This window comes from Astatotilapia calliptera, chromosome 20 (assembly GCF_964374335.1).
Source record: "Astatotilapia calliptera chromosome 20, fAstCal68.1, whole genome shotgun sequence".
NCBI lineage: Eukaryota > Metazoa > Chordata > Actinopteri > Cichliformes > Cichlidae > Astatotilapia > Astatotilapia calliptera.
In genome coordinates this window covers 17,518,823-17,663,001 of record NC_137441.1, presented here as the reverse complement: position 1 = coordinate 17,663,001, position 144,179 = coordinate 17,518,823, and the positions used below count along the sequence as shown (strand labels likewise).

Genomic DNA, 144,179 nt, shown 5'->3' with positions numbered 1-144,179 from the left:
AGAGTAGTTGAGGCTTTAGGTCTGGGCAACATAACAATGAAAATGTCATTCAGAGTTAGTAATGGAAAAGATGTCACAATGTATGATGTGCTGTATGTTCCCAAATTATCAATGAACCTTTTCTCAGTGGGAGCTGCTGCCAAGAAGGGAAACACAGTGAAGTTCAAAAGGACTCATTGCTACATAAGAGGAAAGAATGGAGCTCTCCATGGAATGGGAACACAAAGATCTGACGGATTGTATCAGCTGGATATTGAGGGAAACTGCACAACCTGTCATGGAGCGTCAACTGCTTCAGTTCCAGCAAGTATGTGGCATCAGCGTCTAGGTCACACTACAAATCTGAAAAAAGTCAAAAACTTGGTAAAAGGGGTTAGCTTTACAAATGAAGAGGAGGACATTTTTTGTGAAGCTTGTGTTGAGGGCAAATTATCAAGAAAACCTTACAAATCAGTGGGAGAAATACGAACAAAACGCAAGTTGCAATTAGTGCATAGTGACGTTTGTGGTCCTTTTCAAACTGAGTCACTTGGAGGAAAAAAGTACTTTGTGACTTTCATTGATGACTACTCCAGATATTGTAAAGTGTATTTCATAAGAGAAAAAACGGAAGTCCTGAGCAAGTTCAAAGAGTTTGAAAGAATCTTCTCAAATGAATGTGGACAGGGAGTAATAAGACTCAGAACCAGTGATGCCGGTAACGCGTTGCTTAGTAACGCGTTACTCCGAATATGACCACTTTTTCAGTAACGACTAATCTAACGCGTTACTATTTCCATAACAGTAGTCAGATTAAAGTTACTTGTCCAAACCACTGTGCGTTACTATTTTTTTAAGCAAAAAGATTTGGTTTCTTCTTTTCGTCTCAGCGGATGACAAACGCATACGTGTTGTGAAACGTCACATAAGCAACAGGTCACGTTTCCCGCTCACAAGCAGCCAGCGACGTAAAAAAGTGTAAACAACAATGGAGGGAGAGAGATGTTCGTTCTTTAGCTGGAAATATGGTCACTATTTTGAGTTTCTGTCAACTAAAGATTTAAATATTAAGGTTCGTTGTACACTCTGTGTTGGCGAAAAAGTGTTATCTACCTTCAAAAACACTACGTCAAACTTAAAGAAACATTTGGAGTCGCAGCACAGCACAGTCAAACTCACAGAGAGAGTCCCACCAAGTGGTCCGAAGCAGAGAGCCGTGACTTCCGCAGAAGGTCCTACACCCCCCAAACAACAAAAGTTGGACTTTGGTGCAAAACCAGTAAGTGATGAAGAATTGAAGAAGTTGGTCGCACAGTATATTGTAGAAGAAATGCTACCTATAAACACTGTTGACTCGCCCTCGTTTCGTGCCATAATAAAAAAGATCCCTACTTCTGTTAATGCCGAGCTGCCTCACCGAACGACTTTTACTTCTTACTTGGAGAAGGAGTTTACAGAAATGGAGAGAAATTTGAAGGCCACACTGAATGAGATTGACTTTGTTTCAACTACCGCGGATATTTGGACTGCTAACAACAGAAGCTATATGGGAGTAACGCTCCACTGGATCAGTAGAACCACATTAGAGCGTCACAAGGTTGCATTAGCATGTAGGCAAATTCGTGGTAGACACACGTATGATGTCATTGGTACAGAAATCGAAAACATCCACTCCTCTTATGGATTACTCAACAAAGTAGTTGCAACAGTTACTGATAATGGATCCAACTTTGTTAAGGCGTTTCAAGTTTATCATCCTGTCACGGAGTCCGATGATGAGACGGAGGAGGAAGAGTCCAGCCCCAAAGACGATGATGTCACTTTTTCTGATCTGTCAGAAATCCTCTCGGCTGAGAATGAAAGTGATGGTCAGCTGTCTCTTCCCCCGCACCGCAGGTGTGCTTCGCACACCATCAACATAATTTGCACACGTGATGTGGAGAAACATTTAACAACCAATGCAGAGAGCAGGGCTGTGTATAGGAGCAGCACAGCAAAATGCACAGCTCTTTGGACCAAATCGAGTAGATCTACACTTGCATCAGAAACAGTGGAAGAAATCAGCAAAAGAAAGCTCCTAATACCAACATCCACAAGGTGGAATTCCTTTTTTGATGCTGTAAAGAGAATTGCAGAAATCCCCATGGGTGAGCTGAATACTCTGTGCACAAAGCTAGGACTGAAGTGCTTCAAAGATCAAGAATACCAGTTCCTGCATGAGTACTGCATGGCCATGAAACCTCTGACTGCAGCACTGGACATTTTACAAGGCGACTGTCCATATGGAACTTTACTACCAACACTTGAAGTTCTGATGCAGAAGACCCAGGCTGTGAAAGATGACCTCTCCAGGATGACTGCAGGCCTTCCAGATGCCATTGTACAGGTACGCTCTATCTTGAAATTAGTCAGATTTTTTGCTTCATACAATTCACAAACATGGAACAGAATATTAATTATCATTGAAAAATAAGATTAAAACAATTAAAATGTTTACAAGTAACCTAAAACAAAATAAATCCATAATACTGATCTCATATTAGGCATGGTTTGCAAATAATTCAATAACATAAAAAAATTGTAGGCATAAAAATATCAATTGTGTTTTTTAGGCTATTCAGACTCGTTTCGCCGGTGTGCTGGATGACAAAGATGCCCTTCTTGCAGCTGCCAGTTGTCCAAAATTCAAACTCTGATGGCTGAGAGATGCAGGAAGGAGGGAGCGAGTAAAACAGCTTCTGACAGCAGAGTGTTGCACCACTGCTCCTCTGGCAAAAAACCCTGCCAGTGTGCCCAGTGCTACTACATCTAGCAGCCAAGGTGAGATGGACTTTTTCACTTTTGAGGCAGAGCCAGAGGAGGAGACCTATTCTGCAGAAAAAGAAGTCATGGACTACCTGATGTCAGGCTACGACCTTCAGATTCTGCATAAATTTTCAAGCATAAAGACAATTTTTTTAAAGTATAACACTCCAACCCCATCAAGTGCTCCTGTGGAGCGACTTTTTAGTCTGGGAGGTTTGGTGCTCACGCCTAAAAGAAATCGACTTTCCCACAAAAGGTTTGAGAAGCTTCTGTTAATGAGGTACAACCACTGGTTTACTCGCTCCACTCTACTGTTTCCCCCATAACATGCGATGACAACATATACTGAAAAAACAGAGAATGGGGAATCCAATTTAAATAACTATTTACAAGTAACTGAATTAAGTTTATCAAAGTCACTTAATAAACTTATTAAAGTTTTCAAGTTGATTAACTTAAAACAATTACCTGCAAGGAAGTAAGGCAATTTAAGTTGGACCTGCAGTCTCTTTTTTTTTTTTTTCATAAGATTAGTCCAAAGTTACAAAAGCGGACAATAGTGCTTACATGTGGATGGTATAAAAAGTATCTTAAGGGAAGTCAAGAAAGACTCTTTGTTTGTTTGTTTGTTTTTTTATAAAAAGTATTTATGTTAAGTGAAGTAACAAGACTGTCTTTAATTTCATACAAACTAGTATTTCTGTCAGGAAAAAAGTTTTAAGTTCAACTTCAAATGTCAGGAGATATATTGTTGACATTACTGTTAAAATACACTTCTAATAAAGTGAGTATTGGCAAAATCGGTTGATGTTTTTATGTTGAGGCAGTGGGGAGTGTTATTGGCAGCTTCTGAAAGTAACTAATAAAGTAACTAGTAATCTAACTTAGTTACTTTAAAAATAAAGTAATCAGTAAAGTAACTAAGTTACTTTTGGAAGGAGTAATCAGTAGTCCGTAATATATTACTTTTTCAAAGTAACTGTGGCAACACTGCTCAGAACTGACAATGGTGGGGAATACACATCTAAAGAGTTTCAAGAATATTTGAAAGCTCAAGGCATCCACCATGAAATGACTGTACCACACACACCACAGCAAAATGGTGTTGCAGAAAGAAAAAACAGAACTCTAGTGGAATCAGCTAGAAGCATGCTATCACATGCAAAGTTGCCAAACACATTCTGGGCAGAAGCTGTTGCTACTGCAGCTTACACACAGAATAGGCTCCCAACATCTGCTTTAAAGAACGAAACACCCTATCAGAGATGGTATGAAAAAAAACCAGACATTAGCCATATGAAAGTATTTGGTTGTGTTGCTTATGCTCATGTTCCAGACACAGAGAGAAAGAAGCTGGACAAAAAGGCAGTGAAAGTCCGTTTCCTGGGATATGCAACCAATGCAAAAGGCTACCGACTGTGGGATGAGGAAAAAGGAAAAATACTGATTCGACGAGATGTGGTCTTCAATGAAACAGAGTTTAAATGCAAACAAAGTGAAAAAGATCTCGGTTTGGGGAATGAGGTGACACTACACACGGGTGAAAGACAAACAAGTACTGAGGAGACTGTCACCAGTGAGGCTGCAAAAGGAGATCAGCGGATCAGAAGACCTCCAAAGAGATATGGATTTGAGGAGTTTGCTGATGCAGCTACAGTTGATCATTATGCAAACATCTGTTGTGTCACAGAACCAAATACACTAGAAGAGGCTATGTCAAGTCCAAATGCAAAGGAGTGGAAAGAAGCAGCTGATTTGGAATATGAGTCACTGCTAGAAAATGGCACATGGGATTTAGTGGATCTACCAAAGGATCGCAAAGCAGTTGGATCAAAATGGGTCTTTAAAGTTAAGCATCACAGTGATGGACAAGTGGAAAGATACAAGTGCAGACTTGTTGCCAAAGGCTATTCACAGATTTATGGTACAGACTATGATGAAACATTCTCTCCAGTTGTACGATTTGGTTCAATTCGTACATTGTTGTCATTTGCTGTGCAAAACAATCTAAATGTGCATCAAATGGATGTTGTGACTGCATTCTTGAATGGACACCTGGAAGAGGAAATCTACATGGAGCAGCCAGAGGGTTACATCAAACCTGGGCAGGAACATCTAGTGTGCAAACTAAACAAGTCAATATATGGACTGAAGCAGTCTCCACGTTGCTTGAGCAAAGCTTTTACAGAGTTCATGAAAAGTATTGGTTTTACACAGAGTACTTCAGATCAGTGTGTGTTTGTTAGAACAGGTCAGGAGTTGGAAATATTGGCTGTGTATGTTGATGACCTGACTTTGATTACAGAATCAGCAGAGAGCATGAAGACCTTAAAGGACACTCTGAAGAAACACTACAAAATGAAGGACATGGGTGAGCTATCCTACATTCTGGGCATCTCAGTGGTCCAAGACAAGGACAAAAACCATGTTATGCTTCATCAGAGGCAGTATATTGAAAACATACTACAAAAGTATGGAATGGACAGTGCCAATCCAGTAGTAACTCCAGCTGACACAAATGTCAAATTAAGAAAGAGTGATAATGTCAGTCAACCTGTAAACCCAAGCATGTATCAGTCAATGGTTGGAAGTTTATTGTATGCTGCCATGGCCACACGACCAGATATTGCACAAGCAGTGAGTGTGGTGTCAAGGTTCAATGCAAACCCAAACACTACACACCTGACAGCTGTGAAAAGAATCCTGAGATATTTGAAAGGAATTCTAAACCTAGGGCTCAAATATCAAAGAACAGAAACAGGAACCTTGGTTGGGTATTCAGATGCTGATTGGGCAGGTGATCAGGACGATCGACGTTCTACAACTGGAAACATCTTTCTATTTGCAGGAGGTGCAGTCAGTTGGCTTAGCAAGAAACAAGCAACAGTTGCACTTTCAACTGCAGAGGCTGAGTATATTGCTTTGAGCCAAGCTGCACAAGAAGGAGTTTGGTTAAGACGACTACTAACTGAGCTTGGAATGGAAACCACAGCAACAGTGATCCTGGAGGACAATCAAGGAGCAATTGCAATCGCAAAAAATCCAGTCGATCATGCAAGAACAAAGCACATAGACATTCGTTACCACTACATTTGTGAATGTGTGCAAAATGGACAAATCCAGCTGAAGTACTGCTGTACAGAAAACATGAAGGCTGATATGTTAACCAAACCGCTGCCTAGACAAAAGTTTGAGTATCTCAGAGGGAAGATTGGACTGTGTTCAGTTTAAAAGGGTTATCATATGCTTAACATGCCTATACTATGCTTATGTTAAGATGGTGAGCATTTAACTGTAATGAAGAATAATAGTTTTGTCTAAGATGGACACAGTACATTTTTTGTGTGAGTTCAAAACAAAAGAGAAAATTTTTATTTTCTAGTAACACCGTGATATAGGTGCATAATGTTGTTTTTTGAAAGAAATAAGCAATGGCAGTCAAGTAAGTGAACTCCATGGTAAAATTAAGTGGGAGTGTTGTAATAGTAATTTTACAATGTATGTTGAAGAGATATTACTGCCCTCTGTTGGTGTGTCTGTGCATTACAAGCAATAAAAGGTGTTCGTAAAAACATCAGTTTCATCTTCAAAGTTCTCACTGATGGAAGGAGGTTTTGGCTCAAAATCTCACGATACATGGCCCCATTCATTCTGTCCTTAACACGGATCAGTCGTCCTGTCCCCTTGGCAGAAAAACAGCCCCATAGCATGATGTTTCCACCCCCATGCTTCACAGTAGGTATGGTGTTCTTGGGATGCAACTCAGTATTCTTCTTCCTCCAAACACGACGAGCTGAGTTTATACCAAAAAGTTCTACTTTGGTTTCATCTGACCACATGACATTCTCCCAATCCTCTGCTGTATCATCCATGTGCTCTCTGGCAAACTTCAGACGGGCCTGGACATGCACTGGCTTCAGCAGCGGAACACGTCTGGCACTGCGGGATTTGATTCCCTGCCGTTGTAGTGTGTTACTGATGGTGACCTTTGTTACTTTGGTCCCAGCTCTCTGCAGGTCATTCACCAGGTCCCCCCGTGTGGTTCTGGGATCTTTGCTCACCGTTCTCATGATCATTTTGACCCCACGGGATGAGATCTTGCGTGGAGCCCCAGATCGAGGGAGATTATCAGTGGTCTTGTATGTCTTCCATTTTCTGATGATTGCTCCCACAGTTGATTTTTTCACACCAAGCTGCTTGCCTATTGTAGATTCACTCTTCCCAGTCTGGTGCAGGTCTACAATACTTTTCCTGGTGTCCTTCGAAAGCTCTTTGGTCTTGGCCATGGCGGCGTTTGGAGTCTGACTGTTTGAGGCTGTGGACAGGTGTCTTTTATACAGATGATGAGTTCAAACAGGTGCCATTCATACAGGTAACGAGTGGGGGACAGAAAAGCTTCTTACAGAAGACGTTACAGGTCTGTGAGAGCCAGAGATTTTCCATGTTTGAGGTGACCAAATACTTATTTTCCACCCTGATTTACGAATAAATTCTTTACAAATCCTACCATGTGAATTCATGGATTTTTTTTTTCACATTCTGTCTCTCACAGTTGAAGTGTACCTCTGGTGCAAATTACTGACCTCTGTCATCATTTTAAGTGGGGGAACTTGCACAATCGGTGGCTGACTAAATACTTTTTTGCCCCACTGTATGTGTGTGTGTGTGTGTGTGTGTGTGTGTATACTTTTCTTCCCCTCTCGCCCCTGTGGGCAGTCTATCCTTCAAGCCTGGGTCCTCTACCAGAGGCCTGAGAGCTTGAGTCCTGTGCTATTCTGGACAGAGATCTCCGATGTTGTTCATATATATATATATATATATATATATATATATATATATATATATATATATATATATATATATATATATATATATACACACACACACACACACACACACACACACACACACACACACACACACACTTTATTTCTTCATATGTTGTCACATTTATGTCAGCTGCTACTTGGACTGTGTAAAATATAAATTAGTGTTAAATAATCACAGAGGCTCACAGAGTTTATTGTGAAATCTAAACTGGCTCTAAGTGGTTATAAATGTATTTGGCAGCCAGATGACTTTAATGTCACAGTGAATTAAAGTCTTCTGACTGACCTGGTGGCCTCCATACGGAATGTTTCCGTACTGATAACTCTTTGTCATAAAGTACCCCCTGGTGGCTGAGTGTTTAATGTTCCCTGTTTGGTGGATATAAACCTTCATGTTTTATGGTACAGATATTGTACCAGATGGAGTTGCCAGAAAGGCCATACAAAGAAAAGTACTAGTGAACCGATGGATTTAAACCCATCAACCTGTTGCATAATAACATGGTTGTTGTACCAATGTTTGTCTAAATCCACTCCACAAAAACGAGTTTGAAACAATGAATCCAATTCTTTGTCACCAAAGTGTTTTCAGTTAAAACTACATAAGAATGTAGTTTGACTAAAGAATTTTTTTTTAAAAATATACCTGTAAAAATGTTTCCGTAATACAGACAAAACAAGACTAAACAAAGCTAAAGACAAACAAAGAAACGTGTTATTAATAGATTTACTTGTTGTTTATCTTTTCTCTCATGTAATTTTGTTCTGTCTATAAAATGGAAATGAGCTGCATTTTTTCATTTGGAAGGAACCGTAACTAATTTTGGATAGTTATCACTGTCGGATCATAAATAAATGATAAATGTTTAGTAAGTGCAGAATAACAGTGACAGCCAACATGTGCCAGTGGTATGATGTACATTAGACTGAAACAAACATATACAGGGAGTGCAGAATTATTAGGCAAGTTGTATTTTTGAGGAATAATTTTATTATTGAACAACAACCATGTTCTCAATGAACCCAAAAAAACTCGTTAATATCAAAGCTGAATGTTTTTGGAAGTAGTTTTTAGTTTGTTTTTAGTTTTAGCTATTTTAGGGGGATATCTGTGTGTGCAGGTGACTATTACTGTGCATAATTATTAGGCAACTTAACAAAAAACAAATATATACCCATTTCAATCATTTATTTTTACCAGTGAAACCAATATAACATCTCCACATTCATAAATATACATTTCTGACATTCAAAAACAAAACAAAAACAAATCAGCGACCAATATAGCCACCTTTCTTTGCAAGGACACTCAAAAGCCTGCCATCCATGGATTCTGTCAGTGTTTTGATCTGTTCACCATCAACATTGCGTGCAGCAGCACCACAGCCTCCCAGACACTGTTCAGAGAGGTGTACTGTTTTCCCTCCTTGTAAATCTCACATTTGATGATGGACCACAGGTTCTCAATGGGGTTCAGATCAGGTGAACAAGGAGGCCATGTCATTAGTTTTTCTTCTTTTATACCCTTTCTTGCCAGCCACGCTGTGGAGTACTTGGACGCGTGTGATGGAGCATTGTCCTACATGAAAATCATGTTTTTCTTGAAGGATGCAGACTTCTTCCTGTACCACTGCTTGAAGAAGGTGTCTTGCAGAAACTGGCAGTAGGACTGGGAGTTGAGCTTGACTCCATCCTCAACCCGAAAAGGCCCCACAAGCTCATCTTTGATGATACCAGCCCAAACCAGTACTCCACCTCCACCTTGCAGGCGTCTGAGTCGGACTGGAGCTCTCTGCCCTTTACCAATCCAGCCACGGGCCCATCCATCTGGCCCATCAAGACTCACTCTCATTTCATCAGTCCATAAAACCTTTAGAAAAACCAGTCTTGAGATATTTCTTGGCCCAGTCTTGACGTTTCAGCTTGTGTGTCTTGTTCAGTGGTGGTCGTCTTTCAGCCTTTCTTACCTTGGCCATGTCTCTGAGTATTGCACACCTTGTGCTTTTGGGCACTCCAGTGATGTTGCAGCTCTGAAATATGGCCAAACTGGTGGCAAGTGGCATCTTGGCAGCTGCACGCTTGACTTTTCTCAGTTCATGGGCAGTTATTTTGCGCCTTGGTTTTTCCACACGCTTCTTGCGACCCTGTTGACTATTTTGAATGAAACGCTTGATTGTTCGATGATCACGCTTCAGAAGCTTTGCAATTTTGAGACTGCTGCATCCCTCTGCAAGATATCTCACTATTTTTGACTTTTCTGAGCCTGTCAAGTCCTTCTTTTGACCCATTTTGCCAAAGGAAAGGACGCTGCCTAATAATTATGCACACCTGATATAGGGTGTTGATGTCATTAGACCACACCCCTTCTCATTACAGAGATGCATATCACCTAATATGCTTAATTGGTAGTAGGCTTTCGAGCCTATACAGCTTGGAGTAAGACAACATGCATGAAGACGATGATGTGGACAAAATACTCATTTGCCTAATAATTCTGCACTCCCTGTATCACATATATCATATATCCCAGGATCCAAATGCAGGACTCAGAGACAAAAGATAAACTAAAGGAGGCAAACTATATTCAAGATGGCGCCTGTGTGTTCGGCACGCCGTCTATCGCTCTCCTTTATTTGTTTTGTTTTATTGTTTTTAGTTAACTTTGTGTTACATGTGTGTTGTACTTTTTCCTATGATCGCCAGACATTATTGGAAATAGGTTTATCCATCCGGATGTCTGACCGGCCTGAATATGACAACCAAGGCTTTTTTCCTCCCTATCTGGAACCAATACCACCGTACTGGCGTTCCCTACCACCGTCACCAATACCACCGTACTGGCGTTCCCTACCACCGTCACCGGATCTGCGGAAGCGACGTAGGAGACGGGGTAACCGTGGAGGTTGTCTTGTGAAGCTGAAATCCTGGATTGCTCATTTTCCCCATGAGCTCCGCTGCATCCGCCGCTTTTGTCCGCAACTATTGGTGCCATTGCGTGCCTTGGATCCGGTGGACTCCTGGCTGGTTCCTGTTGTTGGGTCTTTCGAAAATGGTCCAGCAAAACTCTCTCCTCTACGGCATATGCGCTGGCGCGGAGTTGACAAGAAAAATCTTCGACCGGTGGATCTGGTTGCTAATACCTCGGAAGTTTTGGACCCAGTCCCTCTCAGGCTGGGTCTAATAAATACCAGGTCGGTGGTCAACAAGACCTTCATATTGAAGGATTTTTTTCTCTCTCGTGTTCTGGATTTACTCTTCTTGACTGAAACCTGGATATCTCCCGGTGAGTTAAGCGCTTTCATTGAACTAGTACCCGCTGACTGTACCTTTTTTAATGTTCCGAGAGCTTCTGGTCGCGGAGGAGGGCTTGCTGTTGTTTTTAAGGCTCACTTGGACTTGAAGCAGCTTTTCCCTTCGTCTCGCTACACCAGCTTTGAACTCTGTTTATGTAAACTGGGCCACTCGCCTTCGTTGTTATGTGCGATTGTTTATCGCCCGCCGAAATATAACAAGGTGTTCTTATCAGAGTTCTCCGAGTTTCTTGCAGATTGTGCATCACGATATGACCAGATCCTCCTGCTTGGTGATTTTAATATTCACGTTTGCTGTCCGGGGAAGCCCCTGGCCAAGGACTTTCTGGACTTAGTGAACTCTTTTAATTTTGTCCAATTTGTTAGTGGTGCCACTCAAGAACGTGGTCACACACTGGACTTAGTTTTATCTCATGGTTTATCTGTTTGCAATGTACGGGTTGAAGATGCAGTATTTTCTGATCATATGCCTATCTTATTTGATATTGCTCCTTCTAACGCTTTTGCAAATCAGACTGCACCTGCTCGATGTTATCGTGCCTTTGGCTCTGATTCTGCCGAACGGTTTTCTATACTGTTTGACAAATTAATGTCTTATGCCCCTGAGTTGCCCACTGCAGATGACCTACTTTTGTATTTTGATTTTGCTTGTAAATCTGTGCTTGATGTTGTTGCCCCTTTGAGAGTAAGAAAATGTAAATCAAAGATTAATCCTTGGTTAACAGATCATACCCGAGCTATTAGAAGACAATGTAGGAAATGTGAAAGACAGTGGAAAAAAGACAGATTGCATGTCTCCCTGGAAGCCCTAAAGATTAGTTGGAAAACTTATCAGAGGGCAGTTAAGGCCGATAAACACTCCTACTTTTCTCAACTTATTTCGGCCAACTCTCATAACCCTCGTGTTTTATACAATACGATTAATTCTGTACTTAACTTGGAGGGTTACAACCTTTTGCCGTCCTCTGAGGTTATGTGCAATAAGTTTATCACCTTTTTGTGGACAAAATTGCTAGCCTGAGGCCTCTGATTCCACCTATTGTTGATCCGGCCATGCATTCTCCTTGCTCAAGCTTATTCCCTGCTTTTGCACCGATTTCTCTGCGTGACTTAGAGGAGTTGGTGCTACATGCTAAGCCCTGTGGCTCCCCAAATGATGTTGTTACTCCCCGCTTTCTCCAAAAAGTATTTCCCATCCTTGGACCTTATATCCTGAAAATTATCAATACTAGTCTGTTAACCGGTCAAGTTCCTAGTGGGTTTAAACATGCAGTCATACACCCCTTACTTAAGAAACCTGGCCTTGATAGTTCTACTATGTCAAATTTTAGACCTATCTCCAAACTTCCCTTTTTAAGCAAGATCTTGGAGAGGATTGTACATACCCAACTGTTGGATTATTTGAGCGACTCGCAATTGTCTGAAATTTTCCAATCTGGTTTTAAGCCCTTTCACAGTACGGAGACAGCTCTTGTTAAAGTTATGAATGACATTCTTGTTGCTACTGATCGTGGTAAATATGCTGTGCTTGTCTTATTGGATATGACAGCTGCATTTGACACAGTGGACCACGACCTGCTGATCTCCCGCTTACATCACTGTGTGGGAATTTCTGATCTGGCATTGTCATGGATAAAATCATATCTTTCCGAAAGGAGTTTTTGTGTCAAGCTGGGGTTGGCCGCTTCCTCTGTGGCCCCTCTGCTTTGGGGTGTGCCCCAGGGATCTATCCTTGGGCCATTACTTTTCTCGCTGTATTTACTCCCCCTTGGTGCGATTTTTCGTAAACACGGAGTGTCATTTCATTTGTATGCCGATGACTGTCAGCTTTACTTACCTTTTAGTCATTTGGATACCTCCCCATGTCAATCACTGCTTGACTGTCTTAGCGATATTAAATTATGGATGGCAAATAATTTTTTGAATTTTAATGGTCGCAAAACGGAAGCAATTTTATATGGCCCGCATCGTTCTACTGATTCTCCAGATGTTGATTTTGGTGATTTGACCTCTCATCTGAAAAGTTCAGTCACTAATCTTGGTGTTAAACTTGATTCTGCGCTTACTTTTGAAGGTCATGTAAGTGGGGTGGTAAAATCAGCTTTTTATCACCTCAGACGCCTGTCGAAGGTTAAGCCTTTCCTTTCCAAACCCAATTTGGAAACTCTAATTCATGCTTTTATCACCTCACGTCTGGACTATTGTAATTCCCTTTTAATAGGGGTCGGGTCGGGCACCTTGTCACGCCTGCAGTTAGTGCAAAACGCGGCGGCGCGATTTTTAACCGGTAGTAGGAAATTCGATCACATCACTCCGGTTCTGGCTTCCTTGCATTGGCTTCCCATTGATTTTAGGGTTCGTTTTAAGGTCCTTTTATTGGTTTTTAAATCTTTAAATGGTCTGGCTCCTGTGTACTTAACTGACTTGCTGAAGTCACATGTTCCTCCTCGCTCGCTCCGTTCAGCTGAGCAGCTGCTGCTGTCGGTCCCTAAGTCGCGGCTGAAATGCAGAGGAGACCGTGCCTTTTCAATTGCGGCTCCGATGCTCTGGAATAACCTTCCCCTCCAAATTAGACAAGCGTCATCAGTGCAGGTCTTTAAGTCCAGATTGAAAACCTATTTTTATTCCCTGGCTTTTAACTCTGTAGGAAACTGACACCTTCTTATTTATTTTATTGTTTGTAATGATTTTATGGTATTTTTAATTTGGTTGTTGTTTTGATCTGTGTTGTTCAGCACTTTGGTCTGCCTGGTGTGTTCTTAAAGTGCTATACAAATAAACGATGATGATGATGATGATGATGATGAAATTTAATTCTGTTACTTAGAAACTCAAAAAGAAATATAAAAATACCAAGGGCAGGGCAGGAGGAAACTAGGAGGGGAAATATGGGACTGATGGACTACATTTGAGAGGACAACATGATAAAGAACAGAGGGAAGCTGGGGACTTAAATACATAGACAGACTAACAAGAGGATGGACAACAGCTGGGACCACAGCTAGGGCTAATTACAGACCAAAGAGACAGAGGAAGCAAACTGAACACAATGCCCACGGGATGAGAGATCAAAGTAAAACAGGAAGTAACAAACACAGAGACCAGGACTACGACGTGAACACTGGGGCTGGGGATGAACAGGCATGGAGACATAACAGACAGGGGACAAACAAAGAGAGACTGGACATACGAAGGCCCCATCATCATGAGCAACCAAGAACTAGAAGTAAAGAAAAACTCAGAAGCACAAAGAGACGATATTATACTGAATACAAAATAATACAGACGGAACATAAATCATTTTTAAAAAAACAATAAGAATGAAATACACACACATCAACAATAGATATTAATATTTGTCTAGTCTCAGCTCAGCCCTTATAACCTGAAATAATTATGTCAACAATAAACTAGCAGGAATAAAATGTTATAAAAACAATAGCTTGTATTATATGTTACAATATAACCAATAAAATTATTATAATCAAACAGAACAGCTTTTTGGTGTTATCAATATATTATTTTAGTAAAATAAATATATTCATAAGTTGTCAGTGACTTCAGTTCTTATAGCCCGACGACTGTACAATCATATTTCTTCTCTCCATAGCCTCAGCCATCAAGAGCCGGAGTCATGTGACTGTGTCCTGGCAGCACCAGCTACAGCTGATTTGGGTCCCTAATTTACTGTTTACAGGTGATGGTATCAGTCTTCTTTATGCACCTCCTCTGCATTTTTCAATTGTGCTTCTTTTGTGTTTTCCTCTTGTGTTACAACTGGGTAATGTCAAGGACACCAGCCAGTGAAGCTCCTGAAGGTTGAATAGAAACTACACAATAGAATGACAGGAAGCTTGGATGGGTTGTGGCACTGGCAGGATCCGTCTGGGAACAGGCAGGAGAGGTTGGAGATCTGGGTAGGATGCATTTAAAGCTTCAAATAAAGGTGAAGTCAACAAGATGAAGCCACTGGAGAGATCTGTCTTAGATGGGCCATCCGTGTTAGAGGGGTAGAAGAAAGACACAGGGAGAGCTCAGCTGGAAGTAGGCTCGCTGGGCTCAAGATAGAGCATTGCTCCAGCATGCTCTTGTCATGCTACTTGTTCATGTTTGCAGTATCCAAAAGTATTCTAAATAGTATTTTTTCCCATACAATAGTGTCTTTGGAGTGGCTCTCCGGTGCATTCAGCAAAGTATGAACGAGTGTAAATGTTAGATAGAAAGCACTTACAAAGAAAAAAGTGCTTGTGTGAATGGGTGAATGAGCCAAGTAGTGTAAAGCACTTTGAGTGCTCAGAGTAGGAAAGTGCTATAAAAGAACCAGCCCACTCAGCTCAGAAAATACTACAATAGGTACTCAGTTAGTTATTAACTCACCAGCTAGTGAGGATTGCACTATTCACCACTCGATAGTGGTCTTCTACATGATTTGTTTAAAATGAGGTCCTGGATGTGACGGTATCTTCTGGTCAATGTCAGTTTTAAGAATTGAACTTTATGGTTTTAATGTTACTATTACTGAAAGGCAGCAGTGTAATGAGATAAAATAGCTTATGCTCCATAAAACATACGTACTTCTTTGTACTCTCCACAGTTGTTTTTTAGCCTCCAGTCTGCCTTCCTGTAACTTGGTGGCTTGGAGGGAATCTTTTGACATATTTAGGCTCCCTAAGAGCAATTACATGTGTCTCTTATCTTGACAAGGCATGAGTTTTGCTATTACTACAAATTCATTCTGGAATGTTTATGTTTGAACAACTGTACCATATTTCTGCAGCTACTGTTTATATAGTTGCCTGTTTGATAAAACAGAAAGATATGTTCACAGTGTGTTTTAGACTAAGGGCTAAAAATATTGCAAAATAAACTATAAACCCTGTGTAATCCCAAAAGGACGCGACACGACTGCTGTCATGTTTTGTGGTTTTTATCGTTATCTGCACACAATCTCCTTTGTCACTCTGGCACTTTGCAGGTTATGCTGCCCTGGCTCCGATGCTCTCCTGCAGCAGCAGCCTCCTTCTCCCCGGCCCGGCTGCTACTGAAATAAGGAAGGCATGATTAGAAAATGCTCACCCCTGTCCCGTCTGTAACAACTGAAAATAAAATAAAATAAATAATAACAACAAAGGTCGATCAAATGGACCAATACGGCAAGGCCGTGATGATCCTTTTGGCAAAGTAAATCCATTGGGTATCCTTGTTGGTCTTCAGACAACAATTCTGATGGCTAAAGAACCAAATGGGCCAGGCAAAAAAAAAAGAAAATGCTCACCGGCTGTGAGACACCAGCTTCCCTGACACCACACCCTGAACCCGTTGCTCCATGCCTCCCCTGCAGCCGAGCCACCAACCACACCCTGTTTTCTTTTTTGTTGTTTCTTTTTACACTAGGTCTTGTAATATCGGCAATATTACTTCTCAGTTATATCTTAATGTAAAAGATTGATGTATATGTGGCTGTAGCTCAGGAGGTAGACCAGGTCATAATTGGGAGGTTGGTGGTTCGATTCCTCCAGTCTGCATGCCAAAAATCCTCGGGCTAGACACTGTGAATGTGTGTGAATGTGAGAATGAAGCAAGATGTATAAAGTAGAAAAGCGCTCTAAAAGAATCAGTCCATTTGTAAGGCATTACAATTTGTGTGTCTTTTGACATTAAAATAACAACATACCGCTCTGCATAATAGTATCACGCACAGAGGGTTTAGCTGGTGGTGCTACAGATGTCACAGTGCCTGTCATGGTCCTGAGTCTGGGGACCCAGTGTTTATGTTTTTGGTTAGTAATATTCTTTGATTCAGTTAGTTTCTGGTTATATTTCTGGTGATTTCTCATTCTTTAGTTTTGTCTCTGTGTCTCCTTGTGTTACACGTTTCTTGCCTAGGAGAGCCACCTCCATGGGACAAGACTCAGCAGTCCATCTGTATCTAAAGGTCAAAGGTCACATTTTGGACAGATGGTTTGAAAGAGGAGTGGCGATGCCATATCCTCTGATGGAAGGATTCAGGTTACTGCGTTATACTGAGTTACACTGTGGCAGCCACTGAAGTGCTGTTTAAAACTGTATGCTTTCATTTTGGAAAATGAAGTTTGATGAATTAACTACTGGTTACTTTTTGCTGTGTAGCTGTGGAAATTCTGACAGTTGTCACTGGATTATTTTATAGTTGAAGAAATCTTAGAAACTGGAGGATTCTAAGTTCTAAAGCCTCTGCGCTCGTGCACCATCAGTCTGATTTAATGTGATGCTGTAAAGTTCAGGAGCCACTTTAAGGTCAGGCTCTCTCACACCCCAGCCCGTGCTGGGGGGCAGAATCCCTCACTCCAAATCTGCATCAACAACCGTGAGAATTTCACCACACCCGTGTCTTGCATAGACGACAAAGGATCAAAATTTAAGCATGGATTTTTGTGGTCTGACCTGTGTCCAGCTACTGTCCAGGGATCTCATGTGCAAATCAAACATAAATGTGATCTCCTGTCATAATGGCATCACCAAGCTGTAAACAGATTTGGACTATACAAAGGTGAAATACAGCCCTGCCATCCCAGCTTTTGCTTATGAGTGGAAGCTGGGAGACGGGTCTGTGGCAGAGCACTTTGTGCAGGCGGTGAACCATTGTATGTCTCCAGATCACTGCTTCATGGCTGTTGGAGACCTCCACTGTATGTTGCATTACTCCCCACAAGGCCCTGATGACAGATTTGAGGTAGTATGGTGCAACAGAACCTGCGACTGACAGGCTACAGAGGACCCCACAGTGTTATTCTCCCTAGACTAAATACTTACAAGAAATTTTTGTTGTGCACATTTCATTGTGTTTGCTCAGTCGAACTGGTGGACACAACGGCTTCACAATGTTTGGTCCAAACAACACACCCTCCAGACTTTATGCAGTCTCACCCACTGCTGGTAGAGGTCCCAGATGGACTGGGCCTCGTTAAAGTATGATATAGGATTGATTAAGATTACAATGGGCTGAGGAAAAGCCATCTGTGGGAACCTGGGAGTTCCTGTCCAAAAGGATTGCCGCATGTCAATCCAGACCAAAAATGATAAACAATTGTTTTTTCTTTTCAATTCAATTCAATTCGGTTTTATTTATATAGCGCCAAATCACAACAAAAGTTGCCTCAAGGCGCTTCATTTGAGTGAATGTGTGTGACTGGACTGATGATGTGGACTAAAGGTTTGACTGACTTGACACTGAGACAAAGACTGGACCAAGTTTAGGATTAGTAAATGTTGATAAACAATTAACCAAGTCGGGAAGAGAAGGGGGAATGCTTTGCTTTGCTTTGTTTTGCTTTTGGCAGGAGCAGGAGGAGAAGAGAGACCAGAGGGGAAGAGTGTAGTTTCACATGAGTGTGGAGCTGCAGACTTAACCTTTTGGCTGCTAATTTTGGGTTGCTGATGTTTGTTTTAAGAAAATTCTGTTTTATTGACTGGGTTTATATTATGGTATTACATTATATTGTTGGGGAAATGCCAAATGCTAATGGGGAGAAAATTTTTGATATAACTCATGTTACCATTAACCAAAGCAGGCCACTGTAGAAGTCAATGAAATTTTATAGAGGAAAACAGTTAGAACCAAAGCAAAATTTAGGAATTATGTAGGGGATTGGTAGAGTTCTTACACTGAAAATACAGTTAGGGGATAACAAACACTGGTCCAAGGGACCGAGGTTTATTCACTTTAAAAAAGTAAATTATTGAAAAGAGTACAATTGGGAAGGGTATGTGATACTAGCTGGCACTGGAGGAAAACAGGAGCAAAGTAAGGAAAGCAAATTCATTTTGGTAAGCTCCTGATTACCATGACACTCAGAGGATCAATGTGAAATTAAAATACAGGAAATTTTGCATGAAGCACATGACTGATAACTGTTCTGTTTTAAGTTTTGTTTCTTATAGCACAGATTGGATCACAGTGAAAGAAGGACAGCCATCCATTGGACGTACAGCATACAGCTTATTGCACCAGCATGCATCTGCTCTTATATAACTATCATTAGCTTACAGCTTTAAGTGTTTAAGGTATGTGCTAACTAAAAATAAAGACAGGATGATAGTTTATTACATTTTAATGAAATTTTCAGATTGTTTCGGTGAAGTTTAATAAACTCCTTGCTATCTAAAATATAACAGGACACCGGAGTATATTCTCGAGCATCTCACACTTCTGATAATCAGTTGTCTGCTTGATGTTTATTCAGCTGTGTAAAAACTATAACTTTAATCTCAGCCAAACCGATTTACTCAGGAACAAATAAAATACTAAAAAAAAAAGCCAAATAACATTTTTAAGTTATCTAAGTGACTTATATATGTTTAACCTGAGTAGCAAAAGACGGCGGTGGGTTTGAAAACGATTTGCCGGGAGTCCGGTGTTCTCAGCGGCTCTAGTGAGCTTTGCCCCCGGCTAGCTATCGAGCTAGTGGATAACAGACTAGGGGTGGGTTTAAAAAATCGATTCATCGATTAAAATCGATTCTAACTGGAATAAAACGATATCGATTCATTAAATCCGGAAATCGATTTTTTTTTTTATACATATGTAGTTTGCCGCGTATGAAATTTGCAAGCGGTTAACATGAGGAAGTCACGCGAGAGTTAAGTGACCTGGACGCATGAACCATCATGGCTACTCCCGGGAATGTGCCACCGAGCCTAAAGGCAGATGTCTGGCAACACTTTGGATTTAAGAACTGTGAAGACAGTGAAGAGCCGGACAAAAGCAAAGCCGTATGTAAGATGTGCAAAATGGAGGTAAAGCACTGTGGAAATACCACAAATCTCAGAAATCATTTAACGAGGCATCATCCAGATATCCTGCTAGCAAAAACGGCCGACACCAAGCAACGCTCACTCGAAAAGGCATTTGCAGTGAAGTTTGAATCCACTTCTCCACGTGCCCAAAAAATAACCCAGTCTGTGGCAACTTTCATATGTAAAGATATACGTCCGTACAGCGTTGTTGAAAATGATGGCTTCCAAAACCTCATTAATACGCTAGAACCACGCTATGTTTTACCATCACGCAAACATTTGAGTGAAGTGGTAATCCCAAACATGTATGAAAAAGTGAAACACGATGTTACAGCCTCACTCAAGTCAGCAGAGAGAGTCGCTATAACCTGTGACAGCTGGACATCCAGAGCAACAGATAACTACCTGACTATCACCTCACACCATATCGACCAGGAGTGGAGACTCGTGTCTCATGTCTTACAGACAAGAACCACCGAAGCAAGCCACACAGCAGCTAATTTATCTGAAATTATGTTCAAAGCAATCGAAGAATGGGAGCTTACAAACAAAAATCCAGTCATCGTAACTGACAATGCTGCAAATATGGTGCGAGCTGTAGAAATAACGGGCTGGTTGCACATTGGTTGTTTTGCCCACACACTCAATTTAGCTTCACAAGCAGGACTGAAAGTTCCAGCTGTTGCGCAGCTGCTTGGCCGAGTGAGACGCATAGCATCCTTTTTTCATCGCAGCACTGTTGCAAGTCGCAAGCTTAAAGAGAAGCAAAAGATACTGAATCTACCTGCCCATAAGCTGGTGAATGATGGGGTGACCAGATGGAACAGCACATTGGAGATGCTGGAACGCTTCCTAGAGCAACAACCAGCAATCTCTGCAGCTCTACTCTCACCTGAAGTGAGGAGAAATGACAGTAATCTCTGTAGTCTTACAGAGGCTGACATAACTGATGGAGAAGATATAGTGAAAGCTCTGAAGCCGCTGAAAGCAGCCACACTGGTTATGTCTGAAGAAAAGTCCCCGACCCTTTCCATCATTGCACCTCTGCATGCACAGCTGCTGGAGAAGATGATCAGTGTCTCTCATGACTCCTCACTGATTAAAGACCTCAAGACTGCTGTATACGACAACTTGAAGTCAAGGTATGTTTATGAATTGTGTGTATATGCCATGAATGAGTGTAACTGTATGGATGCATGTATTACATGAAAATTCTTATTATAGTGAAAAAATCTATATATTATAAAAATGTTAGTTAAGCCCTCTTGTCTAGTAATAGGCCTTTTGATTTTATATCTATCTATCTATAGATGTTTATATATAAATTATGGAAACAAAGTCGTATATTAATGTTTCTGATCTTGCATGAGTGTATGTAACCATGCACATGTATATCCAACATAATAAACTGAGTTAAATGTGCAAAATCTCTTTTCAAGATATGTGGCCCTAAAGGACAAGCTCTACATTGCATCAGCATTAGATCCTCGCTTTAAGGCCCTGCCATTCTTGTCCAAAGAGACCTGTAACAACACATTCTCTCAGTTGGTGTTGGAAGCAGCAGGTTTGGAGAACGTGGACACAGCTATTGTGAGTTACAGAAACAAAAACAAAAAATTATTGGTTTTTTTGCACTACTCGAGTTAGAATATAAATAGTAATTTCTTTATTAATTAAGTTTTCATTTTTCTACAGCGACAGTCTGATGGTGACACATCTGAGGAAACTGTCCCTGACATCTCTCTTGGTGGTGTTGATGAAGTGGATTATGCCCCTCCAATTAAGAGGTCAAAGGACTCTGCATTAATTTTTCTCCTTGGGCCAGCCTACTCAACAAAAACCACAGCACCACAGAAAACACCAACTCAGAAGGCAAAGGAAGAAGTGAATCGATACAGGGGCGTTGAGCCTGTTGCACTTTCTGAGGATCCTTTGATCTGGTGGAGGGACCATGAAAGGGAGTATCCTCTCTTGGCTCTACAAGCAAAGCAGTATCTTTCCATACCTGGGACCAGTGTTCCTTCTGAACGAGTGTTTTCAACTGCTGGTGACATTGTTACCGCACAAAGGAGCTGCCTGACTCCACAACATGTAGACCAGCTTCTCTTCTTGCAGAAAAACCTTACAGTCTCAAAGAAGTGAGAGGGTAGTTATAAATAAGGCTAAATTGCATTAGTTTCACAGAGGTTTTACAATACTGTTCAATATGTTTTCATTTTTTGAAGTATTTTAAAAGGCAGTTTTTCATTTTCTGATCGGTCAGTTTCTGTCAGTTCACTTGTACATGCTGTGTTATACTGTGTGTCTCCAAAACACAATAGTGGATTTCAGAAAAGCTGTGTGAGACACTAACAGCAAAACTATTTCTCTGAGGTTTTACTGATGTTTACAAAAGATGTGTTCTATTTGCACTGGATCCCTGATCCACTTGAAATGTATGTATGAAAAAATATATATACTAATGTTAATTAAAAATTACATTATTTAACTGCTTTAGTATCTGTTCTTAATTTTGAAATTTATGTAATTCATTCACAAGGCTTAGAGGGTTCTTTTGACAGTACATATACAAGGTGAATTATCATAATTTTATATATATTATGGTTCATATAATAATATTTCGGACTGATTCAAAATCGAATCGAATCGAATTGAATCGAATCGTGGATCGAATCGATTCGGGACCTTGTGAATCGGAATCGAATCGATTCTAGAAATCAGTGACGATTCCCAGCCCTATAACAGACGTCTCCGAAAACGTCGGAGCGCTTTTGAAAATATGTAGTCTTGATAAACTGAGCAGATATTTGAGGTTTACACAGCTACATTCTCGCCTGAAAATGTTAAACGTTTATTTTGTGACCCAGAAAGAATAATAAGAGTAATATTAAAACTAACTAGCTGCCACCATTGTTGGAAACTGAGCTGGGCTGCGCTATAAATTCTGGGACACAGCTTCTTCTTCTTCTTTGGGGTTTAACGGCAGCTGGCATCCTTGTACATGCAGTGCTGCCATCTTCTGTTTCAGTCCGTTATTACACTCTTAAATCCTACTACCTGCATCTTTTGGGATCTTACAAAGCTTCAAACGACGCGTCGACTTTTAAATCAGTCGTCGACGATTTTGATAGTCGAGGTAATCGTGACCAGTCGACTAATCGTGGCAGCCTGTCAGCCGGTGATCGGCTGTGATCAGCTGATCACGGGGCCGGGGTTAAAAGAGAGACGCCACCCACCTGTTCGCCGCTCAGACATCAGTATCCTCGTGTCAGGAGCTCCGAAACTCTGCCGACGTCAGTCTCCGCCTGATTCAGCAACTGTGAGTTACAATCCCTTTCAATCCTTTTTCTCTTCCCGGCTCCGCTCACTCTCTGTCTGTAACGACCGTTCCGAAGCCACGCTTCGTGCTCAGGTCATTACTAGAATAACTGCGTGTCTGCTCCAAACCCACCGCTAGCCTTCGCCGCGCTTGGGTCTAGCCAGCACGCCACACGGGCACGCCGAATTACTGTGTGCGATCCGCCCGGCCGTGACACAGCCCTAATGCACATGCGCATGTCAACCAGACCTCCAGCACACCTTAGCCCCTACGGGGTGTTGTATGGACGTCCTGCCAGAATGAGGGCAGAACCCCCACAATGGACAGGCATGTCCACCCAATGGCGTAACAGTGAAAGCAGCCCTGCCCAGACCAGAAGAAGGACCTCTACACCTGTTTAAACCAGGCGACTGGGTTCTGGTGAAGGACTTCAGGCTGAAACACTGGAAGGCGAGGTGCGTCCCTGCTGATACTGCTGGGAGCAGCCCTCTGGTGGATGAATGTGGTAGATCCCAAGCTGCCCACAACACCAGACAACAACGGGCCCAACTCCACACTCACCACACTCACTCCTTTGGAGCCCAGTGGTTGGACAGCAATTCCCAGAGTGGGTTGCTCCTCCACACAAGTGCAGCCGTATTTCTCACTGACCAGAGCTCAGGTGAGACAAGACGCAGCCACAGGAAAGGTAAACCCATTGATTCTAACAATCAAAACTGCAACACAAGTTTGTTTCACGACAGATTGCCAGAACAACGATCGAACCTACTTCATCCTGGGCATGCATTTATTACTTCTAGGTTGGACTACTGTTATTGGTATTATCTGGGTGCCTTGAAAAACTCCCTAAAATGCCTTCAGGTGATCCACAATGTTGCAGCAACAGTACTGATGAAACCTTTGTGTCAGAGCAGTTAGTGTAAATAGATCTTATTGGACATTATTTATCAAGTTCAGATCAGAAAGTTTAATAGGAAAGAATATTTTTTAGGCCTGTATAAAATAAACAGAGCTGTATTTTCCTGCTCTAATCCTTCATGTGTTGGCCTTTATGTCCAGAACACATAAAAATGATGCTTTACATTCATCTGGAGAGACTATAAGCCTTTTTGATTTAGGATGTGGCTAATCTTCTGCAGGGCTCCAACAGCTCCCACAGATGGTATTACTTTATCCTCAACCCAAGAGGATGGAAGGATGTTAGATGTCAGTGTATTAGAGGATGTTATTCTGTTATTTTCAATTACTTAACATAACATAAAATCTTTTGTAAATGTTGATTTTCAGTTTCTGGTGAGAAATCATCTCTTTGTGTTGCCACTGGTAAAGATAATCTCATGAATAGAAATAGCTGTGGCCTTTCTTAATTTTCCTCATGGCATATTATCATGTCAAGGTTTAGCTGTATCACTTTGACACATTCGATCTAACCTGGGAAATTCTGGAAAGAAACTGCATTTTCTCTCCAGTGCTGAGGAGCTCTCCAGTATCAAACACAAAATTATCACTGCAGCATCACCACAAACCTCATACAACGTACAGCTCTGGGGTACGTATGAAGTGTTGGGATACTCACAAAAATCATCTTTGTATTACATGTTAATTGTTAATTTTTTAAAAAGTAATGGATTATATTGTACAATTTTTTTACCTTACTTTTTCAATAACGTGGCACATGCATCGTCACATATTTTCTGTTTTTTTCCTTTCAGCTGCTTCCTTTAGAGATTGTCAATTCAACCTAGTTTTATACTAACAGCCAGCCAAACAACATGGCAAAAATGCTGTTTTATTTGGAGCTATGTGAATAAAATTGAATTGACTTGGCTTGAATTGAATTTAAAGTGGTCATAATCGTGTGGAAGGAATCATCCAAGGACCTCCTCAATCCCACTGACATGAGACTTTGCCTCCTCCTGTGTCTTATGTTTTACGGAGTCGTGGCTCTGCGAGGACATCCTGGACAGCGCGCTCAAGCTGGAGGGCTTTCATCTGCTGCGCGCGGACCGGCAGGCCTCTCTCTCTGGTAAGACCAAAGGTGGAGGTGTCTGCTTCTACATTAATAGTGGCTGGTGCACAGATGTGACAGTGATTGCTCAGCACTGCTCTTCCTCTCTGGAATACCTTTTTATTCACTGCAAACCGTTTTATTCTCCGCGGGAGTTTGCTTCATTCATCCTGGCTGCTGTTTACATCCCGCCAGATGCGGATGCGCAGGCAGCTCAGTGCGCACTCGCGGAGCAGATACTCCACATGGAGCGGACATTCCCGGACTCTCTCATCATTGCTCTTGGGGACTTTAACAAAGCCAATCTGAGCCATGAGCTTCCCAAATACAAGCAGTATATTAAATGCCCGACCAGAGAGGAGAGGACATTAGACCACTGTTACAGCACGATCAGCGGGGCCTATCGTGCGGTGCCCCGCGCTTCACTCGGACTTTCTGACCACGTCATGATCCACCTAATCCCCGCGTACAGACAGAGGCTGAAGCTCTCCAAACCTGTCGTGAGGACCAAAAAACTGTGGAGCAACGAGGCTGTGGAGGAGCTTCGCACGTGTTTGGAGTTTACAGACTGGGACACAATGAAGGCTGCTTCTAACAGCTTGGACGAGTTTACGGACACTGTCACCTCCTATATCCACTTCTGTGAGGACAGCATTGTGCCATCACGCACCAGGGTGAGTTATAACAATGACAAACGCTGGTTTACTCCTAAACTCAAAAAGCTGTGGCTGGAAAAGAGAAAGGCGTTCAGAAGCGGAGACAGGGACTGCTACAGAGAGGCCAAGTACAGGTTTACTAAAGAAGTGGACGTTGCTAAACCTCAGCACTCTGAGAAGATGCAGCAGCAGATCTCAGAGAATGACTCGGCCTCTGTGTGGAAAGGTTTTAGGAATATCACCAACTACAAGCCTAAAACCCCCCACTCCACTGATGACTTGCTCTTGGCCAACACCCTCAACGACTTCTACTGCCGTTTTGACGAGCCATCAGGCAGCCTTCACACCTCCAACGGCCCCAACAATAGAGACACTTTGGACACTCATTCCCCCACCTCTCCCCCCTCCATAGAGCCATCACCACCTTCAAACACTTCACCTACAACACCCCCCTCCTCACCCCACACAAAAGAGGATTTCACACCACCTCCTCCCACCACAACTCTTCATATTCATGAAGCAGGTGTGAGAAAGCAGTTTAAGAGTCTGAATGCTCGGAAAGCTCCCGGCCCAGACGGTGTGTCTCCTGCCACCCTCAGACACTGTGCAAACGAGCTGGCCCCAGTGTTTTCTGGCATTTTCAACTCCTCACTGCAGGCATATCATGTGCCTGCCTGCTTCAAGTCCTCTACCATAATCCCTGTCCCCAAGAAACCTAGGATCACTGGACTAAATGACTACAGACCCGTGGCTCTGACATCTGTGGTCATGACCCTCACGGCCCCCCTCCTGGACCCCCTGCAGTTTGCATACAGAGCCAACAGGTCTGTAGATGACGCCATCAACATGGCCCTACACTTCATCCCGCAGCATCTGGACTCCCCAGGAACCTACGCCAGGATCCTGTTTGTGGACTTCAGCTCTGCCTTCAACACCATCCTTCCAGACCATCTCCGAGGCAAGCTTTCCCAGATGAATGTGCCTGATCCCATCTTCCGGTGGATCACTGACTTCCTGACGGACAGGAAACAGCATGTGAGGCTGGGAAAGAATGTCTCGGACTCTCGGACCATCAGCACCGGCTCCCCTCAGGGCTGTGTTCTTTCTCCTCTGCTCTTCTCCCTGTATACCAACTGCTGCACCTCCACCCACCAGTCTGTCAAGCTAATCAAGTTTGCAGATGACACCACCGTTATTGGACTCATCTCAGACGGGGATGAGTCTGCCTACAGGAGGGAGGTTGAACGTCTGGTGTCCTGGTGCAGCCACAACAACCTGGTGCTGAACGCCCAGAAGACAGTGGAGATTATTGTGGACTTCAGGAAGCACACAGCCCCACTCCCCCCCATCATCCTGACTGACACCCCCATCACCTCTGTGGACTCATGCCGCTTCCTGGGTACCACCATCACCCAGGACCTGAAGTGGGAGCCCACCATCACCTCCGTCATTAAGAAAGCCCAGCAGAGGATGTACTTCCTGAGGCAGCTGAAGAAATTCAACCTGCCAACACGGACGATGATGCAGTTCTACACTGCAATCATCGAGTCCATCCTCACCTCCTCCATCACCGTGTGGTATGCTGGAGCCACTATCAGGGACAAACAGAGACTGCAGCGTGTTGTGCGCTCTGCTGAGAAGGTGATTGGCTGCAGACTCCCATCTCTGCAGGACCTGTACACCTCCAGGACACTGGGGCGTGCAGCTCGGATCTCAGCTGACCCTTCTCACCCTGGACACAGTCTGTTTGACCTGCTCCCCTCAGGCAGGAGAACCTCTCGCCATAAGAACAGTTTCTTCCCCTCTGCTGTTGGACATATGAACAATAATCGTATGACTGTTCCCACCACTAACACATGACCCTACGCTGTGTTCACTGCATCATTCCATGTTTGGCACTGATCACCACCTGCACTCATGTATATATCTATCTACTTAGCACTTTTAATTCTTATTCTTATTTTTATTTATTTATTTATTTTTCATGTCTATTTAAGCGTAATTTATGACAGTATGTTTGCACTGAAGCACCGCAGCAATTTCCTAATGTTGTAAACCTGCTCAACATTTGGCAATAAAACCCTTTCTGATTCTGATTCTGATTCTGATGTCCTCTGTAAATGAATCAGAGTCTGGGGACGAGGGGAACGACTCTCCCATCACTAGGAGCGAGGTCACTGAGGCAGTTAAATAACTTCTTGGTGCCCAGGGCACTGGGGTAGATGAATTTCATCCTGTGTTCCTAAAGGCTCTGGATGTTGTAGGGCTCTCCTGGTTAATATATTGCTACAATATTGTCTGGAGATCTTGGTGGTGCCTCTGGACTGGGAGACTGGGATTGTGGTCTCCATCTTTAAGAAGGGGGACCAAAGGGTGTGCCCCAACTACAGGGGGATCACACTCCTCAGCCTCCTTGGGAAGGTCTATGCCAGGCAGTGTTGGGAAGGTTACTTTTAAAATGTATTCCATTACAGAATACAGAATACATGCCCCAAAATGTATTCTGTAACGTATTCCGTTACGTTACTCAATGACAGTAACGTATTCTGAATACTTTGGATTACTTAATATATTATCATGCTTTTTACAACAATGTGAATGTACTATTGCTGTGATTTATTACTATTACTGAAGGTCCGCGACTCCGAACTGTAGTAAAGGGACCTCTGACTAATACGGCGGGGTCCCTGTCGGCTTGTAGCCGAAAAATAGCTTTACTTTGTTGTGTGGGTCAACTTTTCTTGCGAGAGACAGAGAGAGGCATTGAAAGACTGCTCCAACGGAACTTATTGTTTTTGGAGGAAAACACGAACACGGTGTACAGTCGAGTCTTAATAGCTTACTTACAACTGGGCTCGTCAGGCTCTCTTCTTGGCTGAAGTGGTTATTATTATATTTACATGCTTCCAGCTCCCGTTTTTCCTCGATGACAACTCGTACCTTATTCCATTCCCCTTTTTCTCCCTCCTCGCGCTCACAGACCCATAACGTGTATGGCAGTCCATTCTCCCTGCAACACAGACTACACTGCCCATGATGCTACATTCTTTAGAGCTATGCTTGTAGCATTCTGCCTGTTAGCTTAGCACAACAACAACGAAAAGGCGCTCTCTCACCCAGGAAGCACACAGTCGCAGAGAGAGAGAGAGAGAGCGTCGCCCTGTAACCATGGCAACCGTAACGCTGCCGCCTGGAACAAAAGAACGTAGCTGTCAAACAAAACCCAAACAGTCCTGACCTGCGACAAAATGAAACAGGAAAGTACCGCAGTGTAATCCATTTATTTCAACAAAGTAAATGTATTCTAAATACCACCTTTTTAAACGGTAACTGTAACGGAATACAGTTACTCATATTTTGTATTTTAAATACGTAACGGCGGTACATGTATTCCGTTACTCCCCAACACTGATGCCAGGGTACTGGAGAGGAGAGTTAGTCCATTAATTGAACCTTGGACACAGGAGGAGCTCTTTTCACCACTTTTCATCCTGGTTGCAGGGTTTGAGGGTACATGGGAGTTTGCCCCTACATGTGTTTTGTGGACTTGGAGAAGACAACCATGTTCCCCTGAAAATCCTGTGGGTGCTTTGGGAGTATGGGCTGTCTATTGCTAAGATCTATTCAATCCCTGTATAACCATTGCAGGAGGTCTGCGCTGCAATAAGCTGGACTCATTCCCAGTGTGTGTTGGACTCTGCCAGGGCTGCCCTTTGTGTTCATAGTTTGTATGGATAAAATTCCTGTGTGTAGCCAGGTGTTTTTTGGTGGCCGCAGAATCTCATCTCTGCTTTTTGCAGATGTTGTGGTTCTGCTGGGTTCATTAGGTGGTGGCCATCAGTCTGCGCTTTTCACAGCCAAGTGTGAAGCAACAGAAATAAGAATTAACACCTCAAGTATGAGGCCATGGTCCTCAGCCATAAAAAGGTGGAGTGCCCACTCTAGATCAGGGACGACATGCTCAAGCGGAAAGTAGCCTGTTGAAGTTGCTCGGGAAACTCACAAGGATGCCTCCTGGGTGAGGTGTTTTGGGCATATCCAACTGGGAGGAGGCCCCCGGGACAGACCAAGAGAGGGATTACTCTTGGCTGACCAGCTGCAGGAGGTGGCTGGAAAGAGGGATGACTGGGCATCCTTATTTAGGCTGCTACCCCCTCAAATAAGCAGAAGACGATGGATGGATGGATGGATGGATGGATGGATGTATGGATGGATGGATGGAAGGTATAAAAATGGTTATAATTTTTAAACAGTAATAGAGTACTTTTGTTAAGTCTCTTGAATTAAAGTTGAAAAATGTGACTTCAAATTTGCTGTGGTGGCGTACAGAAGCAAAGTTCCAAAAAGCTATGGATCTAACTTTAACTACATGACCTGATTTCAGTACTTGCTTCAGTTATAATTAATAAAACTCTAAAACTCCATCTGTTCATCTTGCCCTGGATTAATCCCTCTTTCTATGCAGACGTCTTTGCAAACCCAGAGACCCAAAATGTGACAGCACATGCGTTTCTGTCCACGGAGTGTCTGCAATACCATACCGTTTGCCTGGAAATATAATTGACTGTGCTATCCTGTTTCTCATTCATTCTCATTCACCAACTTGTAAATAAACTTTCTCTCCATTTATGTCAGAATAGACCTGCTGACACCAGCCACTGTTCTGACCCCATCTCCCCATTGAAAGAACAGGTTGAAAAGCACGAGTCAGTGTTTAGTGGCCTTGCCACAAATCAGTACGTTCTCCTTCCAAAGGTAAGAGGCTCAGCAGAATGCTTCAACTTTGTTTTGGACAATCTCAGCCGCTCCCCACAACGTTGCATGCAGCTTTCTGTTTGCTCCATCTGCTTTGCCTTCTCCTTCACCTCAATTTTCTTCAATGCAGCATCCTAAGTAACTTTACACATACAGTGTGTATGTGGAGGAAAAAGATCTCTATTGGGGTGATAGTGCACTATAAGGTCATTAAGTTCCCCCATGTGTCATTTCAGCAGGTCAGTTTGACTTAAGTTTGTTTGAGATTTTGTTAATTGTTATCTTGAGTTTATTGAGTTGACCTCTTTTATTGGTTTGCCTGTTTAAGTTTTTTGGCTTTGTTAAATATCTTCTCATATTTTGGGGTCAATTAAACCCCTTTTTTAAACACCTGTGTCCTTTATGCCTTACTGCTTGGTCCCTGACAGTCTGGTTAACAAACTGATAAAAAACAAAACATGCTTCAGATGAGTCAGTATCTAATCTGTTATGTCTAGTCAAGTGGTCAGGTTTCAAATTAACTGTGGCTATTTACTGTTAAATAAGTTGTTCAGTAACTATGTAGCTGCTGAGGCTAACTGGACGGAGAAGTACTGCAAAGTCAGCAGAATGCCAGGAGTTAAAAGTACTACAACAGTGTGTGCACCTCCCGAATGATTGTAGCTCTAAACAACTGCATAGACAGTTTATGCCAGTGGTTTTTCAATCATATCTATGTAATAGATTCCAGTTTGATCATGTAAATGGAGAGTCCTCTTCACACACTGAGGTTAATTATGGATTTCCACAGGGTGCTAGGAATGATTTGTTTACAATATACATGCAGAGCATACGTTTTCACTGCTATGCAGATGACACACAATTTATTGACCCATTCAGCCAGATAACATACACCAAATATTGAAATTGCAGGAATGATTTAGGATATAAAGATCTGGATGGACTCTAATTTTCTGTTTTAGTTTTACTTGCTTTGCAGGTAAAACTGACGTTATTGTACTCAGCTCTAATAATCTTAGAAATAAGGTGTAACTAGATGCTTACTGTGGATGACATGCAGCAGCATCAGTACTGACAGGGACTACAAAGAGAGAGCAGATTTCTCCCTTATTGGCTTCACTTCATTGGCTCCCTGTTAGATCCTGAACCAAATTTAAAATCCATCTCATCACATACAAGGTTTTGAATAATCAGACCCCATCTTATCTTAATTATGTTTGTAATTTCTCTTGGTCTGTGTGATGGTAAGCTCCACACCTCACCACCAGTTAATTCATTTTAGTTTACTTTGCAGTCACTACTTTAAATATATTCTACTTATTGTTCAATATCGTTTCTTTATTACATTTATTTTTCCATCACACCTTCCAATGTTTGTATGGTGTGCACACATATTAACACTGCAAGTTCTGTTTTATGTTGTATTAATACATCTTTGTTTGACTTTCCTGGGGTTTGGCTTCTCCTTCCTGTCTGGCAAAGGCTGGGAGAGCTGAAGTACCACCGACTAATTGGATGAAACCACATGCTTTATTGCCTTGGGGGTGTTTCAAGTTGTTTAATTGTTTTGTATTAGTTGGTTATGTGGCAGCCATTTTGTTTCCCCCATGTGTGTCATTTGGTTTAGCTAAGCCGGTATTTAATAACCAAACAACCTTTTTGATTGCCTTTAATGTCTTGCTTTGGTTGTTTGTTGTTGTTTTGCAACTTAGAATTGGTTCTTAATTTTGAACAAATTAAATTGAATAGCCACAGTTTTTTTTTTTTTGTTTTTTTTTTTACAATTTTCAGCTTTACTTGCTATTTGCTTGCCAAATCAAGGCACAAGAACATCATGTATAATTTAAAATTAGACCTCTGCCTTATGGTTTATGTCTCTGCATTTCTTAGTTGCTGTCTCCACTGTGCCAAGTTCACGTCTCTGTGTCATACTTCCTCTTTTACTTTGAAGGTCCGTGTCTTATATGAATGTGTCCTGCTTTGCTTCCTTGTCTCGTCAGTCCTGATTTCTCCCAGCTGTGCCCTCCTGTGTCTCATTCCCCTCGTTACTTCCCAGTGTATTTAAACCCTGTGTTTCTCTGAGTCAGTGTTGCGTCGTCCCTCATGCCGTGTGGATCTCCCTGTGAGTTTAGTGTGTTATTCCCCAGTTTAATTTAATTTCCTTTGTATGCTCGTTTTTCTGCGGCCAGCAAATAAAGCTGTGGTTTTGAGTTCGTCCCTCGAGTCTGTGAGTCCTGCATTTTGAGTCCTCATCTCCTGCCTGCCACACAGCGTTTCATGACAGTACAACGCAACCAGACATGGACTCAGCAGGCTCCTCCCGGGAAAGCTATTTGGCCCGCATCTTCAGCCTGTGGAAGCGCGTTTCCCACGCCTCGGACACTAAAACAATGTCACTGGGATAAATGCCATCGAGGCAATTCTCAAGGGGAATCCCCATCTTCGCGAGCTCAGGATTTTCGGGCCTACTTTCCAATCTGCATAAAGCCAAGGAGGCAGTACGAGCTCGCGAGCTCGCCATGCTGCAGCAACAGTCGCTAATGGAGCTCGTCATACCGCAACAGCGACCGCCACAATCGGAAAACATTTCCACGCCGCTGCCACAGAACTTGTTTCGAAGGAAGGAAGGTTCAGGGCTTAAGCAATTAGCGTCATGGGCTCATCCGGTTAGAATAAGAATAAGCAGCCATCTAATTCAGAATTATTCACAGGGTTCTCCTTTTATTCTCAACTCAAATCAATAAGGCAAAGAAGGAAGGAAAGAAAGACACATGGACTGCTCTCTCTCAGCTGCCGCCCCATGTGGGAGTGAAGAAAGAGTGAGGGGTAGGTGAGTGCAGTCCTTATATAACGAGTGACAGGTGAGTGCAATTAAGGCCAAGCACCACACCCAATCAAAGGTGAGGAAAAGAAACAAGGTGCATCTGGTGAAGTGAATGTGCTAGAAGGTGAGCCTTTACAACAGCTGCCCCCATATTTCTACTGAGAAATATGTTCAAAGGATTAAAGATGCTCCTTTTCACAAAGCGGGGGCAGAGGAATTAGACATGCTACAGGTCTACTATAGGTTCAGGGGGTCGACCTAGAGATCGACAATGCAGGCTAGACAGTTCAGGGGGCCGACCATGTAACCAGCGGTGACGGCAAAGCAGGTCCAAATGCCAACCGCGTGGGATGCAGCGGCAGGCCCAGACCTGCAGACCGTTGGGCAGTTTTGCAGGTGCTGGGGGCAATGTACGGGGCTTGGCTGAGGCAGGACCAGGTGATGCAGGAGCAGGCAGCGCCCTGACCACTGGCGGAATGGCAGCCACAGGTGGTGGAACTGGTGATAGTGGCACTGCCGGTGACGACATAGGTACTGCTGATGGTAGAGTATGAGGTGGCTGAATGAATTCAGAGCCATCAGCGGACACAAGGATGTGCTGGAGCGGTTCTCCTGAACCTGAACTGGAAGATGTGAACAAACATTGGGCATGCGTGGAACTGCTCTGGGGTTGGAAGTCTGTGATTGGACCTTGGAGTGTCCATCCTAAGCGGGTTTTGACTGCTGCAGGAGATCCAAATGGTCCATGTCTAACTGGTGCAATAGGCGTAATAAGGTGGGTATGATCAGAGCCTATGAGCAGTAGTGGAGCTGCTTTGTTAATAAAGGTTAATGGGATACCTTGAAGGTGCTTGTATCTCCGTTGAAGAGAGGATACGGGGTAGGTGTGGTCTGAAAGTGCTAAGTGACTTGTAGTGAAGGCATTGTTAATTGTGTAAGTTTTCTCTGGGTGTGCGATGGGTGAGATTTTGAAACTTACAGAAGAACCTTTAATAGTTTCAACTTCTTGATGGACAGTTCTGAGTGATAATTTTTCTGCTTTCCCAGTGAGGTTGAGATGCTGTGCAGCTGATGTTAGAAGAATGGTACGCTGGGAGCCATCGTCAAGTACTGCATATGTTTCAAGGGTTCTTTTGCCGTTTCGCAGGAGCACTTTCACAACCTTTAAAAGGACACTAGGACAATCACTAGGTCTATCAAAGTACAGTGTCCTCACTACAGGATTAGTTTCAGTTTTAGATCTCTTATTTACATCACATAGGATCTGTAGATGTAGTCCCATACAGGTGGCACATGCTTTCCTCAGGTCACACTTTGCAGCCTGATGAGTCCTAGCACAACGCCAACACCATTTGTTTCTCCTTATCCAGTTTATTTTCTCATCCTTTGTCTTGTTAATGAACTCAGGGCACTTGCTAATGTGGTGTTCAGGTGAGCGGCAATATGCACATGTTGCCTTAGTTATGATCGGTTGTGCTGCCTGTACAGGATCATCAGATGTATTTGCTTCATGTAATATTGTTGTAAGTGGAGAGGTGTACTTACGGGCAGGTCGTGGCTGGTTAAAGGATGAAACAGGACTGTCCTCTCTTGGTTGACACTTGCATTCCATTTGCAACCAGGATGAGAACAAAGGTAAGTCATACATCATATCTCCTTGTTCCCTGTAAATGTGCCGTTTGAAGCGACTGGAATGCTCTGGGGGCAACTTTTCAAGTAGGCGATCGACATGGGAGCCACAATTTAGTTCTGTCCATCCTTGATCACCCATAGTGCTAAGCAAACCAACTAAAGCTTGCACACGAAGAGCAAAGTTATCCAGAGTCCGACCATCACCTGCTCTGATAGGAGGAAGCTCCAGTATATTCCGTAGCTCTTTCAATGCTAGCTGTCTTGGTTGCCCATAACGCTCATCAAGAGCTTTGATGGCTTGAGTGTATGGGTCAGGAGCGTAGGAAAAGGCAAGAGCTAATCGTTTAGCTTGGTCTACTTTAAGGTGATCAAGAAGGACATGATATTTGAAATGCTCCGTCTCATGAGGGTCAAGCAGGTTAGTAAGGGCCATTCGTAACAGCCTATACTGGATTTCATCTTCTCTGGTAAGGTCTGGGAAAGAAGGACCCTCAAGTTTATACACATGTGTTCTAGTGCTAACAGGGTGACTAGAACTAGCAGTAATGGGTACTGAAGGGTTTTGTGCATGCAAACCATCAGATGTAGCTGGTTGCTGCTTTAAAGGAGGGTGCTGCCTTGGTTCTGGAATGCAAACAAGAGGTTGAGCGGGGTCTTCATCTAGAGGAACAGCAGGTTGAACACATGAAAGCTGGTGGGGACCTTGCAGTGGCGTGGCCAGGAAATTAAAAGGAGTCTCGTCTGGTGTAGGAAAAACTGGTCTAGGCAAACCACTTGAAGGAACAGCAGCATCTAATATTGTTGAATTAGGGAAAGGAGGGCTAGCAGCCAGAACTGCACCAGAGTGACGGCTAACCTGGGGGGGCTGAGAGGGTGATTGACATGTTGCTGGATCAATCACTGGGAACTGCTCATGTTGCTGATGTGTTTGGGGAATGGCTTGTAAACCGCAAACAGAGGATTTGCTTTCATCAGAGACAGTGTGAATTGAAGATCTGGGGGAACTGCGAGAATGGGGAGGAGATAACTGAATCATGAGTTGCCTAATCTCCCTCATTGTCATCAGGATTTCCCTCATCACCTCATCTTGATTGGTGGGTAAAGGAGCAGGGGATGTCTCTGGTTGTCTTTCTGACTCTCCGACAGGATCCTGCAGCCCATGTGTGTCTGTGTCACTATGTTGGCATTCTGTTTGGCTCTCTGTCTCACATGTAGCTCTTCTAGCTCCAGGATACTGAACGTCATACTGCTGCAGGTAGGCAGGAGGTTGACTATCACGACTGGATCTTCTCAAACCTTCAGTCAATGGCTGCTTTGAATCCATGACGCTAATACCACTCCGCCTCGGAGGACCATGTTTCGAAGGAAGGAAGGTTCAGGGCTTAAGCAATCAGCGTCATGCGCTCATCCGGTTAGAATAAGAATAAGCAGCCATCTAATTCAGAATTATTCACAGGGTTCTCCTTTTATTCTCAACTCAAATCAATAAGGCAAAGAAGGAAGGAAAGAAAGACACATGGACTGCTCTCTCTCAGCTGCCGCCCCATGTGGGAGTGAAGAAAGAGTGAGGGGTAGGTGAGTGCAGTCCTTATATAACGAGTGACAGGTGAGTGCAATTAAGGCCAAGCACCACACCCAATCAAAGGTGAGGAAAAGAAACAAGGTGCATCTGGTGAAGTGAATGTGCTAGAAGGTGAGCCTTTACAACAGAACTCCTCTCCATCCACCCTCCGCTCTGACTGTCACTCACCCGCTGCTTTTCTCGCAGCAATGTGGTCGGAGGATGAGGAGCCGGCCGTGACCTCTCCGTCTTTGCCAGTTTCCTCCATCCCCGCACCTCCGGCTTCCCGAAGAAAACGGCATTCACGCCACCGACACCCACAGCCGGACCCCGAGACTTCTGAGGTACCAGCTGTGGTGAGTGGAAGGGACAATCAAGATTTTCCTGACTTTGGGACTGTTTATTCTGGAGCTGTGTTTGCTCACTTGGCTGCCCAGCCAGAAGCTCACTTGGCTGCCCAGCCAGAAGCTCACTTGGCTGCCCAGCCAGAAGCTCACTTGGCTGCCCAGCCAGAAGCTCACTTGGCTGCGTCTCCTGTGTCCCCGCTAGCACAGTCATCAACTCCACTCTCACCACCACCGTTACTACAGACATCAGTTCAGTCCCCTGTGCCAGTGCAGACGCTCTCAGTTCAGTCTCCCGTGCAGTCATCTACTTCACCACCATCAGTAGCTCAGCTCCCCGTGTCTCCAGTGTTTGAGTTTCTTGTTTTCTGTCACTCTGTATTGTGCATTATGTTCTCATGGTTGGTCTTTTGTTACTCCCTCGAGTCTAGTTTCTTGTGTTCAAAGCTTAGTATTTCCCTCTGTGTATTTTGGTTCTTAGACCTCTGCCTTATGGTTTATGTCTCTGCATTTCTTAGTTGCTGTCTCCACTGTGCCAAGTTCACGTCTGTGTCATACTTCCTATTTTACTTTGAAGGTTCGTGTCTTATGTGAATGTGTCCTGCTTTGCTTCCTTGTCTCGTCAGTCCTGATTTCTCCCAGCTGTGCCCTCCTGTGTCTCATTCCCCTCGTTACTTCCCAGTGTATTTAAACCCTGTGTTTCTCTGAGTCAGTGTTGTGTCGTCCCTCATGCCGTGTGGATCTCGCTGTGAGTTTAGTGTTATTCCCAGTTTAATTTAATTTCCTTTGTATGCTCGTTTTTCTGTGGCCAGCAAATAAAGCTGTGGTTTTGAGTTCGTCCCTCGAGTCTGTGAGTCCTGCATTTTTAGTCCTCATCTCCTGCCTGCCACACAGCGTTTAATGACAAACCGTGATCGCCTTTCCACAGAGTACTCACTCAAGGTCAGAAAGTCTGGTTGTCTACCTAAAATATTCAGCTCCACACAGAATCTAAAAAAAAAAGTCTCCTCGTTTCATCAGCCCTTTTGAAATCTTGTCTGCTGATTATCCCCTAAACCTTCTGGGTTACAGGACAGAAAAGGCTTTGCACCACATTCCTAGTATATGCTAATGAGTGTCTCATTTCACAGGCGAGGGCATCTTTACTAATTAACTGATGCAAATGTTCTGTCCTCGTCAGTGATTGAGGGTAATGGGCGACTGAGTCACTGTGCCTGTTGTGAGCATTGGCACAGTCTCATCAGCTGGCCTGGTCTGCAGGGGTGAAGGACATTTAAAAGGTCTGATAAGAGGAGACCATCACAACAAAGGCAGAGGACTGCAGATCACAGGACAAAGGGGAACACTCAACGCAGCTCAACTGTAATCTTGACTGAGAGCACATGAAACCAGTAATTAAGACTGCTGTGCATTCACTGGTATTATTAAGGTGGCTAAATATAATTACGATTGGTGAGATGGTGTGGACAGAGGAATATGATATGAAATGAGTTGCAGTGTAAACATGGAAGCAGAGAACGATTACCAACTAGCTGCACAAACAGATATTGTAACTTTTCTGTTAAAAAAAATAAATGAACGTTTCTGGTACTTTTATGGCACCTTTCTACTCCAATTGTGCACTCACAGTTTTCTATTGCAAGTGCTTTGAGTAGACAAGAAAAATGGAGTAGTGGTAATTTTACACTTTGATTGCAGCACTTTCATTAACACGCATTCATTGATATACTTGGTGCAACTGAAGGTTGTGCCTAAACATGAGGACTGGAGGAGTCAGGGCTTGAGCCACTGCCCATATTCCTGACAGATAACCCACTCTACTACCTGAACCACAGACACGTGGAGCTGATTGAGGCAAATAGGTTTGGAGATTTAAGCTCCGTGCTGATGGCCCTTCTCCACCAGTTCATCAACAACTCTATGTTGGTAACCAGGCCTCATGTTTCATGCTTTCTATCCCAAGTGCATTACTTACCTTGTTGTCTTGTGCTCTAGTTTCTTCCGGAAACTCCACGGCTCAGAACTACTCCTCTCTTGGATTCTGGCTTCCTTACCTGCTCTCTGGAAATCTTTCAATACCTCACCTGCCTGCCCTCCTGTAATCTCACAATCTCAGAACAAACAGAACTCACATCAGCCAGTTCACATCGTCAAACTCACCCGGACCTACACCACCTCTCCCTCAACCCTTCTGTCACTCGTCCTGCAAAGTAAGCTGGGAAAAACTATTATCCTCCCCTTTTCTGGAGCTCACTGCTGGTTGCATTCTAATTCCATTCTCCTCTCTCCTCGGTATGTACCCGTCACGCCCTAGTTGCCTTCCCGGTCTTGTTTCTGTTTTGCCACAGCCACGCTACCACGGCATGTTCACCAAGCCACTGTATATTTTGTCACTGCCAAGCGTTAGTTCTGAAATTAAACATTGTTAAATCGTTCCTCCCATCTCTGCTCTGGGTGCACTTCAGTTACCGGCCTCCGGCCTTTTAACAGATATTGCTGTTGTTCTTATTGCACAAATAGACAAGTGTGCAAAGGTAGAATGCATACTGCATCAAGGACAGAAATAACAGCCTTATAATGCTAACACAACTCTCTCCCCTCTTTGCAAGCATCTCTGCAGACTTCATGCTAACAAAAAGCTAGCCAAGTAGTATAGCAAACTACTTTCTTAGGTGAGTTATTATCTGAACATGCGCAACACAATATGATTGTGTTGAGAATATGGCCTCTGGAGTAAGCACAGATCTCAAAGGTGTTCTTTGGACTCTGTATCCTTGTCCAGTGTGTTATGGCATTAGTGATATGCCCAAAGTTAAAATCTGCTTCTGATGCTTTTGTGCCAATGGGAACTACTCTACAAAAACAAAGTAAGAAGAGGTGAGCGGGAAGTTCTGTCCTGAGGCAGCTAAAGAGAAGTGTGAAATGACCGGACCCACACAGCGTACAATTAGCATGGTGTAAGCTTTATTTTTGGCCACAAGCACTCTTATTGAGTTCGACATTGTCTCTCTGCTCTGTCTGTGGCTTCCTCCGGGGCTACATCTGGCCGAACCTACTCACCTTTCCCCTCCCCCGCGAGCATGAGAGGAAATCAGCCACAACCATCTTTGTCCCTGGCCTACAGACCACCTTGAACTTAAAGAGCTGTTGGCATCCTTCATGCGGTGGAACCACTGCAGCGGGGCGTGGTCTGAGCAGAGCATGAATGAGCACCCTAGGAGGTAATAGCACAGCCAATCAACTGCCCGCTGGATCACCAGAAACTCCTTTTCTATGGTGCTGTATAACAGGTGTGAATAACAGTGGCTCCCCACAGAGAGCCTCTTTGACCCGCACAAATGCTGCCTGGCACTGCCCTGTCCACTAGACCAGATCTGGGGCACCGTTACAGGTGAGATCAATCAATCGACTGGTCAGGTTGACGAATTTTGGCACGAACTGGCGGTAGAACCCTGCCAGCCCCATAAGCCGTCTCACCTCCCTTTTGGTCTTGGGTTCGTAGGCAGGATGTGATTGTTGCTGTTTTCTCCACCTGTGGGTGCACCTGCCCACCCCCCAAGTGGTACCCCAAATACTGTACCTCCCTCCGACCAACTGCAAATGCCCATGGTCTGCGTGCAGCCCGTGTCCACCAAAGCCTGGCGTACACCCCCCTTGACACCTTACCAGAATGCGGTACATCCTTCCTGGGCTGAGGGGAGGGTGAAACACCTTGCCCACCTCCATCAGCGGACACTCCCGCCTCAGTTGTCCTGGTCATCTGCACTTCCAGCACTCCTGTGACTGTGCCGCTCCCAATGGCTCGGGGTGTAGTGCCAGGCGCTTCCAGGGTCTGGAAGGGAGAGAGACAAACTGGTTAGTTGCACTCTCCGTCTGCGTCTGATCGACCGGGGCTGGGCCAGGGGGCTTCCTCTGAGGGTCCAGGCTGCAGCCACCTTGCAGCTTCCGCACCCAGGAGAATGGCTGTTCCTCTCCGGACATCCGACACCACCGATGGTCTTCCATGGAAAGCCCTAGACGATGGAGCACAACACGGCAGATGTCATCAAACTCCCTTCAGGATGCCGGCGGCAGACTCAGGGCTGTCATCTGGGCCTCCCCCCGACAGCAGCCGCGGCAGCCATTCCACCGCCGGCCAGCAACACGCCTCCAGTGTGGCATGGAACGTCTCCAAAAAGACCGCATGGTCAGTGGCGTTGTTTTTGTTTTTTTTAAATTGTCTTGTTGACTTGTAGTAATGTCTTGATGCCTTTTGTTTTAATAAAAGGTTATTGAAAAATCTAAAATCTCTCTGTCCCTTGGCCTCTCTCTCTTTTTCTGTCAGTATTTAGTCAGTCAGGACTTTGTTTACTTTTTGTCTGACAAATAACAAAACCTCTATTAACACACTCACAAATAAGCGCACAGCTTTCTCCATGCCCTTTATTACAATTTATATATATTTATATATATATGCTGAAATGCAGTTTGTCTGGCCACCTTAAAGTGTGTTCAGTTTCTGTTCAAACACCTATAAAACTGTCATCAAATACAATTTTTCTAAACCATCTTGTAAGTTGACCAAAACCTCCAGAACTTTAAACAATGAAACATATCATAAGGATAGTCAACAGGGTCATACTTACTCCTTCAATAGTGTGTTGACAGACGGCCCCTTCTGATGTAGCCACAAGAATGTGATGTGTGTAGTTGGTGAGTTGCACTTTCAGAAATGTACAGAACAGTTTGCATATAAAGAAAACAATAACAATCCCAAAACGCGATTCCCACAGCCATGTAGGCCAAATCAACAGGTGCCAGTAACTAATAATAATAAAGTTTATGTTGACAGTCTCCACAGCCTCTGGGTATGAGCAGCTCTTTATCCGCTTCAACTCTCTGGGAGTTGTTGAGGATGTTACAAGTAATTTCAAATCATTAACACTGTAAGAATTGTGTGTTTGGTATGAAAGACTGGTGAAAATTTCTTTTATCTTTAGTGCTTTGAGATGTTTGTGTTCAAACATTGCTGCAAATTTCAGTGTCTGAAAAAATGGTTTGAACATGAGTTGGCCAACCATAGTTCAAAAACTTTGTCTTGAGAAGTATTCAAAATATGAAGATACAATTTCACTGCACTTATTATATATGTTTAACATTTGGACCATAAAACCTTTATGCAAACCGATTAAGCAGAAAATGCTCTAAAGTGATGAGAGGTAGAATGATCCGCTCAGTCATGAAGCTCTGAGTGGAAAAAAGCTGTTAGTACTTTTATTTCTGTATGCTGGTGTAAATACTGTTCAATCAAAAAATCAATTTGGTTTCAGTGCTCAGTTTGTTTTTTCCACCACATGTTCTGTCACCCAGGTTTATTGGACCTTTTAAGATCACCGATCCACTTACCTGCTCCATGAATATTCATCTCATCTTTCACGTTTCTCTTCCAGCCCTCACAGTTGGCCTGTTGCATGTGCTCCTTAATCCTACAGGGAGTGCAGAATTATTAGGCAAGTTGTATTTTTGAGGAATAATTTTATTATTGAACAACAACCATGTTCTCAATGAACCCAAAAAACTCATTAATATCAAAGCTGAATGTTTTTGGAAGTAGTTTTTAGTTTGTTTTTAGTTTTAGCTATTTTTGGGGGATATCTGTGTGTGCAGGTGACTATTACTGTGCATAATTATTAGGCAACTTAAAAAACAAATCTATACCCATTTCAATTATTTATTTTTACCAGTGAAACCAATATAACATCTCCACATTCACAAATATACATTTCTGACATTCAAAAACAAAACAAAAACCAATCAGCGACCAATATAGCCACCTTTCTTTGCAAGGACACTCAAAAGCCTGCCATCCATGGATTCTGTCAGTGTTTTGATCTGTTCACCATCAACATTGCGTGCAGCAGCAACCACAGCCTCCCAGACACTGTTCAGAGAGGTGTACTGTTTTCCCTCCTTGTAAATCTCACATTTGATGATGGACCACAGGTTCTCAATGGGGTTCAGATCAGGTGAACAAGGTGGCCATGTCATTAGTTTTTCTTCTTTTATACCCTTTCTTGCCAGCCACGCTGTGGAGTACTTGGACGCGTGTGATGGAGCATTGTCCTGCATGAAAATCATGTTTTTCTTGAAGGATGCAGACTTCTTCCTGTACCACTGCTTGAAGAAGGTGTCTTGCAGAAACTGGCAGTAGGACTGGGAGTTGAGCTTGACTCCATCCTCAACCCGAAAAGGCCCCACAAGCTCATCTTTGATGATACCAGCCCAAACCAGTACTCCACCTCCACCTTGCTGGCGTCTGACTGGAGCTCTCTGCCCTTTACCAATCTAGCCACGGGCCCATCCATCTGGCCCATCAAGACTCACTCTCATTTCATCAGTCCATAAAACCTTAGAAAAACCAGTCTTGTGATATTTCTTGGCCCAGTCTTGGTGTTTCAGCTTGTGTGTCCTGTTCAGTGGTGGTCGTCTTTCAGCCTTTCTTACCTTGGCCATGTCTCTGAGTATTGCACACCTTGTGCTTTTGGGCACTCCAGTGATGTTGCAGCTCTGAAATATGGCCAAACTGGTGGCAAGTGGCATCTTGGCAGCTGCATGCTTGACTTTTCTCAGTTCATGGGCAGTTATTTTGCGCCTTGGTTTTTCCACACGCTTCTTGCGACCCTGTTGACTATTTTGAATGAAACGCTTGATTGTTCGATGATCACGCTTCAGAAGCTTTGCAGTTTTGAGACTGCTGCATCCCTCTGCAAGATAGCTCACTATTTTTGACTTTTCTGAGCCTGTCAAGTCCTTCTTTTGACCCATTTTGCCAAAGGAAAGGACGCTGCCTAATAATTATGCACACCTGATATAGGGTGTTGATGTCATTAGACCACACCCCTTCTCATTACAGAGATGCACATCACCTAATATGCTTAATTGGTAGTAGGCTTTCAAGCCTATACAGCTTGGAGTAAGACAACATGCATGAAGAGGATGATGTGGACAAAATACTCATTTGCCTAATAATTCTGCACTCCCTGTATTTGAGCTTAGATATCAGAATCAGAATCAGAATACTTTATTGATCCCTGGGGGAAATTATTTTTTGTTACAGTGCTCCATTTTAAACCAACATTAAGACAAGACAGACAATACACTAACTAAGAATAGTACAATATATACATATATATACATACATACATACATACATAAGTCACTCATAAATAAATAGTTGGAAAAGAAACATGTGTAGTTGTAGCAGCAAACAGTGTGTTAAGTGGATGCGTTGTACAGGGAGATGGCCACAGGCAGGAATGATTTCCTGTGTCGTTCAGTGGTGCTTTTCGGTAATCTCAGTCTCTCACTGAACGAGCTCCTGTGACTGACCAGCATGTCATGGAGTGGGTGGGAGGTGTTATCCAACATTGTCTTTATCTTGGACAGCATCCGCCTCTCCGACACCACCTTGAGGGAGTCCAGCTCCATCCCCACAACATTGCTGGCCTTACGGATCAGTTTATTAAGTCTGTTGGCATCTGCGACCCTCAGCCTGCTCCCCCAGCATGCAACAGCATAGAGGATCGCACTGGCCACCACAGACTCATAGAAAATCCTCAGCATTTTCTGGCAGATGTTGAAGGACCTCAGTCGCCTCAAAAAATAGAGACGACTCTGGCCCTTCCTGTAAAGTGCTGTGGTGTTTTTAGCCCAGTCCAGTTTATTGTCAATGTGTACTCCAAGGTATTTATAGTCCTCCACAATGTCAACACTGACCCCCTGAATTGAAACAGGGGTCAAGTGTTTCCTGGTCTTCCTGAAGTCCACGATCAGTTCCTTGGTCTTTGCCACGTTGAGCTGCAGATGATTCTGCTCACACCACGTGACAAAGGAGTCGACCACAGCCCGGTACTCTGTCTCATCATCCCTGCTGATGCATCCAATCACCGCAGAGTCATCAGAAAACTTCTGAAGATGGCATGTCTCTCAGATATGACAGTTTCTCCATCACATGAAACATTTAGGTCGCATTACTGAACACCTAAGTACTCTACTACATTTGAACAGGGGGTGGTTGTTCAACCTGCTTTATATCAATTTGTAGAGCAGACTTTTTCATTTCACAACCTACAGCTTTGGTGTGGATGATTTATGTCTGACATATCTGCTGTTTACCAAGTCAGACCCACGTCAGTACAGCCTCCTCCTGTGAGACTGAAATATTGAGATTCAGTCATTTTTTCAGAATTCACATTTCTATCCTAATAACAGGTTTTTGTCTAATTAAAGTCAGAATTCAACTGAAAGCTAAAAACCACATAAGTATAAAGTAGTATTCCTGATAGTGTAAACACTTTCAGAGACTATTCTAAGCCAGTACTCCTCAACCTTCCACTACAAGTTATGAGATTTATTAAAATCCAAAGCACTAATATAATTACATTTTTGAAGGTACCACTAATGCTTGACAGCAGCTACTTAAGCAATTACTTTTTGATTGAAAATTTTCTTTAGTTTGTTCTGTATGTTCAAACAATAAAATAAAATAAAAAATCTTCTTAAGTACAAAATAAGCAGTTGGTGATAAAGGATTTGAAAATGTCCCAAGTATCAAAAAGATCCCTGTTTGAAATAAAGATTTATAAGTTTGCAAGGTGCCATGAATTTAACTCCATCCATTTGCTTCTGCTTATCCTTTTCCAAGGTCGCTGGAGCCTATCCCAGCTGTCATAGGGCGAAAGGCGGGGTACAACCTGGACAGGTCGCCAGTCTGTCGCAGGGCTAACACATAGGGACAGACAACCATTCGCACTCACATTCATTCGCACCTAGTGACAATTTCAATTATCCAATTAACCTATCCCCACAAGCTGCATGTCTTTGGACGGTGGGAGGAAGCCGGAGTGCCCGGAGAGAACCCACGCAAACACGGGGAGAACATGCAAACTCCACACAGAAAGACCCCGGCCTGATGTTGGAATTGAACTCAGGACCTTCTTGCTGTGCGGCAACAGTGCTAACTACCGTGCCACCTGAATTTAACTCATTTAACTAAAAAAGCTAAAACTATCTAAATATTGGGAGGTCTGTTGACTGCCAAAACCCGGAGTTCCTGAAGTCGGCTCTTTAGGCTGACTTCAAAAACAAATTAGTCCTCAGTCTGATGAAAACATTTATTACTCTGCAAGCAACAACTAGCAGGTATCTGTCTGCACTGTGATGGCTAGTCTTAGCTCATAACTTCACCCTAATAATTAAATAGGATTGTTTTTCTAGAGAAGCTGGCATGGCAGTGGACAAATCCTAAATGTCAAAGTGGAAATTAAGTTTAAACAGGCTTTTATTGCAGACTAACAGAAATCTGCTTCCTTGGTCAGCACTAGACTAAGGCTATTCCTGATTTAGCTAAGCTTGTTTCCTGAAGGAAGATTAGAGCTAGTCTAGGCATAAATTAAAGTTTAAATGAAACCTCCCAGCAGGCGGGTTTAACTTCAGATTAATGTTGTTTGCTGAAGAAGACACATGAATCACTTAGAGCACAGGTGTCAAACTCCAGGCCTCGAGGGCCAGTGTCCTGCAGGTTTTAGATGTGTCCTTGATCCAACACAGCTGATTTAAATGTCTGCCTAAGTGCTTTCATGCACACTCCAATAAAGGCATCTCTGTCCTCCTCAGGAATACTGTCATGCAAACTGGAGCAGCGTTATTTAGTGTTGGTTCTGCCAACACTTCAGATTAGCATCACTTGGTTGACTAAATTTAAATTAAAGATATTGAGAGTTAACATGTCACATAGAAGCTCACACTCAAGCCTTTTAATTCAGCTGTATGTTTTTAATGAATACATTATAAATCGATCCATTTGCTTATCCTTTCCCAAGGTCGCTGGAGCCTATCCCAGCTGTCATATGGCAAGAGGCAGGGTACACCCTGGACAGGTCACCAGTCTGTTGCAGGGCTAACACACAGACACAAACAACCATTCACACCTATGGGCAATTTGGATGAATCAATCCCTACAAACTGCATGTCTTTGGACGGTGGGAGGAAGCCCGAGTACCTGGAGGGAACCCACACAAACATAGGGAGAACATGCAAACTCCACACAGAAAGACCCCGGCCTGATGGTGGAATTGAACTCAGGACCTTCTTGCTGTGCGGCAACAGTGCTAACCACCGTGCCACCGTGCTGCCCTACATTGCAGATCTGTATTTCTGAGTTGATTCAGATCTTTTTACTTAGAGAGGGTCCCACATGACTGCATTACTGGAGATTAAACAGAATATAAATTGTTTAAAGTGAGCAGTGAGCAGAAAGATATATAAAGATATAGAAATTGAAATCGATACCCAGCCCCAGGACTTGTCGAAAAAAGTGCTTGTACCATACTTTATACAGTTAAGTTACAGCAGGATACAAATAATATCAGGCTGATCCTGCCACAATTTGTTCCCTGGTTCAAACCACGGACAAACATTATCCCACAGCTGTTTATGTTTTTAAACCTATTTTGCACAGAGAGGCATTTTTTGAAAAATGTATTGATAGCAATGTTGAATATTATTACACAGGAAAAAAAACTCCATGTTAAATAATTACACCTTGACGCCTCTGCCTTTCTAAATGGAGGGACAGTAACTGCCTTTGTGTATGTAAGCTTGTAAAACCTGCAGATAGTCAGATTAACAGTATTTTGTCTCTATCTGCCATTCTGCAATTCATCTCATGTAAACAATAAGGTGGCGCACAGCGTGACGTGAAAAAAGGCGCATACCTTTGACGTTGCATGATGAACTCTGTATTCCTTGTTCACACATAAACGCAAAAGGAGTTTTAAAAAAATCTCTGTTTTCGGTGATTCAAAAACGCAGTTTCCGTGTGGACGAAACAGCTGCGTTTTCAAAAATATCCGTGTGGGTGTGGACGTAGCGTAAAAGAGTCAGTAGTTTATTTTATTACTACCTGCAATTTGCAGATTACTTGTATTTGCTTAATTGTTTACTAAATGTTTGAGGTATGACATAAACCGCAATGGAGCAAAATATGGGTGTGTGTGGTTGGAGGATGTGTCTGTGCGCGCGGGGGGGCGCAACATTTTTCTTGTAAAACAAAGGGGGGCGCAGCAAATAAGTTTGGGAACCACTGGTCTAAGGTATAGTGCAAAATGTATTGGTCCCAACACAGAAGTCTGTTCAACATGTGATCAGATATGATTGAACCACTGCAGCTCTAAATGTCTTTAAGATAATACGGTGGTCAGTGGTATAAAATGCTGCTCTGACGTCTAGAAGGACAAGCATTAGTCACTAATGCTGTTTAGTAGTACAGCCATACTGGTTATTAACAGGGCAACACATTTAATTTGACCAATGACCATTTGTATAAAGGCAAGGCAAAAATATTTTATGTCTGTTTTTCATTTAGTCATGACAGTAAAATCAGTAGTGTCAGACTGAGGAAAGATGCATGGACACAGGCTGTTGTGATAGAAGAAAAGATTGCACTTTAAGCCTAATTTTTACTACCTCTGGCTTAGATAGCAGCAGAATAAAATGGTCTAGTGAAGTGATGTATCTAACAGCAGTCTGAGGGCTTGTGTCTGTCAGCGTAAATGGAAATGCTCAGTGAGCTGAAACCAGCATCTGTCATGACGACAGTAAATCAACTGATCTGCAGTGTCTGCCTTTTACTCCATGCTTGTTTTTGAGTTGTTCACGTGTGTAGAATGAACCTAGCACTTAAACCTGACATCATGCAAGTGTGCAACAGGCACTCTGGTCCACTGTGTGAATGTCACAGTTTGACTCTATTTGAAGCTTGAAATGTGCACGCGTGCTCAAATCGCAGTAAGCTGCAGTACCAGCAGAGGGTGATATTTTATTTCAAACCAACATGAAACGAGTGATGGGAAAACATTTAAAGGGACGATACAAACACATGTAGATGTATATACACATCAGTCACCTAACTTAATGTTTCTGGCATAGAAGGCCTGTTATTACAATCATTATTGAATTTTCTTATTAATTCTATTGGTTAAACTTACAGATGATTTTATGATCAGTTTGTAAGCAGTTAAGGATAGAATAGAATAGAATAGAATAGAATAGAATAGAATAGAATAGCCCTTTATTGTCATTGTACATGTACAACGAAAGTATGGGTGCTCCACGCCAACTGTGCAGGAGAAAAGAAATGTATACATACATATATATATATATATATATATGTATATATATATATATATATATATATATATATATATATATATATATATATATATATATATATATATATATATATATATATATATATATATATATATATATATATATATATATATGTATATATATATATGTACACAAAAATAAGACATCCCAGATCTGAATGAATGAAATATTCTTATTAAGTACTTTAAATACTTTGTTTCAAATCACACAAAAATTATCAATGGAAATCAATTGAAGGTCTGGATTTGGAGTCACACCCAAACTCAAAGTGGAAAAACACACTACAGGCTAATCTAGCTTTGATGTAATGTCCTTAAAACACATCAAAATAAGGCTCAGTAGTGTGTGTGGCCTCCACGTGCCTGTATGACCTCCCTACAACACCTGGGCATGCTCCTGATGAGGTGGCGGATGGTCTCCTGACAGATCTCCTCCCAGACCTGGACTAAAGCATCTGCCAACTCCTGGACAGTCTGTGGTGCAACATGGCGGATGGAGCGAGACATGATGTCCCAGATGTGCTCACTTGGATTCAGGTCTGGACGGGCGGGCCAGTCCATAGCATCGTGTTGCAGGAACTGCTGACACACTCCAGCCACATGAGGTCTAGCATTGTCTTGCATTAGGAGGAACACAGGGCCAACCGCACCAGGATATGGTCTCACAAGGGGTCTGAGGATCTCATCTCGGTACCTAATGGCAGTCAGGCTACCTCTGGCGAGCACATGGAAGGCTGTGCTGCCCCCCAAAGAAATGCCACCCCACACCATTACTGACCCACTGCCAAACTGGTCATGCTGGATGATGCTGCAGGCAGCAGAACGTTCTCCACGGCGTCTCCAGACTCTGTCACATGCACATGTGCTCAGTGTGAATATGCTTTCATCTGTGAAGAGCACAGGGCACCAGTGGCCAAGTTGCCAATCTTGGTGTTCTCTGGCAAATGCCAGCACACTCTCCTCTGAGGAGCAGTAGAAGGCCAGCAGCAACTTCTGGTCCAGTTTATTTTTCCTCAGGACAGGGAGGAAGTGCGGCTGCTGCTGGGTCTTCTTTATCTGAGCGATGTTGTTGTGGGTCCAGGTGAGAACAGCAGAGATGTGAGTGCCCAGAAACCTGAAGGTGGAGACAGATTCCACCCATTTTCCATTTATATTCAGAGGAGAGTGGACCTGTCTGTGCCTCCTGAAGTCCATTATGAGATCTTCTGTTTTAAGAACATTCAGCTTCAGGAGTGGCCTCAAACTGAGCAAAGAAGTTGTTGAGCTCCTCTGCGAGTTTGAGGCTGCTGTTGGAGGGCTACTTTAGTTAGTTAGTGAGAGTCTGGATAACTCTCCACATCTGGCAGGGGTTGTTGTCAGTGAGGAAGCCCTCTATCTGCCTCCTGTAGGCCTCCTTGGCCTGTTCGATGCCCCTCCGCAGGTTGGCTCTGGCAGTGCTATACAGGGAACTGCCTCTCAGCCTGAAGGCTGATTTATGAGTTCTGATCAGAGCCTGTACTTCACTTGTCATCCAAGGTTTTCGGTTAGGAAAAACCTAGATGGTTTTTGTCACTGTCACATTTTCTTAAAACACTTTATGAAGAAAAGGACAGACTGAGTGAACCAATCAGATCAAAACAGTCCTGTAGTAGAAGAGCATTTGCTCTTCTACTACAGGACTACTATTTATCTGGCCATGTTTTAATGACCCAGATGCTTGGAGGGTCTACTGATAGTTAATAGCATGATGAACTATCAGCAGATCCCTCCGAGTGCTTTGAGGGGTCTGCTGCATTGAAATCATTATAAATTATGATTCTGTGTTTAGCATCTACAACAATTTTAATACCATTTTTCTCACTCAGAATTGTGGATAATGCTGGGTGGAGACTCGTACTATCTTATCTTTCACATTCTTGCACTCACACACACACACACACACACACACACACACACACACACACACACACACACACACACACACACACACACACACACATCTGCCATTTCTCAAATTGCATTTCTCATTCAACACATTAATTAGATTTATACTTTGATTATATTTTGATTAGAGATGATTTACCTCTAGCAAAAGCACATATAGATGACATCTGTTTTAGCACGCTGTATCATTTCTAACATATAAATAAATGAACTGATTCTTATAAAGCACTTGTCTACTCTCTCAGGGCTCTCAAAGCACTTTGTAACACATGCATCATTCACTCAGGGATATTTGGCCTGCAGACTGGAGCAGATGATTCGTCTCGATGACCTGACCTGAAAGTTTCTATAAACATTTTCTCATGATTATTTCATGTTGGCTTAAAATAAAAATATCTCCCTCTGCTTGTACTGTAAATCCTTGTTAAAAACATACCTGGCAACACAATGGACAATGCCAAACAACAATGCCTTGTGTAACTGGGGCAACTCAGGGTTGAGTATCTTGCCCAAAGACACTTTAAGATGCAGACTGGAGGGACTAATCCAACAACCTTCAGAAAGGTGCACAGCCTGTCATGGCTGGCAGGTACACAGACGTACCTAATTAATTCAATTCAATTCAATTTTATTTATATAGCGCCAAATCACAACATAAGTCGCCTCAAGGCGCTTCATAGATACAGAGAAAAACCCAACAATCATATGACCCCCTATGAGCAAGCACTTTGGCAACAGTGGGAAGGAAAAACTCCCTTTTAACAGGAAGAAACCTCCGGCAGAACCAGGCTCAGGGAGGGGCGGCCATCTGCTGCGACCGGTTGGGGTGAGAGAAGGAAGACAGGATAAAAGACATGCTGTGGAAGAGAGACAGAGGTTAATAACAGATATGATTCAATGCAGAGAGGTCTGTTAATACATAGTGAGTGAGAAAGGTGACTGGAAAGGAAAAACTCAATGCATCATGGGAATCCCCCGGCAGCCTATGTCTATTGCAGCATAACTAAGGGAGGATTCAGGGTCACCTGGTCCAGCCCTAACTATATGCTTTAGCAAAAAGGAAAGTTTGAAGCCTAATCTTAAAAGTAGAGATAGTGTCTGTCTCCCGAATCCAAACTGGAAGCTGGTTCCACAGAAGAGGGGCCTGAAAACTGAAGGCTCTGCCTCCCATTCTACTTTTAAATACTCTAGGAACAACAAGTAGGCCTGCAGAGCGAGAGCGAAGTGCTCTAATAGGGTGATATGGTGTCCACAATTTCTCTGATCATTAATGGGAGCACTGCTGTTAATGGGTGAGGCTAGTAACTGTGCTTAAGGCTACTCAGTGAGTGTATAAGCTCAGCTTCAGGACGTAGGCAAATAGAACTAGGCATGCCCCTCTGACATCGGCGTAATTAAGTCCCTAGCAAGTGATATTTAAAGAGTGACTCTTTAAATGGAGAGACGGTCGAGACTTCTCGTACTGGGGTTACTGGGAATTTAACAAGAGCCAGAGAAATTTAAAAAATAAATAAACAATTTTTTTTAGGTGAATTCTTTGAAATAAATAAATACAAAAATCTAAAAATGTAAAACATACATCTCATTGGTTGATTTGGTGTGAAAATTCTGCCTACATGACAAACGGTGTGGGAAAGAATAGGAAGCATAATAATAATAATACGTTTACTTATACTACTACTACTACTACTACTACTAATAATAATAATAATAATAATAATAATAATAGAGAATTCAGCTGACAGCAACATATAGTGAGATGTATTGCTTTGCAACCAATTACATTTTTTATTTGTTTTTGTTATCACTAGATTGATAATTTCCTGCTTCATCTCTTGTCCTTTTTACAAAAATGTTGCATTTTCCTTTTTATGTTTATCTAGTTTTTTTTTTAAACTTTTGCACGATCTCATATTATTTGATAAATTGAGTTGCTTCGGGGATGTAACTGACTTTAAAAATCAAATAAACCAAAAACAAAAAAATAAAAACATTTGTTATGTGTTAGGTAAGTGAATGGATGGATGAGCTGACTGAGCCATGAACAGCACTGCTATTTTGAAGCATGGAAGGCTGATAGTCATGTATGTATGTAATTAGAAATGACCATATGCATACAACGTTTTTTTTTTGTTTTTTGTTTTTGTTTTTTGTGGTTCCTGATTTCGTCAGGAATATTTAAAAATAATGCATCATTTTAAAAAAAAGAAAAAAAAAGAAAAAGAAAAATACTGCTACTAAAATAAAATAGTGAGAAACAGCGAGATTAAGTCCGTCCAATCGGCTTCTTCTAGATCCAGAATTAAATTAAGCACTATAAGAAAAAATATACCAGTTTATACGTTTTTAACCAGCATGCTACACAAGCCTTTCAATATTTATTATTTATTTCTAGAATTTAAGGCAGACTACCCAAGAGGCGCTGTTAATCTCTGTCCACGCTGACAGGAAGCTCTCTGGCTGTGGCAGATAAGAAGTACACGCACGTGTTTTTATGACTTCACGAGCTTTGGTAAGAGATAGCTATTTTTAGACAGAATACGTTGTGAAATCTGCTCTCACTCACGCCTGCATTTTACTCACTAGAAAACGTCTCCACTTAAACTATTATTCTGAAAAGCGGAAGTTGTTTTTGTTGTTTGATACACAACGCTAATGATTCGTCTCCCTCGTTCACGGTAACTAAAGATGGAGTCGACAGAAAACCTGCATGGTCCAGCAGTCGGTGTCGCGCAGGATGCTACACCAACCACCGTGGACGTGGACACCGCAGTGTTTCTGCTGGGAGCGGGTGTAACAACCCTCACACACCCGCTGCTGTACGTCAAGCTGCTAATACAGGTAGCCGATGTAGCTAGCTAACAGTCATCATAGAGGCTGAATATGAATATACAGCTTCCGTGCTGTTTTTGGAAATATGTCAACTCATGCTTCTATTTACTCATTTAGCTTAGCAGTGAAATGTAATCGCTTGCTGTGGGTTACATTTATAACCGCTATGGGCAGAAGAGTCTATAGTGTTGTCTTGTTTTCCTCATCGATACGAAATTGCGTTTGACTTTTAAATCCGAGCCTCACCTCAAAAATACTGTAAATCTAAGCAGTTATTTCTGCTCCGTCGAACCATTTACAAATGTACTGTTTATACAGGTGGAAAGCTGCAGTCAGCTGAGACTGAAGATGCCACTAATGTTTCTCCCACTAAAACGTCCAGATGAACAGAATAAACTTTTTAGGATTTCCTTACCTGGATGATGCATCAAGACATTCTGTTGTGCTCATTCTGTAAAACCCTCCAAACTTAGAATGAACATCCAGCATTGTTTTAAACACTGAAAATGTATTGCAAAAGCTGGATGACAGGAAAAACTATAAGCCCCGAGTCCTGTAGTCAAAGACTCTGATGGCTCTACTGTGAGGTCCGTTTTCCATTTTCTCCAAATTTTAAACACACTTGACTTGGAACAAGCTACATCTTTATTTTGGGGCCATGCTTTTGTTTACTTAGCCAGATGTTACAACTTGTTAAGGTCTGCAAGCACCCTCTTTTCACTATTTTGAATAATTAGGTACATATATATATATATATATATATATATATATACACACACACACACACACATGTGTATATATGTGTGTATGTGTGTGTATATGTATATAGATAGATGTGTATAACTCCCTGCTCCCCCCTGCGGGTGGTCTATCCTTCAAGCTCGGATCCTCTACCAGAGGCCACTTCCTTTATCTGTTGGTGGTACATACCGTGCTGGGGCCTGTCCTTCCATGATTTTATGAGAGAGATAATCTCTGAATAATACTTAAATCTATTAGCCAGAACTAACCAACCAAGTCGGTGATGCCATGTGGCACAAGATGGCGCTAAACGTGTTCTGCTTTTGAAAGCAGGTCTCCTAAATGAACCTTTACTCTTGTAGTGTTTCATGTTCACTTTAATTAAAGCAATGTGATTTGTTTGGGGCCTCTTTAATGAAGCCAGTTCTTAAACATAAAATAGCTTCGATCCACTGCAGATGCTTGTGATGGACGACCTGTCCAACGTGCACCTTGGGTGTCACTCTGTGACAGCTGGGTTGAACTGCGTGGACTGATAGTTTTGTGTCACATCTGTAGTTTGAGGATGTGCTTTCAGAGTTTTTACTGTGTTTTACTTTATTCAAATCAAGGTTGGTGATTCCATAACTTTTGATAGGACTGTAGACTGTACACCTCACAGTCATTAGATTTCAGCGATCGCCTGTGAAATATTTTTGAACTCATGTGCCCAACAGCTCTCTTCACCATCTGTATTTAAGATTTATTTAAGTTTTTTTCAGTGCAGACTTTAATGTGAACATGCTGTTCTGGCACACTGATGTCCAAAAACGTGGAAATTTTACACTGATTTTTCTTCTAGCTTGTCATCTGTAAACCACATCACTTAACATGATTGGTCCTTTATTGTGATTTTTGCCTCTAAATAACAGCAAAACAAATTTAGTTGTTCTACACTTTATCTAGTTATTGGTGATTCTGCTTTAATCGTCTTTCAGGCGTCAGAGCAGATGACATTGAAGGAGACATGAATCTGCTGGTTCAGGATAAATATAGATTCAGTAAAATCATAATTCATGTTGGCAGTAATGACACTGATCACATCAATTGGAGGTCACTACAATGAATATTGAATTGGTGTGTAACTTTGCAAAGCAGTGTCAAACAGTTTTTTTTTCTGATTAAATCCCTTGAATTAGATTATCTAATGAACCCACTCTGAGCTAATGCTGAGTTTTCAGATCTTGTGAGGAAGAAGGTTGGAGAGACAGTGAGCACAACTGGATCTGAAGATGTACTCATCCTTTTGTTCCGTGTTGATTGGAAATCCAGATCCTAACCCAAACCCGGATTCTTTCATCTAACACCGGAAAAATAAGCAAAAGGGTAAAAAACAAAAACAAGCCAGTGTGCAGGTTCACAGTGTGGACAGCATCCCAACATCCCTTTAGTGTCTTTGCTGGAATTTTCAACTGTGAACTGTTCCAGTCAGCTTAACTGCTTATCTTGCAGAAGACAAAGGGATAAACCCTGAATCTCTTCTTCACCTAATTTTTATACCTCTGTTAGAGAATGGCACAGCTTCTCAGGTGACATCTGGCCTCACCCATTGTGACATCCAGTCATGTGGTTGAATCAGAATCAGAATACTTTATTGATCCCTGGAGGAAATTATTTTTTGACAACTGATCAGCCACCCTTATCATTCTCTCTCTATCTGTTTGACTTTTCCACATAGCTGATATAAACCAAAGTTTAAACCTCCATCCACCCATTTCCTTCTGCTGATCGAGGCAGCAGCCTAAGCAGAGAAGATCGCACACAAACATTTGTACAGAATACACAGCACACTTACACACTGTATTTAAGAAGTCAGACGTCCTTTTAGATTAGTGCCTCGTTGGTGTCACTCACTCCCACACACGTCACATCTTTTCCACACACACATGAACACTTACTTTCCAAGGTTGTTTCTACACAGCTTCTCAGTAAGAGGACTGTGATTGGAATCATTGTTATAGATTATATTTTCTTATTCATGATATTGGTCAAAGCTACACCTTATTAGACTCTGATTAGCTTTAAGCTATAATTAACTATCAGCAAAAACACATGTGTTATGGTTCAACACCTGATTCAGAGTCACACTGCTGCAGTCGTATGCAGACGCTAATCTGCACGGGCCAAATCTGGATCATGTCTGCAAAAATCCAGCCATGAGAATAATTTTCATACTCAACCCATTTCTCATTTGACATATTAGTCAGACGTGTACTTTGTTTTATGTCTTGATTAAGAATAAAGCTGATTTACTATTAGCAAAAGCACATCCAGATAAACTGGTTTTTATTGAGGGCGGCGTTTTTATTCCAAAAGGCAAATTGATGACACGTTGCTGAGATGGTCATCTTTCTTTAATTTCATCTCATTCAGTGTTTACATTTTTTGGCTCATTATGTCTGTTTTTCAAAACCTGAATTGTTCTGTCTGTCACTGATTTAAAATAATGATTTAAATGTATTTTGGTCAGTTGTTTAAGTCATCCAGTCTGTTCTTGGAAAGCAAACACCCGAAGCTGTAGTTGAATAAAAGAAAATGGTCATGTAGAGAATCTGTTTAATTGAAACTGCTGTTGTCTCCAGGTGGGACATGAGCCTCTTCCCCCGACTGTGGGAACAACTATGTTTGGAAGGAGAGTTTTATACCTGCCCGGCTTTCTCTCTTATGGTGAGTGAAGTGGGATTAATGGATGACTTATCGTCTAACTGGACAAAGCATGAACATTTTACAGGACATGAATTTGTTTTCAGCGCAGCATATTGTGAAGGTGGATGGAAAGAGAGGACTTCTTCGTGGCCTCTCACCACGTATTGTATCCAGTGCCATCTCTACTGTGGTGAGGAGCAAAGTTAAACAGGTAAGCAGGAAATGAGATTAAGATGGTACAAAGGGTACAACCCTTCTTGCTAAGATGAATAAGCAGATGTTTCTCTATAGCTGGATCCATCAGAGGTGCCTGTATAAGTCATTTGAATTAGCAGTTCTGACAGTGTGACCTCCATCAAGAATCTCTGTGATTCAACTTGAACTTAACATTAAACTGTTAAAACTGTTAAAAATTCCCTTTGTTATCTTTAGATTTCAACCTGGACAAGCTGGAGTATTGTATTGATTGTAACTCTTTAAAATCTGAAAGATAAAGAACAAAAACAGAGCTGCATATGTTCTATATGTTCTATTGCAAAGGCTTATACAGAAGCACAATGATGATAGCCAATGATGAGGGCACGCTCTGTACTTTACACAGAGTGTGGGAACCAAACTGTTAAACAGCTGATATTAGACTTTCCTTACCAGCCTTCGTATTAAAAACGAATACGTATAAACACTACACTCTGACTTTTCCCATACTGCAGTGTTACTGAATTATTACTTTAACATGCTGCTGAATGTTTCACGTCACAGTGTTTCAGATACAGCACAGGGTCACTGTGCTTATATTTATGTGGCCCCAGCAGGGCCATGCTGCAAATAAGATTTTCCCCTGTGTATTTAAATGCCTCTAAAACAAGAGGCATTTGCCAAGTGTGTGAAGATTACAGGCACTCGTCTGACACTATACTGCACTAACACAAGTACAGTTTTATGAAATGAAATGAAATTGTCATTGTTTTCCAAAAACCTGTGGATGGAATTTAAGATGATTAAAACTCGAGACATGCCTGTGGTCTCAATGATCTGTAATTGGCTGAAACAGCTCGAACAGGAAGTGATTTATTTACTGCCACCTTATTATTAAAGCTAAATTAATAATATTCAGTGTTGAATAGAAACCTTGGGTTTTTATCATTCTCCTGTATGAATCACTAACAGCAAGCTCTCCCAGCTTTGCAGGCTGCTTTTGTCTGGAGGAAAGTCTCCTGAATCAGTGGGATGCCATTTCCAGTGTTTGTGTTCCCTTTTTGTTGTGATGTCCTGACAGAGGACAAGTTATTTCAGGTTTCATGCCAATGTTGTGCTAATGTTTTGGTTTTTTTTTTCTTTAAATAATATTTTTAATTTGGTTTTTATTGCTGCTCAGTGTTGTTGTCATTACTGGTTCAGTTTTTGACAAAAGCACATTCAAAGCTTTTTCCCATTCAGTGAATTTTCATAATGATAATAATCCTCTGCTGTCACATTGCTGTAACATATGGATTTTCAGCCAGGGCACAGTTTGATAGCAGAAGTGTTACAATAGGAATCAATTTCAATTCCTTTTTATTATCAATTAATTCATTTTTGCCTTTCATGTAAACATGGTCTGTAATTTTCTGTAATCTTGCTGCAGTTTGTAGTCAAAATATTAGTGAAGTTCAAAGGACTTACATGTTGTTTATTTGTTACCAGTTACAAATAAGAACAGCTGATGTGCTTGAATAGGCCTTTGAGAGATGACAGGCAGTAAAGTGTAATCACTGTGCTCACGCATATGATTTTATTTAAAACATGCATAAGAATTTGGTTCTGCAAAAATAAACTTGGGTTTTTAAGTGATTGTGCAGGTGGAGCTGTAGATGATTGATGTTGTCGATGAATGTTATGTTCTTTAAATATCTGATTACACAATAGTGTGTTTTGAAGGGTAATCGGAGTTCTTTGTTCAGCAGATAGACGTCCTGTTTAAGAACGGCGACCAGCAGAATTCACTCAGGAAAGTGGTCAAAGAGGTGAGACAACTCTGTGAGGGCTGTTCTTCACTTCTTTCATTTTGAGTGTAGCTGAACTGATGTACAAATGTTTCCTTATTCATAAGTTGTGAAAAAGACAGAATACGATGATTTGAAAATCATTTAAGCCCTAAATTTAAAGGGTAAATGGTTCAATGATGATCAGTATCAAATGCTGTAACTGATAGATTTGTTTTTATTTGAAAACAATATTGGATCCTTTTTGATTAATCAATGCATTTCCAGAAAATTGTGAGGGCACAGCGTAAAACCTGAAATGTGGTATCATGCCACAAAATAAAAACCTTGCAAAACATCTTAGAACTAGTTACTACAAGTTTTCCACTACTTCCTACTGGACCTGGTTTTTAAGGTTTCCCATTGGTTTCCTAATTTGCAAATTAATGATCAAGAAAAATGACCTCAACGCCCACTGTCCGTCAGTAGTGCTAATTATAGTCATTATAAAAAAATGTAATATTTATAACTTTATACTGTTTATATATGGGGAAACCTGCCGTCATTTGCAGGACCGTAAATGGACCAAAAGCGAGTTGGACCTCCTTTTGCCTTCAGAATTGTCTTAATTCTTCATGGCAGATTTTCAACCAGGTCCTGAAAGGATTCATCAGAGATTATGTTCCTTAAAAAATGCCAAAAAGTGTCTAGAAACAACCTTCATCCCTAAAATACTTTTTTGAGAAACCAAATGTTGGTAGGGACCAGAAATTGTGCATAATTCCTGTTAGGAAGTTCTTATATTTTCCCTGGAATTTCTCTGGGCAAATTTGAGACAGGCAAGTGGTGATCAAGTGAAAAATCTGGAAAGCAGAGGATATTTGTAGACATTGTCTTGCTATTTCTGGCTTTGAAAAACGTTCTCTTTACATTGCTTTGTCTCCCAGACCTCACATGAGATGATCATCCAGTGCCTGTCCAGAGTAGCCACCCATCCTTTTCATGGTATGTCAGCAACCGGAAATGTTTATTCTGCCATGAAACATTTCTTTTGAGTAAATAAAAAAAGCTAGGCAGAGATTAGTAAAATAAAATAGTGCTGCAGTCACCTTACAGGAAGAGATTTCCTGGTTTGAACTCCAGCTCCTGAGCGTCCAATGGGTTCTGTGGCTCCGCCCACAATCTAAAGAGACGCATGTTTGTGAGTCTAAAGTGAATGTAGGTCTGAGGTAGATAAAGTGCTCAAAGTTTATAGAACAAAGCACTCTGTCAACATATGATTAAAATGTGACTGTATTCTAAATAAATGTGTGTCGTCAGTATAACTAAAAAAAGTACTGTGTTCTTTTTCTGTTGTTTTTAACTACTGATTAAGTATTTTCAGTGTTGGGAAGGTTACTTTTAAAATGTATTCCGTTACAGAATACAGAATATATGCCCCAAAATGTATTCTGTAACGTATTCCGTTACGTTACTCAATGACAGTAACGTATTCTGAATACTTTGGATTACTTAATATATTATCATGCTTTTTACAACAACGTGAATGTACTATTGCTGTGATTTATTACTATTACTGAAGGTCCGCGACTCCGAACTGTAGTAAAGGGACCTCTGACTAATACGGCGGGGTCCCTGTCAGCTCGTAGCCGAAAAATAGCTTTACTTTGTTGTGTGGGTCAACTTTTCTTGCAAGAGACAGAGAGAGGCGTTGAAAGGCTGCTCCAACGGAACTTATTGTTTTCGGAGGAAAACACGAACACAGTGTACAGTCGAGTCTTAATAGCTTACTTACAACTGGGCTCGTCAGGCTCTCTTCTTGGCTGAAGTGGTTATTATTATATTTACATGCTTCCAGCTCCCGTTTTTCCTCGATGACAACTCGTACCTTTCCACTCCCCTTTTTCTCCCTCCTTGCGCTCACAGACCCATAACGTGTATGGCAGTCCATTCTCTCTGCAACACGGACTACACTGCCCATGATGCTACATTCTTTAGAGCTATGCTTGTAGCATTCTGCCTGTTAGCTTAGCACAACAACAACAACAACAACAACGAAAAGGCGCTCTCTCACCCAGGAAGCACACAGTCGCAGAGAGAGAGAGAGAGAGCGTAACCCTGTAACCATGGCAACCGTAACGCTGCTGCCTGGAACAACAGAACGTAGCTGTCAAACAAAACCCAAACAGTCCTGACCTGCGACAAAATGAAACAGGAAAGTACCGCAGTGTAATCCATTTATTTCAACAAAGTAACTGTATTCTGAATACCACCTTTTTAAACGGTAACTGTAACGGAATACAGTTACTCATATTTTGTATTTTAAATACGTAACGGCGGTACATGTATTCCGTTACTCCCCAACACTGAGTATTTTTAATTGAATTCTGTCTTTACTGCGTGCTTTGAAAATTTGTAACTCCTTTTAATGCCTGATTGTGAACAGTGGCCTAAAATGTGAAGGTAGTGATTTGAGTCGTCACATGAAGCAGGAATCTCATGTTGGACTAACAGACTTGTTTACATATTGAACTATTCTGAGGCATCAATCTTTGTTTGCAGTTTACAGTATGTAGCATGTTCCCAGTCCTCATGAAAGTGTTATGTTGTCTGAATGAAATGATCTGATAAACCTTTCTGCGTTGGCAGTTATGTCGGTACGCTGCATGGCTCAGTTTGTTGGCAGAGAAGTCAAGTATGGGTAAGACTTTGGTTTATACATAAATTTCATACAAGTGTTTTGTAGATGAAGAAAGTGGATTAAAAGAAACATTCTACACTCACATCTACATAAAAAAGCAAGATGATATTAAAGGTCTGTCTGATTTTTAGTGGGATGCTCAGCTGTATGGTCAAGATTTTCAAGGAGGAAGGAGTTGCTGGCTTCTATGTGTGAGTCATGCTTTTATTAGTACAGTCTGTCCTGCTCAGATATCGTGATCTTTCACCTCCAACCATCATAGCAGTGTTTGTGTGTTTGCAGTGGTCTCATACCGCATGTCCTGGGAGAGGTTCTGTTTCTGTGGTGTTGTAATCTCCTGGCTCACTTTATTAACACCTATGCTGTGGATGAAAGTGTAAGTCTGTCACCTTTACCTATTTCAACAAGCTTTGACAATAAATATAATTTTATAATAGTACTGTATTTTTATTAGGAAAACTATTGTATGTTCTAGGTGGGCACTTGAAGAGCATGTTCAACACCCGCTCTACCTCCTGAGCCACACCTACCTTTGAGGTTGTGCCTCAGAAGGTAGAGCGCCCTTATTTTCCACAAAGCAAAAAAACAGAATTTAAAATGTAGTCAAAATGCAAAAATTAGATAACATTAAGTGGCTCAAGTGTAATGGACAGTACAGTGCAGTAAGGGGGATTAAACAATGGGAGGTTGCACACTTGACAGATTAACAGATGAATCTCTGTATTATACGTATTATCCTGTTCATGTGGTATCAAAGATTTCCTGTGTACATTCAAAAACATACCGTAAGAGCTACAATGTGACAAACAAAAGAGCTCTCATGCAACTTTAAAATTCCTGTCATAATTTAAAATCTGTTAATATAATCCAATTTGTATCCCTTCAACAAAATAAGACCAGATTCCTGTCAACAGAGCAAAGGCCCGGAAGTACACCGGAATATTATAACACTTAATTTAGAAAGAAATCTAAACTTTATATAAATGATTGCAAATCTTAGAAATCTATTTGGCCAATGCTGCTAATCATACAAAACACAAAATATTTTCTTAAAGTTGACACTGGCTATCCTGATGTGATAATGGACTTGCACTTATATAGTGCTTTTCTGCTCCACTTGGCCCATTTCCACACACACAATCTTACAAGTACATTTTTCTATGTCTGAGTGCTTTCTATAGAAAAATATATTTTTGACATCTGACGTTATTAGCCATTTCAGGGTCAAAACTCTTCTTTAAAGAGTTAAAAATGGTCTTTTATCTTCTATAAAATGATAGGTTTGGCTGTTCTCCCAGATGTTCCAATCAAATTTAACACTGAGGCATCCATGAAAAAGAGGATTCACAAGGTTCAAAGAAAGTTATCTCACTGAAAATGATATGCCATGTTCTGACTGAAGGATTTATAAAAACAGCTAAAAGTTGTAGCTCTGCTTTCACTATGAATATAATACAAGAAACAAAACATTCTCATCTTAATGTAACAGTTGAAGTCTTAGTTAGTCGAGTGGTTCAGGGGGTTGGGAAGCTCATCTTGTAATTGGAAGGTTGTAAGTCTTGGTCGTATTGGTCGTTGTGTCCTTGGGCAAGACACTTCACCTACCACCTACTGGTGTTGGCCAGAATGGCCGATGGCGCGATATAGCTGCCTTGCTTCTGCCCCAAGGCAGCTGTGGCTAAAACTGTAGCTTGCCTCCACCAGTGTGTGAATGTGAGAGTGAATGAATAGTGGAATTGTAAAGCGCTTTGAGGATCTTGAAAAGCGCTATATAAATGCAATCCATTATTAGTCTGAGAGTCCTTTTTTTTTTCTTTTCTTTTCTTTTTTTAAAATTTCAACATTCAAATATTTGGCGTCTAGCGGACTGTGAGCCCATGGATTCTAATTACATCGTAAGGTTTTAAAAACTGAGCTTAAAAATGCAGTGCACATGAATAGTGCTAATAAAAAAGCAGAGAGGCCTACAGTGAACATAGATTATTTTTAAGGGGTTTTTTAGTATTGTTTGTATTAAAACAAAATACAAAGCATTACAATACATGAAAAAGACAATAGCATTAAAAAAGGAGGAGTTTGGACCCAGAGGCAGGGTTGTTACATCATCACTTAACAAGTGGATAGTCTCATAGACAAAAAGCTAAGCTAGTGTTTATGGCAGAGGTATTATTATCATCATCACCAGCTAGACAAAAGCCTGGGCTAGGCTAATGACAAAGTTGCCTTATTGCAAATAAACAACATACAGAAGAGGCACACTTGATACATGCAGACCATTAAGCAGTGTTGGAACACACTGTGGTACCATACGCTCGAAAGCATCAGTTGAACAGAAAGTAGTGTGATGGTACAAGAATGGTGAGAAAAAGGTGATTAACAATGGAAGAGAGACAGACCTTCATATAAATGTCGGTCTGTCCTACAGAGAAACTGCAAAGAAAGTCAAGGTGTCAGTGAGTTTAGTTTCCTTCAGCATCCAAAGGCTCAGAAACAAACTGACAGGAAGAGGTCTGCAGACCCAAAGACACGACTCAATCAGAGGACAAGTTTCTGAGAGTTAACAGCTGTGTGATAGGCGGCTGACAGGACAACAGCTTCAAGCACAGCTTAATAGTGGTCGTAGTAAGAAAGTCTCAGTTTCAGCTGTGAAGAGAAGACTTTGAGCTTCAGGTTTGACAGGACGAGTTGCAGCAAGAAAGCCAGACGTCAGAATAAGACAAAGAGGCTTGGCTGGGCCGTGAAACACCACCATTGGACTACTGAAGACTGGAAGAAGGTATTATGGACTGATGGATCAACATTTGAAACCTTGTGTTCATCACACAGGATCTTTGTGGTCGAGTAGGTAAAGGATGGTTCCACAGTGTGTGGTATCAACCGTCAAACATGGAGGAGGAAGTGTGATGGTCTGGGGCTGTTTGCTGGATCCAGGGTCGGTGACTTGTACAGAGTGAGAGGCTCCCTGAACCAAAACACGTACCACAGCATTGTGCAGCACCATGCAGGACCCTCTGGTATGAGCCTAGTTGGTCAAGGCTTCATCCTACAGCAACATAAAGACCCAAAACATAGATCCAAGCTGTGCCAGAACTACCTCAGGAACAAAGAACAAGGTGGTGAGCTTGAAAACATGGAGTCCAGCACAGTCTCCAGACTTAAACCCCATCGAGCTGGTTTGAACTGGACAGAAGAGTGAAAGCAAAGCAACCTACAAGGTCCACGTTTATGGGAACTAACCCTACAGATATGGGAGAATATTCGATTTCTATTGTAGAAAGAAGCCACGACTGTCTTCAGCTGTTATATCTGCCAAAGAAGGCTACTCTGATGGGTTAAAGGTTAGAATACACTTTGGTCTATAAACTGATTCCATGATTTCTTTTTTAACTCCAATTACTTATTTGTGCTATGCTTTCATTTCAGAGTGCAATCAGACAATAAACTGCGTAATTTTCAATAAAGAACTTGAAAATGTGGTGTTCTAAAACTTGTTACTGGTAGTTTATGAGGATTGCTGTGAAATTTTAGCTTCATATACTAGTTGTCTTTTGCATTTTACCAGATAGGTTTATTTTTTCATTTTTTTAATTACCCATTACTCAGACATTTTTATATATGTCTCCTATAATACATACAGTACATCTGGAAAGTATTCACAGAGCTTCATTTGTTCCACATTTTGTCATGTTACAGCCCTATTCATTGTTCACTGCAAAATGTTAAATACAATAACCTATAAAAGCAATTGCTTGAAATTCTTGCAAATTTATATTCATAAAGAGAAAAATATAACAAGTACTTAAATATTCACAGCCTTTGCTTAATACTTGAAACACCTTTGGCAGCAATTACAGCCTCATGCCTCTTTGAGAGTGATGCTACAAGCTTTGCATACCTATTTTTGGGCAGATTATTTCCCATTCTCCTTTGTGGAACCTCAGCTGGGGAGCAGCAGTGCACAGCCATTTCTCTCCAGAGGGTTTCAGGCAGATTTCAGTCTGGGCTCTGGCAGGGCCAGACATTCACACAGTAGTCAGGCAGGTTCTCATGTGTCTTTTACTGAGAAGTAGGCTTCACCCTGGCTACTTGGAGTACAGGAATGGTTGTTTCTGAAAGCTTCTCCTCTCTCCACAGAGCAATGCTGGGAGCTCTTTACTAGAGTGCCCATCGGGTACTTGGGCATCTCCCGAATAAGGCCCTTTTACCCAGATCATGTAGATTGACATGGTCAGACAGTTCTGGTGGTTCCAAACGTCTTCCATTTACGGACAATGGAGGCCACTGTGCTCATTAGAACCTTCAGTGCTGCAGAAATCTTTCTGTAGCCACCCTCAGATCTGTGCCATGATACAATCCTGCCCCTGAGGTCAATTCCTTGGTCTTTATTGATTACAAAATCATCCAGTGATCTATAGTATCCGGGTACCATGCACATGTTCATATGTCTTATCAATATTTCATTCCTCTGCAGCCCATCCTGTGAGAGTGGTGGTCCCACAGTAAACCCACTTAGCTTTTTCATGCTGATCCTTGCCAGGCTGTGAGCTCAGGCTTGGCCAGCAGACGTTCACCCATAAGCCTCTATCCTGTTCCTGGTGACAGGGTAGGATCCCCGCTGACCCTGTCCCGAGCAGGCTACATTGAACCTTTATTAGATTTATTATACTGCGTAGGGTGTCTGGCTCCTCACCCAGGACCAGTTTGATTTCGAAGACCCTACCAGTAGCAAATTGCACTTGACAACAAAGCTTCTGGGATTACTGGAGCACACAAACCCATCACCCTCACACACCAAAAACGAAAATGATGAATGAAAGAAAACGTGTAATACCGGTGTTTCAGAGACACTTGTATATGCTTACATGGTAATTTGTTGTTTATTATACAAACGATTGTAACTATTGAACTTTAAGTGCATTAGTTTTAGTTTCTGGAAACATGTAAATTCCTTCAATAACATTTCCCCCTCTCTTTACATTTCTTTGCAGTTCAGTCAGGCCTCTGCAGTGAGAAGCTACACTAAATTTGTGATGGGCGTAAGTTCTCTCTTCAGACCATGAAAGGTTTCTCCTGTATGTCATAATTCAGTAATAATGCAGTGTGCGTTTTGTGCCTCATTAGATTGCAGTAAGTGTCCTTACATATCCATTCATGCTGGTTGCTGATCTTATGGTGGTAAACAATTGTGGGTGAGTCATTAAGCTAAACACAGTTATGAACTTAAAATGTAATATTGATTTAAACCTGATGCCGTAGACTCTTTCAAGGTTTATAATTAGCTTTTTATCGCACTCATATTAAATGGTTTCAGCGATTGTTTTTTTTTTTTCTCTCACCAACTTGAAACATGATGCTGTGATTGCAGGTCTGTGGAATACAAAAGAATAAAAAGACAAAAGTTGCACAAACCTTCTGGAAAAGGTTAAATTTAGTCAACAAAGATTAGAGAAACTGGAGCTCATATCATTTATAACTTTTTAAGGGTAATTTCAATCAGATGGCAGTTGGATTCCTGATCTCATAGATTTTTTTCATACAATGATTAAGAACAAAGTGGTGAAATTCTAAATGAGGAACTTCCTGTTTTTCATATGACTGCCACATACATGTTTTCTAGCAGCTTCGATTTATATATATATATACTACGAAGGAAGGGCTTTAGTATGTGCTTTCCAGGTTATGTCCAATAATTTCAGCAGAACTGAAGTTGTAGAAATATTTCAAGGACCACTGGTAGACAAAGGACAAGCACCAGTGCTCATAACAAAAGTTAAAGTTTTAAATATGTTTACAGATTCCTCCATGAACTGCTCTTGTGTTACCATGTAGGCATTGATTGGAGTCTGACAGCATTTCCAAATCACTAAAGATCTCGAAATCTGACTAATGTGAGGCTCATACAATAAATGGTTCATCATTTTTACACTTGAAGTTTGTCTCCAGAACAGGGGCTTTTTGTGCTACATTAAAGTCTTTATTATGTTTACAGTAAATATGCTTTTAATATTTTTTTGCAAAATAATCGCTGATGCTTCAGTCTGACTGCTGAGCTTTGTCTTGTCAGACTGGCTGCAGGACTTCCTCCTCTGTCGCCCGTCTTTAGCTCCTGGCTGCACTGCTGGAATCACCTGAGCAACAAGGTACACTCACTATGTCACATGGCATTTGATTCCTTAATGCCATTTTATTATTCCATGACCAATTCACTGGAACTCAAAATAGAGGTAATAGAGATGCTGATGGATGCAGAAGCTTTAGGAATGTTCAAATTAACAATCTGTAAAAGAAGGAATGCACTGGCTGGTTCAGCAACACCAAAAGGCCTAAAGAGGTAGAATTTTTCCTTAGATCAGAAAAAACATTCACAGTATGTAGCCATGTCAAGAAAGGAGGTAGTCGGTCTATCACTGTCAAAATCTATAATCAAGAAACACCTTTGTGAAGATAAATGCAGAGGGTTCACAAAAAAGTGGAAACCACTTGTACACTACAGTAGGATAGTGGAGAGTAAGCAGGACACTGCCTGTCAAATAGGGTGGAGGTAGTGATGCAGCATGTGCATGTATGGATGCTAAGGGAACAGGTCACTTGCTGATAGAAGTAGCAGGGTGAACTGCGACGTGTACAGGCCTATGCTCTCTGCTCAGGCAAAGCATACTGCAAAAGCCAGTCAGAAGACCAGAGCTGGAGTTCCCCAGTGCACTATATATTTTCCTATATTCCTTCTCTTTGTCTCCCTCACGCCAGGGTCACCTCTTTAGAGGATCCAGTTTCTTTTTCCGCCGAGTGCCCTTGACCTCCATCGAGGACTAACATGGTCATCGCCACCACCTGCTGGGATGTTCTTCACCTTTTGCTCAGAAACATTTTCCAAAGATATCGATCCCTTCCTTTGTCATCAGCCTGCTGTATCCATCCAGACAGCTGGAGCAGCAGAACCTTTTTTGAAGTATGAGAAGCACATTCATTGTTATGATTATACCAGCTTCTACTCCTTTCCTCCCTGCTTCCAAACAATGCACCAACTATGGGCACCGTTTTGTTGCTGAGACTCACAAAGACATTTTAGAAATGATTCTCACATGAAATGATTTATTTGACTGACTTGCAGTGAGAACAGTACTTCCAAATTGCACCAATATGTTTGTTGGTACCTCTGCTATAGTCTGCAGCACTTTAAACATCTCTGGTTGTTTTAAAACTTGTCATTTTGCTTGATTTTAGATGTTATTAATCCACTCCAGTGTTGCAGCTGAACAGATGATCTGTTTTCAGTTTCTTTGCAATTAAAAACCTCTGTCTTTTTCTTGATGTTGCTCTTGCAAACTGAGTAAAGAGGTAATGCTATTTTTTTAAGTAAAAAATATTTTCTTTAAAAGAGGTTGGAGAAATGTATGAAAGTCAAGAAGCTCAAGATATTATATATGCCAGAGTCTAATAAAACGGAGAAATATGATTTTGAAGTTTGTACAATGTTTTCTTTTTTATCAGTCAGCCTTTAAACCTTTAAACCTGCCAATCGAGTGGTTTAAAAACCTGTTAACAGTCTGTTAGTTCTGAAAGCGTCCATGTTCGCTGATACATGTGACTGATAAATGAATTCTGCTTTATGTGTGTGACTCTAGTAACAACCCCACCTGCCTGTTTTTATTGATAAAAAATAAAATCTTTGCCACAACAGTGTTCACTTCATATTCAAAATGTGAAATATTATATAAGTTGTATACTGATGCTTTAAGATCCAATCTTAAGCAGTAAATAAGAACATATTGAGGGTTACTAGATATAGAATAGTAGATATAGAATAATAGAATAGTAAAGAATAGTTCATTGCCTGGGCCACTTTTTTTAACATGAATAAATAACTCACCGTTTTTCTAAGGCGACAAGTTTACATACTTTTTGAAGTTCTCTGAACTAATGAGGTTTTACAGTGATGAGCAGATAATCCATAGGTAAGTTTAAATTAACTATTCATTAGCTTTCTAACAGCCTGATATTCTGAGGCTTTGTAATATAAACACTGTAATAAAGGTTGCGAGCTTGAGTGCTACAGAACATCAGAGCTGATAATAAATTACGCCTGTAGTGTTCCCCCAACACAGGACGGCTCTGTTTAAAAAGTCCCAACCTCTGATCAATCAAGACTTTATTCGCCACATGCAGGTTGCCCTGCAGTGAAATGGGACCCCCCCCCCCCACACATACACACACACACACAACACATATCACATGGGGTTACAGGTCGGAGATCGGTAGCGTTACAGAAAAAAACACTGAAATATACACTACAATGGGAAAGTACAAGAGGAAACTCCAGAGGAGCATGAGAACAGGAAACAAAAAAACTCCTCTGCACAAAAAGAAGCACATGAATGTCCACAGCACAACATTATGGAAGACGTGACAAGCCACAGGGTTGGGTAGGGGGTGAGGAATAGTTCGAAGCAACGCAGCAGCCATCCTGCCCAGCGCTACCATTCCAGCGCGGGCTCAGACCCGCCGTGTTCCCCAAGAGGGAGCAAGCATCGAAGGCGTTTGGAAAGGCAGGGGGATGAGTGTGTCTGCGATCCTGTGGGACTTGAACAGTAAGTAGTATAGAGCCTGATGGAGCCCAACATTTACTACCTCTGTTGTCCAGTCGTCTACCCTGACTCGTCTGTTAAGAAAAGAAAAAGCCAGTAACACCTGTTCACTTGGTAATTAACTGGGCCCAGTTTAGTGGCCTGAACAGCAGGCCCTGAGGTTCTGTAACTTTTAAAAGGCTCCAGTAACCTGTAGGAGCTATTTAAACTGAGGATGAATATTCAGGGTTTGCTGTTTCACAAATGATTAAAAGGAGAATGTCTACAATTTAGACTTTGGTGGATATTACAGGATATTTTATTAAAGCAGTTTGGCATGAGCAGAGCAGAAGCAGAGTCAAATAATAATAAATAATAAGCTGTTTGCATCATGGTGTTTCATATCCATGTTTTTAATCACAAGCTGGAGAATAATACTCAGACGAGACCCAGACACGGACAATGTCAAGGACTGGAGACTAGTTCGTGACATCGGTCATTCGACCATGGTTCTTCTTAGAAAGAAAATAACGACAACAACAGTGTTTAAGGGTTTCAGCACCTTTGTGTTTTTTGCATTTGACAGTGTTGTGATGGCTGCCTTTACAGCAAAACAGCACTCCTGCTTCCCAAGCTCTTCAAATAGCTGCACAAGCTGTCAAATTGTATTGTTTTGGTTTCAAAGAGACATGAAGCGTTCTTTCCAAAGTCTCACCTGCATCACCCCATTGTGTTCAGAGTGAAGGTAGGGCAGGTAGGTGATCTTTCCGATCCTTTTTGGATTTCCAGTGAGCAGTGGATAGGCAGCAGGTGAGTAGTAGCAGATAGCAGACCAGCTTCAGACAATCTGAGGAAGTAACAGGTTAGCGTGGGGAGTGATCCAAAGCACCGGTGACAGGAGACACAAGGAGCAAAACACTTAGCACAGAAAGTTACGAGGAGTTTAAAGCAAGCATAGAGGCCGATTTAGCAGTACAGAACATCTGACGACCTGGCGAACGTCTGAGGAGGTCCTAAATACATCCAGGGTGACTGCTGCAGATGACCAGGACTATGACAGATGTCACTTTGAGACAGATGCCCTCGATCCGTGTGACAATGATTGAAAAGATTTTAAGGTGCCAAATCTATAAAGTTCTAATCTCAACAGGTTTGTCCAATAAGAAAAGATAGTTTCATAAGAAACTAAATTCACTTCCAGCCCTATTTTATTGAACAGGAAGCGTTTTCACAGGGTTACACATCCATAAGATAGGGGGTGTTTGCCGTGTGATGGAGTGATACTGTGGTTTAGTCTCAGGTCATACTGCTCATTGAACAAAAAACACACAAATCAGGTGTTAAAATGCTAAACCTTGGGTTTTACCTCCACTGAGAAGTGAGGAGCAGCAGTTTTGAAAACTGAGCTGAATGTTAGCGGGAACGAACATCTCCAAAAACGTTGGAGCAGTTTTACACATGGAGTCTGTCTTGTTAGACTGACCAGAAGATTAGATCATTAATTTCTAGACTAGAAAATATTCATTAATATGAATTAATAATTAATTAAATGTTTAATAATAAAATTAACTGATATTTATTTAATTATTTATATATACTTTAATTGATGCCATATTTAATTAATACTTCATGATGTATTTATTTAATTCATTTTGGCACACATGGCCCTCTGTATTTGTCAGCCTGGCTAAAGCTCTGAAAACAAAGCCGGGGTTATTCCCATCTTATCTTTTTCAAGATATGTATTTACGAGTTACACCAGTACTTGTGATTTGTGGATTTCTTTGTTAGTATCCAGATGTATGTAACACTAATAACACAACAGCTGACCTCTGTGAGAGCAGAGTTGAGGTGGCTGCTCTGCACTGTGTTGGCACATGAAGAAGATAACACTGGAGGGATTACATCCATACACTCAGTTACAGCACTTTCAAAAAGACATCTCCTATAATGTATTCCCCGCTGCAGTGTAATTCATTATTGTAAATTTAAAGTTATTAAGAAGTGATTATGCAAAAGACGGTTTTCAGGAAACACTGTTAAATATTCAGTTTCTATCAGAACGAGAGCCAGAGTGTGATCAGAGAGGTGGGTGGGCTAATTTACACTTTGAGAGAGGCCAAGTGAGTCACAGTATGTTCAACACTGAGGCTGTCATTTTCAGCATCTACGTGTAACTATTTTATCTGAACTGTTCACTAAATTAGATAAAAGACAGATGGAAGAGTAAAAGAGTTCCTCTGTGTCCACTGTGAGTGTCCATCATTGAACAGCGCGGCGGCTGACCACACCAGCTGTCTGCCACTTACAGTGTAGTTTTGACCTTAATAGGTCACATGACAGGGTGAGGCAAGGTCTCACAGTGTTTTCACCTGAAACCTCAGGTGATCATTACAGACGCCTTTTTCACTCCTTGGCTCAAGTGACGAGGCTCGTGATTAATAGTGGGCCAACAATCCTCTTAAGAGACAACCCCCACTAGGGTTTTTTTTTTTAAAATTTAATTTGTATTTACATTTTTTTAATCATCTATAAGAAGATGTACATTGAAAAAAATGTGTGAATAATTTCATTTTTTAACTTATTAAATGCATCTAAGACTAAATCAGTCAGTGAATGTATTACAGCTCTGAGACTTCAGCCCTAGGATGTCAACATCATGATAGTGCTGCTTTGCTGGGACCTCAGCAGCTCATTAAGATCCACTTAGTGCTGACGTCACTAAGCTGCTTACTGCTGCAGGTGAATGGAGGAAGGAACTGAAAAAGATTTGTTTACACTGATTTAGGACTCAAGTCTAGCAGGCAACATCATGAGCACTGTTTTATTGTAGATAGTAAATTACCTGACTGATTACTGACAATCCGGATTTTGGATTTTGTGGGCTGCCATGGAGTGCAGTGGCAAGGTAACTGCTGCTTGATTCATACAGGATGAAGATTTTGTTTGTTGAAAAAAGAAATAGGTCAGGAATACAATTAAAAGGCTCCAGTGTTTAATCCATTATGTGGCAGCACGTTTTCACAGCAGACACCATGTCATAGTGAGTGAAACAATAACTTCAGATATAAAAATTAGGATGTTTTAATGGTGTGTTTGACCTAAATTCAGCAGCACAGTCAGGACTTCTACTCCTTTTCTTACAGCTGTAAGCAGTGCTTCCATTTTCTTATTACACCGTGAGATAGTAGCAACAGAAGATAAATTTAGTCTTTGTCTTACAAATGTTTTGCATAAACACTGTTTTACAACAAGTGATTCAAAATTTATGTAAAATAATAAAGTTTGATCAGTCTTAAACTGTCAGTAAAGAAGTAAAATTGATGCATTAATATGTGGATTAGTAGTTTTTTAAGATGGTCTGCGTTTAAGGATTTAAGTACTTTTATACAGCATGCCATGCAATCTTGTGTAAAGTTGTGTTACACATCATAGGATCTGTGTACATTCGTACTATATATGCTGATGTATTTGACTGTACAGCAGAAGCAGCACTCCTGACATGACAGGGATTAGACTTTAATTTTATTACAGGCTTAGCTATAATAATAGTTAGCTTAGAAGCTATAGCCCTGCAAATGAAAGAGCAAGCACACAAATAAATATAAACTATATAAAACAAACTTTATTATAATTACTATTATTATTAATTTCTTTCCTTCACCCTGTCACATACACAATGATACAATGCTTTCATCTACACTGATAACACTTTGAAAACAAGTCAAGAAACACAGGATGTCATATTGTTAAATGGAAGGTAAAAGTATCAGCCTACAGATGGATGAGATCAGTGAAAACAAATCAAAGTGAAAAGAACAGGGCACCACTGAAGTCACTGGTTGGTGGGAGACATTACTGGCCTTCTGGTGGTCATTTTGTAGGACTATGGCAGCACTCACCCAGTTCCTGCTTGCAGAAAGAGGCAGATACCAGTACTGCTGATGGGTTTTTACCTTCTATGAACATGTCCAGCTCCCCTGTATGCTCTTGAGTCTGTTCAGGGAGACACAGCAAACCTTGTTTGCCTTGTTTGTACCATCCTGGAGGAGGTGAACTGCCTGTTCAACCTCTGTGGGGTCCAGGTTTCCTCATGCTACCAGTGGTTGCACTGACCCTAGGCAAATGTAAAACTAATCAAAAATAGTCAGAGAATATGAAGAGGGACAGATGTATTCATATTTTGGGAGTTGTCTCAGTGCTGCCCCTCTAGTGCACCTGTTGTTAATTTCATTAACACCAAAGTAGCTGAACCTGATTAACCACCCCCTCTGCTACTTAACTAACCAGATCAATAGATATATTTACACATGCCAATCGATGCATCAGGGATTAATCCATCAACGATAAACATCCTGCATCCATCCATTCAAAGTTTACACAATATTTCAATTAGAACTACAGTGCAATTCTTCTGCATTTCTTCTAATAATCCAAAATAACCTCTTTGTTCACCTAAAAAGTCTTGAAGCCATGTCTGAGTGTCAGCATCTAACTGCAATACTTCAGTCCTCCATGAAACACTTCTGTCACTCTGATGTGCTCTCTGGGGTTTGATCAGCTCACTAAGTTTGTCCATTTTGTTAAATATACACCTCACATTCCTGATGATGCTTGCTGAAACAGCTCGATTGAAATCTCATTGTTTGCTATGAAGTTCCTCCAGGATTACGATCCTCATTCTGGGTACCACAACAGTCAGAGCAATCAGCTGTTGCTGATTTCTGTTTCCAAGAGAGTACGGGAAAACGAGTAGCAGCCTGGTAAAACCTGACTTAACCAGTCAAGGTAGTGCAGGTTTTCTTCTAAATGGAAGATTGATGCTTTGATCCCTTGCTCCTGGGCAAGATACTGTACACCATGTTTCCACAATCCATCCATCAGTGAGTGTGTGAATCGTAGACAAAGCAAAGGCATATATTGAAAATGCTGTGCTGATGCATGAACGAGTTTTGCAGCTAGAGAAATAAAGTGCTACATAACTACAAAATATCAAAAGAAAATGTAACTTTTGCATGAATCAAAATGATCGAGAGAAATGAATGTTATCAAGTGATAAAGTTAATAGAATAAAAAATTGCTTCAAGAGAGCTCCAAATTTGATCTTTTTACCCACACACAGTTTTAGGAGGGTTGTAACATGATTAAAAAGGGATTTTTCCTCTTCCAACAGTAATTATCAATCTTCTCTTTCTGTCTTATAACAATAGGTGACGCCCCAGCTGATGATCACAGTAGGGACAGCTGTGATTGGCTCGCTTCAGTTTGGCTACAATACTGGCGTCATCAATGCTCCTCAAAATGTGAGAGTTTCATTGTCTGAATGAAGAATGTAAAGGAGGAAAAAATATACATATTTGAAAATGTGTGAGAACAAATGGAATTAGAATAGCGATACAGTAGTTAGTTTCACTGATGAAGATCAACTCTTTTTTTTTTTCAGTTAAGGTTTTGAAGCTGAATCCATGTGGTATATTTACTGTTTTCACATGTATTAATTTATGTGGCTTAAACATTCCCATCTCAAACAAACGCGTCAGTGTTAAATGCTGTTAACACATAGTGAAAAGCTCCGATGACTTAAAAGAACATTTTTATGAAATCACAATGCCAGTTGCACTCCACACGATGACTTCAGCAGGGTTAGCAGTTGTCCTCTGAGACCCACCACCCTGCAAGTAGATAGCCAGTGGTCACTCCAGCCTCTGCAACTCTGCTGCCTTTAAGCTGTGGCATATCATAGGCCCTGGCCTGCACAGAGAGACAAAATAACACCTCCACTATATAATTCATAGCACAAAACCCATCCATCCCAAATATATCCGGTTTCATCACATTACATACCTGCACAGAGAGACAAAATAACACAGCAGTGTTTGTAGTGTGGGCTATAAGTAGACCAGTGTATCAGTGCAATCAATTACACCTGCCTAGTAGTCCAACCACATTACAGCCATTGGCTCACCAGAAATGTGACACACACACACACACACACACACACATACTCCCAACCCAGTGCAACTTCACACAATAATATGGAGATGAATTAAAACAGGCACATTAGTGTACCATGTTACACTCTGGGTCTCTCCTGAATGACTGAACTTCTCACCTTATCTCTAACGCTGATTGCAGAAAACTAATTTTTACTGTGTGTATCTGCAATCCGATTCTATCGGTCATTACCCAGAGCTTGATGCCATCAGTGAGAGTAGGGACATAGAGTGACCGGTAAATTGACAGCTTTACTCAGCGCTCTTCATCTCAACAGACCAGTAAAGCACTCAAATCTGCAGTGGTGTGGAATCTCATTACCTCCCCCCTTACATGTGACCAAGAACCAGAAATACTTAAACTTCTCCACATGAGCCAACAACTTCCCGACCCTGAGTGGGCATTCTACCCTTTTCCTGCTGAGAACCATGGAGTCACATTTGGAGGTGCTGATTCTCTTTCCCGCTGCTTCAAGCCACCACCTGGTTAAGGCAAGAGAACCATGTCATCTACAAAAAGCAGCCACAAGATCCTGTAGAAGGCGTCTACCAAAGTAGAAGCCTGCTGCCACTTGGCTCCACCTACAAATTCTACCCATAAAAATTCTGAACAAAGTGGTGACAAAGACTCACTGTAAACAAGTCAGACTGAATTCAATCCCAATCATATAGCACCAAAACACAACAGTTGCCCCAAGGTGCTTCATATTGTAAGGTGAAGACCCTACATTAATACAGAGAAAACTGCAATGGTCAGTAAACCCACTTTGAGCAAGCACTTGGCAACAGTGGGAAGGAAAAACGCTTTTTAACAGGAAGAATTCTACAACTGTGCAAGAAAGACAGATAATAAATATAACTAAGGATTAAATGAAGAAGAAGAAGTATTCCTTCCATACCACTGATTTTACTGTACCACTGATCCTCGGTTGAAGTCCGCGGTGCCTATACTATACAGTGTGAGTAGAGCACCCCTCCTGAGTTACCTGACATTTAGCCAGAACTGCTTTAACCTCCTAGAACCCTGCGTCCACATATTTGGACATCACATTTTGGGTTATTTAGACCAAAATACTCAATTTTGCTCTACAATGGCCTGATATCCACTTGCAAGGACATTATACTGCCACTGTTCTATCGAAATTTTAAACGAATATCCTCATTTGTGGCTCTCATTTTTCTTAGAAACAAAAATCAGGTAAAAAAAAAAAAAATCTGGTAATTCTTTGTTTTTACATTTATCGGGCCCCAATATGCCCAAATATCAAAAAGAAATTAAAAATGCATGCTGTGGAAGACTTTGGGTCTTAGGAGGTTAAGGCTGAAGAAAAATCATCTTTAAATTGTCACTGGGTCCCAGTGTTTGTGAGTTTCTTTGTATTTTGTTATTCATTTGTGTTCTTCATTTCAGCTTATCTAGCTAAATTCTGCCACACCTAGGTTACAGTTCATGGTTTATCAGGTTCCCCTTGTGGCTCACCCCTGTGTTTTAGTCTCCCTTATTGGTTAGTGTATCTAATCTGTCATGTCATGTCTGCGTCTTTTTATGGTTCCTGTTTTACTTTGAGGGGGTCTTGGGGTCCATGTTCATTGTTTTAGTTTCACTTCCACTGTGGCATCATTAAGTTCATTCTTGTCAGCTGTTTTTCCATGTGCCTCCATTTCCCCTAATAACCTTATGTGTGTGTTTAAGTCCTCTGTCTTCCTTTGTTCTGTATCTGTGTTCTGCGTTACCTCCATCATGTCACAGTTCTCATAGTCATTATCTTGTTTCAGTCATAGTAAAAGTCATGGTTTTCCCAGTGTGTGTTTAGATTTTCCCTCATTTTGTTTGTTGTGTTTTATGTTTGTGAGTTTCAACCCCAAAATAAAGGCTCGCTTTTTGTTCAAGTTTAGTTTTGGCTCCTCGTCTGCGTCTGCACCTAGTCCTCCTCACACACTCCACACGGTCTGCCTTTGCAGGCCGTGACATGAATGTAGCTACATACATGCGCATGAGGTATCATGTTCACCAAGTTAGAATGGTATCAGAAGGATAATGACTGACTGTATTACTCTTACATATGACCTGTTGATGAAAGTTCTGGAGAGAAAGTTAAAGACCACCCAAGTCATGAAGTCTGAAAGAGTTGGAAATATTAGACTCTGGAAATTAAATGACAACGCAGCGTATCCAATATTTGTCTTCGTATTTCACCCTGAGCGTAAAGTATTAAATCACCAAGGGTCACTAAGCAAAAGTTGGGATTAAAGTGCTGTTGTGTACATAAGAGCTACTTCACTTTACTTTAATCTGTCTTTATGTGTCTTACAATAAGACTGTTACTGCGTACTGTTTTATGTTTTAGATCATTGAGAGCTTCTACAATGAGACATGGAGCAGCAGGTTTTCAGAGCCCATCCCTCAGACCACTCTAACAGCTCTGTGGTCTCTCTCTGTGGCCATCTTCTCTGTGGGAGGGATGTTTGGCTCCTTTTCTGTCGGTCTCTTTGTTAACCGCTTTGGCAGGTATGACTCTCTCCGTTGCTAACAAGATCTATATACATCCATATTTTTTTTTAAATTAAATTTAAAAATTAAATTTTTTTTAAAGTTTTCTTATTAAAGAGCATTTATGGTAAATTATTTTTTAAAGGAGGAACTCCATGCTCATGGCCAATGTGCTTGCATTCATTTCTGCAATATTTATGGGATTCTCCAAATTGGCTGCTTCCTTTGAGATGCTCGTTATTGGACGTTTAATTGTGGGTGTCTATTCTGGCCTGTCCACTGGTTTTGTGCCCATGTACATTGAGGAAATCTCACCCACATCTCTCCGGGGAGCATTAGGAACGCTGCATCAGCTTGGTGTAGTGATCGGCATTCTCATGGCACAGGTGAGAGCCTTACATTTTTAACCACAAATACTCCCACCATTTACCAGTTTGAGTAACAGTTGATTAATAATGCGTATAATCACTTTCATAAGTTCCTAGATAATGACATATTTTTTGTGATTTTTGCCTCTGTACACTCTGCACACCACCACAGGAGAGTCCAGTGTTACAGGGCTATACTCTGCTCACATTCAGCTAAATGCTGTAAAAATATTCATTATCCACGTGCATTGTTTCGCAGTGTAGACCGCAAAAGCCACCCAAGTGTTATTCAAGGCAAAGAAACTGTATTCGCTATGACCAAGAAAGTCACCTGATTTCAATCCAATAGATTGTGCTTTCTAGTTAATGAAGACAAAATGAAGGCACAGATGCCAACAAACAAGGCAGCTGCAGTGAAGGCCTGGCAACGCATTGACAACACTGCAGTTTCTACAGGATAAGACACAACTATACTGTAGATAATTTTAGTAACTTCCAGGTAAACAGTAGAACAGCACCACCAAGGTTGGAGATGGGACAATACTGGAAGAGCATATGGGAGAAGGACGCAACACATAGCAGCAATGCTCAGTGGCTAGTGGATCTAAGAGAAGACCACAGCAACCTCCCTGAACAGGGTCCAGTAACCATCACACTGGCAGACACCCAAGATTCTCCAATATGAAGAGTCAGACAGCACCGACATAGTTCGCGCCTACTGGCTGAAGAAGCTGACTGCACTCCACAAGCGTCTGGCTGCAGAAATGAACCAGCTGCTAGTGGATGAGAGACACCCAGAATGGCTAACCGAAGGCCGGACAGTCCTGATCCTCAAATACCCCCAGAAGAAACCAGTCCCATCCAATTACCAGCCAATAATCTGCCTCAGTACCACATGGGGGTTCTTGTCAGGCATCATAGTGGCTAAGCTGGATAGGCACATGGGTCAATACATTAGCAGGGCAGAGAAAGGAATTGGTAAGAATACCAGAGGCACAAAATACCAGCTACTGGTAGACCGAGCAGTCAGCCAAGACTGCAAGACTGACCAACCTATGCACTGCCAGGATTGATTACAAGAAGCCCTATGACTCGATGCCCCATACCTGGATCCTGGAACTATACAAGATCAACAGGACCCTAAAAGCCTTCATCAGGAACTCAGTGGACAAGCAGAAGAAGACAGCTGTAGTGATAGACGTAGAGATACCAAATGACAGCAAGATTAAGAAGAAGGAACACAAGAAGCTTGAGAAGTACCAAGGGCTCAGAGAAGAGCTGGAGAAGATGTGGTCCCAGTGGTAATCAGAGCACTACATGCAGTCACTCCCGAGCTCGGCGAGTGGCTCCAGCAGATCCCAGGAACAACACTGGAGATCTCTATCCAGAAGAGCACAGACCCAGAAACAGCTAAGATACTGTGCAGGACCCTCAAGCTCCCCGGCCTCTCGTAGAGGACCCGAGTTTGAAGGATAGACCGCCCGCAGGGACGAGAGGGGAATTTAATTTTTAAAAAATATATAAATGCTGACACTTCAAGCATTTGATGTCGTTACTAATTTACTGTTGTGTATATTCCAAGTCTGAAAGGGGCTTTCAAATAAGGAGTCTATTGTATACATTGTTTAGATTTTTGGGCTTGAATCCATCATGGGGAATGCATCCCTATGGCCCCTCCTACTGGGTTTTACTCTGCTACCATCTGTGCTGCAATGTGTCCTGTTGCCTCTCTGTCCTGAGAGCCCCCGATACCTCCTCATCAACTGCAATGAGGAGAACAAAGCCCGCGGCGGTAAGATGAACACACTGTCGAAAAAATCAAATGCAATCAAACAGGAACATTTGGGGATTATAGATTACAGTACAAAGAGGCAGGCATGTTCTCAAATGTCCTGACTCCCAATGTCTAAAACTAAAAATTGCTATTCATTAGAATAAACACAGAAGAATACACACATAGACACTCAAATACACAATAGAGACTCATTGTAAACAACACCTATATCTCAAGTTACACAAATAAATCTTCTTTTATCCACACAATTTCTGCCAAAACCATCTAATATACTGCTAGACAGTTGTAACATAACATCATAGAAATAACTACTGTCTTCCAGTCCTAATTAAACTACGGGGTACTGATGACGTGAGTGAGGAAATGGAGGAGATGAAGGAGGAGAGCCAGCAGATGATGAAGGAAAAGAAGGTGACCATCCCTGAACTTTTCCGCTCCCCCGTGTACCGCCAGCCCATCTTTGTTGCCATCATGCTGCAGCTGTCACAGCAACTGTCTGGTATCAATGCTGTAAGTCAAATGAGCAAAAGAGAACTTGTGCATTCTATTGTAGTGAATGCCATCGAGTATAAAACAAAGGGTATAAGATAAAATGTTTTACATCTCTTAAGCTACATAGATTACAAATGACCTAAACAATAACTTTAACCACCATTAAGTAATGAGATCCTATTTAGTAACATGAACTACTGCTACTACTACTGTACTACTACTACTACTAAAATGATTAGTCATAACTCATGTTCTTGAAATCATTATTCATTAACAGTGCATTCGAGTTGAAGTGCAAGGTGTAGAGAAGAAATTCATGCACAGAAAGATATAAAGTTCAAGTATCGCACCTGTGTCTTGTGTCTGTCATCTTCTGTAGGTGTTCTACTACTCAACTATGATCTTTGAGCGAGCAGGCGTGTCCCAGCCTGTCTATGCAACTATCGGCACAGGAGTGGTCAACACTGCATTCACAGTTGTTTCTGTAAGTTGCAAAAGAACAAGTTGAAACAAAAAAATAAGCTCTATGTATATATACATATATAAATCCTATATATATCCTAGGAACAGCTAAAATACTGCACAAGCTCCCAGGCCTCTGGTAGAGGACCCAGGCCTTAAGGATAGACTGCCTACAGGGACGAGAGGGGAATTTTATATTCCAGAATGAGAGAATCTCGGTCGGAGGGTAGGCGGCTAACAGAGGTGTGCAACAGTATCATTAGAAAACAGGTCCTGTATGAATAAGATACATAACTGTACATAACTGAGGATCTATAAACTGCCAAACAAAATACCAGAGGTCAAAAGAATAAATAGCCTGTCCTCCAAAGACCTATCCAGGGTACAGTCCCAGCTGCATGGGAACAATAGTACAAGAGCAGACCCATGAAGAGCTAATACTGAGCAATGTTGGAAAAACACACAGGAGGAAGGAATTCTCGTGGAAGACCTAAACCAATACCAGGTGGATAGCTGGGAAAAATGATTAAGGAAGAGAAAAGATTTTGGTATACCGCGGTGTTCTTTTTAGCCTCCAGAGCTGTAAACTGGCTACATTTATTAAATGTATCATTTATACTAAGGAAGGCTGAGTACCTAAACATGTAACACACTGAGCAGGAAAGTGCAGCTAGCTAGTTGGTTATGAACTAAGCTAAGCTGACAAATCCCTAAAGTCACAGTGAATGAATACTGTGAATATTAGATAGATTCAACAGAGAGTGTGCTTTGAATAAGGCACATGAAGATTAAACTATAATAATAACAATAATAATAAAAATACATGTTATTTAAAGGCGCCATCCTCCTGCAAGTCCACCACCCGCAGGAGGCGCCATAGGGGGTCGTGTGCATTGTGTGGTGGGCGGCGGCCAGGAGTGGAGGCCCTGGTGGACTGATCCAAGACTGGCATTTGGGACATGTCCGTGAGGTTGAATGTTCCTGGCTAGATATAGTCAGGCTCACCTCAATGCATGGCTTGGGCTCTGAAACCAGTCCCCTGGTATTTTAATATCTCCTTGGCTTACTGCCTGTATGTTGGGGTTCCTCCCGGTGGATGAGAGGGTTTGTTCCCTGCACCTTTGGGTCGGGGAACAGGTCCTGACTGTCATCTGCGCTTATGCGCTGAGTGGCAGCTCAGAGTACCCAGCCTTTTTAGAGTCCCTGGGTGGGGTGCTGGAAGATGCTCCGCCTGTTGTCCTAATGGGGGACTTCAATGCTCACGTGGGTAACGACAGCGAGAACTGGAGGGGCGTGATCTGAACCCAAGTGATGTTTTGTTATTGGACTTCTGTGCAAACCACAGTTTGGCCATAACGAACACCATGTTCGAACATAAGAGTGTCCAAAGTGCACGTGGCACCAGGACGCTCTAGGCTGCAGGTTGATGATCGATTCTGTAATCATATCACCAGAGCTGCGGCCATATGTTCTCGACACTCGGGTAAAGAGAGGGGCTGATCTGTCAACTGAACACCACCTGGTGGTGAGTTGGATTAGACGACGGGGGAGAACACTGGACAGACCCGGTGCACCTAAACGTATAGTGAGGGTGTGCTGTGAACGCCTAGCAGGCTGTGCTAACTGTGCTGTGGCCGCAAGGTGGTTGGTGCCTGTCGTTGTAACCCCTGAACCAAATGGTGGACACCAGAGGTGAAGGGAGCCACGAGGCTGACGAAGGAGTCCTATTGGGCTTGGCTAGCCCAATAGGACAAGTGGAATGTGGCTCCGGCAGTGGCTGAAGCAAATACTCAGGTGTGGGAGGAGTTCGAAGAGGCCATGGAAAAAGACTTTCAGACTGCCTCGAAGAGATCCTGGCAAACTGTCAGGCGACTCAGGAGGCTGTATGCGGTACTGCGTATAGTGCTGGTGGAGCGCTACTGACTTCGACTGCGAAAATTGTTGGGCGGTGGAAGGACCTCCTCAATCCCACTGACATGTCTTACGAGGAGGAAGCAGAGTCTGGGGATGAGGGAGGTGACCTGCCAATTTTGGGGGGTGAGGTCACTGAGGCAGTTAAACAACTCCTTAGTGGCAGAGCCCCTGGTGTGCATGAGGTCCGCCCTGAGTTCCTGAAGGCTCTGAATGTTGTAGGGCTGTCCTGGCTGACACGCCCCTGCAATGTTGTGTAGAGGTCAGGGGCAGTACCCCTGGACTGCAGACCGGGGTGGTGGTCCCCATTTTTAAGAAGGGAAGAAGGGAACTGGAGATCAACAGATGGATTGGTGCTGCGGCTGCAGTGATGCAGATGCTGTACCGGTCTGTTGTGGTGAAGAGAGAGCTGAGCGTAAAAGCGAAGCCCTCAATTTACCGGTCGATCTACGCCCCTACCCTCACCTATGGTCAGGAGCTGTGGGTAGTGACCGAAAGAATGATATCGCGTATACAAGCAGCGGAAATGAGCTTATTCTGAAGGGTGGCTGACTTCTCCCTTAGGGATAGGGTGAGAAGTTCAGTCACCAGAGAGGGGCCCAGAGTAGAGCCGCTGCTCCTCCACATTGAAAGAAGCCAGTTGAGGTGGTTCAGGCATCTGACAAGGATGCCTCCTGGGCAATGTTTCCTCTAATTTAACTAACTCCCTGAGCGGTCCCTTGGACCACTGTGAGCAACATTAGACGTGTGCACTGTGGACACGCCGCATCGAATCCATCCAAGTTACATGGTTTATTAAAATAATCAAATTACAGCATTTACATTTATGTTAGACTACTTTTAATTAACTGCTTTAGTCCACTTACAATGAGAATTTAAAAAAAATCTTGTTCATGACCTGTGTAGTATGTTAACACTATTACAAGTAAAAATAACTTGAACTCCAATTTTGAAAACAAAACTTTCTTTCTTTCTTTCTTTCTTTCTTTCTTTCTTTCTTTCTTTCTTTCTTTCTTTCTTTCTTTCTTCCTTCCTTTCTTTCTTTCTTTCTTTCTTTTTTTATAAAGCTCTGACTTGTATTATGAGTCTGTGGTCTGGGAGAGAGTCCTGTAGCTCTCTGTCTGCAAAATACAGCATATTCAATTCAATTCAATTTTATTTATATAGCGCCAAATCACAACAAAAGTCGCCTCAAGGCGCTTCATAGATACAGATATAATGAGCAATGCTGGGCAATTAATTATATAGTTACTTCTTCAAAAAAGTAACTGAGTTATGCAAACAACAAAGTTTTTTGCAGCAGTTTACCTAAAAATGCAGCCAAGGCGTTTTTTAAAATAAACATTTTAAACTATTTACAGAACAATCAGCTGTTCTGCATCAAATTTGATGCCACACAAATTATTTGTGCCACTCCAAAAATAATTTCTGTCCACTATGAGATAAAGGAGAACATCAAAAGCCTGATACCTGCAGGCCTGACAACAGGAGATGTATCACTCCTGTAACACCTGTAACATTCAGTAGTCGCGGTATTGTTCTGACACACACAACAAAACTATTTACTACACTACACACTAACTGCACAAGATTTTCCCTAAATGTCGCAAATCTCTCACATCTCAAAACACCGCAGTCACTCCTAAAACTTCCCCCTCCATAAACAACTATGTGCCATGTTGCCATAACATTTTCTGATTGGTCGACATGGTACATTTTACGACCAATAGGAAAGGGTGGGGGTTTTTCTTGGATTTGGCTTTGACCGTTTCTTCCCGCAGTAAATATAAACAATGATAGTATTCAGGAAGAAAACCAAACATTGCATATATTTTTATCTTTGGTTTTACGTGGCCTATCAACACAATTTAAAAACTGGTAAAGTCAACACATTTTCCGTCAATTGTTCTGTCTGTCCTGCTCACATCTCCAATAGTTGTACACGTTGTCATTTACGTGGCTTCACTCCACATCAGCCACGCCGCTTTGCTAGCTAAAGCACCGGTGTCGGCACATAAGGACGCTGTCATAGACGAAGTTGATTAGCTGCCTATATACGAATGTGAATCGCATAATTGGCTGGACTATGGGATAAGGTGACATCGTTCTAATCCCATACTGGAGCAGCCAGTCACTCACTGACTAACACTGCAAAACAGAATTGTTAAAGTATTAATTTTAATTTCAATTCAGGTTAGATTTTCTGTGCGCAGAGACCGTGCCACCAGTGCGCAATTATGCATGCGCGCAGCTTAGAGGGAACATTGCTCCTGGGCGCCTCCTGGGTGCGGTGTTCCAGGCATGTCTCACCGGGACGGGACCCGGTGCACACCCAAGACACACTGGAGAGATTATATCTCTCGGCTGGCCAGGGAACACCTTAGTGCAGCGGTCCCCAACCTTTTTTGCGCCACGGACCGGTTTATGCCCGACAATATTTTCATGGACCGGCCTTTAAGGTGTCGCGGATAAATACAACAAAATAAAACTAGTACCGGTACCGAAAAAAAAGAAAATTTATTCATAACACACGTGAAAAGACCCAGGAAAACAGAGTAAATGATAAAAACGATAACAAAATAACGCTGAAAACCGATAAAAACCCTGAAAACTATACATTTCATACCTGAGCCTCAACTCTCGCGGCCCGGTACCAAACGACTCACGGACCGGTACCGGTCTGAGGCCCGGGGGTTGGGGACCGCTGCCTTAGTGTTCCACCGGACAAGCTAGAGGAGGTGGCTGGGGTTGAGGGAGGTCTGGGCTTCTCTACTTAGGCTGCTGCCCCGCTACCAAGCCCCGGATAAGTGGAAGAAGATTAATGGATGGATGGATGGATGGATGGATGGATGGATGGATGGATGGATGGATGGATTGATGGATGGATAATATGAAATAAGATGTTATCTAAAAGTTTCAATGAAATGGGCTACACAGATAAACAACACAAAACACCACTGTGCATTGCAACAGGAACAGGAAGTGACACTGTGTCGCAGAGAGAGCCAACACCAAGTGAAACTACCCAATGAATAAGAGAAAGGAAATCTGATTTTATTAAATGAAATATGGCATCACAGAAGTTCTGGCACAATCTTGTGCTTTTAATGTGTAACATTATAACATATAATGGAGTCATTATATGCTGGAGTCAGTGTCCGATGACCTCGAGTCACTGAGCGCAGCACAGGCATGACATGTCCTATCTGTGGTTTGGTGAATTAAGGTTTGCGTGAAGCCCAAGTCCACTTGTGGCTCTCGTGAACCCCCTTGGCATCTTACTAGAACGCTATATATTCCTCTCAGCAACACAGAATACTGGACTGAACGTAGCATCTCAAGCTGGTGCTGGTTCACCACCACCTGCTCTGCTGCATAGAGGCTAGCTCTGCTACCATCTTTGCCAGTGCCTGGACTGGCTGCGTGGGTTGTGGGTACATCATGTTGCACTGAGTTTTATGAGTTTTAAGTTTTATTCCATATATTTTGGGGGATTTTTTAAGTACTGTTGAACAGTAGATGATTATATTACTGTTTTTATGATGGTTTCCTTTGGGCATTTTAAATATTAAATTTTTTATTAATGGATTACAGTTATGATCCATTGATATTGCCTCCACTGTGAATACTGGTATTATGTTTGGTTTATGTTGTCATTTTGTAACATCTGTATGTCTTGTAGTTGTTTGTGGTGGAGCGTATGGGCAGGAGACCCCTTCACCTCATTGGTCTGATGGGAATGGCCGTTTCAGCAGTTTTTCTAACCGTGGCCATGGCATTGTTGGTAAGTGTTTGTGGTCACCATTACTGAAAGCAGGCCTTTTGAATTAAAGGGTAGGAGTGCTACAATGTTACTGTAGATCAGGGGTCCCCAATCCCATACCACGAGGGCCGATGTCCCTGCAGGTTTTAGATGTGTCCCTGATCCATCACAGCTGATTTAAAGGCTAAATTACCTCCTCAACATGTCTTGAAGTTCTCCAGAGGCCTGGTAATTAACTAACCATGTGATTCAGGTGTGTTGACCCAGGGTGAGATCTAAAACCTGCAGGGACACCGGCCCTCGTGGACTGGGATTGGGGACCCCTGCTGTAGATCAAGAGTAATAAAAATCTGACCATGTAAAAAAAATAGACCATGAAACTGATCATTTTCTGTGATATGCTTTGCTCTAAGGACCAGCTAAAGTGGATGTCTTACATTAGCATTGTGGCCATCTTCAGTTTTGTAGCCTTTTTTGAAATTGGCCCTGGCCCCATCCCATGGTTTATTGTGGCTGAACTCTTCAGCCAAGGGCCCCGTCCTGCTGCCATTGCAGTTGCTGGTTTCTCCAATTGGTCTGCCAACTTCTTAGTGGGGATGTGCTTCCAGTACATTGAGGTAAGACAGCTTTTATTTAAAATTTTGTTTGTTTGTTTTGGGGCTCCTATTTTCAGTTGTACAACTGAGTGCTTTTGCTCCATGGATTAGACAACAACAGATTCAGTTGGCTACAGGTATAATCCGGTGAACATAAAAACTCTGTAAATATGCACTCTAACAACAGAAGATCCAATCAGAATTCATAATTCAGTTTGAATTGACTGCCCTTAAAAGACAAAGAGCCAATTTTTTTTTTTTAAATAAATTTGGTATTCAAGCAATACACTCTCAGCACCGGTCTAGGAAAGTCCTGTTCTGTGAGTGTCTTGCGGACCATTTGTATTTCAATTTCTATAGCTCCAATTCATACACACACACACACACACACACACACACACACACACACACACACACACACACACACACACACACACACACACACATATATATATATATATATATATATATATATATATATATATATATATATATATATATACACACATGTATGTATGTATGTGTATATATATATATATATATATATATATATATATATATATATATATATATAAAATGTATAATGTATAATGTAATTATTAGCTTGTTGTCTGCAACAACAACAGAATTGAGCCTTTCCCTTTAATCCAGCAACTCTGTGGCCCCTACGTCTTCATCATCTTCACCATCTTGCTGCTCGGCTTCTTCGTCTTCACCTACTTCAAGGTTCCAGAAACTAAGGGCTGCACTTTTGATGAGATTGCAGCGGGCTTCCGCCAGACAGCAGGTCAGGGATCTGACAAGTACTCAGCCCCGGAAGAATTCAACACCCTGAGGGGGGATGACCCTGATCTTTGAAAGTTTGTTCATGTAGGGACCACTGTTGTCCATGTTTTAGATATTTCATCCATTAATGTTAGAGCCAGTAATCCACAGTGTAGGGGCTTTCACACAGAGTTACCATGGGCTTGATCTGTAGCACAGCAAACTGTTGGTCACTAGTAAAAATGACATCCCAGTAGGCATTCAAAATGAACCAAGTGTCATTTTGTAACAGAAAAAAGCCGGGTTAAGTATATGGAATCACTATATAGAACCCTCTCCTTATTTATTACAGGAAATAGAGTTTTGAACCTTTTTTTTCTTTTTGCCCACACGTCTCTTTCAGTTTTGGAGTTAATGATATAAAACATTAGATGGACTGTTTCATGTTTGATAGGTGACAGAAAATCTTGGTTGTGTGCTTTTTTATATACATTTGATTTTGTTTAATAATTAAGACTTTAGTCAAACGTAATATGTTAGAACTACAAATGTGTTTACATGTGTGTCAAACAGAGAAAATGAAACTTAACAAAGTTTAATAATTGATTTTTTTTGTCTTTCTGAGTTATTAAATTAATACCTATAAAATGGCACTGGATGTGATGTGACATACATGAAGCTTGACTTCTGCATTGTGTGGCCTCACTGCAAATGCATGTTAGTGTTTCGTTTCCCTGTACGCTCCCGATGTTCCCACTCTGCCTGCAGAATATCTTTGGAGAGTCTCCAATGCTTTTAAATGTTTTTCCTTCAATTCAAGTAAAAAGCATAGACGAAGAATCTTGTTGAAAAGAAGTTAGTCTTCTTAGCCTTTGGTTTATATTGAAAAATGGATTTTACCCTCAACTATAATCTCTGGGAAACCTATCCAATTATTTTGGTCCCTAAATCTAACCACACACATGTTGTTCAGCTCCATGATGACAAAGCTCTAACTATTCCAAACATTAATACTTTAATTAAACATTCAAAAAATAGAAGTGCTAGATCTCCATCACTCATTTTCCAATTCAGTCTTATTTATACAGTGCCAAATCACAGCAACAGTGATCTCAAGCCATTTTGTATCCTAAGGTAAAGACCCTTTATTAATACAGCCAGATGGCCACCTCTGTTCAAGCACCTTTGCAATAGTGGAAAGAAAATCTTCCTTTAAACTAGAAGAAACCTTTAGCTGAACCAGGGTTCAGGGACAGGGTGTCTGTCTCCCGAATCCAAACTGGAAGCTCGTTCCACAGAAGAGGGGGCTGAAAGCTTAAGACTCTGCCTCCCGTTCTGCTTTCAAATATTTAAATAATATCATTAAATATACCATACTAACGTTACAGGACCAAAACTTGTGTTTCAGTTTCTCTCCTCTATGTTAAGTACATTGCTCCCTTTATCTAGAAAATAGACATAACAGTGAAAACACCACTATTCTCATGCTAACACACGTTAGCATGTTGGACACACTGAGTGTGAAAGTCAAGCATGCTGTAGAGGTATTTTACAGTTGTCAGAGAAAACACTGCAAACATCAATGCGTGTGGGAAGGAAACTATTTACTGAGACCACTAATCTACATAAACACATTAAACATCTTTTTCAGCAACATTATCTTACCCATATCGTATATTTAGACATTCAAATAATATATTTGGCCCATTTAAATGTGTTTATTTTATTATAAGTGAACAAATAGACCTCAAGCATGAACTGTGAAAATGCCTGAATATAGGCCTTTTGTGTTAACCAAAGTCAAGTCACTGTCATTTATATAACATTACGTGTATAATTACATGGTTCACATGCTGCTCCAAGGCAGAGCTGAGCTCTCTGGAGCTGCACGGCTCCCCCTGCTGGTCCTTAGAGCTTCTAGGGGCAGGGGGCCAACCACAGCAGAAGTATACCTGATGGGACCTGTAGTTCTTTTGATGGGCCTGGACACGGTGATTAGAAACACTCATCACTCATACTTGTTGAACAGGTTCAGTTAATGAAATACTGGGAGTACCCGGAATGGGTAGACTGTACAATTCACATTCATCTCACATTATGACCACAGGGTATGTATCTGTACATGTCTGCATTTTACCCAACTCCTCAGCAAGTGGGCAAACGAAAACCAATTATTTTGTCCTTTTCTATCATGCTCAGCATCCTCATGCAAGGGCGATGTTGGTTTGTCTGTTTGGATTTGTTGAAAGCGTTACATTCAGTGTGTGTCACCTGTATGCAGTTTTTGATACGGGCGACACGGGCGGTTGCCCGGAGCGGCATCGTGGTGGGGGGCGGCATCACGGGCATCGGCAAAAAATAAAAATAAAAAAATGCTCGTACTCATGCTGCCCCGACGTCAGCCAGCACATATTGGGAATGGTACAGGCACCAATCGGTTTTCTATTGCCCATTTGCTGGCAGTAAGGGCGCCCTCCGTTTGCGAGGTGCCTGCTGCTTGCGGCACAGGGAGGAGAGGGCGGGGCGGCGGGGGATTCTCTGACTGGCTGGAGCAGCGTCTAATAACCAACTCGCAAAGTAAACAAAATAAAAACAAAACAACAAACACGAAAACACCAGACATCATGATACAGACTTATAATTTGCTCGGTGCGCCTGCTCGCTGCTGAAGTCAAAGTAAACTTTATTGTCATCTCCGCTACATACAGTCCAGTATATAGAGAGACAATACGACGAGGCTCCAATTACAGCAAGAAAACAATAAATATAAGAAGAGTAAGAAAATAAATATACACTTTAGGACTCGGGGTAAAGGGATCAATAACAATTTAAAATTTATAATTTACAGTTTGATGATTTAAGGTCTCACACACAACCCGTTGAAAGGGGAGGGGGGGGGGGCTGCTTTCAAATAGAGCACATTTTATTCATAATGATGTAAATCCAAGCCCATTATGTATTCACGATTTGAATCCTGGGTTGTGTGAAATCCCAGAAATGCACCTTAGACAAAGTGAATCTGTGAACTAAGGTGTAGGTGTGTTAGGTTATGTTGTGGTGATCCTCGAGTTGGGGGATGGCTGTTCATGGAGTGTAAAATTAAAACCAATGGAAGATGGACAGGAAAAGTTCAAAGCCATCAGGTGCTCAGTTTAGAAAAAATAGAAAAGGAGGAGAAACGAGCAAAAGATACAGGTAAGCAGATGTGTCATTGGATTATGGCAGCTCATCCTGAAACAATCAGTCAGAATACTTTATTAATCCCTAAGGAAATTATGTGGGTTACAGTTGCACCAAGAAGAATTGGTAAAAATAGCAACAGTTACAGAATAAACTCCAAAAAAATACCTTATGTTACAGTTTTTAATATTAATTAGTCATTGTTAATTGTTGATTTGTCCTGTTCTCATTGTATGACGAATTATGATGGCTTTTTGGTAGCCGTTTGCATACCATGCATATCTGTCTCTCTTCATATGTGTATGTTTCTCTGGTGAAATACAGTATGGTTCCAACAACAGTTTTATGTTAATGTACAATCCTTAATAAGGTGTGTGTGTGTGTGTGTGTGTGTGGGGGGGGGGGGGGGCGCCAGAGGGAGTGTTCGCCCGGGGCGCCAAACAGGCTAGGACCGCCACTGCCTGTATGTTACTGACCAGTCAACATTTATATTTGCAATAGATTTTGAGTAATCACTAAAAATGGAACGTAGATTTAGAAACTACACTGCAAGCTAGTGCTGATTATTCTGACACCCATTCTAACATGTCATAAAAGCTTATACAGATACAAGAACCCAGAAAACTAACTTAAACTGGACTTTTAAATAAAAATAAAAAAAAACTCACTGGAAAATACATTTTGCAAAATGATAGAAATTTTAAACTTTAATTGCTTCTTCCATTACTAATATTTTTTGCAGAAATACAAACTATACTTTAAACGTGTCTTCTGCTTGGCTCAACATGATGTAGGTGATCTGGTCAATAAGCTGTGACATGTACATTTACACGTTGAATTACTCAATATGTGGAAAATCCCCACATGCCACTTGGCTGCTGGAGTGTCATGTACTGTATGACCTGGACTTTGAACTTGACGTTAGCACTAGCACCTAATAAAGCCACTTGTCACTACAGACCAGCGTCGATGCCCAGCTCCATACCTCCCACCCACACAGTTACTGGACAAGTTACGTAAGTGAAGGAAAAGTATTTAATAAGTATTATTAATCATGTACATAAGGCAGCAGGTGCTTTAAGTGTGACTCTTGTCATGACATCAAGTTCATCATAAGGTGTAAGATTTGCACACATCTTACATATATTTGATCACTACACTAGGTTCTCACCTATAATAACACATTAATGCTCATTCTTACATGTAGGCCATCTGAACTCTTTGTAAGAGTAAAAGTGAAATGTTCACAATTCATGTTCTGAGGTCATCGTTTGGAGGTTTAGTTGTTTAGCACAAGTTTCCCTTTGAACAAATGATCAGCTCCACATATGTAAAAACAAAACAGGTTAATCTGCCTGACAGTGACATTACTCATCAGGAGCCAACATGACCGCACAATTTCATTGATCATTGTTTCCTATTCACTCAAAGGTTTGAAAAATCAATAAAAACATCTTTACAGTTTGATATTCATACTCTGTAACGTTAATGGCATTTAAAAAAAAAAAAAAAAAAAACTCAACTGTTCTTAGTGTTTTCTTTTTTTTTCTTAAAAAAAAAAAAAAAAGACTTTATTCAGACAGTTTCTTCACTGTGAAGCTCTGGAGGAGCGTCGAGCAGCTCAAACATGTCATCGATGACTTGCCACAGGCAGTTCTCCAGAGGGAAGTCATTGTCCACCAAATTGACGAGGAAGTAATTGTCATGGATATATTTAATTATCATCCGAGAAGGAGACTCGTCTTCATAGAGTTTGCCCCACTGCTCAATCCACAAGGCAAACGCCTCATCCTGAGAAGATATGAGAACATCTGGGTCAACACAACATGCCAGAGCTTTTACATCACACTGCACTCTGTCTTTAAAGTTAAAGATTATACAAAAATACAGAGAAAACAAACAATCAGATAAGCCCGTATGAGCGAGCAGCTAGTGACAGTGGGAAGGAAAAACTCCCTTTTAACAGGAAGAAACCTCCAGCAGTACCAGCAGCAAGGAGGGGCGGGGCCATCTGCTGCGACCGCTTGGAGCTGGTTCCAGAGCTCCGCCTCCTACTCTACCATTAAACGCAGTCATACTTTATTATTACCCCTTTAAACCTTAAATATTTCAGTCATTTAAAAACACGACACAAGGTTTAACATTCCCCAAACTGTGGACAGAAAGAAGACAGTGTCTCACCTTCCAGTACATGAAACTAACTGGGTCCACTACAGTCGGCTGAACAATCTCCCTTCCGGCGAAGATCCCCCAAGTCACAGCATTTGGTTGCATTTCAGGGGCGTTGGTCAGGTTACGGCCCTGCATGCAAAATGTTCACCATGACCAATGTTTACACACACACAACCATGGAGTGACTGATGCTTTGTGAACAAACTTACATTCACATTAACAATGTGATAATTCACACGGGGCTCGTACTTCTTCAGTACTTTAAGAAGAGCGGTCACATTTTCACTGGAGGTGAAAAACTCCAGATAGGCCTGTCGGTTGAATAACATCCATATTAACAATAGCAGACTGAGTATCCCATCTGAAGGTACTGAAAATACTGTTAGTGTTTGTACCTTCTGGAAGACATAGCCCCCTGGAGGTCCCCAGCCCACAATGGGGTCTGTGGAGGGTTTGCCATTGATGTTGGGCTGAGAATTGATGGTGAGGACTCCTCGCCTGTTCACTTTCTCCAGTTCATCCTTCAGAAGGTTGGTCTCTGGGGCCAGAGGCTCGTCATTCCAAGGCAAACACATCACCTACAGCAGAAGAGAAAGCCTTAGCCTGCTGTTACTGCTGCTATATACAGAAGACTTGCTGTGGAAGAACGAGTGGCTACGTGGGGTATGGTTAAAAACAAAAACCTGTTCTCAGAGTGAGTGTCAGTGTTTCCAGTGCACTCAGGACAGGATTCATTTAAACAGAGTAACAATGGCACACCAGCCAACCACAAGGTTAGTTTTCACACTTGACTTATCTAATTTAGCTGGAACATACAGTAGACAACAGCTTTGTATACTTAAACCAAGGACAGATATAGGAAATCTGTGGTGCCACAGGCTGGGAAAGCTACGAGTGACCGAGCTCCGTGGTTCATCCTGGATACCTTGTGTCCGCAGCGATTTGGCTGAGCTGTAATGTAGCAGGTAAAGACTTCGAAGACGCTCTCCTCATTTTGTAGCTCTTCACCCCACATTTGCAGCAGTGCATCTTTAGATGATTTGCTCTTCAGGTAGAACAGGTAATAGTCATTCAACTCCCCAAAAGCTGGAGACGAGGAATTTCCCCTGAGGACGAAAACAAGACTCTGAGCTAAAGTTCAATAAAAGCTGAACGAGGTTCCAGAAAGTGATTAGATTAAAAAAAAACAAGAAACAATAATAATACAATTTAACGCGTGTGCACATTTCATAGTGTCAATGTGAGCGCTCGAGCAGAGTAGGAAACAACCAGTCCATCTGAAGAATGAGTCACATATTTAACCTCCTAGGACCTGGCGTCCACATATGTAGGAATCACATTTTTGGTTGTCTAGACCAAAATACTAAATTTTGCTCTACAAGGGCTTGATATCCACTTACGAGGACATTATACTGCCTCTGTTCTATTGAAATTTTAAACAAGTATCCTCATATGTGGATCTCATTTCTTAGAAACAAAATCAGGTTTAAAAAAAGTTAACTCTTTGTTTTTACATTCGTCAGGTCCCAATCAGCTCAAATATCAAAGATAAATTAAAAATGCATGCTATGAAAGCGTTTGTGTCTTAGGAGGTTAAAGGAGAAATGCATAAACAAGCAAGCAACAGGGACTTCTGATGGTGAGCTTTTGAGCAACAGCGAGCCTAAAACCTGCATCATACTTCCCACATCTGCCAGTCTGCCAGGGTCCACTCAGCTCAGAGTGATGGCAGTTTTCTTGTTAACACACAGTGAATACAATGGTCATGAGGACATCAGTGTGTTTGCCGGTTTAATACCGAAAAAGAAAAACTGCAGCTACAAGAACACACATTAGAAAACTTATCATATAGAACAGCTGTTAATGTAACTCCAGTATGCACTTAACAGAGTCAAAGGCTGGAGATGAAGGATGATCCCTGTGGACAACAGCACGACTCACAACTCGTATGCAAGTTCTTACATACACTTATGCAATAATTTGCATAAATTGAGGCATTCAACAAGAACAGCCCTCATTTAATGTCTGAAATGCAACAATGAGGACATCGTGATAAATGAACCCTACCATCTGCCATTGGGGAAGTCGTCCCAGTCCTGGGTTCTGTAGATGTAGCTCTTGGGCCTGGAAGCCCAGAAGATGGGTCGAACATCTTCTACCTTCCGTTTGGGATGGGCGCTCACTGCCCAGGGCAGAGGCCGCCTGGCACAGAAACACACTGTCAGCCTCTACAGCACTCTCTCAGGGCAGGAAAAGAAATAAAGGCCTGCTCTACAAAAGACACTGCTCAGTGAAATGAAGCAAATACTTTGGTCACTACTTTGATCACACATGAGTTCTTGATGAACGAAGCATTCAAGCTGAAATACTTTACTCATGTAACACTGTAATGTAATGATAATAAAATTGTCAGTGGAGATGTAATAATCAACCTTTTAAGCAGATTCAAAATTACACCTAAATTGGAGTTAGAACTTACAGTTTGATTCAACACAGTGTTAGCATGTCAACATGTGTCACGAAAGTTGGTGTGAGGCAGTAATGTTTATGGGAATCTCCTCCCAGACTTTGAAAAAGGCATCAGTGAGCTCCTGAACAGTTAATACAACCATCGGCAGATCTGCAACTTGAGCAAATCTCACTGTGGAATCAAATTCCACCCAAGATGACTGGTATAATATCCTATTAGAGCGATTAGAACATGCTGGTAGGTATTACAGGTACTGCGCTGCAGTGGTTTGTATCATATCTATCTAATAGACTCAGATTTGTTCATGTAAATGGAGAGTCCTCTTCACACACTGAGGTTAATTATGGTGTTCCACAGGGTTCAGTGCTAGGACCAATTCTGTTTATATACATGCTTCCCTTAGGCAGTACTATCAGAAGACATAGCATACATTTTCACTGCTATGCTGATGACACCCAGCTCTATCTGTCCATGAAGCCAGATGACACACACCAATTAGTTAAACTGCAGGAATGTCTTAAAGACATAAAGACCTGGATGGCTGCTAACTTTCTGCTTCTTAATTCAGATAAAACTGAGGTTATTGTACTCGGCCCTGAAAATCTTAGAAATATGGTATCTAACCAGATTCTTACTCTGGATGGCATTACCTTGGCCTCCAGTAACACTGTGAGGAACCTTGGAGTCATTTTTGACCAGGATATGTCCTTCAATGCACATATTAAAAAAATATGTAAGACTGCGTTCTTCCATTTGCGCAACATCTCTAAAATTAGAAATATCCTGTCTCAGAGTGACGCTGAAAAACTAGTTCATGCATTTATTACTTCCAGGCTGGACTACTGTAATTCATTATTATCAGGAAGTCCTAAAAACTCCCTGAAAGCCTTCAGCTAATCCAAAATGCTGCAGCAAGAGTCCTGACAGGGACTAGAAAGAGAGAGCAGATTTCTCCTGTATTGGCTTCCCTTCATTGGCTCCCTGTTAAATCCAGAATTGAATTCAAAATCCTGCTCCTCACATACAAGGTCTTAAATAATCAGGCCCCATCTTATCTTAATGACCTTGTAGTACCATATCACCCTATTAGAGCACTTCGCTCTCGCTCTGCAGAACTACTTGTTGTTCCTAAAGTATTTAAAAGTAGAATGGGAGGCAGAGCCTTCAGTTTTCAGGCCCCTCTTCTGTGGAACCAGCTTCCAGTTTGGATTCAGGAGACAGACACTATCTCTACTTTCAAGATTAGGCTTAAAACTTGCCTTTTTGCTAAAGCATATAGATAGGGAGGATTCAGGGTCACCTGGCCCAGCCCTTAGTTATGCTGCAATAGACGTAGGCTGCCGGGGATTTCCATGATGCATTGAGTGTTTCCTTTCCAGTCACCTTTCTCACTCACTATGTGTTAATAGACCTCTCTGCACTGAATCATATCTGTTATTAATCCCCGTCTGTCTTCCACAGCATGTCTTTATCCTGTCTTCCTTCTCTCACCCCAACCAATCACAGCAGATGGCCCCGCCCCTCCCTGAGCCTGGTTCTGCCAGAGGTTTCTTCTTGTTAAAAGGGAGTTTTTCCGTCCCACTGTCGCCAAAGTGCTTGCTCATAGGGGGTCATATGATTGTTGGGTTTTCTCTGTTGCATTATTGTAGGGTCTACTGTACAATATAAAGCGCCTTGAGGCGACTGTTGCTGTGATTTGGTGCTATATAAATAAAACTGAATTGAATTGGTGAACACTGAGGAACCCAGCATGCCATAATCATCATTTTACGTGACTGGAGGCCTCTCACATAAATCATCACTTTAAACAGATGACATCATCTTACACGGTGCAAACCCCGTCTCGGCAATTCTCAACACACCAACTCGATTTGGGAAACTCTCAGGACACAAAATTAATTTTAGTATATTATTATTATTTATTTATTATATTACAGGCCCAAACGTGTCATATCGCATAGACGAGGATCTGTCTGACAGAGGTGAAGTATGGCTGCGAGTCGAAAAGGCAAGATAGTAATGTGCTTTGGGGAGTCTATCGCCATATCCTCTCATTATACCCACATGGTCAGGGTTTGATTTCCAGTCTTTAAAGTAGTAAATGCAGCATCATTCCAGACTCCTTACAAGCACGTGTCAAACTCCAGGCCGAAATCATTTTATACAGATTTATTATTAGTGTTATGCATGGTGATATGAGGTGCTAATAACACAGAAATTACAGATCCCATAATGCAGCGCTGCAGCCTCCTTGCCGAACGCTAGGCTAACTGGGAACATTCCTGCGTCAATCAAGTCAAACTTCTGTTATTACAAAGCTAGCCACTCACAATGGCGAAGCGAAAAGTTGATTCTGAAAGCAGAGCCTTTCAGCACCGGTGGGAGGCTGAATATATGTTTACAGACATTGCTGGTAACCCCGTGTGTCTTATTAGTGGAGCTAATATGCTGTAATTAAAGAATTTAATTTAAGACGGCACTATGACAAAAAACATCAGGATTAGCTGAAAAACCTAAATGCAGAAACTACAGAAGGTAGAAGAGCTAAAGAAGAATCTAACATTTCACCAGAGAAAAATCACAAAGTGAAGCTGTTGTGAAAGCAAGTTTTATTGTAGCAGAGGAGATAGCCAAATCAGCCCGGCCATTTATGACTCTGAAGAGCTGCATGATGAAGCTGTGCGACGTCACGTGTCCAGACAAAACGCAGATTTTGGCAAATGTGAGCCTGAGCAGAAACGTATGTCAAAGTGTAACCGACATTAGGGCTGGGCCATATTATACCGTTCACGGTAATACCGGTATAATGTTAGGCAACGATAGGAAAATGAAATATCGCGATAGAATATGAGTAAAACGCGCATGCGCAGTGCCTTTGTTTTCATACGCACATGGCCGATTGTTGAGTGAAACAGATGAACCAGAATTGGTTTGTAAAAATGGTGCAACTTCAGTGATGTGGAACTGGTTTGGTGTTTGTCCACAAAGCACATTTTTTTGCAGAACATGCAAGCGGCCGTCGGACTAAGATGCCCTTAAATCTGGGAGTAATCTGGGTCCTAAACTCCGTCTTTTTCAGGTCAAACGAACACTGCAGCATCACTAAGAGTTAAAAACTGTCTAAATTCTTTCATCTTTAATAAAACGATCAGCATTGCTGCTTTACCAGGTGTAACTATGAAGTTTAACTTCCAGGCATCCATGAAAACAAAATGTATTACATTTAACGGAGTTAGAAGCTAGCAGGAAGCTAGCGGAAGTTAGCTCGCTAGTTACCTAAGCATGATATTGCATGTTCTGACTGAGAGATTTCTGAAAAAAATCAAACGTACAGCTCTGCTATCACTTCCAACATAAATGAAGACAGGAAACTAAACAGCAGTGACGTTTGTAGGGTTACTGAAGTTGGGCTAGCTGGTATATAATGATGTGCTACGTGATCGCTAGCGACACAGCTATGTTAGCATAACATAAACAGTGAAGCTGGAGGACGAACACTAACACTTTTCCACTTATAAAAGTTAACGTTAAGGTTCCTCATGGTTAGAGACAAATGCAATCGCATGGCAGGATGCTGTAAAAGGACCAATCTTCAGTCAGGAGAACAACTGAGATAATCCATCCACAATACGAGGTTAGTCATTAATATACTGCAACAACATGGGAATAGAGCAGCTGCCAGAGAATTCAACATTAATGAATCAATGGCACAGAAGTGGAGGAAGCAAGAAGAATGAGTTTAATAAAGTTTGATTTATCTGACTGCTTTGTTTCGCTTAATGTGCCTTATAACCCCGTGCACCTTATGGTCCGAAAAATACGTACTGCACACTGCAGTTTAATGTTGCAAAGCACCTCTTTTTAACTTCAGTGGATATTATACATGGTTATGCTCAGGATATGTCAGCACATTTCTACTGGAAATGCCTTTTGGTTAAACTTTCAGCAAGGAATTTGCATTTGCACTGTTACATTTTTATAAAGCTTTAATGTACATAAAAACCAGCTTCTTGTTTAAGTGAAAATAAATGATAGGTTGTCTTTTTGCGCTAGTAATGTTGTGGAGTTGTATTTTGTCACGCATCAATTATATCGTCAGTTATATCGTTATCGCAAATTTTCAAATATATATCGTGATAAATATTTTTGGCCATATCGCCCTGCTCTAACCGACATGAAACTGCCCCGGGACAAACAACAGATCGAGCGCCGGTGTTGTCGTCAGGATGCGAGTAAAGATGCAGGAGAACTGTATCGGCGAGTTAACAGCATACTGCATCACACACCAGGAAAGGCTGTGTGGTAAAGTCCTAAAAATGGAGCATGTAATGATCACCGTAACGCAAACCGTAAATTTTATCTGAGCTAAAAGTTTAAATCACCGTCAATTTCAGTCTTTTATGTGGGAAATAGATTCAGAGTTTGCTGACATTCCTCATCATACAGAGGTCCGTTGGCTGAGTTGGGGAAAAGTTCTCAATAGAGTTTTTGAGCTCAGCAAGGAAATCTGTCAGTTCATGGACATGTATGATGTGGTGAAGGCATTTCAAGTGAAGCTGTCACAAATGCACCAGTGCAACCTGCCCCACTTTCCCTGTTGCCAAGTAACGTTGAACCAAGTCAGCGGACTTTGCTGATAAACTGAGCGCACTGCGCACGCCCGGCGCTTTGGTGACTTTGAAGCACAAAAAGAGAATTTTGAGCTGCTTCGCAACTCATTTACATGGAAACTGCACCTGTGCAGATTCAGATGGAGCTGCAGTGTAATGATACACTCAAGGCAAAGTACGACACTGGATGGCCCGCACAGTTTATTAGTTCCATTCCTGAAGCAATGCCCCAGCTCCATCTACATGCGGCTCCAACCTTGTATATGCTTTCATTTATTTTTTCTGTGGTTTTTGGCAGCATGTTCATATTTCTAACTTAGAATCGGAGTTAATATTGTGTGGAGATGGTTGACGAAACTACATTTTCTTATTAAACTCGACTGAATCTCACTTTTGCTCAAAGCACTGGTGTTTGATTGACTGACCTGGGGTCTTCTATCCACAGGCCCAGCTGTCGAAGCACCTCCATGGTCGCAACTTCACGGTTCAGCGTGTAAAAGTGGACACCTGGCACCTTGCCACTATCCAGCAGCACACGGCACATCTCCACTGCTTGCTGTATCCCATAATTACGGATAGCAGCATCGTTGTCTTTGATAGGCTCGATGACTTGGGTGATCTCCTCTGGGACCTCAAGCTTGGAGAGCTTGACAAGCTGACGCAGAGACTGGTAACCCTGAACAACATGAACACACGAAAGTTGAGATCCACTCCTGTGCAGCTCTAACAGAACGTACTGTTATCCAGCAGCTTTACGTGTGGTCAGGACGCACTGCTGTCACTGTGAGACTGCTAATGCTACAATGTCTGTCTGAAACATTAGCTCCATCGAGTCGTCTTTCCCTGTGTGGAAGGCAAAAGGGAAATCTGGACCATGACGAGTACATTTAACACTCTTTAGTATCACTGCAACCAGCTACCCCTTTGACTGCTCCATGGTTCAGATGACGAAAGAGGAAAGCACAATCACAGGGAGTGTAAAGAGTAACAGAACACAACACTATCACTTCAAAGAGGAGAAAATTGCTTTGAAGATAAAGATAAGAGGATTCCTGTTCCTAGAAGAACTTAGTTACCTGAATGGGGAAGATTCCTGGTAAGATGGGACATGTGATGCCAATGGCTCTGCAATCATCCAGGAACTTGAGGAAAGTGTCGGGCCTGAAGAACAGCTGGGTGATGACAAAGTCTGCTCCAGCATCCACTTTCTCCTTCAGGTGCCTGAGATCAGCTTCATAGCTCTCTGCTTCAGGGTGGCCTGTGGGGTAGCCTGGACACACACATTTAAATTAGCGACAATCCACTCAAACTGCATCCTGCTGACCTCGACGGTGAGAACATACCAGCGACGCAGATGTCAAAGTAGTCATCAAACTCTGAGCGGATATGTTTGACAAGGTCGATGGCATAGTTGAAACCATCCTCCTCTTCCTCCCAATCTTCTCCTATTGGGTCTGTGAAGATATTTGGCACATGCCTAAGGTTTAAAAACATGCACAGCTGGATGAGACAGGTCGCATCCTTGTACAACAAACTAGATGAGCTTTGAGCGCCGATTAAAACAAAGAGGGAGATCCATTAGTTTGTATGAATCGGGGAAAGTGCAGCTGAATCGAGGACGTGTTACGGTGAAGGAACGTCTCCACAGATTGGGAAGCATTAGCAGTGGGAATGCATCGATTTTAATTGCCAAAGAAAAACTCGTCCGTCAGCGATCAGATTGTTGACATTCAGCCATCAGCTGATTCAGATGTAGCGTGTGACATCACTCGCTGCATGTAGCATGCCTGCTAACGCAGCATTTAAGTGCTTTTATGGTTGTGACCGATGATTTTAACAAAGTGTCACAGAACATTACAAACAGGACATAAACTGTCCGCCTCTGCAGAGCACTGCTCGTGCATGCGGCGCTGTGTTAACAGTCCATTGTAATGTCTTGATGGATGTTCAGTCATCCAGGTAAAGAAATCCCAAAAGTTGATTCTGTTCATCTGGACGTTTTCAGTGGGAGAAACGTGTCGTCACTCATCCAGGTGACTTCTTCAGTCTCAGCTGACTGCAGGTTTCCAACCTTATAAACATAATGATCATTTGCCTGAACTGAAACTAGCACCACTGAAGGAACAATGGGCCGGGAGGTCAGTTCCTTAATCATAATTATGCAAATTCTCATGAGCATTGATCAGCAACCATCAGGCCAGGACTCTGCAGTCTATTTACACCTACAGGCCAGAGGACACTCTTTCAATGATGAGGATGAACACATCCTGGACAGGGAGGAATGCTGGTTTGAGGGCGGAGTCAAGGAGGCCATTTACGTGAAAAGGGAAAGACCATCTCTGAATGGAGGAGGGGGTCTAAGGGTACATCTGTCACCATCTTACAATGCTGTGATAGCTGCCATTCACCAACTCTGTGAATCATACTCATGACCACTGATCAGTGGCTGTTGATCAATGGTCATGAGAATTTGCATAATAATGATTAAGGGACTGACCTCACAGCCCATTGTTCCTTCAGTGGGCTGGTTTTAGTCATTATGCAAATGTACTGTTTAAAAGATTGGGGAAACCTTCAGCTGAGACTGAAGAAGTCACCTGGATGAGTGATGAAACGTTTCTCCCACTGAAAACGTCCAGATGAACAGAATCAGTGTTTGGAGAGTCCACTGTAACCCACGCCAGTGTGGAGAACACAGTCCACTGTTACACCGAGCAACTTCACGTCACCTGACATTTGTCTTTACTACATTTTTTAAGCCATTCGAAATCATGCTGCTTGTTGATTTTCAAATATTTTTCTTGCTTGCAGTAAGACCAAAGTAAAGGAAAAAGTAGGTCTGACATTGTGTTTCTAATTCTCGTCTCAGAAGCTGAATGATCTGGAATATTTCAGAGCACAAACGCTGCAGCAGGATGTCTCCATCAGGTTTTACATTTGCAGTTTATTAGGAGTTTTTTTTTTCTTTTTTTCCCTTTTAAATAAATGGTACATCCTGAGAGATTTAGTACATCACAGGCTGTACAGAAAAATGGATGATTCCATTAATAATGCATTTAATTTACGAGTACGAGTGTTGTTGGCGTGCTGCTGTGTGAAGACATGATAAAAATACTCGACAGCCAGTGCTACCCTTCAGTGGGTACGCCTCTCTAAATCCCACATCCTCTTGTTCTCGAGTTATTGCATTCACAGGATGACAATGCCCCATCAACCTTTATGGCTGCTGAGCTGCTGCAGCCCAGGAAGTACAGCGGATCATCTAATGACTGAAAGGTTGATGGTTTGATCCCTGGCTCATACTAACCCCAAGCTGCTCTCCGGTTTATCTGTTGGAGAGTAAGTGTTAAACAGAAGAGTGCTGGTATGGCTACCATCAGCATTACCTCCTCTTAGTGCCATGATATTCTTCAGGCCCAGGTGCTTTGCTTTTGCCAAGTAGCCAGTGATTTTCTCTTTGCTTTGATTGCAGCAGGTTAGGTGGAGGATGCTCTCCAGGCCACAATAGTTGACAGCTGTGCTAGCAATCATCATGGATGAAGTTTCCTTGTCTGAACCCGGGTCGCCTGCTGGGTGCCAGGTAATGTCGATGAACAGGGGCCCACCAGAGCCCATACGGTCAAACCTGTAGAAAAAACACAAAGGCACACTCAAACCAGTGGTGGGAGTGAGATAGTAAAGATGAACACATACATAACAACTACAATCTGGACTTGAGGGCTGGGAGCCAAACCGGGACACGTTTTCCCAGATGGGCTCAGTAAGGTGTTTTCAGTTTTGCAGATAAGATCATAGTGTGTACAGTGTTATGTTTCATGAAGCTTTTATTGTCACACATTTGAGGACGTCTGCTGTGGAAAATTCATATCAATGTTTGTACTTTTTTGGTGGATTGTTAATTAGTCTGTGTTGGTCTGCGTGTTGGGTTTATTAGTCTACCAAGAACTGGATGTGCTCCAGACAGTGAAGAACACTGTTTTGTGTCTTAGAGTTCCCTGGATACATATCAGAGAGATCACATACTTCATAACAGAACAGCTGTCAAATTGCAACCTTCTGTTGATTTTGCTCATAAAAAGGATTTTTGTGATTAAGTTAAAGAAGGCGTGAAAAGGTCCCAATCGCGAAATCGGTCAATTTTATTAGCATTAGAATAAACATCCTGAGATAGTGGATGCTGCCTGTGGACCAAAACATGAGTTAAAATAAATAAATAAATAAAAGCAGGACTGACCGCCATCATGACTTTTTGGGATATGTTACTGCCAGAGTCTGTCACTTCTACTGGATCCCCCCCCTACACACACACACTATCATCTCTCCTGTTGCTATACATAGCCCTACTAGCACACTCCTGCCTTTCCTTGTCCCTCTTCAGTTCCCATCTGCACCACCAACAGCCCCACCAGCGGTCGCTGTTAACCCAGGGACGACTCATTCTTGATGCGTCCCGTTTAAGTTCACATACCGTGATATGAGGTTAACAGCCCCACTGGCTGTGCGTGGAGGGAAGAACTCCAACGAGAACCAGCGGTCTCCGGACTCCATCCTTCTGCGCATCTTGTCCCGCAATCTGTCCGACCGGTACGCATCCAGCACCGGCGTGGAGCACCGGGAGCTCTCCTTGGAGCTGTCCCCGCCACTGTTGCTGGCCCCGCTGGAGTCGCTCTTGCACTGGCAGGTGCCATCCCCTCGCTGAACCTGGTTCACCATGACTGTAACTTACACTGGGAAGAAGAACAGATACGGCGGTGTGTTCAGATTTAATGTTGCCTGCATGAGAAAACGTGTTAAAGCACAACTTTAGCTAAATGTTCTCCACGAAACTTTTCCACATCCCGCATATAACAGCTGTTTCGGACTTACCACTATAGCAGGCAGCACGGCACTCACACACTCCTACCTCTGACCCTTTACATCACGGGTTAATTATGGTCTGACTGAATGGTGACCGACGGCTGTGATAATGTCGGTTGCTTAACAGCGACGCGAGCGGCTCGTTATAGCTCTTGCGCGCACGCGCTGCTTAAGCTAGCTGTCCGGGCTCAGCACGTGCTCAGGCTGCATTCACACGTAAACGCAGAATCGACACATCGAGTCAACCGAGTGCGCCTAACGCCATCGTGCTGGACTGATTTACACTGGTGCAATGTGCAGATAGTTTATACCACCTCCTCGGTCCTGCTGCCTTTATGCCCCTGAGCTCCCATTCGTCCACAGCCACAAAAATAAGCACTGCTACAGCTGCTGCGAACTTTACGCTAAACTGCTTCCTCTTTGGAGTTTTCCAACAGTTTGCATCCTTTACAGTTGCAATACTGCCCCCTTCTGTTCTTAGTGCTCATTCTCCAAATGGTCTGCAACACAAAGCGCTCTTCTGAATCAGAATTCTGCTACACGATTTGGTCTTTCGTGTAATTATCAGCTTTATGTTGATCTTTCCAGATTCTGCTGCCTCCTTTCGATTGATCCCATCCTCCTCCTCCTCTCCACATGCCCTCCTTCACTACATCCGAACTTTCAGAGGTCTTCCTCTGTCCCTCCTGCCTGGCAGCTGTCACGTATCCTCTCTGCACGTGTCCAAACAATCTCAGCCTTGCATCTCTAACGTTGTCTCCACTGGCAGCTAAGGAGAAGAGGCTGAGGAAGAATCAGTAAGGGCCAGCTCGTCAGTTAAGGACTGAGTGAGACACGGGTGGAGTGGAGGATTTACCCAGAGGACAGGTGCATTATTACAAATGATCCCACTGCATAAACTAGAATGTGTGACACCTGACCGTGGGCTGTGTGGAAGCACACCAAACATCATTTCCTATCCCGAGCCCTCTGTCCTATGTGCTTAAACGCGCGTGTTATTTATGGTCCTGTCACATCATCAGCTGTGGCATGTAGGCTCAGACACGGAGAAGCTCATAATCGCTGTGTACTGAGAAAAGACGTACATACCTGCAGAGACGCCACAAGAACCCGAAACACACTTCCTCCTGCTGGGCTTCAATACAACACGGGAGGCCTGTGACCCTTTACTGGGATCAGTGAATCTCCTTTTATTACCACGTTAACGTCCCCACAGTGCCGTTGGGACTGCGGCCACTCCTGCTGCACCTCTCCATGGCTGATGGGCTCAGCCTATCAGGCCTGGTTGTTGCTGGTACTGCTGTCCACGGTGCAGCAGCAGCCACCCGACAGCTAAAGTGGCGCTTAATTGGACACATACAAACAAACAAATGTGTGTGTGCTTTTTTTCAGGTTCTGCCGTTAATAATCTTATAAATCGCCCTGGTGTGTTTCATTGTAATATTCTCCTCCCGAATAATATCCGTGTCTGCGCCTCTCTGTCGTAAAACTGACGCTGCGTGTCTTCTTAAACCCGAGCGGGAGTTTTTAAAAAGGCTCCCGCTGTCGTGTTAGTAACAGCAGATGACGCCATTATAGATTAGAGTCACAGGAGAGCCACAGCAGGCAACCAAGACACTTTTAAAGTGAGCCTATGAAGCTGCAGCGTTTAGTTTAAATCTGTGCCGTTCGACTCTGAAGTCTGTCGCAAATCCATCACACGGCTACCACAGACGAACAGTCGCAAAACGTTCATATTCAGTATGGCCAGTTCTGTGTACTGTCTGTTACAGAGCAGACATCAAATATCCGAGGTTGGCACTTTAAGAGGAACTGTCACTTTCTAATTTTCTACGGGAAGCAAACGCAACATTGTCCTCACGCGAGACTTGCGTTGTTGCGTTTACTTGTCATCGGAAATCCGCAACTCAAATTTACTTGGAACGTTATTTGTTATGAATACATTTTAAAAATGTAAAACTTTAGAATTCAGCTATATTCAGATATGTTCGGTTATTTTCTCCGTTCTTTGTTTTACATTGTTTATTCTACTGTATTTTCAAAGTCGTCTAAAACAACCTTTACTTTTTATGACAGCCCCTGAATACAGCATGACACAACAACGAAAATGGCGTGCTGTGGAAGATGTTTTTGTTGCCAGTGTTGTTGTAGAGAGGGAGAGACACGGACCCCAGAAGAGCTGGTAAAGAAAGACGTGATAACAAGCACAGGAAGCATCATCTGCTTATGTTGTGTTTACTTTGGGGTTCTTAGGATTTCCTCTGAGCTATTCTAAGCGCTTTATTCTGGCTGAGCTGCTCCACCCCGCTGCTCACTATGTTCTCTTGTCTTGGTTCTTTTGCAGGAAAGCGAGGAATACTTATTAATGCACATTATCGTTAAGTCAGCTGTAATATTGCTGCTTACAGAAGAGAGAGCTTCCCGTTTTTCCGTGTGACGATATAGTCCGTGGACCAAACTCCATTTATAATTTCCTCAGATTAAGCAATCTTCTTATTTTAATCAATTTAATCTCTGCCTCATTTCATATGGTTTTAATCTTTCAGTAGGTGTGGGAAGCTATTGTGCAATGCGGCGTGTTTGTCGCGTGGAAAATAACCTCTTTCTATTTATTTCCCCACATTTTGAATGTTGTGATTACACCAAGCAAAGGCGTAGTCTTACAGGACCTCCGAGAAGTATACTGCGAAGGCAGTATGGACATAGCCCGGCTTTATTTGCGTTAGTTAAACATGTAACCTGGAGTTTGTGCATTGAATTGAACGCTGCTCTTAAGTAAAGCTGTGTAATTCTAACGGGACAGCTTGACATGAAAGCTCTGAAACTTTCAACTACATACATTTAAAAAGTAAAGGTTACTAATCGCTGTAGTTTGTAACCACAGCAGAGTAAATGGAGTTTATTGATGGACTAGGAGACCTACTGTGGAGACAATTACCTTCCAACTGTAACTGTTCTAGTTCCACAATGTAAAACAGATTTAGATCAGATTACAACCAAATATAAAAACTTTCATTGATTTTCTGTATTGACAGTTTAATATATGCAAATTCCAGCAACAGTGCTGCTTATGTCTTCATTTTGTGGTTTCACTGAGGCACAGCTTCACATGTTGCACATATAAAACATATTCCATGTCTAAGAATCTGTGAACAAACTGTTGCTTCTCGCTGGTTTTAAACCATAAGTCTGAGCATCACTTCCTACAGGAACTAAGTGTGTCCAGTGTTGGATGCTTTGGATGGTGGTGCAGGAGTCAAGTACTAATTCCACACTCATTTCTTTGTTTATTTCCTCTATTTATTTGTTATTTATTATTTTTTCCAACATGCAGGCGCACACATTTAGCTGAACTTTTAGTAGGAAGCTTAATTTGTGGTCAAATATCCTTGTGTGTATATGTAAATACATACATAATTATTATTGTTATTTGTTTGTTTGTGTGTTTGTTTGTTTACCCCCCAGACAATCCTTGGGGAAATCCCAGACGAGGAACAGATTCTACCCAGGAAAGACTATGAGGTGAGACTTGCTGGAGAAAGCCTTCAAAGAGATATTATATTATGTGTTTAGAGCAGAAATGCCAGAGCAGATTAATTTTTTTCAGTACTGGACACAATCGATGTGTGAGGCAGGAAATAGTCACACAGTGTTTTGTGTCCACAGAGCTTGGATTATGACCGCTGCATCAGTGAGCCTTATGTGGAGGTCCTGGAGGGGATGGACAACAAGGTAAGACAGGTTAAATGTGTCATCTGCTCCTGTGTGGATGACGCCTGTGCAAAGGCTGTCACCGATGCACGTTTATTGTTTTACATCACATGATGAGATCACTGATAGTAGGACTTGTGCCAGCAGCTGATCTGTTAAACTGTATGTGATCTGTATTAAAGTTGATTGTTCCACAAAGCTCTGTGTTTTTAATCTTGATCAGTGTTACTAATCAGCTTTTCATATTTGATTGCACAGACACACAGAAACCACTCTATTATAAATATTGAGCTAGCTCAAATATTTTAATATTAATTTGAACAAACCTCCTTTTAAAAATGTTTCCTATTTTCTAAAAGTTGTGAATGATTCATTATCAGATTAAGGAAACATTTTCTATGCAGTGTTATGTTAGAACAGGTCACGTGGGATCTGTCCACTTTATTGGGGCAGATCTCAAAATCCAAAGAAATATGACTGTAACAGTAGTTTGAATCTAGAAGTCACGTGGATCGTTGATGGATTTAAACTTAGACAGCATCACGATCTTTTAGCCTCCATTTAATCAAAGTTTCTGTAACATGTCACGGTCACTGCAGTGATAATAACAGTGTTCCAGGAATTAGGAAACACAGCAGAGAACAGCACTCACCTACAGCTGGGAGGAGGTCAGGGATGAAAGCAGCAGGGCCGTTAGGATACTGTCAGACAGTACTGCTACACATGGCCACAAGAATATCAATGAAGACTCTGAAGAATTACTGTGAATTATTTGTCAGCATTACGTTTCCATTTATCCAGTCATAGAGATATTGATGCGACTGCCCTGGAGTGCCACTGTTACGCCTTCCATACCTGCAAACGTTCTAGAGCTACGTCATTGTCACCAAGCTTTATTCTTCGGCCCTACATTCGATGTATGAGGCATATACAGATGGCAGCATTTGTATACAGATCATTGAAAGTCCTGCGGGCTGTACTACGAAGCACGATTAGCATGGTTAGCTAAAGTTAGAGGGGTTTTCTGTATCACTACAGTGGCTCTCTTTTTACCTGCTAAACCACTATAGTAGCTTATGCTGAACACAGCCTGGTGACAGGGAGGTTCTGTTCCACGTCTCCATCACTTTTATTTACAGCATTTTTAATCCTGTATAGATTCAATGCTGGGGGAATACATTTAGTATGTGGAGCTTGTGAACTCTCACTAAAACCACAGAATAAAGCACAAACTGTGCGACTGGGAACGTGTGTGTATTATTCATCCAACGCAGAAATGTTTTTAGACTCTTTTTAGTCTCTTATATATGAGAGAAAAAAAACTGTTTTTTATTTTCTTGTCTGCCAACAGAAAGCCAAAAAATATGAGGTGGTGCATTGGATGATGGTGTTTGCGATCGGGGTCACAGTGGGCCTGGTAAGGTGCATTCTGGGTCTTCTTTTTGTTTTGCTGGATTTCAGCTGCTCAATAAGAAACGTTGCTCTCTTTCAGCTGGGCCTGTTTGTGGATTTTTTCGTACGCCTCTTCAACAAACTAAAGTTTACTGTGGTTGGTGATTGTATCCTTTAACATGACTCTGTACGTGGAGGATGGGCAGATACCAAAGCAGCTAAATATTGGGCAGAAATGTTGTGCCTTAGAAGATCCTCGCACAGAAGGAGAGCATTTGTAAAGTTGCACAAAATATTGCATTATTTCCTTCAGAGATTGCTGACAGCAGGTGCGCATTTTTATGCCCTTTTTCTTTTGTGTTTGTTTGAACATTGTCCAGAGTTGGTCCAAACAAATGTCAGGTCTATCTTTTTGTTCTAGAAAGAATTCAGAGTGCGTTCATATGATGCAGATGCTGTAATAATAGTGTGAAGTAATGTTTGGTTCATCCTGTGCTGTATATGTGTGTTTTCATGCCTGGGTTTGATCCCTTCGCTAGTATCTGTCATATGGTTTCTATTTACTGCCTGACTCTTCATCTAAAGAGTGTTACTGTGTGTAACCACACTTTGTTTGTTGATGTGGTGATTCTACTTTAACTGAAGCCTCCAGCTATAGAGAAGTGCAGTGACAAAGGCTGTCTGTCTTTGTCCTTGCTGGAGCTCCTGGCGTTCAACATGACCTTCGTCTTCATTGCCAGTGTACTCGTCCTCATCGAGGTAAACATCTCAGCTGCAGCTGACAAACTCAGGAAAGAACTCCTGCTTTAACAGTTAAAGTGTGCAAATTCTGCGGTCCTTGCATTTGAGACCTGTCTACCTGCATCTCTACCTGTCCAAGTTTGTTAACTGGTTGTAGCATGTTGTTTCATTCTGGTATGTTTGTGATAGTAGATTACACACTGACCTGCAGTATCGTGTTTTCAGCCTGTGGCTGCAGGATCAGGGATTCCAGAAATCAAAAGTTACTTGAACGGAGTGAAGATTCCTGGAATTGTTCGACTACGAACTTTTCTCTGCAAGGCTGCTGGAGTCCTGTTCAGTGTAGCTGGAGGTAAAGTGCGTTTGACTCCCTGACATTTACTGTACGGGGCGATTGTGGCTCAAGAGTTGGGAGTTCGCCTTGTAATCGGAAGGTTGCCGGTTCGAGCCCCGGCTCGGACAGTCTCGGTCGTTGTGTCCTTGGGCAAGACACTTCACCCGTTGCCTACTGGTGGTGGTCAGAGGGCCCGGTGGCGCCAGTGTCCGGCAGCCTCGCCTCTGTCAGTGCGCCCCAGGGTGGCTGTGGCTACAATGTAGCTGCCATCACCAGTGTGTGAATGTGTGTGTGAATGGGTGGATGACTGGATATGTAAAGCGCTTTGGGGTCCTTAGGGACTAGTAAAGCACTATATAAATACAGGCCATTTACCATTTACCCAATAATAATATTATCAACAACCCAGGGTAGATGCACACACACAACCTCCTCCTCCCTGGCTACTACTGTTGTTTCCTTCCTGGAGGCGCAGGGTAGACTCTGTGTAGAGTTTTCATGTTCTTGGGCTTGTTTCTGAAAGTTGTGTAAAATATGGACGTCACAGATGCCCTGCGGTATTCCCTGCGTGATACTTGTTAAGCATCTACTTTTGTAACCTGCAGACACCACAGGCAGTCCTGTACTCTGACAGCAAAGCACTTTATTGGAATATTTTGTGTTGTGATCATAATGACTTCATATGGGAGGTGCAGAATTGGGAGCAAACATAGAAGAAATATCTTTGTGCTCCCGGTGGTGTTTTAGGTTAACTAAGGCAAAACAAGATCACTAATGAGGTTTTATACTTTGAGTCAAGCAGTGTCAGCTTCTGTTAACTTTAGAGCAAAATGATGTTGATGATGAATGATGAGCCAGGGTCAGAAGGCTGATGGACTGACTCTGTGTGCTCAGGTCTCTTTGTGGGGAAGGAAGGTCCAATGATCCACAGTGGAGCCATCGTGGGAGCCGGCCTTCCTCAAGTACCCCAAAGCTTATTCTAGTTTGCTTAGTTCTAGTTGTTGTTGTTGTTTTGTGAAACATTTTGGACACTAAAAATAGCACTGGTGTTATTCTTGTGATTTGTCTGGTCGTACTTGTGGATATCAGACCTTTTCTCTCTCCATCAGTTTCAGAGCATTACTTTCAGGAAGATCAAATTTGACTTTCCCTACTTCCGCAGCGACAGGTATGTGACAGTAACGATCCTGAGTCAAACTAAAGTTGGAATATGATGTAAATGTAAATAAAAACAGAATACTAGGATTTGCTCAGTGCTGTGTGATACACAGCAGACCTTGATATCCTGAAAACTTCAGGGACCTGCTGGGGACCTACAGATGTAAATCTTTACTGATCTGTGCTGCATAATTGCCCAAAGTTAAACCAGACTCTTAAACTGGACCCTGACACTGACTGGGAGCCAGTATAACTGCTTTTGCAAGGGTGTGACATAAGTTTACTTAGAAGCCTTGTAAGTGACGAACTTGCAGATTGTGGTCCGTGGCTCAGCTGCAGGAGGCGTGGAGCAGTGGACGCATCGTTGGAAGAAGCTGACCGACACAGCTTCATTCAAGGAGAGTCTGTTGAGAAAAAAGAACAGGGGATTAATAATCTGGATAAGATGAAACATGGGAATGATTTCTAATACAGAGCATGGTGTGAATTCACAGCTGCACTCTTGTCCTCCTTACTAATCCTCTGCAGTTCCTGATTCACTGACTTTGCTCCATCCGTCCTCTCTCTTCATTCCTGAGCCCCTCACAGCACTCCTACCATCTTCTCAACACACTCTCTCCACTTGTTAGTAGATTTCAGTTGTTATTGTTAACCACACTAACCTGCTGTGCATCCTTTCCTTTCCAGCTCATTTTCTCTTTGTAGACAATCAGTACAAGTCCTTTTGTCCTTCGTTATCATCCAGCCTCGCATCCACATCCTAACCTCGCCTGTGCTCCCGGCTGCTTTGTTCATCTTTCTGCCTAGGCCACATTTTCTTTGACTATTTCCTCATCTTTCTCTTCTGACTTCTTCACTCACCTCTTTTCACTCTCAGTTTGTTTATGCAAACCACTTTGCATGTAATCATTAGTTACTACTAAGCTTTGACTCTTTTCCCCTGCTCGTCTTGGGCCCTGTCTCCTTCCCTTCACCCCCAGCTGGTCGCTGCCCCTCCCTGAGCCTGGTTCTGCTGGAGGTTTCTTCCTGTTAAACAGGAAAAACTTAACAGGAGGCCAAGTGCTTGCTCACAGGGGATCTTCTGAGTGTTGCGTTATTATACTTTCTTTACTGTACAATATAAAATGCTTTGAAGCAACTGTTTTTGTGATTTGGCACTAAATAAAACAGCATTCAACACCACCCCTTTAATTTCCAGCTTCAGGCTCATGATCCTGTATGACGCTGTCTTCACCTTCGCATTATTTATGTGTCCTCTCTTAAAGATTATCCCTACTCTGGTATAACAGAGACTCTCCAATATTATCGACCAGCTCTCTCTCTGTACTATACAAAGTCTATTTTTAGTTGTTCAAAGAGTTTGAATAATCTCCAAAGTAACGAATTTTCTTGTAATTTGTAGTTTACACAATGTTCCAACTTTTTGGCACAAACACTGTTACTGCCTCCTAGCAGTGTAGCATGTGTGACATGTGACTGACAGTTTTCTTACCTGTTCTTTAGGGACAAGCGAGACTTTGTGTCAGCTGGTGCTGCTGCTGGAGTAGCTGCTGCCTTTGGTGCGCCAATCGGTGGCACCCTCTTCAGTCTGGAGGAGGGCTCGTCATTCTGGAACCAAGCCCTTACATGGAAAGTGGTAGGTCACCCTTTATAGTTACTTCACCACAATTTCTTTGATAAAGATGCACGGATACCTCTTTGGATATCATATTTAGGAGTTACACTGAAATGCTATAAAATAAAAATTCATTCTATTCTTCTATTTCTATTTTACCTGCTTCATTTGTCATCAAATAACAAGAGAACAAGCTTTACTTGCTCGTCAGTCAATTGTAAAATTGAGCTCTGAAAATGTGCAAAAACGTCTTTAAACCTAAACAGTTGATGGTTTTGACCTAAAGCTGAAAGTTTGCACGACAGATTAATGTTTGCTTTGGATCAGAAGTACACCAAGAGGATAAAAGTACATGAAATTTGATCCTGTCATTTTTCCCTTATTTGCAACAACAATCCATCTGCTTTATAGATATAGCCAGGTAGACCAGGACACAGTGCACCATCCAATCTCTCTGACCTTTACTGACCAATGAGTGTGATTAAATGTTCCTCTTGTCTATCTACTGTTTTAGCTCTTCTGTTCCATGTCGGCCACTTTTACTCTCAACTTCTTCCGTTCGGGAATCAACTTCAGCAAGTGGGGCTCCTTCCAGCTGCCTGGCCTCCTGAACTTTGGAGAGTTCAAGGTTAAGAGTTTCTTATCTTGTTATTCCATGTGGTACAAAATGTATCTTCAAAGATTATATATAGTATTTTATTTTTTATATAAAGTATGATGCTGAAATAACAGACTTTAGGTCTACACAGTGACTCATTGTATTGATTGACTCATTGATTTGATTTTGAGGACGGCTCCAAAAGCAACATGCCAACCCTGTGGGTAGGGAAACACTGATCTGGGGTGACTAAACTTTACCATATGGTACTTTTTTATGTGGTTTCTTCCTTTAAAAAGGGAGTTTTTCTTGTCGCCAAATGCTGTTCACAGGGGCTCACGATTGTTGGATTGTAGGGCTTTACCTTACCGTATAAAGTGCCTTGAGGCACCTGTTTTTGTGAGTAGGTGATATGTAAATAAAACTGACACAAATGAAGTTAAAACATCTGAATCTCAACTAATCTGTTCTGACATGTTTACATATGGATTTAACAGAGTCTGTGGGGTCACCATTAGCCCAACTGTTCCACCATCTCACCTCATATCTGCTCCTCACATCATCGTTACTGCCTCTTCCTGTCTGTGATATCTCTTGCAACCGACCCAGTTAATACCCGCTGTGCAGAGCTTTCCAGTACTCGATAACAAAGTTGATGTTGAACTGATGTGACAGCTGCTGACATGACTAAAGATCTGCAGGTCATGCACCACTCAATTTATGTAACCTGGCAGCTGTGTTGAAGACGCGAGTGTCGGATTTCGCAGGTCTTTAGCCCAATTTTAATGATGTGTCAGTATAGATGTGCAGAGATTGACAGATTCTACAGAGGGAGATGTTGCAACACTTTGCAAAGATTAGACTTTGTAGAAAAAAACTTGGAAAAAGAAGCTTGGTGATTCGTTTGCTTCCAGTTTTGACTTTTCCTTCTGTACCCACATGATGGCACCGGTTCTGACATAAACGGTAGTAACCAGACCGAAAAGCAGCGCACATTTCGGTGCTTTATTTCGGTGCTTTTTTTTCCCTGAGCTGTGATACACTTTAGATTCTAGCCAATCGTTTTACGTTTCCGAGGATAGTAGGCGGGGCCAGGTACGTACGTTCTTTTAGAGCAGAGCTACAGATTAAAAATGCCCAAGGCAAAGCGGTCAAAAGTCTGGCTGTACTTCACAGCAAAAGATGCAAACTCAGCAGCAACAAGAGCTTTAAGGTGATACTGTGATACTGTCAAAGGAGGTAACACCTCAAATCCGATGAAACACCTGGCGACGCATAGCGGGGTTTTTTTAAAGCCGAGAAATGCACCGTATTTGATAGCTTGCTGCGAGACCTCACACCAAGCACATCTACTGCGGGTGGGTTGCCTGTTATCGGACCCGGATTTAGCAACATCCCCCAAAAACACGGGTCAGTGTAGCAGAAATGATGAGGATGATGATGCAGCAGCAGCCGTTCTTCTCTGCGTGAGTAGCTTAATGTTGTCAGTGGCGTGTCCAGCGGGGTGGCCTGGGGGGGCACAGGCCACCCCCCCAACCAGACTGGCCACCCCAGGTGCCACCCCAAAGACAAAACAATAAAATTCAATCAAATATCAAATGTCCGATTATGTTTTCACGGTGAAGCTCAGATATCCGAGTGTACATGAATGCAGCATCGGCTTCTGCGCTATGTGCATCACGTTAGCAAAGGTAGGAGAGCCAAGCACGAAAGACGACTTGTGTCAAGCCAGCCTCCAATTCGAGACTTGCAGTCAAGCCAGCCTCCAGTTGATTTTACGTTCCCTGTGTATTCAAAGTATTACGGGAATGGATGTGGAAACCAGATTTCAAAATAAAAGCCAACTTCGAGTGAATTAACAGATATGTTAAGAACATAATAACATATAATTTAGGCTTCTTTTTTTTTAGAAACTCTAATGTTACATCTACATGACACAGCCTTGTACCCTAATTGTGCCCTGTCAAGGCCATCTTATTTTGGATTTCAAAGTAAAAGCCCTGTGAATCTTCATTTTTGAACTACTCTTTCAATGAATTCATAATGCTCTTAAAAGCAAAAGTCGTATTTCCAAATACTATTTGAACTTTGTATCAACACTTTCCAACCGCAGTCTTTTTCACAGTAATACCATATCAAATAAATTCTTTCTGATTTTGCTTTTCATAGTAATGGCCCTTTGAAATTGCCGATATTTGACTTAATCTTCTAACGATTCAAAATGCTCTAAAATGGAAAATTCCTGTTTCCACAGGGTAATTCCACCTTAGATCAACAGTATACAACCCCACAGTGATACCATATCAATATCAAGTCATTCTGATTTTGCTTTCAAAAATAAAAGCCCTTTCAAATTGTCCATAATTGACCTAACTTTCAGTGATTTCAAAATGCTCTAAAATGGAAAATTCTTGTTTCCACAGGGTAATTCCACTTTAGATCAACAGTATACAACCCCACAGTGACACCATATCAATATCAAGTCATTCTGATTTTGCTTTCAAAAATAAAAGCCTTTTCAAATTGTCCATAATTGACCTAACTTTCAGTGATTTCAAAATGCTCTTAAATAGAATTTTGCTGTTTCCACAGGGTAATTCCACTTTGGATCAATAGTATACAACCTCACAGTGATACCATATCAATATCAAGTCATTCTGATTATGCCTTCCAAAATAAAAGCCTTTTCAAATTGTCCATAATTGACCTAACTTTCAGTGATTTCAAAATGCTCTAAAATGGAAAATTCTTGTTTCCACAGGGTAATTCCACCTTAGATCAACAGTATACAACCCCACAGTGACACCATATCAATATCAAGTCATTCTGATTATGCCTTCCAAAATAAAAGCCTTTTCAAATTGTCCATAATTGACCTAACTTTCAGTGATTTCAAAATGCTGTAAAATGGAAAATTCCTGTTTCCACAGGGTAATTCCACTCCAGATCAACAGTATACAACCCCACGGTGATACCATATCAATATCAAGTCATTCTGATTTTGCTTTCAAAAATAAAAGCCCTTTCAAATTGTCCACAATTGACCTAACTTTCTGTGATTTCAAAATACTCTAAAATGGAAAATTCCTGTTTCCACAGGATAATTCCACCTTAGATCAACAGTATACAACCCCACAGTGACACCATATCAATATCAAGTCATTCTGATTATGCCTTCCAAAATAAAAGACTTTTCAAATTGTCCATAATTGACCTAACTTTCAGTGATTTCAAAATGCTCTTAAATAGAATTTTGCTGTTTCCACAGGGTAATTCCACTTTAGATCAACAGTATACAACCTCACAGTGATACCATATCAATATCAAGTCATTCTGATTTTGCTTTTCATAGTAATGGCCCTTTGAAATTGCCGATATTTGACTTAATCTTCTAACGATTCAAAATGCTCTAAAATGAAAAATTCTTGTTTCCACAGGGTAATTCCACTTTAGATCAACAGTATACAACCTCACAGTGATACCATATCAATATCAAGTCATTCTGATTTTGCTTTCAAAAATAAAAGCCTTTTCAAATTGTCCATAATTGACCTAACATTCAGTGATTTCAAAATGCTCTAAAATGAAAAATTCTTGTTTCCACAGGGTAATTCCACCTTAGATCAACAGTATACAACCCCACAGTGACACCATATCAATATCAAGTCATTCTGATTATGCCTTCCAAAATAAAAGACTTTTCAAATTGTCCATAGTTGACCTACCTTTCAGTGATTTCAAAATGCTCTAAAATGGAAAATTCTTGTTTCCACAGGGTAATTCCACTTTAGATCAACAGTATACAACCTCACGATGTTACCATATCAATATCAAGACATTCTGATTTTGCTTTCAAAAATAAAAGCCCTTTCAAATTGTCCATAATTGACCTAACTTTCAGTGATTTCAAAATGCTGTAAAATGAAAAATTCTTGTTTCCACAGGGTAATTCCACCTTAGATCAACAGTATACAACCCCACAGTGATACCATATCAATATCAAGTCATTCTGATTATGCCTTCCAAAATAAAAGACTTTTCAAATTGTCCATAATTGACCTAACTTTCAGTGATTTCAAAATGCTCTTAAATAGAATTTTGCTGTTTCCACAGGGTAATTCCACTTTAGATCAACAGTATACAACCTCACAGTGATACCATATCAATATCAAGTCATTCTGATTTTGCTTTTCATAGTAATGGCCCTTTGAAATTGCTGATATTTGACTTAATCTTCTAACGATTCAAAATGCTCTAAAATGAAAAATTCTTGTTTCCACAGGGTAATTCCACTTTAGATCAACAGTATACAACCTCACAGTGATACCATATCAATATCAAGTCATTCTGATTTTGCTTTCAAAAATTAAAGCCTTTTCAAATTGTCCATAATTGACCTAACTTTCAGTGATTTCAAAATGCTCTAAAATGAAGAATTCTTGTTTCCACAGGGTAATTCCACCTTAGATCAACAGTATACAACCCCACAGTGACACCATATCAATATCAAGTCATTCTGATTATGCCTTCCAAAATAAAAGACTTTTCAAATTGTCCATAGTTGACCTACCTTTCAGTGATTTCAAAATGCTCTAAAATGGAAAATTCCTGTTTCCACAGGGTAATTCCACTTTAGATCAACAGTATACAACCTCACGATGTTACCATATCAATATCAAGACATTCTGATTTTGCTTTCAAAAATAAAAGCCCTTTCAAATTGTCCATAATTGACCTAACTTTCAGTGATTTCAAAATGCTGTAAAATGAAAAATTCTTGTTTCCACAGGGTAATTCCACCTTAGATCAACAGTATACAACCCCACAGTGACACCATATCAATATCAAGTCATTCTGATTATGCCTTCCAAAATAAAAGACTTTTCAAATTGTCCATAGTTGACCAACCTTTCAGTGATTTCAAAATGCTCTAAAATGGAAAATTCCTGTTTCCACAGGGTAATTCCACTTTAGATCAACAGTATACAACCCCACGGTGATACCATATCAATATCAAGTCATTCTGATTTTGCTTTCAAAAATAAAAGCCTTTTCAAATTGTCCATAATTGACCTAACTTTCAGTGATTTCAAAATGCTCTTAAATAGAATTTTGCTGTTTCCACAGGGTAATTCCACTTTAGATCAACAGTATACAACCCCACGGTGATACCATATCAATATCAAGTCATTCTGATTTTGCTTTTCATAGTAATGGCCCTTTGAAATTGCCGATATTTGACTTAATCTTCTAACGATTCAAAATGCTCTAAAATGAAAAATTCTTGTTTCCACAGGGTAATTCCACCTTAGATCAACAGTATACAACCTCACAGTGATACCATATCAATATCAAGTCATTCTGATTTTGCTTTCAAAAATAAAAGCCCTTTCAAATTGTCCACAATTGACCTAACTTTCTGTGATTTCAAAATGCTCTAAAATGAAAAATTCTTGTTTCCACAGGGTAATTCCACTTTAGATCAATAGTATACAACCTCACAGTGATACCATATCAATATCAAGTCATTCTGATTTTGTTTTCAAAAATAAAAGCCCTTTCAAATTGTCCACAATTGACCTAACTTTCAGTGATTTCAAAATGCTCTAAAATGGAAAATTCCTGTTTCCACAGGATAATTTCACTTTAGGTCAACAGTATACAACCTCACGATGTTACCATATCAATTTCAAGTAATTCTGATTATGCCTTCCAAAATAATGGCCTGTTGAAAATGCCCATAATTTACCTAACTTTCAGTGATTTCGGAATGCTCTAAAAAGGAAATTTTCTGTTTCCACAGAATAATTTCACTTTAAATCAACAGTATACAACCTCACGATGTTACCATGTCAATTTCAAGTCAGTCTGATTTTGCTTTTCAAAATAAAAGCTTTTTCAATTTGCCCATATATGACTTACTCTTGGAGCGAATTCAAAATGCTCTAAGATGGAAAATTGCTGTTTCCACAGCATAATTCCACTTTAGATCAATAGTATCCAACCCCACAGTGATACCATATCAATATCAAATCAGTCTGATGTTGCCTTCCAAAATAAAAGACTTTTCAAATTGCCGATATACGACCTACTCTTTTAAAGAATTCAGAACGCTCTAAAAATGAAACTTGCTCTTTCCACAGGATGAATCCATGTTAGATCAAAAGTGTACATCCACACCATGGTACTACTTCAATTTCAAGTCATTCTGATTTTGCCTTCCAAAATAATGGCCTGTTGAAAATGCCAATAACTTACCTAACTTTCAGTGATTTCGGAATGCTCTAAAAAGGAAATTTTCTTGTTTCCACAGAATAATTTCACTTTAAATCAACAGTATACAACCCCACAGAGATACGATGTTAAGATCAAGTCACTCTGATTTTGCCTTCCAAAATAAAAGTATTTTCAAATTGCCCATAGACGACCTACTCGTTTAACGATTTCAAAATGCTCTTAAATTGAAAGATGCTGTTTCCACAGGATAATTCCACTTTAGATCAACAGTATCCAACCCGACAGTAAAACCATGTAAATTTTATGTTGGTCTGATTTCGCCTTTCAAATTAATGGCCCGTCGAATTTGTCCATATGTGATATACTCTTTCAATTATTTCAGAATGTTTTAAAAATGAAAATTGCTGTTTCAACACATATTGTGTTTTCATTTTGAAAAGCAAAATCAGACTCAATTGATTATGACAGAATTGAATCATAAAGATGATGTAAAAGGAAGCTGAAATTGCCACTAGGTTGTAATTGATAGTACGTTTATATTTTAAGTCTGTGGAAAGATGTCATGGTTGGTTTGCAAGCTGTTTTGTAATTTCTTTATTTAGAATGACATCTTTCATTTTTAGAGCGTTCTGAATTCTTTAAAAGAGTAGGTCGTATATCGGCAATTTGAAAAGTCTTTTATTTTGGAAGGCAACATCAGACTGATTTGATATTGATATGGTATCACTGTGGGGTTGGATACTATTGATCTAAAGTGGAATTATGCTGTGGAAACAGCAATTTTCCATCTTAGAGCATTTTGAATTCGCTCCAAGAGTAAGTCATATATGGGCAAATTGAAAAAGCTTTTATTTTGAAAAGCAAAATCAGACTGACTTGAAATTGACATGGTAACATCGTGAGGTTGTATACTGTTGATTTAAAGTGAAATTATGCTGTGGAAACAGAAAATTTCCTTTTTAGAGCATTCCGAAATCACTGAAAGTTAGGTAAATTATGGGCATTTTCAACAGGCCATTATTTTGGAAGGCATAATCAGAATTACTTGGAATTGATATGGTAACATCGTGAGGTTGTATACTGTTGACCTAAAGTGAAATTATCCTGTGGAAACAGGAATTTTCCATTTTAGAGCATTTTGAAATCACTGAAAGTTAGGTCAATTGTGGACAATTTGAAAGGGCTTTTATTTTTGAAAACAAAATCAGAATGACTTGATATTGATATGGTGTCACTGTGGGGCTGTATACTGTTTATCTAAGGTGGAATTACCCTGTGGAAACAGGAATTTTCCATTTTAGAGCATTTTGAAATTGTTCCAGGATCAAGTCAGATATGGGCATTTTGAAAAGTCTTTTATTTTTGAAAGCAAAATCAGAATGACTTGATATTGATGTGGTAACATCGTCCGGTTGTATACTGTTGACCTAAAGTGAAATTATCCTGTGGAAACAGCAATTTTCACTTTTAGAGCATTTTGAAATCTTTAAAAGAGTAGGTCGTATCTTGGCAATTTGAAAAGTCTTTTATTTTGGAAGGCATAATCAGAATGACTTGATATTGATATGGTAACATCGTGAGGTTGTATACTGTTGACCTAAAGTGAAATTATCCTGTGGAAACAGCAAAATTCTTTTTAAGAACATTTTGAAATCGTTAAAAAAGTAGGTCGTATATATGCTCAATTTGAAAGGGCATTTATTTTGGAAGGCATAATCAGAATGACTTGATATTGATATGGTATCACTGTGGGGCTGTATACTGTTGATCTAAGGTGGAATTACCCTGTGGAAACAGGAATTTTCCATTTTAGAGCATTTTGAAATTGTTCCAGGATCAAGTCAGATAGGGGCAGTTTGAAAATGCTTTTATTTTTGAAAGCAAAATCAGAATGACTTGAAATTGATATGGTAACATCGTGAGGTTGTATACTGTTGAACTAAAGTGAAATTATCCTGTGGAAACAGCAAAATTCTGTTTAAGAACATTTTGAAATCGTCAAAAAAGTAGGCCGTATATGTTCAATTTGAAAGGGCATTTATTTTGGAAGGCAAAATCAGAATGACTTGATATTGATATGGTATCACTGTGAGGTTGTATACTATTGATCTAAAGTGGAATTACCCTGTGGAAACAAGAATTTTTCATTTTAGAGCATTTTGAAATCACTGAATGTTAGGTCAATTATGGACAATTTGAAAGGGCTTTTATTTTTGAAAGCAAAATCAGAATGACTTGATATTGATATGGTATCACTGTGAGGTTGTATACTGTTGATCTAAGGTGGAATTACCCTGTGGAAACAAGAATTTTTCATTTTAGAGCATTTTGAAATCACTGAAAGTTAGGTCAATTATGGACAATTTGAAAAGGCTTTTATTTTTGAAAGCAAAATCAGAATGACTTGATATTGATATGGTATCACTGTGGAGCTGTATACTGTAAATACAGAGTGGAATTATCCTGTGGAAACAGGAATTTTTCATTTTAGAGCATTTTGAAATCACTGAAAGTTAGGTCAATTGTGGACAATTTGAAAGGGCTTTTATTTTTGAAAACAAAATCAGAATGACTTGATATTGATATGGTATCACTGTGGGGTTGTATACTGTTGATCTAAAGTGGAATTACCCTGTGGAAACAAGAATTTTTCATTTTAGAGCATTTTGAATCGTTAGGAGATTAAGTCAAATATCGGCAATTTCAAAGGGCCATTACTATGAAAAGCAAAATCAGAATGACTTGATATTGATATGGTATCACTGTGGGGTTGTATACTGTTGATCTAAAGTGGAATTACCCTGTGGAAACAGGAATTTTCCATTTTAGAGCATTTTGAAATCACTGAAAGGTAGGTCAATTATGGACAATTTGAAAGGGCTTTTATTTTTGAAAGCAAAATCAGAATGACTTGATATTGATATGGTAACATCGTGAGGTTGTATACTGTTGATCTAAAGTGGAATTACCCTGTGGAAACAGGAATTTTCCATTTTAGAGCATTTTGAAATCACTGAAAGGTAGGTCAATTATGGACAATTTGAAAAGGCTTTAATTTTTGAAAGCAAAATCAGAATGACTTGATATTGATATGGTATCACTGTGAGGTTGTATACTGTTGATCTAAAGTGGAATTACCCTGTGGAAACAAGAATTTTTCATTTTAGAGCATTTTGAATCGTTAGAAGATTAAGTCAAATATCGGCAATTTCAAAGGGCCATTACTATGAAAAGCAAAATCAGAATGACTTGATATTGATATGGTATCACTGTGAGGTTGTATACTGTTGATCTAAAGTGGAATTACCCTGTGGAAACAGCAAAATTCTATTTAAGAGCATTTTGAAATCACTGAAAGTTAGGTCAATTATGGACAATTTGAAAAGTCTTTTATTTTGGAAGGCATAATCAGAATGACTTGATATTGATATGGTGTCACTGTGGGGTTGTATACTGTTGATCTAAGGTGGAATTATCCTGTGGAAACAGGAATTTTCCATTTTAGAGTATTTTGAAATCACAGAAAGTTAGGTCAATTGTGGACAATTTGAAAGGGCTTTTATTTTTGAAAGCAAAATCAGAATGACTTGATATTGATATGGTATCACCGTGGGGTTGTATACTGTTGATCTGGAGTGGAATTACCCTGTGGAAACAGGAATTTTCCATTTTACAGCATTTTGAAATCACTGAAAGTTAGGTCAATTATGGACAATTTGAAAAGGCTTTTATTTTGGAAGGCATAATCAGAATGACTTGATATTGATATGGTGTCACTGTGGGGTTGTATACTGTTGATCTAAGGTGGAATTACCCTGTGGAAACAAGAATTTTCCATTTTAGAGCATTTTGAAATCACTGAAAGTTAGGTCAATTATGGACAATTTGAAAAGGCTTTTATTTTGGAAGGCATAATCAGAATGACTTGATATTGATATGGTATCACTGTGAGGTTGTATACTATTGATCTAAAGTGGAATTACCCTGTGGAAACAGCAAAATTCTATTTAAGAGCATTTTGAAATCACTGAAAGTTAGGTCAATTATGGACAATTTGAAAAGGCTTTTATTTTTGAAAGCAAAATCAGAATGACTTGATATTGATATGGTGTCACTGTGGGGTTGTATACTGTTGATCTAAAGTGGAATTACCCTGTGGAAACAAGAATTTTCCATTTTAGAGCATTTTGAATCGTTAGAAGATTAAGTCAAATATCGGCAATTTCAAAGGGCCATTACTATGAAAAGCAAAATCAGAAAGAATTTATTTGATATGGTATTACTGTGAAAAAGACTGCGGTTGGAAAGTGTTGATACAAAGTTCAAATAGTATTTGGAAATACGACTTTTGCTTTTAAGAGCATTATGAATTCATTGAAAGAGTAGTTCAAAAATGAAGATTCACAGGGCTTTTACTTTGAAATCCAAAATAAGATGGCCTTGACAGGGCACAATTAGGGTACAAGGCTGTGTCATGTAGATGTAACATTAGAGTTTCTAAAAAAAAAAGAAGCCTAAATTATATGTTATTATGTTCTTAACATATCTGTTAATTCACTCGAAGTTGGCTTTTATTTTGAAATCTGGTTTCCACATCCATTCCCGTAATACTTTGAATACACAGGGAACGTAAAATCAACTGGAGGCTGGCTTGACTGCAAGTCTCGAATTGGAGGCTGGCTTGACACCAGTGAAAGACGGCACTGCAGGAAACAATTTTTCGGTGAAAGAAAATGAGGACAGAATAAATGTCCCGGTAAGTAATATTAAGTTTGTTGAGTTTAGTAAACTTCGGTGAAATTAGAATCCCAAGGAAAAAAATAACACTTAAAGAATTATTGCAGCCGTGGAATATATCAGACAGTATGCTACTGAGGGCAGCTAACATAAGAGTTATGAGTTATAAGATATAATCTAAGTCGTAACATTGCTGTATGGAGCTGCAGATTTGGTTGCAGGTTAACATAGCTGGACTGGCCATCGGGCATACCGGCATATGCCCGGTGACTTATTTTTTATTTTTTTTGTAATGGCATGAACAATGAGAGGTGGTGGATTGGCCAGATGCAGGTCGATGTGTAAAAAATAACTCAGTTGTTTGGTGGTGGCTATGACGGGGCTTCCACAGAGGCCAGCAGGTGGATGAGGGAAGGGGAGGCAGGAGGAGAGACCCGAAGCAGCCACCAGTCCGAGTGTCAGGTGAACTGAACTTCAGGTAAGAAGTTATGACCTGCAGTCTATCTGGGTCAGATATAAACCAAGTTTAGGTGGAGTTTATTTTCATTGTGCTGACTTTTTACCCTCAGTTGCAATAACTCGTACTGCGATCTAGCCAGCTTGATGGAGTTTTTAGGTGGGTGGATGCTATGATGTTACTGATAGTGAACTTTATTTTATTCATAAGGTTAGTTAGTAGAGTTGCCAACGGCTCCTTAAAAAAATGGAATGGTCCCTCATTCAGAGAAAATATTACGTGTTTGGTATTGAGCTGAGAAGAGACACAGTTTGTCCCGGACTTTAGCTAGAATGGAAAAAGACACAAAGCTGGAGTTATTCTGTCGTTACGCTGCACAGCTGCCTCTTCTTCTCTCATTCTCTCCTCTCCTGTTTCTACTTCAATCATAAAACTGATCAGTGATCAGCATATCGGCTTTTCTCTCTTGTTTGTTTATCGCCCACTTTGCGCCAGAAAGAGGAAACCAGCAGATGTCGCGCTAAACAACAGCAGCACGTTTAAGCTTGATCAGCTGTTGTTAGAATGTATTTAATATTAATTTCTAGTATCAGCTGATGTTTGCTGGAGCCACAGCTGTAAAGCTGCTGGTCATGATGTCGGTTTGTATATCTGGTGAGAGGGAAACATGAAGATGAAACCAGGAGATGTCCTTACTGAACCATCAGAGCTGAGCAGGTGATGGAGAAACAGGTTTACCTTTTAGGTGACATGAATGAGTTGAAGTTATGAACTGTTTCTGAGAGACAAATAACACCAGGATCCTTTTCTAAGTAGCTGACAGCTGGTAACTGTGCAGGGGCGGGTCTAGCAAAGTGTTTCCAGGGGGCCAGGTAGGGCATTAACAGGGAGAGGGGGGCACAAAGAAATACTTTTCTTTCTTATTCTCATTTAAAATATCTAGCTTTTATTAAATAATTATCTAAATCGTACAACCAAAGTTTTTATCTGATGTAAAATGTATAGAAATCATACATATACCAACAAGACTGTACATCACTGTCACAACAGGGTTTGTTTTCATTCAAAGTCTTTATGGCTTTAACACCTGTTGGGCCGGTCTGTAGTCAAAATGCCCGATTTTCTGTCCCAGTCCAGTCCTGCAGGTTAATACTGGCAGTGTCACCATGCCAGCTGACTGTATTTCATCATAAGCCAGTGTTGCTCTTGATCAATATTACCAAAGTTTACCATAAGGCAGCATAGAAAGTATTTACTTGCTTTCAGGTTTCATTCAAATGTTAGTCTTTTCAGTTGTTTCCCCACTTTTTTCCTATTTCAAAATCAAACACCAGTTTGTGAGAAGATTATCTTCTTTTTTTAACAGGCAGAGAAAGTTTTACATTGGAACTGGCTAATTTGTCAATTGTTTGTTACAAATGTTCGTATTTTAATATTCAAAAATGTTTTTGCCCAAAACATATGTGCACTATATGTCAGTAAAAATACTATGCAAATATTGTTGTCCTTGAATGCTGAGTAAACACTGACTGATTGTATCTCTTGTACTTTATCAACGCAGTATCTAAAAACTTTGCACCGTAGTGGTTAAAATCTCATTCTAATAAGAGTTAAAAGCGCATTCGGTTATTATGTTTATAGGATTATTGAATTATGGTTAACGGTTGGTAGAATCTGCCAATTACATCTGCCACCCTTCTCCAAATCTGTGCCCCTACCTGGCCCCCCCAACAAAAATTTTCTAGACACGCCACTGAATGTTGTTCATGTGTAATTTACGTTGAGTAGGCTAACCACGTTATTACATGAATGCATGTAAGGTGAACTAGCAAACACCGTCGTAGTTACATGCAGCTGTCTTCTTGTTTGATGGCAGATACTCCCTTCACCCTGGCCAATAAGGCTAAAATGACCAAGGAAAAAGTGGAAAACAGTTAAACATGAGAGGTTTTTGGACAAAGTTTGTGTTTTTTCCATTGTTTAAGCACTGCTTCCAGCCAAGAGTGATACCATATATGCCCCATAGCTGCAGAAAAGGCTAACATTGTTATCTTTTTACAAAAAACAGCTGAACATGAGAGGTTTTTGGACCATTCTTTAAGCACCGTTTAAGCACCGGCACAGTTTCAAACGCACCGGTTTGGCACCGGTATCGGATAAAACCTAAACGATACCCATCCCTAAATATCAGCCTGATGTAAATATTATTATGGTTTTATTCCTCTTGCTGACCAGTGTCCAGATGGAGACAAGAACTGCCACCTGTGGACAGCTGTGGATCTTGCCTTCTTTGTCCTGATGGGTGTGGTGGGCGGCCTTCTGGGGGCGCTCTTTAACTGCATGAACAAGAACCTGGCCAAGTATCGCATAAGACACATTCATCCTAAGGCCAAGTTTATCAGGTGAACTGTTTGACCATCTTTGATCCCATCTGTGCTTTTCATGTTCATCAGACTGTGACACTAGGACGCGAGCAGTTTGGTGTAAGACAAACATGAACTGAAGTGAAAGGTTTTTAAAGTGATCAACTGATAATGCATAAATGTGTGAACAGCATCTACAATTCAATTTTATTTATATAGCACCAAATCACAACAAGAGTCTCAAGCTGCTTTATATTGTAAGGCAGACCCGACAATAATAATGTTATCTCAGAGCCAAGCTGCTGTTCACAGTTGGAACAAACATAACAGGGAACGTTCAGAGCAGGACAAACGTTAGAAAGGCAAAGGCTTTATTACAAACAATTCCTCAGTAAATTCCTGAAATCTGTGTATAACAAGCTGGTAGATGTGTGGTTGGTCAATACCCAGAATATTACCTGAACGTTCCTGTGTTACATCATAGCATAAATAAGCATACCACTGTCATTTTGTTGCATGGAGTATAAAGCTGCATGCAAAGGAATGGAAGAAGTCTCACATACTGACATCTGTAGAGAAACAAACAAGGAAGCCTAGAATGGGCCATAAAGCCTAGATACGAAACCTGTGTGGCGCACACACACTGTTCCCTGTGTGCCTGCACGGTTCCTCTCCAGGTATTCCAGTTTTCTCTCACAGTCCATGCAGCATGTGTAATAGAGTCATTGTTCAGTCTAATTTGACCATGCATCAGCAAGTGGATCGAATAAAACTCTGTATGAATGTATGATTAGATGTAAAGAGGACAAGATAATATATCGTCTGAAGCACTTGGTCACATGGTCAGTAAGACTAGAAAAGTGCTTTATAAGTACCAGTACAATGATCTCCATGGTAACATATACAAAAACCTGGAAAGTAGAGCAGGGCGATATGACCAAAAATATTTATCACGATATATACATTTGAAAATTTGCGATAACGATATAACTGATGATATAATTGATGTGAGACAAAATACTTTACAACTCCACAACTTTATTAGTGCAAAAAAACCCATCAATGTATTTTCACTTAAACAAGCAGCTGTTTTTATGTGCATTAAAGTTATATAAAAATTAACAGTGCAAATGCAAATTCCTTGCTGACAGTTTAACCAAAAGGCATTTCCAGTGGAAACTGGCCGATATAGCCTCAGCATAACCATGTATAATATCCACAAAACTTAAAAAGAGGTTATACACACACAATACAGTAATATTATGTTGAAGCGCAGTGCGTATCACTCTGCGAGGCTCCTGCCTACGATAGTCGTAATGCTCCGACAATCCATCAAGCGGTGCGGCTTCGTAGCTTAGCAAAGTTGTACTAAAACATTTGACAGATTTTCGAGCACCGTGTGCCACATAAAATCGTTTCGAGGTCAGTAAACACAACCAGAATTCATACATAAGACACACGGGATTATAAGGGGCACTGTTGATTTTCAGAAAAATCAAAGGATTGATTTTAAGTGTGCCGTATTTTCCAAAAAAAGGTAATAACGACGGCCCGCTAGCATGCGCTACCAAAAATAGTGCTTTGTTGTGTATCTGATGGACGAAATCTAAACCAGTTCTACACCACTGGAGTTGCAGCATTTTTTAAAACCAATTCTGGTTCATCCGTTTCATTTAACGATCCGCTTTTGCCCTTCACATTCTCCGTCGCCGCCATGCTTTTTCCGCCATGTGCGTATGAAAACAAAGGCACTGCGCATGCACGTTTTTACGGAGCCCCGCAGGGGACATGGGAGAAAAAAAAATTAAGACGGACTTTTGCGAGATCTCGCAAAAGTTTTAGCCACATTCTTCGGATGCCGGCTCGAAGCCGACCGGGAGGTCGAGGCACGATATGCGGTGTTCCTCCCGGCTGTAGTAGGTCTCGACGCTAACGGGAGGTTGAAGGCCAAAGAATGCAGCTAAAACTTTTGCAAGATCTCGCAAAACTTTTGCGAGATCCCGAGTTTGTTTTGCGAGATCTCACAAAAGTCCATCGTAATTTTTTTTTCTCCCATGTCCCCTGCGGGGCTCCGTACGTTTTACCCATATTCTATTGCGGTATTTCTTTTTCTTATCGTAGCCCAATATTATACCGGTATTACCGTGAACGGTATGATATGGCCCAGCCCTACTGGAAAGTCACAAACCGCTCTGTTCATTATGGAAAGTAACTGAGTTGTGTTTAGAAACTCCTTCTTGGGATCCATGTTATGTATCAGGACCAGGAACATGCAGAACGGGTCTGTAAACATTTGGACCAAAGATTTCACTGTTGTTTCACTGCCACAGTGGTTAGAGTGACACTGCCCTCAAAGCTGTGATACATCCACATTTTCCACTGGAAAATACATTTCTGTTCTCAGTAGAAGCTGGCACAGATATGTCAGACTCAAACGAGATTCGTCTCCTTTACAAACAGCACTGTTAGTAATGAATGAGCTCCCGTCCCAGTTTTCTATCATTTGTTTAAATAGATTCTTCCCTAAAATCTGCGCACTGAGAGAAAGATGATGTATTCTGCTGAATAAATTAACGAGGCGCTCCTTTTAATTGATAATTTTCCAATCAGTTACTGTAATTGTGTTTCTTTTTATAAAGGTGCAAACTGTCGTTAAATATGTGCCTAACTTTGTAACCAGAGGATAATAAACGATTGTTCTAATGTTCCAGAGTTTTAGAGAGTCTGCTGGTTACCATGGTGACAACAATTGTGATTTTTGCGGCTTCCATGCTGGGTGAATGTCGTGACCTGTCCACTCCCACAGCTCACAACACCACGGTAAGAATTTTAATAATCTTTGCATTACTCAACAAAAACACCACAGGTGTGTTTTCACTGGTCTAAACGTTAAACGTATGTTATGATTACTGTGATATTTTAGCTTCAAATACTCTTTAAGATATATTTGTGTGAAAAACAATCTGTCAGCCCACTTTCAGGCCTTTTTTTTCCCTCAGATTGAAATCTGTCACACCATTTGAATGTGAATAATTCAGAAACTATTAATGACAAAAGCCTGACATTTCCATGAGCCTTTCTTACCATTAAAATGAACCAGGATCTGTAATCTGGGGCCGATGTATCAAAAAGACACTGGCTAATTAAAATATCAAAACTAATTCAAGAAGTCTTGCAAAGTTAGCATTAAACTACATGACAGTTTTTATTTAATATTGTACTGACGTCTTAATGGTGCATAGTTAAATTTACTTTACATTTCAATGTTCTTGCTGGATTGAGCAAATATGAAAAGTTGTACCACAAAAATAAGACTGTCCTGTTCAAACAGAGCAGGATTCTTGAGTTTTCAGATGCTTTGCTAACAGAAAATACTTTAGTTCAATATGTTTTCCTTTTTCATTCCATCTGTAATCATCAAAGTTTCAGAATATTTTCTGCTCAAATATTTACTTAAATATTTATGAACATGTACCGTGAATACCATCTTCAATTCATTGGCCAACATGGTAAATGGACTGGTTCTTGTGGCACTGGTCTACTGTGCTGGAGCATGTAAGTGCTTTCTATCCAAAAGTCTCACACATTCATCAGAGAGTATCTTGGCCCAGGATATTTGGCATGCAGACAGGGATCAAACCTCTGATTAGTAGGTGACCTGCTCTACCTCCTGAGCTGATGCCACCCCCAGCACAGCTGCTTGCTGTTGGCTAGAGAGAAGCCTCAAACCATCAGACGGCCTTTTCAGCTTTAGACTGAGACTCACACACGCATCAAGAGAAGTTCCCAAACCATATGACACCAACCTCATTGAGGCCAGATATGGTACTTACAGCTATTTCTCCCTGAAAGAGTCCTTGTAGTTAAGCTTACAGTTCCCTGTGAGGATCGTGCTGGAAGAAGCAAACAAATGCAAACATCCAAAGTACCGAGAACTTGTAGATCAGTGCCGGTGGAGAGGCTGAGTACATGTGAGTGACTGACTATAAGTCCATAGAAGCGGGATCCCGAGGTTTTCCTGCCTGCTCCCTGTGTACGACCTACGACCTTTCTTGGACTACAAGTGTTTCTACCATTAAAATAAATGAGGATCTGCAATTTGGCACAGATGCATCACAAAATATGAGTATTGGCCCACTAAAATATGGAAATTATTTCAAGCTGTCTGGTAAAGACCCATACAGTATTAAACTTCACATTTTAATCAGTGATGATGTCTGAATGATATATAAGCTTATTAATTTTTTATTTATATGTTTAAACTTTAAATCATAAAAGTTTTATACAAATCAGGTGGTCAAGCAGAACATCTCCTAAAAATGTGCTGATTTATGACAGAACGATATATTAAAAATGACAACACAGCATTTCATCTGTTATTAGACTCAGTTGGCTTCTGTCAAAATGTAAAAGAACCCACCCACCACTTTAACCACACTCCACATCTTGTGTTAATATATGGAATAGAAACTGAACATTTAACAGTGTTTCCTGAAAACCCTCTCCTGTCTGATCATTTCCTGATAACATTTATATTTACAATAATTGATTACACAGCAGTGGGGAGTAGACTTTATCACAGTAGATGTCTTTCTGAAAGCGCTGTGACTAAGTTTAAGAATATAATCCACCCACTGTTATCATCTTCAATGCCCTGTACCAACACAGAGCAGAGCAGCTACCTGAACGCTAGTCCAACAGAGGTCGATCATCTTGTTAATAATTTTACCTCCTCACTACGTACGACTCTGGATACTGGAGCTCCGGTGAAAAATAGAGCCTCACTATGTGACCATGTTAACCTGTGACGTATGTTTTTTAGCTGGCTGGCAGTGAGGACATCAACTCAACCATTCGACAGTTCTTCTGCTCAAACAAGACCTACAATGACATGGCAACACTGTTCTTCAACCCACAGGAGGCAGCCATCCACCAGCTCTTCCATCAGGATGGTTAGATGAGTTCACACATGATTCATTCCATGCATTACTCATGTACCCCGTACAGTGAAGTGGCATTTTAGGCCATTTTTCAAAAATCAAGTTCAATTCTATCAATAAACTGGTTTCTAACTCTCCCCCTCAGGTACCTTCAGCCCTGTGACTCTGTCAGTGTTCTTCTTCTTATACTTCCTGCTGGCCTGTTGGACATATGGTGTGTCTGTCCCCAGTGGCCTTTTTGTCCCCTCACTGCTGTGTGGGGCAGCTTTTGGACGCTTGGTTGCCAACGTGCTCAAAGTGTAAGAACTAATTAGAATATGCTTTTTCTCACTTTTTCTCTGTCACAGCCTTGTGTTGAGCTGAACTGAGAGCAGTCACTGTTGATACAAGCACTTTTTTCTGCTCAAGTGTTTTCTATCTAAGGCTACGTTCACACTGCAGGTGAAAGCACATCAAATCTGACTTTTTTGACCCTATGCGACCCATATCCGATCATGGTATGACAATGTGAACAGCACAAATCCGATATTTCAAATCCGATCTGGGTCACTTTCATATGTGGTACTGAATCCGATACATATCTGATGTTTTAGAAAGCGACTGCTGTTTGAATGGTCATGTCGCATTATATCCGTCTTTTACGTCACTGACACAAGACAGACGCCAATTATCAGCGCCGGAGAAGACAAACGAGAAAGCATGGCGGCCATTGTTAAAGCACGGCTCTCTGTTTTCTCAGTGTCCTTCTTTCTCTAATTAATTTGTCAAAATTCTGTCGGTTACGACTGTGCAGAAATTGATAGACTGCTGCAACAACACCTGCTCACTCTGTAGCCGCCATTTTAACTTCCGTAAACAGAGCGCGTTGTCTGTGACGTCTTCTTTTGCGCATGCGGCCGCTTTGAGGGCCGTGAACCGTTCACACTAGAGCGCGTTTGCTGTCACATTTTATTTGTAGTGTGAACAAGCAGAGAAAAAAAAATCGGATTTGATCAAAAAATCGGAATTGAGCATTAAGACCTGCAGTGTGAACGTAGCCTAAAATTCACATCTATGGGTGGATGCACCAGAGAGCACCTTGGGGTTAGTGTATGGCCCAAGGATATTTAGCAGGTGTGATATTTAGGTATCAAACCGTCCAGCTTCCAGTTAGTTGGTGCCCCTACACTTTATATTACACCCCAGCCTAAGACAGCCAGAGAATACCATAGAAGTAACTCCTTGTTCCTCACTCCCAGTGCTGCGGCAAGATTTGCACTCCAAACATTTTGGTGTATTTTCCACTTACAAAAGGTCAGGGTGGGTACAGCTGAAACTCACAGTGTTCTCAGGGGAATTACCCCAAAAATAAACAAAAGCAATGCAGGACTCTTACATCCTTCGCTAACAGAAACAGGAGAAATGTGTTTACCTGGGCTATTTGTAGAGAACTGACAGTACATACAAAGCTGCTAATCCAGCTCTTCTAGATTCAGACATTTCTTGATTCAGAAACACGACACAATCTGTCTGGGAGTCAGGAAGAAGGTGGAGCCAAACTGGTCTGGATGGGTATCAGTTAAAAGGTGGTGCATCCAATCTCCAACAAGCTGCCACCTGCAGCTTACATGATAGAAAAGACTGAACAAAATGAACAGACATTATCGACCTTATCAGAGTAAAAACAAAGCAAACTGAGTCGTAACACTTTCAGTTGTCACATTCTCTCATAGTGGTTATACTGGTTCTTAATGAGTCTGTCCTCTGTTAGGAAACTGGGAATGGACATCTACTCAGGAACCTTTGCTCTCATTGGAGCTGCTGCCTTCCTTGGAGGTGTGGTCAGAATGACCATCAGCCTCACTGTCATCCTCATTGAATCCACCAATGAAATCACATACGGGCTGCCCATCATGATTACGCTAATGGTACACAACCATGTGTTTTTGCACTTTGCACTGTTCGCCACTGTGACCTGAGTTCATGTGCAAATTCTTTTGTGTTGACTGTCAGGTTGCCAAGTGGACTGGTGATTTCTTCAACAAGGGCATCTATGATATACACATCCAGCTGAGAGGAGTGCCTCTGCTCGAGTGGGAGACTGAGGTAGAAATGGACAGGTAAGAATTGTTGTTGGCAACAAAAAAGGACAGTTGGCCCTTGTGGTGGATGAACTGTGTTGTCAGCATTGTCAGTAGGCGTTGGTATCCCTCCTTAGCCCAGAGCAGTTCAACTCTCCAGATCAATGCAGCTGCCAACCTCAAGTATCTATTCATTTTTTTTCTTCTGTTGCCTACATCATTGAACTTCTACAGCCTTATGTTCCTAGCAGGTCTCTGAGGTCATGTGATCAGGGTCTTCTTGTCATTCATCATACAAAGCTGAGAACTAAGGGAGACAGCTTTTGCCACTGTGGCTCCCAGACTGTGGAACTCTGTCCCACTGAGCATAAGATCTCTGGACTCAGTAGCTTCTTTCAAAAAACAACTAAATCACACTTTTTAGAATTGCATTTTGCTAACTGTTGTCTGTTTGTTTTATGCTTTGTTATCCTTGTGTGAAGCACAAGAAAGGTCTAGAAAGGTGCTATATAAATAAAGTTTTACTTACTTACTTGCTTACACAAAGCACAGGTCTGATACTTCATTGTTCCATTCAATGCTCGTCTGGGGCCGGATTGTGGAGCTAGCACCCTAAAAGCAAGAATGCCCAGAGCTCCAGCTTATCTGCGGGAACCACAATCTCATTCTTTCGATCGCTACCCAGAGCTTGTGACCACAGGTCATGTAGGGATGTAAATCGATCAGAAAAGCTTTACTTTTATGCTTCGCTCTTTATTTACCAAGACGAATCGGTACTGTAGACGCAGCATCAACCCATGTGTTAATCTGCCTCTCTTCTCACTTGTGAAAAACACCCTGTTATGACCCGGCTTGAAAGCCGCAACATAAATATGGAGACGAACACCAGAATTTCAACAAGAATAGTTTTTTCTAAAATTACATGGCAAGTTGGCTAAAGTAGCTGGCACCACCAAGGCAAAGACTAGTGATCCTCCCTGAAAGCCTGCCTCAGGTATGCCTTTATCCACACCTGACTAGGTGTGGTCAATTAGCAACAGCTGAACACTCTTGCACTGTCACTGCAAAGAGATTAGGGACTGCAGAGGGGCGTAACACACCCTGAGACCCCGAGACACAATGCTCGGACCTTTATGGCGCCTCCTGCAGGTGGTGGGTCTACAGAAGAGAGACGGGCTGAGTCCGGCCAAACCCCATGGGCTAAAGCCCACCCACCAGGCACTCTCCATCGAGCTACCTCCCCAGGCCTGACTCGAGGGTGTGGCCCCAGTAATCCTGTCCCGGGGAGGGTACAAAACGAGCCTCCTCAACCTAGCATCACTGGAGCACACAAACCCCTCCACCATGGTGGGCAGCTGAAGGGTTAAGGTGGAAATTGAAAAATGAGGTGGTTTATGACAAGACTTTATATTGCAGAGCTGATCTGTCAGGGGATTTGATGTTGCCTTTCATCGGTGAATACACGCCTCAAACGGTTTAGATGCTTGAGATTTTTGCAAATAGTTGAAAAAAATGTAGGTGAAAAATGAATTTAGTCCATTTTGGTGAAAGGCTGAAGCAGTGTCAAAGCTTCCTCGATGCACTTCATCAAAAAGACAAAGCTGTCAGTCTCAGCATTAGCATGAGAGGCTCTGTCTCGTTTTCTGCCTTTACAGATTCTAGGAACCCCATGATAGGGGCAGGGATAGCTCAGTAGGTAAAGTGGTTGCCCCATGATCGGAAGGTCGGCGGTTTGAATCCACTTAACGGCTACCCTGAGGTACCCCTGAGCAAGGTACCGTCCCTACACACTGCTCCCCGGGCGCCTGCTTAGTGGGCTGCCCACTGCTTCACAGAGTGAATGGGTCAAATGCAGAGAAAAACAAGTAATTTCCCCATGGGGATCAATAAAGTATCCATTATTATTATTATTATTATAAGCCTGCAGTGTGAGGGTGAGGTTAAAAACCCAAACTGTGTGATTCGAGCATGGTCGCTCTTCCTGTGGACTCAGGTTGTCTTTATCTCTCATTTCTTCAAGGCTGACAGCCAGTGATATCATGGAGACCAACTTGACTTACGTGTACCCCCACACCCGAGTCCAGTCTCTAGTCAGCATTCTGCGCACCACGGTCTACCATGCCTTCCCCGTAGTTACTGAAAACCGTCAGAATGAGAGGGATTTCATGAAGGGCAACATCCTGATCAGCAACAATATCCACTTCAAGGTATGTCCTGCTCTTTTACAGAGCTCAAGCTCAAGCTTCCCGTCCAAATGGTGATTAAGGCTCCCCCCACCAGGGGCAGCAGTGACTTTGAAACATTTCTTTAGTGACACTGTAGCCCCTCCAGCAATGTCCTTCAGGTTGCTTCTGCTTTTTTCTTCGTTTATTCTAATTCCTCATTGCTCGTCCCATAATATAGTTTTGATACAGACACGTCATCGATTTAACAAAGAGCATGCAGACTTTTACAGCAGTCAGTAATTTGTATAATTCTGAAAAGAATGTGGATTTGTTTCCCTTCCAAGATTAAGAATTAAACAACAGTAGAAACTATGATTGATTTGGTCAGCTCTATTTTGCCGTGTCATTCATGCAAATTGATCCTCACAGTGTAAACCTTTGGTGTATCAGTCTGTCCAGTAAGGAAGCAGAAACCAACATGCATCAGTTTCATCTGCTTGGGTGCAAATGAAAGTGTGAACATGAAGAGAACGGGGAGCCACCGGTGGTCTCCACATATGTATGTGCAGCCTGAGTGTGTCTGCAGTGCACTTGTTGTCACTTGTGAAGCAGATCAAATGGATTCATACGGTTTGTGCTTCCTAACAGGTCAGACTGTGATGATCGAGTTTTCTGTCACTGGTTCTATCATTTCGATGGTCTGTGTTGAAGTAGTGTTTAACAAAACCTAGAGGCAGCAGGAAATGTTACTGAGCTAAATAAAGTATAAAAACCAAAGTAACATCAGCTACCGAGCTTGTATTTTTGTCTCCAGGGAGAATCAGTGGGTTTGAAAGTGCGAGCCCATAGGTTTGGCTCTGTAGTGAGCAAAGCTTTGCAATATGTTGATGTGCAGATAATTATTTAAGAATTTCATGTTTCTTTATTTTTGGATGAAATCATTGTTGTGGTTTTTGAAGGCTGTGTTTTCTTCTAACCCTTGACTGTTACATGTAGAAATCCAGTGTTGTGTCACGTGCGGGCGAACAGCGACGGCGCTGCCAGTCCATGAAGTCGTACCCATCGAGCGAGCTGAGGAATGTTTGCGATGAGCAAAGTGCTGCAGTCGAACCTTCAGAAGAGGGAGAAGACCTGCTGCAGCAGATGTTAGAGAGGAGGTAGGCCAGATAAACACATCCAGACAGTCTCTGAAGTTTTACCTCTAAATTTGATCTCAGTGGATTTTAAATCAAACAATCAAGTTGTGATTAAAGTGCAGACATCAAGCTCTAATTCAGGATGTCTGATAACAATACGGCAGTAACTATTAATACTTAGACATTTATAGTTTCAGAGGGCCAGAAGTAATTAGACAGCTGACTGACGAGCACTCGGCCTAGTGTAGCATAGCAATAACAGAGTTCAGGGTCACCTGATCCAGCCCTAACTATGTGTTTTATGAAAAAGGAACGTTTTTAGACTAATCTTAAAAGTACAGACAGTGTCTGTGTCCCAAATAAAAACTGGGAGATCCACAGACGAGGGGCTTGAAAGCTGAAACCTGGATAAAATGGGGCCTAATTATTTAAGGTTTTGTATTTGGTAAATGGACCGAAAACACAAACATTTATACCGGAGTTGGTCAGGCTTAGCATCTTGCCCAAGGTATGTATTTGTCATGCAGACTGGTGCAGCCAGGGAATCAAACCACCTCCCGATTAGGAGATGACCCGCTGAGCTACAGCTACAGCCACCCCTTGAGAGGAAAGATTTAAAATTCAGAGAAGTTTGAATGTTACAGATTTGATTACAATCTCTTGTCATCATCAGTGTCAGAGGTTTGTTTTTTGTTTTTTGAAGTTTGTCCGAAATAATTCTTTAGACCAAGAGGAGGCAGTATAACCAAGGGGACCCAGAAGCAGCGCTCAGGAGCAGGGGTGGGAACTCCAGGGGCCGCTGTCCTGCAGGTTTTAGATGTGTCAGCTGATTTAACCCTCTCAGGCTCAAATTAAGTTTTTGTTGCTAATGCACAAAAGAATACCTGCAGTGGTACTTCTGAGTAAAAAAAAACCTCATAAAATATGTATGTGGGGTAATCAGGTTGTTAGCTTTTAACTGTTGCAAATCTGCAACGCCTGCCTTGAGAGGGTTAAATGGCTAAATTACCTCCTCAACATGTCCTGAAGTTCTCCAGAGGCCTGGTAATGAACTGAACATTTGATTCAGGTGTGTTGAACCAGGGTGATACCCAAAACCTGCAGGACACCGGCCCTCAAGTCCTGGAGTTCCCACCCCTGCTCCAGACAGATGACAAATGACCAGAGAAGCTGATGTCGAATGGCGTAGTATAATGAGTTGAACTGCTAATATTTACCACAAGTTTTTGAATTTACTCCTGATGCTGTCAGTGCACATAGTAACTACAAGTATTTGTAACACTGCCTTTCATTCTGTCTGTGTTTTCTTTGTGGTGCATAATAACTGCAAATAAATCTGGCACTCCTGTGATTTCTGTGCTGCAGGCATGCTCCCTACCCTAACCTGTACCCAGACCAGTCTCCCAGTGAGGAGTGGACCATGGAGGAGCGCTTCAGGCCGCTAACCTTTCACGGTCTCATCCTTCGCTCCCAGCTGGTTAACCTGCTCATACGAGGGGTGTGCTACGCCGAGAACCAGTCGGTCAGTCATTGACACACATGTGTAGATAATAAATGAGATGACTTTTTCTTATACGAGCAGTTTCTCTGTACCCTCTGACGCAGAGCACCAATCAGCCTAGGTTGTCGTATGCAGAGATGACTGAAGATTACCCACGCTACCCTGACATCCATGACCTCGACCTCACCCTGCTCAGCCCTCGCATGATAGTGGTACGTTCGATTTACCCGACTGAGACAGAAAATAATCAAGCAGAAAACTCAGATTCATTAACAGGCCGTCCTTTCTGTGTACCCAGGATGTCACCCCCTACATGAACCCGTGTCCCTACACTGTTTCACCCAATGCCCGCATCTCCCAGGTGTTTAACCTCTTCAGGACTATGGGCCTGCGACACTTACCCGTGGTTAATGCTGTTGGAGAAGTAAGTGATTTGGGCTTTCATGCCTCTAGTAAACGTGTGAGGAAGCCACAGAGTTGTTGTGTTATGTTGTCCTCACCAACTCAACTCTTTTTTTTTTCTTTTTTTTTTTTTTTTTAGATTGTGGGAATAATCACACGACACAATTTAACCCACGAGTTCCTGATGGCCAAACTGCGACAGCACTACATCACCATTTGACCCAGCTGCCTCCCCTCAAACCTCCTCCATCCCTGATAGCGTTCTGACACACACACATGCACATACATCCTCTGTACAGTAGGGGGCGTCGTTATCCAGGTAACGAAACCTTTCAGCTGTCAATCACTGCAGTCTTTTTGGTCTTCTTCAGTCCAACCTCCAGTGTGCTAACACACACACACACACACACACACACACACACACACACACAATAAACCATAAACCACAGATATCGATGCTGATTATTCAAGAACACTTGCTGTGCATTCAAGCTGTGAGCCGCAGAGAGTCATCCTGCCATCTGATGAAACAGCTGCAGAATGATTGATAGCATTAACACTGGCAGTCCCAGGCTTCTACCTTTCTACCTTTAAAACCCGCCACCAGCCAAATGGCTGGTAGGCTTTTAGCTAAGCTTTAGCTTCAGGCAAGTGGAAGCTAAATTGGCTAGTCATTCATATGTAAATTGGGTTGTTACCTGGGAATTCTGGAGGGAGGGGAGTGGGGGTGTGTGGATGAGGGGGTGGGGGAGCTGCTAAAAGCGGTGAGCTTCCTTTTGTTTCATCTTGATGCATTCTTAATCATCCAGGGAAACAAATCTCCAAAAGTCACCAACTTGGAGTGTTTCAGTTTGCCATCTTAGGGAGAAATCAACACACATGGGTGTATGTCCTTTGTTGCTGAGATTTATTGATAAAAACAGTACAAAAAATCAACCATTTGTACACATTTTTACAAATAATTATAAAAAGTGAGTGAGTACATTTCAACATTTTCAGCAATCACTCACAATCCTGGCACTGCCATGGTATCTGTAGTCTGCATTTACCACATGTGTATCTGTTGCAGTGAACACATCGCACAGTGGCATGATTGTTCTTGCAATTGTGTTTGACCTGACACATGGCTCTTTTTCCAGGGCTCGGTGTGGAGGGTTGTGTCAAAGGCAACTGTTCTTTTCTTGCCTTCTTCGCAGCTACATGAGAGTGAGCTAACTCCCTTGCAAGCTCCACCAGGAAGTCCACCCGTCTTTCCTTCGTCCCGGAGCATGCTTGATACAGCACATGTGCATTCAGTGCTGCCATGTCAATCATGTTATAAAACACGGCAACTGGCCAGCGCCGTGTTCCTCTGCGGACAGTGTACTCCCGAACCATCTGGTCCATCTGGACCATCTGGGTTTTGTGCCTCGCCCCGCGCTGAAACACAAAAACGTGCTCCCCAGGATGGAAGCTGGCTCCAGCAGGTTTGTGAGGACCTCAGAGCTCAGCTTCAGGGCCTGCAGGGGGATGTCTGATCACAGCTACAGCTGCAGTTATTATATGATATAGCTGTTTACAACTAACATTTAAACTCTCCATTCCTTCAACCTCTGCTGCCACGCTGACGGCGTATGCGGCCAAACGGAAGAAGACAGTCTATATTCTTAGCAGCATGCACGGCGTGGTTCAGACTGATAACACTACCAAAAGGAAGCCAAACACTGTCACCCTTTACAACAAAACAAAGTGTGGCGTGGATGTGATGGACCAGATGGTTCGGGAGTACACTGTCCGCAGAGGAACACGGCGCTGGCCAGTTGCCGTGTTTTATAACATGATTGACATGGCAGCACTGAATGCACATGTGCTGTATCAAGCATGCTCCGGGACGAAGGAAAGACGGGTGGACTTCCTGGTGGAGCTTGCAAGGGAGTTAGCTCACTCTCATGTAGCTGCGAAGAAGGCAAGAAAAGAACAGTTGCCTTTGACACAACCCTCCACACCGAGCCCTGGAAAAAGAGCCATGTGTCAGGTCAAACACAATTGCAAGAACAATCATGCCACTGTGCGATGTGTTCACTGCAACAGATACACATGTGGTAAATGCAGACTACAGATACCATGGCAGTGCCAGGATTGTGAGTGATTGCTGAAAATGTTGAAATGTACTCACTCACTTTTTATAATTATTTGTAAAAATGTGTACAAATGGTTGATTTTTTGTACTGTTTTTATCAATAAATCTCAGCAACAAAGGACATACACCCATGTGTGTTGATTTCTCCCTAAGATGGCAAACTGAAACACTCCA

General features: G+C 41.6%; 5 protein-coding genes and 1 long non-coding RNA gene across 16 annotated transcripts; 5 read left to right on the top strand and 1 right to left on the bottom strand.

Moving 5' to 3' along the window:
• The first annotated feature begins 1,609 nt into the window (after positions 1-1,609).
• On the top strand, positions 1,610-3,416 carry LOC145423183 (uncharacterized). Its single transcript, XR_013904296.1, has 2 exons — positions 1,610-2,365; positions 2,592-3,416. It is a non-coding gene; the product is annotated as an uncharacterized LOC145423183 (long non-coding RNA).
• Positions 3,417-19,407: 15,991 nt separating this feature from the next.
• LOC113028855 (E3 SUMO-protein ligase ZBED1-like) lies at positions 19,408-22,187 on the top strand. The gene is made up of 3 exons (XM_026179291.2): positions 19,408-20,841; positions 21,139-21,289; positions 21,395-22,187. Exons 1-3 carry the CDS (start codon positions 19,571-19,573, stop codon positions 21,839-21,841), a joined length of 1,869 nt encoding a protein of 622 aa, XP_026035076.2. The 5' UTR covers positions 19,408-19,570; the 3' UTR covers positions 21,842-22,187.
• Positions 22,188-53,320: 31,133 nt separating this feature from the next.
• Positions 53,321-69,528, top strand: LOC113013105 (mitochondrial carrier homolog 1-like). Of its 7 annotated transcripts, none has more exons than XM_026153725.2 (13): positions 53,321-53,442; positions 53,619-53,771; positions 57,125-57,209; positions 57,293-57,399; positions 59,132-59,191; positions 60,097-60,154; positions 61,799-61,850; positions 61,982-62,041; positions 62,133-62,226; positions 66,839-66,886; positions 66,972-67,039; positions 67,915-67,990; positions 68,598-69,528. In XM_026153725.2, exons 1-13 carry the CDS (start codon positions 53,425-53,427, stop codon positions 68,661-68,663), a joined length of 945 nt encoding a protein of 314 aa, XP_026009510.1. In that variant the 5' UTR covers positions 53,321-53,424; the 3' UTR covers positions 68,664-69,528. The 7 variants fall into 7 exon arrangements, with proteins under 7 accessions (XP_026009510.1, XP_026009509.1, XP_080150554.1 ...); XM_026153724.2 differs by having other exon boundaries at positions 59,129-59,191; XM_080294429.1 differs by lacking the exon at positions 53,321-53,442 and having other exon boundaries at positions 53,461-53,771; positions 57,298-57,399.
• Positions 69,529-73,162: 3,634 nt separating this feature from the next.
• LOC113013104 (solute carrier family 2, facilitated glucose transporter member 1-like) lies at positions 73,163-89,703 on the top strand. Its single transcript, XM_026153722.2, has 10 exons — positions 73,163-73,322; positions 75,625-75,717; positions 78,756-78,916; positions 79,044-79,284; positions 80,896-81,058; positions 81,384-81,571; positions 81,933-82,037; positions 87,609-87,710; positions 88,103-88,306; positions 88,937-89,703. The coding sequence occupies exons 1-10, from the start codon at positions 73,305-73,307 to the stop codon at positions 89,141-89,143; spliced, it is 1,482 nt and encodes a 493-aa protein (XP_026009507.1). The 5' UTR covers positions 73,163-73,304; the 3' UTR covers positions 89,144-89,703.
• Positions 89,704-93,247: 3,544 nt separating this feature from the next.
• mthfr (methylenetetrahydrofolate reductase (NAD(P)H)) lies at positions 93,248-107,610 on the bottom strand. Of its 4 annotated transcripts, none has more exons than XM_026153353.2 (12): positions 107,429-107,610; positions 105,951-106,209; positions 104,869-105,107; positions 102,826-102,936; positions 102,559-102,752; positions 101,908-102,158; positions 96,470-96,604; positions 95,328-95,508; positions 94,798-94,980; positions 94,612-94,713; positions 94,412-94,531; positions 93,248-94,021 (listed from the first exon to the last, which is right to left on the bottom strand). In XM_026153353.2, exons 2-12 carry the CDS (start codon positions 106,193-106,195, stop codon positions 93,806-93,808), a joined length of 1,977 nt encoding a protein of 658 aa, XP_026009138.1. In that variant the 5' UTR covers positions 106,196-106,209; positions 107,429-107,610; the 3' UTR covers positions 93,248-93,805. The 4 variants fall into 4 exon arrangements, with proteins under 4 accessions (XP_026009138.1, XP_026009137.1, XP_080150550.1 ...); XM_026153352.2 differs by lacking the exon at positions 107,429-107,610 and adding an exon at positions 106,654-106,800; XM_080294424.1 differs by lacking the exon at positions 107,429-107,610 and adding an exon at positions 106,386-106,779.
• A 339-nt stretch (positions 107,611-107,949) lies between these two features.
• clcn6 (chloride channel 6) lies at positions 107,950-142,317 on the top strand. Of its 2 annotated transcripts, none has more exons than XM_026153350.2 (24): positions 107,950-107,964; positions 108,416-108,521; positions 109,805-109,861; positions 110,006-110,071; positions 111,402-111,467; positions 111,543-111,609; positions 112,095-112,201; positions 112,409-112,535; positions 113,412-113,479; positions 113,627-113,685; positions 115,179-115,311; positions 115,805-115,918; positions 129,555-129,721; positions 132,394-132,502; positions 134,505-134,634; positions 134,768-134,921; positions 136,373-136,529; positions 136,615-136,721; positions 138,703-138,889; positions 139,844-140,004; positions 141,349-141,505; positions 141,589-141,696; positions 141,783-141,908; positions 142,026-142,317. In XM_026153350.2, the coding sequence occupies exons 2-24, from the start codon at positions 108,447-108,449 to the stop codon at positions 142,104-142,106; spliced, it is 2,583 nt and encodes an 860-aa protein (XP_026009135.2). In that variant the 5' UTR covers positions 107,950-107,964; positions 108,416-108,446; the 3' UTR covers positions 142,107-142,317. The 2 variants fall into 2 exon arrangements, with proteins under 2 accessions (XP_026009135.2, XP_080150549.1); XM_080294423.1 differs by lacking the exon at positions 107,950-107,964 and adding an exon at positions 107,992-108,132.
• Positions 142,318-144,179: the final 1,862 nt, after the last annotated feature.

Coding starts and splice junctions, on each gene's coding strand:
- clcn6 (XM_026153350.2), top strand. CDS start 108,447: ATGGCGTGCTGTGGAAGATGTTTTTGTTGCCAGTGTTGTTGTAGAGAG. Junction 112,202..112,408: donor GTGTACTCGTCCTCATCGAG/GTAAACATCTCA, acceptor TCGTGTTTTCAG/CCTGTGGCTGCAGGATCAGG. Junction 141,506..141,588: donor GCTACGCCGAGAACCAGTCG/GTCAGTCATTGA, acceptor CCTCTGACGCAG/AGCACCAATCAGCCTAGGTT.
- LOC113013105 (XM_026153724.2), top strand. Junction 62,042..62,132: donor GGAGTTGCTGGCTTCTATGT/GTGAGTCATGCT, acceptor GTGTGTTTGCAG/TGGTCTCATACCGCATGTCC. Junction 62,227..66,838: donor CCTATGCTGTGGATGAAAGT/GTAAGTCTGTCA, acceptor ATTTCTTTGCAG/TTCAGTCAGGCCTCTGCAGT.
- LOC113028855 (XM_026179291.2), top strand. CDS start 19,571: ATGGCTACTCCCGGGAATGTGCCACCGAGCCTAAAGGCAGATGTCTGG. Junction 20,842..21,138: donor TACGACAACTTGAAGTCAAG/GTATGTTTATGA, acceptor TCTCTTTTCAAG/ATATGTGGCCCTAAAGGACA. Junction 21,290..21,394: donor AGAACGTGGACACAGCTATT/GTGAGTTACAGA, acceptor ATTTTTCTACAG/CGACAGTCTGATGGTGACAC.
- mthfr (XM_026153353.2), bottom strand. CDS start 106,195: ATGGTGAACCAGGTTCAGCGAGGGGATGGCACCTGCCAGTGCAAGAGC. Junction 102,937..104,868: donor TATCATGGCACTAAGAGGAG/GTAATGCTGATG, acceptor ATATCTTCACAG/ACCCAATAGGAGAAGATTGG. Junction 94,532..94,611: donor ATCACATTGTTAATGTGAAT/GTAAGTTTGTTC, acceptor TTTTGCATGCAG/GGCCGTAACCTGACCAACGC.
- LOC113013104 (XM_026153722.2), top strand. Junction 81,059..81,383: donor GGAGAACAAAGCCCGCGGCG/GTAAGATGAACA, acceptor ACTGTCTTCCAG/TCCTAATTAAACTACGGGGT. Junction 81,572..81,932: donor AACTGTCTGGTATCAATGCT/GTAAGTCAAATG, acceptor CATCTTCTGTAG/GTGTTCTACTACTCAACTAT.